The following is a 144,179-nucleotide window of genomic DNA, read 5'->3' as shown; positions in this document are numbered from 1 at the left end:
TCAGATCTGGGATGCCCCTTCTTCAGCTCTAAGTCCTGTGAAGCAGGTTTGCAGTGGTGCTAATTGAAATCCTGGGCCATCTTCATACCATTCTGCAGAGTCCCTGACCATCGTTGGCCTTCCATGAGTTCTGTTAGTCCTGCCACCGGAGGATAGTCTCCATCGAGGGTTCTGAGGTCAAGTCCAATGAAGCGCTCACCCTCATGGAAGACATGAGGACTGAACTGCAAGAAGTCTCTTTGACAGATATATCCATTCCTGTCAAAAGTCTTCCTTCTGTCTAGTCACAGAATGTTACAGCCGATCTGTGGGATCCAAAACTGTCCAATCTACAATAAAAGAAACTGAGGCAGAGCTCCGAGCCAACAGCACTTTATTAAATGGTCCATGGCCCCTTCAGATCTTCCTTATGGTCTGAGATGCTGCCCTTCCCCAGGGCCTTGCTTTTATGGTGCTTGATATCCAGACACTCAGAAGAGGCAAAGTGAAACACAGTCTTATCGGTTGATAGACCTTGTTCATGACCTTCCAGGAGGGCCAGAAATGATGCATCAGCATGGGTGGTCATAGGATGGGCAAGAGGGTGGCCCCAGACACAAATAAGTTGGAGGACTTTCTATAACTTTAGGACAACTCACCCACGCCGTTCTTGGTCTTGCGCTTATCACCCAAAAGGGTGGAAGTCCTCTGGTCAGCATTCTTGTGGTTAGGCGAGTGAATCTGATAAGTTTAGTGAACGGTCATTTAAAGTTTGTGGCTATTATAAGAAAGAATACATCTCATCTAATTATCCCTAAAGTATATGTAAAATATGTATTAATGTATTCCTGTACTAATATTAATTAACTAGACTGACTAGATGAGTGTATCACTAATAATTGCTAAGAATCATTGCCCCATGGCATCACACTGAACTGATTAATAGCGATTGAATGACATAGGGGTCCGATAAATCATTCCTCTCACTCCAAGATCACCAGCTCACTCTATAGCTGTGTGACTTGTCCCAAACCATAGAGTTAGTGGCAGTGTTGGGGAAAGGACCCAGGATTCCCAATTCCCAGGTCCAGACTTACTACTACACCCTAAAGAATAACTGATCAGTTCTTTTAATAAGCCTGTATTTTCAAATGATAAGGTCTCTCCACAGCTGCAGAATTTAGTCTTCTCTTTTTCAAGGTAACCAGCCCCCCACCTCCTTTGACCTTTTCATACGTACTCTGATAGATCTTAACCTGTGTACTGTTTATTCTTACACAACTTCTCCCTAACAACTACCCTGTAAGGCAAGTGCAGACATAACTAACCTCATTTTTTCAGTTAAGAAAACCAAGACAGAAAGGTCAAGAGACTTTTCTAAGGTCACCCAAAAAAGTGAATGACAGAATTTGAAACCAGTGCTCCTTCCATGAAACCAGCCTGACTACTCTTTTTTTCTAAGGCAGACTTAAGGGGAGGCTTATGTGTCCAGGGGCCAAAGTGGCCCCCAACCTTACCTGAGAAGAAGCTCCTGGGCTCAGCCCTTATCAGCCTCCAGATCTTCGAGGTAGGGGCCCAGGAGAAAAGATGGGAGAGGACAGCAGAGTCAGGCTGCTCTGAGGGTTAGAAAGGCATGAAGGTTCTCAGCTCAAGTGTTTAAGTACAAAAGGCAGCCTTAAATGCACACATGGTGTTGCATAAAATTTGCATCCTAAGCCATTGATATAAACTAAAATAACCTAGATGGATAGGGCAGGTGGCCTGGGAGACAGACAGCGAGCAGCTTTAAATGATCAACGTGAGTTCAAACAACAGGAGCAAGGGAGGGACAGAAATATATTCCCTCCACCCCATCCCCCTGGATAGTCAAGCACTGGCATGCATGGACACATACAATTAACATATGCACATATAAACTATTTGCATATACTCAAAATATCATGGACTCTCATAATGTCAGAGCTGGAATAGAAGCACCTAAGGAGGAAGAGACTTGGGTAGGGCCGCACAACAAATTAGTAAATAAAGTTCAATTTAAAATCTCCAAGCAGTCTACGAGGGGAAGTCCTAATGGACAGGGCTCAGATCCCTAAAAATTGTCCCCTAAACCATAACTCACTGCTAGCCCTTGTTCCCCTCCAAGGAAAGAAAACTTGGCACACTTGATACCCTTCTGATTTTAATGAATATGTGGTCAAGACTGGACTTATTTCTATCATGGGGACAGATTTAGTGATGACTCACCAACAGACATGTGGTCACCAATCACTGTCCTTCCCATTCGTTCAGTCTGGGCATTTCTCCACGTGGTCTGTGTTCCCATCCGAACACAATAGCTATCCTGACAGTCAGACTATGGATTCATCCCTTTTCTGGTTGCTAGGGATCCGGTTAGTTGAACAATTCACCTATTGCCCATGATGACCAAACCTAATAGCGTCTGGTTGTGAGATAGGCTGATTCTAGTATCCCTGCTTTCCACTTTGTGGGGACTTCTTGTCTTGACCTTTCTAGGGACCCTCAGTTTAAATAGGAAGATAGAGTTGGTTTTAAGCCGTGAGGCTTATTCTCACATCACTCCCATGCTCTGGAACCAACAATTGTTCCCTATTGCCTGAGACATCAAAAATTGGTATTGAAAGCCCCCTACAGTCTGGCTCCTTGACAGCTTACTCCTCTAACATACCCAAGGGCCTCCATTTGACTGGTGCTTAAAGCGATTCAGTGGCAGAATCTGTGTTTTCCCATAAAGGAAGAAACGTGGCACCTTTATATCCCTTTTGATATAAATCATTAAGGTCATTAAGTCTGGAGGTCTAGATATACCCACATCAGATTAGAGACTTGGGACTTAATCCACAGTAGTACCTGCCCATGGTTATTTTTGAGTCCCTTAAAGAATCAGCCTGTGGCAAAGTGTATATTTCATAGGCTCTGGGCACATCCCTGCTTTACAATAGCTAATGAAAATAAAATAATGAAGGGGTTAGACAAGGCAGTTGGGTACGGCACATCTCTTGGGAAGCCAAAAGAGCTAGACCTAGGCTCAGGTCCTGGCACTATCTCAGAATAGCTGTGTGTCCTTGGGAAAGACAATTAACCTCTGGTACTTATTTATAAAATGTGTAAGTACTTTTCCTGCCTCCATAGGGATGTTGAGAGATAAATTAAATGAGATGATTATATTCTCCACCCAAAAGACATAAGACAAGAGGAAAAACAAATCAATGTGAAGCCAAATTAAAAACTGAAAGGACGCAATCTATAACAAAATTAATTTCATCCTTCATCATTTCAAGGCACTTTGCAATAGGGGCCTTTTAAAACCTAACCATGTTGTGCTAATGCAGTAACTTCCAACCTCTGGCTCCCTCCAGAACTAAGTGGACAAAAAGCCCAGAAGGGAGGTTGCATCATACTGCTGATTAGGCCTACTAAGGAGAACAGAGTAGATAAATGAACACAACCATTTGGCACCATTGACTATGGAGATGATCTACAAGGCAAAGCCTGCCCCACTGGGAGCTTGATAATGAAATAAGCCTCTTAAAGCCCACAGTGACAACACACCATGACTGGACAAATCTTTCAAGATGTCTCTGTGGGACTATACATTGGAAGTTATTTTTAAAAGCTTAAGATAGCTGTCATCAGCCTCACACATATGGATCTTGGTCCATGGTGGACCTTGCCTCTCCAGTAGAATGGACTCGGGCACACAACCAGAGCTGCCCCCACACCAAGTCTGTATTCAGTAACTGTTTATTGGCAATGTACTCTGCAGTGGTCAGATTGTACCTGGAATTTGCTACCAGGAAGTTTAGTTAAAAGAACCAGGGATCTTTTGTTATGGCTGTTGCTAAAGCTACAGTAGTACCATAGCCATGGCCATCCACTAGTCTATGACCAGGGGACTCAAACTCACCATGAATGTTTCAAAGCCTCACAACTGCCACTGGGAGTGCCTGACCAAGCACAAAGTTTCTGAGAAACATGATTTGGGTTATGTGTGAGTTTGCCCCTATTGAGAAGCCATGTTATTGTTAAGGGTCTCCATGGATAAGAGAATTCAAGTTCATTTAAAAAAAACCCTCAGTCCTGCCTCTCTTTCCCATCTACCTAATAAAGACTTGACAAATTAAAAAAAGAAAATTAAATAATTAAAAAAAGAATTGGAGATATTTTGTCCAGTGGGAAAAGGCATTAATCTAGGTAAGGAGGGTATTGCCACCAGAGCACACTTCAGAGTGTAGTCTACAGTCCAAGGAACCAATTCCGTGCTATGGTGAAGAACCCTGGCTTTGAAGTCAGAGGACTTGGGTTCAAATCTCAGCTCTGCTACTTACTACCTGTGTTACTTGGGACAAGTCATTTGCCCTCTGGACCTATTTTCCTACCTGCCAAATGAAGGACATGGATCCAATCACGACTAAAATCTCTTTTAGCTCTAAACCTTCTGATCTTCAACTATCACAGGCTTATAAAATCCTACTTTGGGGAGATACCAGAAAGGTTGTATTGTTCATTCAAACAACTTGTTTGACCGATGAATCACCTCTATAAAGTCCTTGCCCTTCTGAGGTCCCTTCCATTCTGAGCTGCTATGATTCATTTTACCCTTGGCCCGTTAAGTATACACCAAAATTAATAACGGTAATTGTTACGATTCACGTTACCTTCAGTCCACTGAGCACTTTTTATACCTGCTTAATACAGTATTATTTCCAATTTTCCAAAGCATTAGAAAGTGGTACAAACAGAAGGACCTTGACTTAGTAAGCACTAGCCCCAGGAAATACTTAAAGGTGAATTTGGTCGTGTGTAAGGTTTGGCAGAAAGGGGATTGGGAGTCTTGGGAACCTCTTCCTTTCTCCCTTGGTGCCCTATTTTTGACTGTTCCATCCAGCACCCAACATAGAAGCAAGCACACAGAAGGAGTGGACAAGCCTGCCAAGTGGATTTACAAAGCTAAAGAACTAGAAGAGTTCAAAGGAAAGAACGTATTCAGAAACAAGATGAGTAAGTCCAAAGACAGGATCTCTCAAAGGGTTGCAAACAGATAGAGCCTGAAGCAAAAGCTTCTGAGAATCTCTAGGTGCTCAGGAGAGGGTTTTCATCCTATCCTTCCAGCCCAGAGCCACCATCCACCAAGGCAGGCAATCCTAACGTCCCTTTGAAGCCTACACCACCTGACCTGACTTGTTCTCAGTGTATCTACTGCCATCTACTCGGCATTTCCTCCCCATCATGCAGCAGGGGCTAAAGTCTGTTTGACCAAAATCTGGTGGACTAGAGAGTACACAACAGACTGCTGAGCTACAGGAACATTAAATAATATTTACAACAGGAGGATGTGGGGAAAGTCATTGCTCACAGGTAGGGGAGATCAGTTGCAGGGGAGCCATTCTGCAGGCTGAGTGCTATGAAATTCACTTGAATAAGGCTTGGGTACAGTCATCATTTGTCACAAGGCAGCTGAGTGGGTCAGAAAAGTGGTCCTGTTGATTGTGCTAAAAACATAAACAAACCAGCTTTACAAATACATCCTCAGGATGTTAGGTTTGTGAATTTGTCTTTTCAAGGCATTCTCTCCTCACCAGCTTCACTCCTTTAATAATCTGGTTTCTCAATACTAAGGGAAAATTAAATGCCTGTAAGTTAAAATATCATGTAGAAATGCAGGCAGGGAATATAGTTCTATTGGATGTATTTCTAACTTAGCTCCTGATTCATGTGCTCTTTGCCATCCATAAAATGAAATTAGAATAGATGATCTCTAAGGTTACAGGCAGTTTTAAAAACTTCAAGTCATTTATCTGTTCTCTGTCTCAGTTTTCCCATCTCAGTTTTCCCACTGGTAAAGTGAAGGAAAGGAAATTTTGGCTGCCACCCTGCTCCTTAGGGCTGAGTGGGGCCAGGAATTAGCTAGGGGTAAGGGACTCCCTTTAAGTGCTGAAAAATGGAAATGACAAACCCAACAATGTGCTAGTCTGGAGCGATGACATTACCTATGTAGAGATTCACATACAACAATTTTATTCTTAAGGAAAAGATTTAATACATCCAACCTTATAAAGCAATCTCCAAGGAAACAAGTGGAACTAAAAATCCTACCCAGTCAGGATTCTCATTCAAAAGCTGAAGCACCTGAATACGCGTTAAAGAAAGTGGCAGCGGGGGCTTGTTCTGTTGTACAACATGACAAGGTGAGCAGTTCGGGGCAGTGTCCCTTTAAGTACAACATACTGCCTACAGGTTATTGGCACAACCTTTGAGCTCCACTCTATATGGATGCTTCAATTAAATAAGAAAGACCTGACAGTTACAGGGAAGAAACGGGGAGGAAGAGGCCAGGAGAAATGGCACTAAGGCCTAGGGAAGTCAGGTAAAATTATAAACTATTCGGAGGTCCCAACATGGGCCACAAAGCTTCCATAACGTATGGAAACAACTGTTGGAGGGGGGAGGAGGAGCTTTTCTTTCTTCTTGCTGTTGAATTACAGCAACACCAAAAGCCATCATGGGAAGTCTTCCTTCACCAGGAAGTTCCAGAGAAGCTCGTCAGTTCACACGGCTGGGGTTCCTATTCCAGAAGGATCAGAAAAGGGTATGTCTAGGGACTGTATCAGGCAATGCAAGTGGCTGTTCCAGGCCCACCCTCTAGGTATGGATCCAGTGGAATGCAATTTAAGTAGACGGTGAAAACTACTCTAGTCCTCAGACTCTGCTGAATTGTCTTCCATACCTCACATACATCTGGGTTTCCTTCAGAGACATCTTGTTTCTGAACATCAAACAACAATATTAAAATTTAGCAGGCACAGTAATCTCCTCACCTGTCACTACTACTCCCCAGCTTTGAAGGACATCTAGGGAAAATAATAATATCAAATACTAACAAAGGGAGAGTTTGTAGTTTCTGAGAAAAAAAAAAACCAACCTATCCCAAGGCAAACTTTTCCCAAGGAAAACTCGGTGGCTCTCCCTCCCAGTTCAATTTCTCTGTTCCTTTAGAAGGAATTAAGTTGTCACTCAGGTAGCTTCTTTGAAGATCTTACAGAAGAGTTAGTTTTGGTGAAATTCAATCAGGCCAGTAAAATACCAAGCTTTGGAAGGAAGTGGGAAGGACCCAAACTAAAGGCCCAGGGAGACCCAGGTTATTAGACATGGACACCCTATTCCAAACACCTGAAATGGGACCAGAGACAACGGAACTCTGGCTGCCCTCACAGTTCAAAAGGACACGTGGCAGAAAGGAGCTTCAAATTCAAGATGATTGGCCTCTTGGGAAGAAGAGAATCATTTGCTCATGGTCTCAGAGTTAGTTAGCCTGTCACTTCCAAGTTAACACCTTCTGGAAGCTCCACCACCACTGGGGCACAGTCATCTGGCTCTGCCTCAAAGTCCCATTTGAATTTCTTAGTCAGATGGGCCTTGAACTTCTCTGCCTTCCGCCTCAGTGTCTCATCAACAGTGGCGCTGCAAATGTAGGAAAAGAAAACCTGAAGGGAAAAAAAGAAAAAAAAGTCATTCCTTAGAAATGAGATCAAGCAGAAATGGGGATGTGGAAATTTCCTTGCTGGGCTGATCTCTTCCTATAACTGGTGGATCACATGCTACTGGCTGTTGTCCAGGGCACCTGCTGTGTTCTATCCAACAAGACAGAAGAGAAAGAGGAGGAGAAGGAGAAAGAGGAACATAATTTGGAAAGCAAATAAATATCCAAGGTAGAGCCACCCCACACTAAGGTGAGAAGGTCTCACCTACGTGCTTTGTAGTGGCACATCCAACTTATAGATCAGAACCTTGCCAGTATAAGGGCAATGTCTTTGGAGGAGAAGCAGGTGGCAAAAGCCTGAAGGCCACACACACACATCAAGCACAATCAGTGGTGCAGGTATAGGGAGGCAAGATTTTGGATCAATATAAGGAAGAATTCCCTAACAGTGGAACAACTGCCCCATGAGGGTGATTGAGGATTCAAGCAGAGGTGGAAATATGCCACTTGGGGATGTTACAGAGGGGATTCATGCTTTAGGGGTAAAGCTTGAAATAGATAAACTCGAAGGTCCCTTCCAACTGGAAAATTATAAACTTCCTTTCCCAATTATCAATGCAGGTAGAGTCTTTCCACTTTATTTCAACTTGTATAGTTTTTTGGTTTGTTTTAGGGGATGAGGAAAAAATATATTATGATCTTTCCTAGCCCCCTTCCCCCTCTTTCCATCAACTGCCTTAGGTACCAGGTAAAGTCGTGTAGGCCTGAACAAACATCTCCCTTCCTCCAACCCTAGTCAACAAATCCTCTTTATATCCCATTCCTGAGTCCCTTTCTCCTGCACCACCAGGCATAGCAACAGAACCAAAGTGAAGGGTTATTGGTCTTTGCAGTGAATGATTTCATTCTGAAGAAGCTAGGTCAAAGGTTACAGACAGAGGGGGAGAATCATGGAAAACTAAAGGCGAGAGCATAAAGAGCAGCCAAAACAAATGCCAGATCGATAATGAATTAGAGGTGGGAGTGTGGTTCCTAGAGCTGGAAGGCAGTAGGGAGAGTGAGCTGCTAATCTGAAGGCATCTAATGGAATTGAGTGCAACACTCAAGAGTCTCCTTTTACAAGCAGCTCAGTTTACAGGGGCCTCATCCACTTCCAGCTCACCTCAGGTCCCTTCTGAGCCCCCAGTGTGACACTAGCTCTCTCCAGTTTCCTGGTCATGTGCAGCAAATGAACATTCATTGGCAATGCTAGAGAGGCTGAGACACTAATAGCTCTGAGGACAGCAGGGGTAGGCAAAATGCAGCCTGGGAAGGGGTGGGGTGAGGGGCCTTGAACTACCGTACAAGTATAATCATCAGCCTGAATCTGGTAGCAACTAGAAACAAGGGGATGGAACAAACTGGCTCCCCAGGCAACATTAACTAGAGGCTGGGAGAAAACACAAGCCAACACATCCTTCTGTTCTAATGCCAATAATCCCAGATATTTAAAAATCATTTCGTCTTCCCCCTTCTCATTTGATCCTCATGACAAATCCTTCAGGCCCAGCAAGAAAGAAATTAGCATATTCACTTAACAGATGAGGAAACTGAAGCTCAGAGTAGTTGATTAGGCAACTTATCCAAGGCCACACAACCAGTTAAGAGACAGAACTGAAACTAGTGAGTTTCACTTAAGCTACTAAAGAAAAAATATAAAACTTCTATAAGTTTTTTGTAAATTCTGAAGATAACATGTTGAAAATTTTTTTTCTGGCAATAGAAATTGGGAAATATAAATATGCGCAACATTTTCAAATATCTTTTGCAGATATAAAATCACTTTCTTAGCTTAGAAACATAAATATATACTCTGTATAATTTGATTTGTTATAAAGGTTTGGCATATTTAGGATGTGAACAAAGAAGAAGGAGGGGCCTAGAAGGAGAACACAGTGGCTGCTCCTTATCAGAACTTGATTTCTTCTATAAAGGAACTTCCTCCACTATCAGACCAAAGCATAATTTCTAGCCTTAAGACAGTTGCCTGAATCTAACAGGTTAAATGATTTGCACACCTGTTTACAAAGCTTGAGTCAGAGATAGGACTGGAACTCAGACATTCCTAGTCCGAGCCCAGTACTCTCTACTGTACCAAAATATTCTCTTTGGCCACTGTTCCAAACAAATCTCCACACTCATAGTCCCCCAATTTTGCAAATAAGGGGCGAGGAAAGTGGCTTTTCCCATTTCTTCTTTGGGGCCAAGCTTTGTTGTTGCTGCTCTTTCAATTTACATCGTTGTAGTCACTGGACATACTGTTTTCCCCGGTTCTGCTTACTTCCCTTCATATCAATTCGTAGAAATCTTTCCATGCCTCTCTGCATTAATCGTATTCACTGCTTCTTAAAGCACAGTAACATTCTATTACATTCATGTGCCACAGTCTGTTATTTCCCAAGTGATAGACATCTACGTTATTTCCAGTTCTTTGCTACTATACAGAGTTTGGTGTATATGGTGGTTGTTACTGACCTCCTTGGAGCATATGCCTGTCAGTGGGATCTTTGATTCCAAGGGTGTGGACATTTTAGTCACTTTCTTTCTGTAATTTCAAGTTGCTTTCCAAAAATGGCTGGACTCTCGCATTAGGGCAGTCATCTTTCTACAACCCCTCTGATAATGACTATTCCAATCTTTTGTCATTATCGTACCCAATACAAATCTTAAGTCCAATTGTCTGGTTATTTAGACACAAGCATAACAGGGGCGTAGAGTGTTAAAAACGATTTTGCCAGGTTATCATTCCTGCTGTTTGAAGAGAAAGATTCGTTTACTACAACTTTCATGACAAGTTGGGCTTAAACTACTACACTTTCATTTGGAATCTTTAGATTCCTTCAAAGCTCAATCCAAATGCTGCCTCCTCCAAGAGGCCTTTCCTGATCCCCATACCCCCACACCCAACCACTGGTGCCCCCACCAATGACTTTTCACACACACACACACACACACACACACACACACACACACACACACACACACAGAGTCTTGTCTGACAGAATGTAAGCTCCTTCAGGGTAGGAATTTTTTCATATTTGTCTTATATCCCTAGCACCTATCACAGTACTTGCACACAGTAGGCCCTTAATAAATGCTTGCTGCTTGACTGAGCAATAGGAAAGCCAAGTGACTAAGGCAATAAAAAGTAATTATTTAGCAGACTGGAACTTTTGACTAAGCTTTATTCTCCCAACTGCTAGATAACCAGGCTTGGATTATCAAGAGCTCCTACCTAAATTGTACAATGAAGTTGCATGCAGATGCTGGATCCAGGGCATTAAATGTGAGTCAAGCATGCCAGGAGGTGACAACTGCCAGACAAGATTAAATTTGATAAGAATGTATTTGAATTCAATTTAAATTCTGATTTTAATCCTGAATCATGAAGACTCATTTTAATAATAATGTTTTAGTATATTCTTATGATATAATATAACCCTGGGAGGCTCTTAGCATTTTTTCTACTATTCAGATAAAGATGCGCATATTTAAAACAACAATTTATTCTGAATTTTCCTCAGATTAATTTTGTAACTATGTCTGAAAACTGAATGAATTACTGAATTTGGAGTTGGGTCTACAGAGGTCACCTAGTCTAACCCTCACCTAAGCAGGAACTTCTTCTACAACATCCTCCAGTGGTTATCCATAAGAATATAACTGTCTAGAGGGCTGGGGCTCATCCCTTTTTTGTCTTGTATCCCTAATACCTAGCACAATGCCTTGAACGTAATAGGCAATTAATAAATACTTGCTGAATAGGTCACTCTCCGCTGGAAAACCTCCAGTGACATGGCACTCATACTCTCAGGAGGCAGTTCATTCCACTGTTGGCCAGTGTCAAATGTTAAGAAATTCCTCCCTTGCAGTTGAATAAAACCTGACTTTCTACAACTACTACCAATTGTTACTAGTTCTGCCCTATGAGTCTAAGCAGGACAAATTTAAGTCCTCTTCCCTGTGATATCACTTCATATTCTTGAAGATACAGATCACATTTTTCTCCTCTCCTAGCTGCTTGTCTTCTCATCCTCCTCCCCCCTCCAAGTCTTCTTTTATCCAGGTTAAACATTATCAGCTACTTAAGCTGTTCCTTGGATGGCACTTTTCAAGTCCCTTTATCATCCCTGGTCTCATCCTTTGGATAGGTTCCACCTTGTCAATGTTCTTCCTAAAACAAGGTGCCCGGAAGAGAATACTCCAAATATAATATGACCAGGGAAGAGTACAAGAAGTTTGAAATTCTTCTGGATACTACCATAGGTGCCACCTAAGGTGGCATTAGCTTTTTCGGCTGTCATGTCACACTTAACTCATACTAAGTTTACTAAAGCCCTAAGATCTTTTGTTTTGGGGTTTTTTTTCTTTTTTGTGGGAAAACCCATTTATTCAACAAGAACTACTGGGAAAAGAGGAAAGCAATTTGGTAGAATGTAGGTTTGGACCAGCATATGACAATGAATTCCAAAGGGATAAACAATCTAAATACAAAAAAGTCATACTACAAAAAAATTTTAAGGAAGAATGGTAAGCTATAGTTTTGACAAATATAGATGGGGTTGATGTCCCTAAGGTCTTTTAAACATGGAGACTTGACTAGGTAGTCTCTTCTCATCCTGTGTGAGGCAGCGTGACATGGTGGAAAGGTAGGTGAAAACTGAGTTTAACCTTGCTTTCTGACACGGGCTAGCTTTGTGACCACAGGAATGTCACTGAACCTCTGTGAGGCCCAGTTTCCTGACCTTTAAGTAAAGTACCGTGAGGTGTAATATAACCTCTCAAGGCTGTTGTTGGCATCTGATGAGAATTGTGTGATAACACATAGATTGTTATTAATGCTATGTAGCTGATTTTTAAACTCTAATGGAGACCTTTTCATTGTCTCTACTAAGTTTCTTCTCTTTAGATTAAGTGCATTGTTCCGGATTCAGTTCAGCAAGCAATTTGTTAAGTGTAGACCTTTCTGGATTTCAATTTTACCATCCATGTTATCAGTTATTCCCCTACTTCAGGTCATTCATAAATTTGATAAACATACTTTCTGTGCTTTCATCAAAGTCATTGATACAAATGTTGAACAGAACAGAGTTGTGGTCAGGCGTGTATAAGATGTGGATGGCCTCTATAAAAAGGTATAGAACTGCTGGGAAGGGAACAGCAAGTAAATCATTCTGGATAGAATGCTGAGTGCATAAAGGAGAATCATGTGAACTAAGTCTGGAAAAGTAGGTGAAAGCTAGGATGTCTGAGAAGTCTTATTTATCTTAAAGGCAATAGAGAGCAAAATAAAGATGCTTGAGGAGGCAAATCAGAGGATGAGACCCGTGCTTTAGGGAAACTATTTTGGCAGTTAAGTGGAGTATGGAAGAAGAGCCTGAAAGCAAAGAGGCCAGCGAGAAGGCCATTGTGACAATGTGGGCGTGAGGTGATGAGGGCTTGGGAGTGGTCATGTGAATGTAGAAGAGATGGACATAAGAGAAGTTGGGGAAGTAGGAGGGACAAGATTTGGCACGTGACAATACGGGGTGAGGGAAAGGTTAAAAATCAAGAACGACTCCCAGGTTATGCAGCTGATCAACCAGAAAGATAGTGAGTGCCCTCAACAGAAACAAGGAAGTTTGGAAGCGGGATTGCATTTCAGGATGTTGAGTTGGAAATGCCTACAAGACTTCTAAGCAGAGATGTCTAGAAAACAGGTAGAGATGGAGAATTAAGAGCTCAGAAGAGACATTAGGTTTGGATATATAGATTTTTGGAAGACATCTGAAGAAAAAAAATAATCAGACTCATGGAAACTGATCAGTTCACCAATGGAGAAAACATACGCGCGTGCATATACACACACAGAAAAAGAGAGAGAAAGAGAGAGAGAAGCCCTGAACAGATCCTTAGGAAACACCCACAGTCAGGGATCCAGACGTGAATGGTAATCCTACAAGGAAGCAATCATCTAGATAGGATGAGAACTAAGGAAGAGTAGTGTTGTAGAGGGAGGAGAAACTATGCAGAGGAAAGGAAGAGTCAGCACTATCATGACCACCAGAATATGAGAGAAAAGTGGTTAGTGAGGAAGTTAGCAGTCAGTTTAATAGCAGGGGAAGGGAAATAGATGGGATGGGAGTTAAATGAGCCAGAAGAGTAAAGGACCCAGAGTAAGGTTAAGTATCAACAGTACAGAGTGGATAAAATGTGTAGATTCTCCTCTACTTTCTCTAAAAATGCTCAACTGGAGATGGTACAATTTCAAGAGACAGTGATGTCTAAAATCTGACCACACTGGGATATGGCTGAAGTGGGACAGAAGAGGTTAAAGACCTCTGCATTCAGAGAGATCAACAACAGCAACATTATTTAGGTTCCTGATGATGGGATAGAGTAGAGAGAATGAAGGACATTAAAGCTATTGACAAAGTTGGCAGAATGACCGAAGTTGATAGATCTAGCCCAAACCTGTCAATTTATGAGGATGAGGTAACAGGCTTGTGTTAAATGACGGTTCTAAGGTCACACTGGCAAGTTAGTGATAAAACCTGGTCCTGAACTTAGGCTCCAGATGACCAAGGTAGAATTCCATCTATAACATCATACAAAGATCACTGTTTTGTTGTTGTTTTCACATCAATACAACAGAAGTTTCTCTTTAAATTATTTCCTTCCCATCCAAACAGCCACCAAGTGTAAACAAACATTTGTTCATTTCGACAAATTTTTAAAGAGTACCCACTGTATTCAAAGGGCAGGTAAGGAGGTTCAGTGGATAGAGTTCTAGGCCCGGAGTCAGGAAGACCTGAATTCAAATGGAGCCTCAGACACGTATTAGCTGTGTGACCCTGGGCAAGTCACTTAACTCTGTTTACCTCAGTTTCTTCATCTGTAAAATGAGCTGGAGAAGTAAACAGTATCTTTGCCAAGAAAACCATGGGGTCATGAAGAGCCAGGCACAACTGATATGACTGAATAACGACAAACCATATGCAAGACCCCATGTTAGAACCACTGAATCATAAGGCCAGGAAATATTATGCTTTTTTCTAAGACTATATTAATATATGTCATTTTTCATTTAAAAAAATAATTTTTCTACAAACACTAAAAAATGAAAAAAGGGAGAAGGAGGGAGTCATTTATTGTTTTCCAAATAAATATACCAAGTTTCCTCAGTTAAAAGTCAAAGGAAGAAATTTTTCCAACCATCAGCTTTCTAAACCCCACCTGGGAATCTAGAAATCCAGCTGGGCTCTTTCTGCTTCATAAATCATTGCTGGCAAAAAAGATCCTGCAATTAGAACTCAGCTGTCTGTTGTGCTGACAATGCCCTAGAGAGCCAATGACAGGCTGGCTTTAGTATGGTTAAACTAACTCTATAATGTTTTCTTCTTATTGTATTCAGGGGATGGAGAGGTCTCAAGGAGACTGAAGTAAAAACCATATGTATGTATGTATATATGTATGTATGTATGTGTGTGTGTACACATATGTATGTATATGCGCTCTGGCATCTATAAGGATGCTTGTTCCAAGTTCAAAGAGGCCTCCTCACGGGGGCCAGCAACTTTAAAAGGAATCTTTTTCCCCATATAGCTGCATTTTCTTTTTCTTCTTGAGGACTTTTCCTCCCTTGTTTAAGTGATATTTACTCGAGAAGCAATTATAAGGATCTCCATGGTTCTTTCTGGCTTAGCCTCTTAACTACTTAGCCCTCCTCCAGTCCCTCCCTCTCCAGTCACCCTTGCACACGCTGCCACAGTAACCTTCCTAATGCTCATCTTTGGTCATTTTATTTCCCTGCTCAAGGTCTTTCAACAACTCCCCATTGCCTAGCAAATAAAGTCCAAATTCTTGGCCAAGAACTCAAGGTCCTGTACAAACTGGCTCTGATCTACCTTTTCAGGCTCATTTTAACACTTGTTTTCTAGCCAAACAGACCTACTCAAATGTTCCCCAAACATATCCTGAACTCTTCTGCCTCTGTACCTTCACACAGACCATTCCCTACACCCAGAATATCCCTTTTCCATTTCCTATTTTAATTTCTGATAGCCGAAATCCTAGCCATCCTTCCAGGCTCAGCTTAAATGTAAGCTCTACCACATAGCTTCCTTTATCTATCCCGTACCCAAACACTCAGCACTTTCTACCTCTCATGCACCTCTATATTCTTCTTATTATCCTAGTCATTTATGTCTTATTTTTTCCCTACCAGATTATGAGCAACTTGAAGGCAGGGAGTACATGTTACCTATATTTCTATCTAGTAAGCAGTCAAGTCTTTATTAAGCACCTACTACATGCCAAGCACTATTCAAGACACTGGGGATACAATATAAAAGTGAGGCAGTTCTTTCCCTCAAGGAGTTCACATTTAACTTGTGAGATACAACACGTTCATAGAGAAATAAAGGATAGGTATGAAATAAATATAAAGGGATGGGGGAAGGGAGTAACAACTGTGGGAATCAGGAAAGGCTTCATAAAGAAGTTGGCACTAAAGTCAAGCCTCCAAGAGATGGAAATGAGTATGGAAAGCATTCTAAATATATGAGGAAGGGGGAGGGAAGGATGGAGGCAGGAGATGGAATATCACGCATGGGGAACAACAGTTACTAAGCTATTTGGCTGAAATACAGACTGTGTGAGGAAGATCTTTGCACATAGTAGGATTCAATACATATCTGTTGAAGGGCAATGTTATGATCATTCTAAAAGCTCCTCAAACTGGTTACACCAGGTTCAGTTCATGAATGAACATGACTCATTTCCACTTTCTAGTTATGGTATAAAATACTGAGATGTCCTGCAGAAGTCAGGTAATGCCATCATCCTACACCTTCCCTGGGGATAAAACAGGCTCTATTCACAATAGTGAGAGGGTTAAGTACAGCTAGAGAAGGCTGTCACAATCACCAATTAATACACATTTATTGATCTTACCAGGTGCTCAAAAACATGCCAGGTGTTATAGAGGATAAAGCAGAAGCACTATGAGTGGAATAGCATTTTTCAACAAACATTAACTAAGCACCAACCAAACACAGATTGTGTTAGGCACTGGGGGATTTCTAAAGCACCTTTATACACAGGAAGAAGTAGCTCACTGGGGAAAAGATAATGGAAACCAAGAGTTTGCAGGTCTGTGCCGCTTCTAGGCCTGAGGAAATAACTGAACCACATAATGGTCACAAGTACACTAAGGAGACTGATCTGTTTGAAAAGGGAAAGAGCTGCACAAGATGAAAACTATACATCGTTTGAAGCATCTCTCCTAATTACAGTTCATAATGAAAATTTAATTGCTAAGTTAAAAGGAAGTTTCCTTTTTTTTTCTAGATGAGAACCACAGCAGAAGCTGGCATTTTGTTTGAAAAGGAAATCAAAGTTACTTTAATGTTCAAATGAAATTTAGGGAGCTACAGACATTTCCCTGGGAATAATCTTCAAAACTCAAGCCTGAAGAATAAGGCTAAAGCAAAATTACTGTTTCAGGCCAAATACCTCAAACATGGTGGGTGGTGGGGGTGTTTCTGAGGTTTGGGAAACTATCCCAGTCCTTGAGAAATAGAAATAAAAAAACTTTTTTGTCCCTAGAAGAATGCCTGGAAATAGAAAGTACCTATTCAAATCACAAATTCAAATCACTGTTCTAATAGCTAGTTTTGAAGACTTTATTTTAAAAAGTCCCTTTCTTTTCTCACCTAACCAGAGAAAGCTGTCTTTTAAGCATTCATTCTATAATACCTGCTGGCCCACCTGGAAGGATAGCTTACCTGCAAGGTGCTGGTTAAGAAGTTGTCTTGAGAGATGATGTCCACAAAGAAGTCAGCAGGGATCTCAGCCAGCTGATGGTACAAGATGGAAATGAGGCGGCTGTAGAGGGCGCTGTACTTCCCAATGGCTTCTTCTGCCCTGCACAGGAGGTTCAGCAGCTGCTTCCAATGTTCAAATGCATCATACACATGCCCAATCAGGAAGCAGATGAAGGCAAACTGCAGCTCAGCTGATGAATCCCAGAGAAAGGAAACAGAAATCTCAGGAGAAAGTTTGATAGCTAATACCTAATGTAAGATAATAATAGTGAAATTATTCAAGATATAAAATCACACAGTGCCAGAGGTGGAAAGAAGCTTAGTCCACTCGTCTTGTTTCATGGAGTAGGAAGCCAAGGACTGGAGAGGCAAAGTAACTTGTGCAACCTCGGTCTTCTGACCTCCACTTGCACAACTCTACTTTGTTTTCCCTCACTAAGACCAATAGTAGCCTTCGATACTGAGAAAGAGATAAGATTAGTCATAGCAGAGGACACCCCACTTACTCTCAAAAGTAGTTCCTGATAGCCCCTTCAATCAGAGCCAGGAAAGCAATGCCCACAGTCCTTACAGCCTCATCCCAGTTTTTCACTAGTCCCCTAAAGTATCATTTACACTGAAGAGATGACCCTGACTGACTACAACTATCAATTTTTAGGTCCCCTAGGTGGGAGAACTTGGGAGAGATGGAAGAAGTGAATACTAGGCAAATAAGTACTACGGAAGACAGCACTGCATAGTCAAAAAATCACTAGACTGAAGGTTAGAAGATCTCAGTTCAAGTCTTGGTTGTGCCATTTATTTGCCACAAGAGTCATTCTTCTTATCTGTAAAAGGAAGGGACTGAGCTAGGTAGTGTGTAAGGGCCTTTCCAGCTAGTATTCTGTGTTCACAAGGGGAAGTTTAAAGGTCTCACCCTGTGTGACGTGTGCTTTGAGCCTTTCACAGAACATACAGAGTGACTTAGCACTAAATGTTTACATGCCAAAAAGAGTTGAATCTTCTGACATTAAAAATGTGTGTTTACGCAAAGTACAACAAGCAGAACTGAGAAAACAACATATACACGATGCCTACAATAATGGAAGTGGAAATAATAGAAACCAAAAAACCACCTCTGTACTATGTAATTATAATCACCAAACTCGGCCCCTGAGAAGAAAAAAATATACCTTCCTTCTTTCTTGGGAGAGATTGGAGACTCTGGGTGTGCAACGCTGCATATACTGTCAGATTCAGTTAATGTGCTGGTTTTGCTGAACTGATTTTTTGCCTTTCCTATTTATTCTTTGTTACAAGGAATGGCTCACCAAGCAGGAGAGGAAGGAGGTATACATTTGGAAATGAAGGTGACATAAAAACAAATGATATCAGTACATAGTTTAACTCTATGTGCATTTAGAAAAAGTAAGTTGTCCCTGTCTGCAACTTCAGCAGCTGTCTACTGTACTTATTTTCTTACTCCCTAGTTTCAGCTCTGACTTCAAAAGAAAAATTTATATAAGTATTTATATTTATATAAGTATTACAAGTATACCAATACCAACAGCATTGGTCTCTACACAAAATGCTTCAAACAGCTACTAACCATGTTTCTCTCCCTATAAGGGTCAGGAAGCCTTCCAGAGGCAACATCCCTTTTGTCACGCTCACCCCCTTCTCTCAGTGGTGAGCTCCTTCTAGAGTCTCCATTTTGGGCTGATCAAGTTGTGCTTCAGACTCTCCGGACTGCCACCATCCCTCTTGTCCCCCTCTGCTCCATTTTCAGCTCTCTTTTATGTGTTGTCCTCCCTCATTAGAACGTAAGCTCCTTGAAGGTAAGTGCTTGAATTTGTATCCCCAACTCTTAGCACAGTGTCTGACACCTTATTAGCACTTAACAAATACTTGTTGCCTACCTGCTGCAACTGAGCAGGTTTGTCCTGGTACTCCATAAAAAATCCTGACTTGACTATTTCTGTTCCCTTCTTATATCTCCTAGAGACCTGCTGGTCCATTTGCATGTGCTTAGGGACATTATACTTTTTAATTACCACTGACCCTTGCTATAGATTTGGAAGGACCTTCATAAATTCTCTTCCTTCAAAAGAAGCAACTGGGGGAGAAAAAATACTGTGGGGCAAGGGGAGAAATGAAACATGAGCAACTTGACTGTGGCAAGCAGGAGCTGAGCAGAAGGCAATGCTCCTGAACACCGCAGCTCAGCCCCAACTTAACAATTCTAAGAAGTGGAGCCTGAAGTGCAGGGCTCTAAAGGGAAATTATCCCAACTTAATTTCTAACTTCTCACAATTCTTAGGGGCAATGCATGTATACACAGAATTTTTGGAGTTGAATGGTATATTAGAAATCATCTAATTTCACACCCTTACTCACAGATGGGGGCACTAATACCCAGAGTAGATTTGCCTGAGATCACATAGTGAGCAGGTGGCAGAACTGACACCAGTGCTCAAGCATCCTGACCCACAATCCAGTGCTTTATATAATGCTATAATTACACTGGGACTGGACAGATGTTGAAGACACAGGAAAGCATTTCAGGAACTGCAGGAAAGTCACAGGGGAATGAAAGAAAGTTATAGGATGTGCTAGGGGATACAGAGCAATGGAATAAACTATTCCTCAAAGACAGCAACAGGAGGCCAATGAGGGAAATGATGATGAACCATCAGGATGCGCAGATGTGTTAAATGCCACAACCCCACTAGCCACCTTTGTAATAAACAAACAGTAGCGGAGACCCACTGTTAAACTGTGGTGTTTAGCAACTGAACTTGAGTGTCCCTTGGTTGTTCTGTTGGTGACTGGCAATGCTATATCAGCTTCACAGGAGGGCTGTAAAAATTTATTACAGCTTGAGAAGTACTTTGTAAAGCTTTACGTAGCCGAAAAATCCTGCTGTACACTCATCAACTTTACATGTGCAAGATTCCCCATGAATAAACTCCATAAACCTGAGAACTAGTCCTTGGTTCACTGGCCATGCAACTAGACTAGCACTCATGAGAGCCCCACACATCCTGTGGCAAGACTCTGAGTCTTTCTGCCTCTTCCAAGCAAGTTAAGGGAACAAAACTGTAAAAGGAGTCAATAGCTCAAGAGGAAGGTCCGTTCATTTTATCTCCCATCTCTGGACATCCTATGGTCATTCTAGGCCCAGCTCAAATTCTAATTCCTCTGTGAACTCTTCCCTAAGCTCTTTGGCCAGTGGCATGGCACGTAGAGTTCTAAGGGACCTTCTAGGTCACATACTCCAACCCCTTCATTTAGAAACCTGGTCTTAGAGTTCTTTGTACTCCTTTGTATTCCATTTGTATTATATTTATCTGTATACTTTTAACTGTAGTACTATATTGAGCTCTTTATGAGAAGAGGTTGTGTTTTACTTATCTTTTCATTTCCTACTTTCTTCTGTACTTTTGTATGCTTAATATTTGTTAAGTGTTGAAGAGGAAAGTTGAAAAGTTAGACAAGCTCTAGACTAGGAGACAGGAGACTGAGCTCAAATATCACTTTAGGCAAGTACCTTCTCTCTGGGTCTTAATATCTAGCCATCTGCAACATAGAGGAGAAGATGGACTAGATCTGTTTTAGCTCTGTCTGTCCTAGGTCTGACCACATACAATTCCTTAAGGAGTTACAAAAATGTTAGGATTTCACAAAACCACTTCGAATAAACTAGTAGGGCTCAAGGAGGACCTTAAAAATTATGCTTCATTTTATAAGAGGCCAGGATGGTGAAACGACTGGTCCAAGACCAGTGAATGGTAAAGCCTGGGCTCTTAAGTCTAAAGACTCCAAATTCCGTGCTCTTCTCACGACACCACCTTGACTTTGGGCCGTCCCTCTTACCTTCGGGGCAAAGGGGAATCAGTCATACCTACCCAGGACATCCTGGGGGTTGGTGGAGTACTGACTGTTAATCACAGTCTCTAGGGCGTAGCTCAGGTCCATGCTATGCTTGGTAATCTCTGCCGGGCTGGCGCCGTCGGGGTAGGTCTGCTTGGGCAACTCGGTGAAACGGATCTCGGTGCCGGCTTTCTGCTTCATCTGGGGCAGGCGGGCCAGGCCCTCCTGGTAGCTCTTGCACTCGGCGGCGCAGGCCGGCGGGCCGCGCTCGGCGCGGTCCTTGGTGTAGGTCAGGGGCAGCACGGGCAGCACCTCGGAGAAGGCGCAGATCTGCCCGCTCTCGGGCTGCAGCCGCTGCACGGCCTCCTCGCTCAGGCAGCTGCTCAGGGAGACCCACTTCCTCAGCAGGTCGTAGGGGTAGGGCCCCAGGAAGCGATCCAGCTCCTGCAGGTTGGCCCGCACGGCCTCCAGCTGCTCCTCGGGCGGCGGGCTCAGGTCCAGTTCCTCGCGGGCCGCGTCCCAGCGGAGCAGGCGCAGCCCCCGCGGCCGCAGGGTCACGAAGAAGCCCGTGCGCGGGCCTGTCTCGCGGGTGCTGGCGGGGCTGCGGCCCGCCGCGCTGTAGTGCACCAAGTGGACGCCCGGAGGGATCATCTTGACGCCGCGGAAGCGCGGGCCCACCCGCCACGAGCTGCAGTCGATGCCGAACTCGGTGCCCTCGGGCACGTCCAGGGCCACCACCGTGGCGCCCTCGAAGAAGAGGCTCCGGGCCAGGTCCGGATCCATCGGGGACTCCCCTTGACCCGAGCTCGGGCCGCGGCGGCCCCGGCGGACTGAGGACCGGTGGCCGAGACGCCCCGAGGGATCGTTTCCCAGCCGCGACTGAAGGCTTCTCCTAGGTGGCCGCTACCGCCGCGCGCCGGAAGTGCGGCCGCTTCCTCCCGGGATGGGGACGCGGGTGCAAGGGGAAAATACTCCCTTCCCACCCGGGGGCGGTGAGAGAGGGGTTCCTACATCCTCAGGTTCCGCCTTCCACCCCCCCGATTCCTCTGCCTGCTAGTGTGTCTGACGCTCTAGAACTCGGAGTTCTGAGATGAAAGCGCCTAGCACAGTGCCTGGAACATAGTAGGCGCTTAATAAATGTTTGTTGACTGATAAATGTTTATTGAAAAAAAGGGAGGAAAGTAACTTAACTATTCTGATCAATACAACGATCCAGGACAATTCCGAAGGACTCGTGATGAAAAATGCTGTCTACCTCCAGAGAGAAAGAACGGATGGAGTTTGAATGCAGATTGAAACATAGTTTTTTCACTTTATTTTTCTTGACTTTTTTTTCTTTCGTTCTTTCTTTGCAACATGGCTAATATGGAAATGTTTTGCATGATTTCACATATATAATTGGTTATCATATTTATTGTTTTCTCATGGGTGGGGGCTGAAGAGTGAGAGAATTCAAAACTAAAAAAAATTTTTTTAAGTGAATGTTAAAAATAAATAGATAATTAAAAAAAAAAAAAGAAGGAAGGAAAGGAAGAGATTCACTTAGGGATTTGCTCCAGCTCCTGCCCCACCCAGGCAGCCAGTCACCAAACCTCAGAATCACAGAGGCTCAGAGCTGGAAAGATTCTTGAAAATTATCAAGTAGAATCTGAGGATCTGAACAACAATCCCTTCTACAATGTTGACAACCAGTGGCTCTCTTTCTTCCACTTGAAGACCTCTAGTGACAGGGAATCCACTCCCTCACAAGGCATTTCAATCCACTTTTAGAAAACTTGGATTTTTAGGAAGATTTTTCTTTAGGTGGATCCACAGTCTACCTTTCTAACTTCCTCCAAGTGCCCCTACTTTTGTTTTTTTTTTAGGGTCAAGAAGAACAAGGTTAATCTCTCTTCCAGGAGAACCCTCCTTGCTACCATAGGCCTGGATCTTCCCCTTCCCCAATTCGGGCACCTGAGGGGTCTCCACTTGGGAGACCCCATCTAGAAGAGGTGCCTTGTGCTAACACTCTTAACTGGAACCTTGGGCTGGTTTAACCTAATTGGTATTCACCCTGTCCCATGGAGAGAATATTTCTACCATCTTCCACACTTGGATGATCTCATTCATGTGGGAACTTCTGAGGATGCAGATCACCACCCATATAAACCCTATCATTCTTTCTGATTCTTGTCCACACCCTTCCATAAATCCTCTACAGGGTCTCCATTGGACCACTCAATGTGCTGGGATGGTAGAATGGAATGAAATAAGCATTTTTAAAGTGCCTGCTATGGACCAGGCACTGGGCTAAGCATTTAACAAATATCTCATTTAATCCTGACAACATCGTCTGTGAGGTAGGTGGGGGAAGGGTCTTTCTCCAGTTCTCTTAGCCTTACATGTGTGCCAACAAGAGGACTATTGGTTATACCTCACTATTTCAATATGACCTGCCCACCTCCTTTTTCACTAGACCATAATATATCTATCTGACGGCATCCTTTTTTCTGCTTTTCTTGCTTGGTTAGTTGTAAATTACACACACACACACACACACACACACACACACGCACACGCATGCACGCACACACGCATGCACGCACACAGCATTTTGCAAACCATCAAGCATTCTATAAATGTCAGCAATTACTAATGTGTCATAGCTTATTCATGCTGATCATATGCCTCTTCATTTGCCTGTCCTCTAATCCCCAAAAGGAGTACAGCAGCTGATTAAGATAATTAGCATCAGTGACTCTATTTCGCTTTTATCCACTGTTTTGTGAAGTTGTTTCAACTCCATGTGAGTCACCTGATTTAGGTTTCACACCTGACTTAAAGAATGTCACAAGAATACCCCTCTTCCTCCCATCTCAATGTCTCTGGATCATCTCCTCCACCCCAATTTCCACCAAGGAGAAACCAGATGTCTCAATCCCTATAATCCTGTGTTTTTCCTTTTTTTTTTACTCCCTCTAAATTATATATTAACTGTGAGAAACCAAGCTTCTGGGTCCTTGGCTACTGAGAGTCTTGGACCCAGTTTGTTTTGCAACCACATGCATTGCCAATACATCATTGCCTGGATGCAGTTACTCAGTTCCTTTATTCCACCGTAACAGAGGGGAGAGGGGAATGGGGTGAGAAAAGGGGGAAAGGTCACCATCTCCATCCAACAGCCTTTCTCTAGTCTTGCTATTGAGTTATTGCATGGACACAGAGAAACTTGAGTCTTAAAAGTAATCTCACCATAGCTCCACTGAGGTCCTTTTGCAGTTTCGCTAAATAGAGCTCTTGGGGTGATGTGCAGGAACTCATGGGCAAGATAAGAATTGAAAATTACTTTTCTGACCATGACCAAATTAGAATTTACACTGAATGTTTGAATGAGGAGTTAAGTTCAAAAGACCAATTTAAATGCTCAAGTGCATCTGAAATCACAAAAGACGTTCTCTGGCCACCGGGAAAGAAGTTGCACAGGAGCAAAAGACCAGCAGAGAGCAGCATTGCAGAGAAAACAAATCAGGACAAGATCCCAGCTCAGGGGAGAATCAGGAACACTATGACAGGGAACAAGCAGCAACATCAGAAGCAGCAAGGCTCAAAATCTTTCTCTCTTCCTCAACTCCTGTCCTCATATTAGGAGATTTCAATATATGTGTTGATGCCTTCACAGATGCTCTAACTTCCCGGTTCTCAATCTACTCAATCCACGTGACCTACTCCTCCATTTTACCTTGGCTACCCAAAGAGAGGACCACACTCTTGACATTGCCCATAACCCATAAGTCTTCACTTCCACGTTCATGGGCTCTGAAATTCCTTTATTTCACAATCTATTTTCATTTCATCTTTCCTCATTTCCTATAACCCCTAACCTTATCTTCATCTTCATTATAGCCTTCATGCCCTGCACTCCTCAGTTCTTTCCCAGCCCATCACACTTACACTGTCTATGCTTTCTTCCCTTTCCTCTCTTGAACTCTTGGTGAACCAACTTAACTCTATACCATCCTCCAGTCTCTCTTACATACAACTTGCTTTTTAATAAGTTCAGGGAGGACTAGCAGTCTGGTGAGAGGGCTGCTGAGCCCTTTTCAGGGCCGCTTGTCCACCTTTGGTGTATACCTCTCACCAAGCTCTCACCTGTGGCTCCAAGAAACTGTAGCACATGCAGGGGCCAAACCCTGTGTGGCAGATGGGCTAAACCAGGTTGAGGGTAACTCAGTGAGTTGGGAGGTGGGGTTTCTACTCCAAGCATGGCAGAATAGGTAGATGAGAACAATTTTTTCCAAAAACCCTGAAGGGAACCAAAACAGGGGCTGCGAAGGGCTTAGAGCTTGGTCAGACATCGAAGACACCAAGGTCATCCACTACATCCCAGGCCATTGCAATTTTCTTGACTCCTGCCCTGCTACTGGACCTTGATGACTTTTGAAGAGAGAGTGAAGCTGACAACTTTGTGTAACTTTTCCTCACTTAAATCCAGTTCATACAGGAGTCAAGACATCACACCATGATGTCATTTGTCCTCTTTGAAAATGAAGGACAAACAACAATTCTGTTCTCTACCCTCAATTCCTTTGACTCCTTGTCCTACTGACAATCATGACTTGCCAAGCCCAAACCCTGGACTGCTGCCACCATCTGCCTCCTTTGCTCCTGTTCACACACTATCACACAGAGCCAGAGGAAATCACAAAACTGCGCTGACTATACTGCAGATTTAGGTTACATAATCTTAACTGGGCCCTCACTGCATTGAGACATTCTATTCCTTCCTAATTGATTTGCTGCCTCACTCTCCACAAACATTCTCATTTTTCCTTAAGTCTCCCATGACACCCTAACCCCCACCCTGTCAGCTAAGGAGTTCCCTTCATATTTCACTGAATAAAATGAGGTGAATCCAGTGCTCCCCCATTTCCCCTCCTCTTCATTTCATATCAGTCAGATAGCTTCCCTATTTATCTCTTGCTTCATTCTGGTCTCCTCCAAAGGCAACCTTCCATATGCACCCTTGGTACTGTTCCCTCCCATCTTTTCTAGCAGATTGCTTCCACTTTCACCCCTACTATTTCTCTTATGCTGAATTTCTTCATATCTATTGGCTCCTTCATTGCTACTTACAAACATATCTAAGACTCCCTCCTTAAAAAAACTTTTACCTTAATCTATCATCCCCACTAGTTATAGTCCTATATCTCTTCTCTTGTCTTCTCAAGCTAAACTCCTTGAGAAAGCTGCCTACACTCTGCTTTCTCTCTCCTTACTCTCTTTTAAACCTTCTGTAATCTGACTTCTACCTTCTAGTCATTCAATGCCATTCTAATCTCTAATACCAATCTAGACTCTAATCATTCAGCCATTCTAATTATTCAATGGAAACAACTTTCTCTAAAGTTACTGATTATTTTGATGGCCTTTAATTGCAAAATCTAATGTCCTTTTCTCAGTCTTGATCTTCCTAAACCCCTCTGCAGGATTTAACACTGTTGATCACCTTCTCCTGGAAACTCTAAGCTCTATGGGTTTTATGACACTGTGTCTCTTCTAGCTCTCTTGCTTGACTACTCCTTCTAATTTTCCTTAACTAGCTCTTCATCCATGCTATGCCCACTAATCATGGGTGTCCTCTAGCGCTCTGTCCTGGATTGTCTTCTTTTTTCACTCTATACTATTTTGCTTGTGATCCCATCCTTTCCTATAGGTTCAATTATTTCTATATTCCCAAATCTATATACCCAGCCATAATCTTTCTTGGTCAGTCACTGAACAAATATTTATTAAGTGCTTAGTATGTGTCAGAAAGGAAAAAAAAACCCAACTCCAGAGTCCCTTCCTTCAAGGAGCTCACACCAGATATTTTTCACTGGATATTACATAGGCATTTCAAACTTAACATGTCCAAATTCATTATCTCCCCCCAACCCTTCCCTCAGCTATACTTCTATTACCATTGAGGGATCCCCTGTCTTCCTAGTCAGCCAGGCTCACAACCTTGGCATCATTCTCAATGTTTGCTCACCCCACATATCCAATCAGTTGCCAAAGCTTGCCATCTCTAACTTGATGGTATCACTCATATACTTCCCGTTCTCTCACTCACACAGCCACCACTCTAGTTCAGTTGCTTCTCATCTGGACTATCGCGATAACCTTCAGGTCGGTCTCTCCCTACATTCAGCTACTAGAGTGATTTTTCTAAAGTGTGAGTCTAACCCTGTACCTCCTCTTCTCAATAAATTCCAGTGGTACTCTATTACCTCCAGGATCAATTATAAAGACCTCTGGCATTTAGGTCTCCTTATAACCTGGTCCCTTCCTACCTTTCTTTTCTCAGACTGTACTTCTCTCCTTGTACTCTATATATCTAGTAATACTGATCAACTTGCTGTTCTTCAGATATGACCTTCCATCTCTACTCTCTGCACCTTTGTACTGGTTGTCCCCAGTACCTGGAATTCTTTCCTTCCTCACCTGCATCTCTTATTTTCCATGGCTTCCTTCAAGACTCAAATCTCACCTGTGGAAGAGGGTTTTCCTGGTCTTTCCCAGTGGCTGGTGCTTTCTTTCCTGAGATTACTTTCCATCTATTCTCTACGTATCTGTATATACCTACTTATTTACATGTTGTCCGTCCCATTAGAATGAATCCTTAAGAGCAGGGACCGTGTTTTTGCTTTTCTTTGTATGCCCGATGCTTAGTGCAGTGCACAGCACATAGGTAAATACTTAATAAATGCTTAATGACTTGCTTAGTACCTTAGGAGTATGGGTTGTTCTGGCCACATGTGTTTTCTATGTGTATTCTCCCTTAATAAGTGCTTTCTGGCCTCGTGTGTTCTCTTTCTGTGACCCTTTTCTCACTAGTACTATGGTAACCTGTGGAAGAATATATCTCTTTGTGTGTATCTGGTAATTTTTCTCACCATTCACTTTGTCATGTGGTTAGGTAACTAAAAGTCTTTTACTTTGAACTAATATGTACCCTACTTGGCTTGTAAAAGAAACATCCATGGGGGCTCATGAACTATGGTCTTGAGTGGACACTGATCCATAACGTGTCTTGAACTTCAGGTTTCGAGATTTCAGCTTTCAGAGTACTTGCACAAGGAGAACCCTGGGTCCTATACTCATGATTTAGAACTGCTGACTAGGCAAAAAATTCTCTCTCTTGTTATGACATTACCAAGTAACTCAGAGAAGCAGCATGATTTAATGAGAAAAGCAATGCATTTAGAGTCAGAAGACCCAGGTTTAAATACCATCTGCCCACTTACTACTTTTGGAGTTTGGGTCTCACTACTCTGGGCCTCAGTTTTTTCATCTATAAAATAAGGGAGTCAGATTAGATGGCCTCTATTAACAAAATCTTTTTCATTCTATACCTTTCTCTGTTACACTCCTTCCATTTTCTGGTGTTCACTGAAACCTGGCTTTTTCTAAAAGACATCAGCCCTTGCCAGCCCTCTGTAGGGCTGGCCAACACCCTTCATGACCTCAGGAACTCTGGAGTGGGAGGAGTCAGCTTATTCCTTGTTCCTTACTGCTTTCAGACTCTCCCACTGCTGCCATCACTCAACAATCTTGTCTCCTTTGAGGTTACTAGAAGCTCTGATATGACCCTGTCAAAAATAGACTGTTTAGAGTCTTCCTTTCCACCCCAGCCACTGCCTTCATATTCAGGTTCATACTTGAAGATATAACACTATGGCCTCTCAGTTCATCAGTCACTTTGATGCCTATGACCTCTGTCTCCTCTCTACTTTAGCCAGTCACAGGAGTGGTTACACCTACACCTCTAAGATTTTGAATTCTGAAATTTTCTTCTCTAATCACAGTCTCTTTCCCCTATGCCCACCTCTTCCTAAATTTGGTCTCTATCCTTGCCATGATTCCCTCTCCCCAAGTCCTTCCACCCTTTGCTGGTCTCCTAGAACATTACTCTTGCTCTGGCCTCCCTTTCTACTCTTCACAGACTTGCGAATTCTCAAGTTTAATAAGGCACTGTCCTCTATTCTTGAGGCTTTTGTTCCTTTGTCCTGTTGGGTCACCAACACCACTTGCCTTGTCCATATCTACCCCCGAGGTTATGAAGGGCTTTAAAGGTCAAAATAGAGTTTTATATTTAGTTCTGGAAGTAATAAGGTACTGGAGTCAGAATCAAGAAAACCTGGGTTTAAATTCTGCCTCAGACACTTATTAGTTGTGTGACCCTGGGCAAGTCATTAATCTTTCTATGCCTCAGTTTCTTTATCTGTAAAAGGAGGGTTTGAACTTGATGACCCCTAAGGTCCCCTGTGGTTTCAAATCTATGATCCTATGACATTTGTACAAGTCTTCTCTCTTGCTCGAGTCTCAGGGTGAGAATGTCCCCTCCTCTTCATCTCAGGACGTCCCTTCTCCTTGCCAAGGTCTACGTATGCCATTGATCCTATCTCCTCCCTCTCTAATGCAATTATCTCATGACCTGTATATTTGTAACAATAAGGCAGTAACAACAATGTAGATGATCATTGTCAAGATGCCTAGGTAGTTCTGTATCGCAGATCATACGAGACTCTCCACATAGAAGGCAGGAATAAACCATTCATCCAGACACCAGAGAACCACATGCCACAAGCCATTTATCCAATCTATCACGGCAGGAAAGCACTCCACACACAACATGACAACACGGAGCCTCTCCATCCCAAAACCTCTCTGACCCCCTGCTGGGGGGTCTTCCCTAAAACAAGCTCACAGTACAGCTACGTCAGCCTGTTCAGTTCTAACCATCACGAGGGCGGCCATTAGCAGCCATAACTACTCTCTCTCTCTCTCTCTCTCAGCACTTCCTGTGACATAACTTCCTTTTCCTGTCAGGAAGCTCCTCCCACCACATGTGACTCAGGCTTTCGGTGATATAATCAGGTCACACGGCCTATTAATGGGTGGGAAAGATCTTCAAATCTAAGTTGCTGCTACATTCGGCCCTAAGATCCTTCGTATCTATTACACAGGGCAATGGCAATCCTGGGATAACTGGTGTCAACAGAACTTTACACGATAATATAAAAGGGATAATATAAGATAAGTATATAAAACAATGGCCTCAATGTTCTAGGTATCTTTTTGTCTCCCCACCCCCCACCATTAGACTGTGAAATCCATGAGCAAGGATGATGTTTTGTTTCAATTTTGCATCACCTTGTAGTTCTTTTTTTTTTTTTTGGAGTGGGGAGGGCAGGGCAATTGGGGTTAAGTGACTTGCCCAAAGTCACACAGCTAGTAAGTGTGTCAAGTATCTGAGGTCGGATTGGAACTCAGGTCCTCCTGACTCTAGGGCCGGTGCTCTACTCACTGAGCCACCTAGCTGCCCCCACCTTGTAGTTCTTAACACAATGTGCTATGAACAGTAGACCCTTAATAAATGTTTGAGGAACGAATCGGTGGATCCTTTCCAAACTTAGGTCTTCTCTTAGATGACGGACACTGGTGATCCCATCACTAGGCCCAAACTTAACATCTTCCCAAGTTTGGTAGAATCTGCTACAGATTGTGCTCCACTCATTTATTCTACAAGCATTTATGAAGCATTTACTGAGTGGCAGGCATTGTGCATTAGCCTTCAAGAGCCCAAGACCACCATGATAAGACATCAAAGTAGGTTGCTAGTGGAGGATCCTTTTTTTAAAAGGGATTGTTGTATTGTAGTGGGTTTTCTTTCAATGGGATCTATCCATATATTACTGTCCCTTTAGGCCAGAAATGCTGTTCTCTGTCCTGTGTGCACAACCCACACGTGTGATTTTTTAGCTTACAGGACTTTCCTTCACTCATTTCAAGTGAAGAAACATTCAGACAAAGATGACCATAAACTCTTCCAACCCCAGGTCCACCACATACAAATAAAAACTGACAGCACATAGTTATGTTACCTAATTATCTGTCCACATGGGTTCATTCAGATATTATGATAATGATAAGAATAATAATTATGACTGACATTTAATCACACTTTGCAGTTTACGAAGGACTTTATATAGACTCATAGATTTAGAGATGGAAGGCCCTTTAGGGCCAATGAGTCCAATTCTTTCATTTTACAAATGAGAAAATTAAGTGATTTACTCAGGGTTACTCAGCTAAAGTGGGGTTCGAACTCAAGTCTTCCTGATTCCAAGTTGGGTGCCTTAACCACTGTACAATACTGCCATTCAGATATGCATTATTTAATTTTATTCTCACAACTTTAGGGTGGGAATTGCACATTGTAGGGTTCTCATTTTATAAATGAAGAAATTGAGGCTGAGAAAGGTTAAGTGGAATGGGCTGCCTCAAGAGATCTTCACTGGAGGTCTTCATGCATTGGCTAGATGACCATTTGGTGATATTGTAAAGGAGATTACTGTTTGGGTACAGGTTGGACAAAATGACCCAAGGAGGACTCTTCCAATTCTGTAATTCTGTAAGGTTAAGTGATTTGCCACAGGGTAGATGGCAAAGTTAGAAATAGAGTCTCAGCTGGACATCTTGAGAGTCTTAAGTCCCATGTGTTTTTCTATGTTGCTGTCAGTCACAAAATTCACCGGGAGTTCAAACAGTGTCAAGCTAGGAAAGAGCAGACTAAGAACAGGCCAGGGATGGGGAGGCAAGAGAAAAGGGAAGAAGACTGGACTAAAAGACCACTAGGATCTTTTCCAACTGTAGAGCTCCAAGGACTAGGGGACAGAGGAGGAAGAAATAGGTACGGAATAAGGCCTAAAAGTGATTTTCAGGGCCTGGAATCAGGAAGACTCATCTTCCCTGAGTTCAAATCCAGCTTCGGACATTTACTAGCTGTGTGACCCTGGACAAATCAATTAACTGTTTGCCTCAGTTTCCTCATCCGTAAAATGAGCTGGAGAAGGGTATGGCAAACCACTCCAGTATCTTTGCCAAGAAAACCCTGCAAGGGGTCATGAAGAGTCAGACGGGACTGAAATGATTGAACAACAACAAAAGGGCAACTCATAAGGACTGATTGCAGAGATAAGCAAAAGGAACTGAAGAGGAGTAAGAATCTGAAGCCCCATAGTCCAGAGGAGCAGTGCCTCAAACCAATTTTACAAAAACCCCAATAAGTCAGAGGTGTTGCTTCATTCTTTCAGGTAAAATCAAGAGCAAATTCAGCACCATCCATCTTTTTCTCCTAAAAATGAATCCTTCTGAAGGTCGCTTTACTCCTCCATACTTGCATCTTCTGAGATCAAAGGAGGACATAGAATTGGAAGTGGCAGAACTGAAAGACCCCTTAGAGGTCATTGAATCCAAAGCCATCATTTTTATGGATGGGGAAACTGAGGACCAGAAAAAGGGAGCTGCCAGTAAAGACAAATCTCCATATTCCTAAGTCCATAAAAGCCATCCAGCTCCTCTTTATATTCCCCCAAATGCCTCATAAATGTCTTGTCCTGCCTGGAAGGTCATTATAAAAAGAAATGATGAGGAGGGATGAAATGTTAAAGCTGACTAATCTGTTGAAGAAGCAGAGAATAGTTATCCAGCCAGTAGTGAAGCACTGGGGACCTTATGTAATTCACTAACAGGAATATTACTTCCCTGGCTCATGCATTTCATCACTCACATTCCCTTTGGTATGGAAATGTGATTTCTCTCTTTCATAAATTTGGTATTAACTCCAATAAGGCTGTAAAGAAAGGGATCTCATATTGAGAAGAAAATCTAAATTGGTCTTCTCTGAGATTCCTGCTAATGAACTTAGCTTGTGAAAGGTTCCATCCTGGGGTAACAGCCTTGGCCCAAAGCCACAGGACAGAAGGTTGCTGTCGCTTTTCTGGCCTTTAACTCAATTCAACAAACTTTGGTTAACCAGTCATCTACTGTGTTGATCACTGGGATAATAAAAATGAAAAATGCAATAACCCTTGCACTTAAGGAGTTTATGGATTAGTGGTGGGTAGGGATGGATAGAACATTGACACAAATAACTATAGGACAGTGTAGCAGAGAGGTCATCTTTTATGGGGACACAGAACACCTGGTCCAACAAGGAGCCATTTGTTGCACATGTCCTTTAGCAAGGGACCAGAGCACAGGTGATTCACCAGAAGGGGCTAGGGCACAAGCTCATCTTCACGCATGCTCCATAGAATGGGACTCCCCAGACAGAGAGATTCCAAGAGGGAGAGATATAATGATCAACAGAGCTCAAATTTCTGTGGAGTTTTAAACACCTCCTCCATGATAATGCTATGAGAGAAGAAGAAATGTATATGTAACCCTTGTCCCAAAGCCCTTTGGTATGGGACTCTCTCTCCATTGGTGGAGATGGGGCAGGGTGGAGTTGGAGGGAGGGAGGGAATGAGAGAGAGAGAGAGAGAGAGAGAATGATAGGTGGCTCAGCAAACAGAGCACTGGAGTTAGAGTGAGGAAGAGCTGAGTTTAAATACTGTCTCAAGTGCTCACTAGTTGTGTAACCCAGGATAGGTCAGCTGGAAAATGGGGATAATAAGAAGATCAAATGAAAGAATATACTGTGTTGTTGTTTGGCCTTTGTTTTCAAAGAGGACCAATGACATCATGATGTTGGGGTCAGGGTACAGCGTGTTTGGCTGTGGCTGATAAGTCCAATACGAGTTTGAAAGGCTCTACCTACCATGGGTTGGGCATGAGTGATCTGTTAGAACATTTGGGGTGGGGCAAGATAAATTTCTACACCCCATTGTCTGTGTATCTTATTTTCTAGTTGCATGCAAAAACATTTTTGTTTGTTCAAGAAAGGAAGGGAAAAGGGGATGGGAGGGGAGTGGGGTGACAGAGGGGAGCGCTGACTGGGGAACAGGGCAACCAGAATATACGCCATCTTGGAGTGGGTGGGAGGGTAGAAATGGGGAGAAAATTTGTAATTCAAACTCTTGTGAAAATCAATGCTGAAAACTAAATATGTTAAATAAATTTAAAAAAATAATAAAAAAAAGAAAAAAAAGAACATTTGGGGTGGAAATGTCTCTGGATCTGTGCAGCTCACATTTCCATTGTGCTACTTCAAGTCTGCTTTGCTCATAGAGCACAGCACCTTCTTTGATGTGGGCATGCCATGCTAGGTGGTCCTGTGACAGCATCTTCCATGTCTTACCCTAAAGTTCTTCAGAGAGACCTTGAGAGTGTCTTTTCATTGCTTCTTCTGACCACCATGTGAGTGCTTGCCTCGTTCAAGTCCTCTATAAAAGTCTTTTAGGCAAATGTACGTTTGGTATTTTGGGTAGGTGGCCAGCCCATCAGAGTTGCACTCTCTGCAGTAGAGTTTGAATACTTGGCAGTTCAGCTCAAGAAAAGATTTCAGTGTCTGGTACTTTATTTTGCCAGGTGATTTTCAAAATCTTCCCAAGACAATTCAAATGGAAGTGACTCAGTTTCCTGGCATATTTCTGGTGTACCGTCCAGGTTTCACAGGCATGTAACAATGAGGTCAGCACAAGGCTCTGCAGACCTTCAGTTTGGTAGGCATTCACACTTCCTCTCTCCTATACCCTTTGGAGCCTTCCAAACACTGAGCTAGCTCTGGCAATGAGTGTGTCAACCTTATTATCTACATGGACATCCCCGGAAAGTATACCGCCAAGGTAAGTGACTCATCCACAGCATTCAAAATTTCTCCATTTGCTGTAACCGATGGTTCCATGTGTGGATGGTGCTGTCTTGGTCGGTGAGGGACCTCTTGGTAAAGCGCTTTGTGAACCTCAAAGTGCTAGATAAATGTGAACTCTCTTTTGTTTTCCCATCACCTACATTCCTCTGTGTATCTTTCCCCATTTATCTCTAAGAAAGCCATCCCTTTATGGCAAAGAATAAGAAATGGGTATGGATGAGTAAAAGTCCAGACAAACTAACCGGTCACATCCAGCCATTCTAAGAAGTCGGGGAGGTGCCTTCTCATGCCCCATCTTTGAAGCCCTGCTTGGTCCCTATAACTTCACAGTATTCAATTTTGATTGTTTTGTGCATGTTGTTCTTTGCCTTTACTTTGTTGTCACTATATACCATACATTGTTTTCCCCAGTCCTGTTTACCTCACTCTGCATCAATTCACGTCTTCCCACATTTGTCTATATTGATGTTTATTGTGTCTTACAAAGTAGTAGTAATATCCCATTGCATTCATGAACCACAACTTGCTTAGCTGTTCCCTAGCCTCTGAGCATTTATTCCTAGTTCTTTGCTTTTATGAAAAGTGCTTCCATGAGTATTTTGATGTATGTTGGACTTTTCTTTTTATAATTTACTTCTTGGGGTACTTGCCTAACAGTGGATTGTCTGGGTCAAAGGAAATGGATGTCTTAATCACTTTATAAGCATGATCCTAAATCTTTTTTCTGGAGTGGGTAGAACAGTTCACAACTCCACCAATCATGTATCAGTGTGCCTAGCTTTCCAAAACCCTTCCATTTAGCCACATTTTATATATGAGGAAACTGAGGCTCAGAAGGGGTGAAGTGATTTGCTAAGGGTGGTACAGCTGGCAAATGCTAAAGATGGAGCTTGGACCCAGGTCCTCTGACTTCAAATCCTATATTCTTTTCACTAGAACATTTGCTATCCCCTTCTGCACCACCCTCCTCCAATTTCTTTTTTAAAAATTTATAGTTCATAGATTCTCCCAGTCACCCAGATTCAGAACTTCCAACACATTTGGCTCCTCTCTCTCCTTTATCCTCTAATATCCAGTTGGGATCAAGTCTCATGGATTCTTCATCTGTAGGTGCCATACATATTGGAGTCCTTTACTCTCTACTCCTACTCCCCCCACCATTTCCACCCCTCTCTCTCTGTCTCTCTCTCTCTCCTACTTTGTTAAGAAAAAATTCTGAACTTAATACACATCAAAGTTAACATTTTCATATGCAAAGTAGAACAGAAAAACAGAATTGCACCTGAGACCACAAATCTGTATTGTACACAGCTTGCTTTTCTTTTGTGGAAGCATATTAAAAGTGTTATTTTTAGTTTCTCTACAAATATGTCTCTAATCTAAAAACCCTTTCCAGACTCATCTCTATTGGAAAATGTGTAGAAGAACAAAAGCCTTTCTTAGGGATATGGATTAACTGTGGCAAATAAGTTTTGAATGAAGAGTACTTCTAGTCTGGTTAAAATCATTGCCTTCCAGTCTCCCCCGACACCCCACCCCAAAGCGAAGTCCTCTCTCACTCAGAATGATTATTATTATATTGATTACAGGGGAGGAGATCCTTTCCATACCTGACGGGAATGGTCAAGGAAGGAACTTAGTGGTTATTGAGTTAGTCTTTTTGGAGACAAAGTAGAATGTTAACACAAATTATATTTTAACATATTATGATGTTTTCTTTGCTCAAGAGTCCCGCAAGAGTTACCTCAAATTGTCTTGAGGTATAGAGATATCTGAAGGCATAATGGGACTATGCCATCTTGAACATTTGTCTCTCTGAGCTAGAACGTGCTTAGATTTAGGATAATGTAAAATTCTTAAAAATTGTTTCTGGCAGACTTGTGCCTAGAACGATCTTTTTTTTCTTTGACATTTTAAAGAATATAATTAACTCAATACGAAACTCTCAAATCTGTCCTGCTTGTCTGTGTTTCTTTCTGGTTTTCCCTTACATTCACTTCTGTGTTAAAAATGTTTCACTGATTCTTATTTCTTTGATTTTTTCTTTGGCAACCCTATTGATAACTCTTTTTCCTTCACCTCCCCTCATTGAAAAAAGAAAAAAAGAAATACCCTTGTAACAGATCTCTATAGTCAAGCAAAACGAATTCTCACTTCAGCTGTGTATAAAAATGTATGTATCTAAATGTGTGTATCTCTGAGTCCATCACCTCTCTACCAGGGGCTGGGTACTATGTTTTGTCATTTGTTGTTCAGTCATTTTCAGTTTAGTCTGACTCTCTGTGATCCCATTTGGGGTTTTCTTGGCAAGGATACTAAAGTGGTTTGCCATTTCCTTCCCCAGCTCGTTTGATAGATGAGGAAACTGAGGCAAACAGGGTTAAGTGACTTGCCCAGGGTCACACAGCTAGTAAGTGTCTGAGACTGCATCTGAAGTCAGGTCTTCCTGATTTCCAGCCCTGGTGTTCTATCCAGTGCACCATCTAGCTGCTCATATAGGCTTTAAGGTTTTCAAAAGTGCCTTGTAATTATTATCTCATTTTAATCTTCAAAACAACCATGGGAGGTAGGTGCTAGTATTAATTCCCTTTGTAGGAAACCAAAACTGAAGGACATTAAATGATTTGCTCAAGGTCACACAGCAAGTATCTGAGGCTAGATTTGAACTCCGGCACTTGATTCAATCACTGTCTCAATGGAGCTGCCTCCAAATAGATTATTTAATATTTTTTTATTTTTAACCTTCTTCTGTTCACTCAGCATTTTTTAAAATAACTTTTTAAACCAAGAAACAAATGTCAATCAATCTTGTTTGCAGAGCCAAGTGCATAGTACCCAATAAATACTTATTCAATGAATGAATGAACCACACCCGAATTTTTAAAAAGCTTACATTGAATGAATTTTTTAAAATTAAAGCTTTAAAGTATATTTAATGCAGCATTTTCCTATGTTCCACCTGGGTGATTTCTCAAGGCCCTGAAGCCTCACCCTTTTAAAGTTATTTTCAGTTATTATTCAATCATTATTCTATTCAGTTTTTATTATTATATCACAGAACCCTTAACGCCTCAGTAGCAGGTCTTAAGTTGCCTGTCATGTGGTCCTGCCTCTGTGCGTGAGGCACTGCTAGGTCACTGAGGCTGGATCCTACCTAGTGCTGCCAGCATAAGATTTCAGGAATCCAGGATCCCTTCTCTGTCATGAGGAAGCATTATGACATCTTAGGTCTAGAGTTGGAAGGAACCTTCAAGGTCATCTGGTCCAATCCCTTCATTTAACACATGATGAGAAGTTAAGTGACTTGCTTAGAATCCCATGGGTAGTGGTACAGCCATATATAAATATATATATATGTATATATATATGCATACACACACACACACACACACACATATATATATATGGGTTTTTTTTTTTGGCAGGGCAATTGAGGTTAAGTGGCTTGCCCAAAGTCACATAGCTATTAAGTGTAAGTGTCTCAAGTCAGATTTGAACTCGGGTGCTCTACACCACCAAAGAGAGCCACAATTTAAGCACTCTTCCTCTACCTATACAATGCTACAATCAAAAAAAAAAAACCTATTTGGACACCAAAATATTTTCTTGTTTTTGCTATTTTTGATGGAAATATTTTGAAAAATGCATCACATGCCTTTCTACACAGAGGACCATAAACAAAATTTAGCCTTTCCTTTTTGACTTGGGTTCATCACGATCATCAATATGACTGGGGCTGTTTGGACCTACACTTATGGTACCAGATGCTGGGCTCAGCGGGGTTTTGTGTTTGCCTTCCAGAGTTTTTGCCTACCCTTTGGCAGCAAGCTCATAGACGTCTCACTTCTATCAGTGCCTGATTGAAGCAGCCGTTGAAGGCTGGGAAACCAAGCTTTATTGAATTATGTGCAAAATAAGAATAAATAGGAATTGAGTGAGGTATCTGTTCACCTCTCCTTTCTCCCAATTCCAACCCCTCCACTGAGCGCAAGCTTTTAGTTCACGGATTTTAGAACATAGAGTTGGGAAGCTTTTTGCCTCCTGTTCTGGTGCTTTGAATAAGGAGGTCTCCAGTTAAGTGAGATCCTGCTGATAATCTAACATTGGCTGCCAGTGTGTTTGGGGAGTTAGTTACACCTCACCAAAGGGGCTTCCAATCTCTCGCCAGGCTGTTTGTTATTCCAGATACCCACCCTGCTCACACCCTTGGAGTCACAGACTGAGGCGGTGGGGCCGCATCTGGTTCAGAATCAAACACATTTATTTCACTTTTATTGAGTACAAGAACAGAGAGCACACACGCATACAGCACGGAGCACTGGCGGGGAGGGGGCTGGGGGGCACGAGGGAGCAGGGGTTAGCGAGGGAACAAGAAGGAGGCTGTCGCAGTTGATTGGTCAAAGGTGCTTCTGCAAAAATAATTTATTTATAGTGTCATTGTTCATGCAATCGCAGGCCAGTCTTGGAATGTGCTTGCAGGTATTTTTAACAGGCACTGACACTTCCCGCACCCTCAACCTGAAGGGATCCAGAGAAATAAAACAGAAGGCTTCACAGAATCTTAGAAATGGAGGAATCTCAGAGGGTCACCAGATCCAGCCCTCCCCGCCCCCCCAGATTTCATGGATGAGGACCTAAGGCTCAGAGAGGAAGAAGTTCTTTGCCGAATGTGACACAGTGAGCTGGGGGCTGAGCCAAGAGTGGGACCGGGTCTCCTGATGCCTAGACTCCTCCCCTGCCTCTAAGAGAGAAGAGCAAAGAAGTGGAGGGAGGGAGGGGGAGAGAGAGGCAAAGTCTATGCCCAATGTTTTCCATGGAGGGAATGGGTGGCCAAGAGCCAATGGCTTTATTTTGCAGCTTCACTGCCTCTGAAACACCTGCTCCTTTGGTTCCCACCTTTTTGAGGAAGAAAAAAGTGGGACTGTATGTAGCTCTCCAGTGAATGGACTTACCCTGTAACTCTCAGTGATCACATGCACCCTAGAGCCCCTCCAGAAAGAGTAATTACTGAACACACACAGGAGGCAGAGGGCCTGTGGGAGTCATTAGAACCTGAGACAGGTAGTTTGGGCCAGGGTCATTTCTTGGGAATGGAAGTCTGGATCACAGACAAAGGGGTCTTTCACACCTCCTCTCTGTGGGACCTAAGGACCTCATAGCACTCCAATCTCTTGTCTTACCTAGAGTGCTTGGGGATAGGGCAGGGGTAAAGACCTGGCATCTAAAGTAAGCTAAGAAAGGAAGCACACCCAGCACCTCTCGGCTAGAGTTGGGATTGGGGGGAAACTGCTCAGACCTGGGTAACTCCAAAGGGAAGTTGTCCTGGCACTCCCTATCTCTCACACTACCCCTATTTGTCAGGGAGGATGAAAAAGGGGTTCCTGTTCAGGTCAGGATTAAAACTTGATTGCCTCCGAGATCTTTTCCAGCTCTGAGATTCTGTGAAGGTGGATAAATAGAATTTAAATGTGTTTGGGGAGTGAAGTGAGGGGAGATGTTTAAAGTGCAGTGGGGGCATTTCTCCCCTAATGCCCTACCCTGTGGCAGCCCACTTGGAGGGGGTCACCCAGCCCTGGCCCTGACTTCACTGAACCTCAGCCAGTAGCCAATGGAAAGCCTAAACACCAGATGTGGTGATGGGTATGGCCCAGAAGGACTGAAGCTTTCCTTCAAAGGCTCTTTGTGGACCTTCTAGGGGGCTCCATTGTTCTCAGGCTTGCAGTTCAGATGCAGAAAGAAGAGGGTAAGGGGACCAGAATCTCTTACAGGAAGGCAATGACTTGGGTCTTTTTTTTTATTCCCAGTTTGGATCATAATGGGATTTAGAGCGTGGAGGGTAAAGATTTAGTCTAACCTCCTCATTTTACAGATCAGAAAACTGAGGCCCAGAGGAGTTAAATAAATTGTCCAAGGTCACTGGGTCATATTTGGGCTTTGGGAACAAGAGTCTGAGCTTGAGCTTTAAAGTCCTCTATGATCCATGACAATTCTTGTCCTGGGTCTGAGTCCCCCCAGACCTTGCTGCCACTCTGGCTCATCCTTTGGCACATGAAGAGGAGGGAGACTGTGAATTTTAGGAAGACTGGGAGGTAGGGCCAGGGCAAGTCCTACCAAGCTCTTAGAATCAGGGCCAATGGTCAGCCACTAATGTGGTCAGGGAGGAAAAAGGCATGTGGCCATTAAAAGGGGGTTCAGACTCTGGCCTATACCCTAGGGAAGGAGTCTGAGGTCCCAGGGTAGGTAAGCCCCAAGTTCTCTTCCTCCATTCCCAAAGCAAAAATCAGGCCTCCCTAGAATTCAGCTAGGCTATAGTGGGGGTGGGGTAGGGATAGGGACAGAGAATAGTGAGGCCTTTTGACTGGCACATTCTGGACAATGGCTCTGCTGCCTTCTTGCCAAACCCCTGCCCCTCCTCCCCAGGACCTGCCCCCTCACTACCCACCAACCCACCAAAGACGAACACCACACATTGTTTCACGACACCAATCCCTTCAGCCACTGAGACAGAACCTGCACACAGACTCTAGGCCTCTTGCGGGGAGGGGGAATTTCAGTGTGATCTAAGAACCTCAGAATACATCAACCAAAGAATTATAATTTAAAAACTTCGGCATCATACTTACCAGCACTGTTTATTTTAATATTTTTCCCTGTTATATATAATATACATAACTTAAAAGCACATCCGTATGAATCCCCCCCCCCCCCGATGGGCTGCACCATTGTAGTGAGAAGCCACAGACACGCAGCGTCCACTTTTCCTCTCTTTGGGTTTGTCTCTCCAGTATTCTTTGCTTCCAATGATGAGTCGCCTGCAATTCCCTGGGCAGCCCTGGGTGAAACACAGGAGGTGAGGGGGCAACGAGGAGAGGAGAGAGGAAGAGAGTGGAGCAATGGCGGTGAGAGAGTACGTCGAGACTAGCATGAGTTTGGGGGAGGGAGAAGATTGGGGTGTGGATACTAGCCACGGAGTCCAGGAAGAAAGAACTCCTTCCTTTTGTCAGTGGAGATCTTCTTTCCTTCTTTCAAACATTTTTCTTGTTGGAGCTTCTATGACGCTTGCTTTGTTGCAAAGCATGTCCCCTCATACATGGGTGACGGATGTTGGAAAAGAAGGAGTGGCTCACACACGAGTCCTCGCGAGATGGGATACGCAGAGCCTGCGGCTTGCTGTGCAGCTGCGATATCACGAGGGGTCTGGCTTTTATTTCTGTTTATCATGGTAGTATTTTTTCCTTCCTTTTCTTTTTTTCTTAAAAATCCCATCAATTTTTTTTTGTCTGCAAAGGCGAACGTAGGTGGTTGGTTGTTTTGCTTTAGCCGTTGGTTTGATTTCTTTCCCCCCAACTTCTGTAGCAGTGCAAGGCTATGTTCTGTTTGCTGTGTGTGTATATATATATATATGTATATACCTATATATATATATCTATACATATATATGCTCTTCCTTTGTAGTCTCTCAGCAGGGACGGAACATTGCAGCTGGGTTGTCTGTGTCTAGTCGCGGAATCCAGTGTGAAGGCCCTCTCCTTAACTGCTCTCCAAGTTGGTTTGAATAGAAATGCCAACTTCTCTGCACAGGGGTCAAGATTCCTGGAGGTCCAGTGTGAGGAGAAAGAAAAGAGAGAGATCAGAGGAGAAAAGAAGAAAGAAAGAAAGAAAGAAAGGAAGGAAGGAAGGGGGAGAGAGAGAGAAAGAGAGAGAGAAAGAAACAAAGAAAAAAAGAAAGAACAGAAGGAAGGAAGGAAGAAAGAAAGAAAAAGAAAAAAGAGAGAGAGGAAGAAACAAAGGAAAGAAAAGAAAGAGAAAAAGAAAAAGAAAAAAAGGACAAAACTAGTTAATGATTTCTGGCTATTTTTTTGCCACCTTCCCAACTCTGACCTTCTCCTTCCTGGCTGAGCAAAGAGGCCCAGGTGGCTCCTATGCTCCGTTTGTAACCATTCTCCCAGGATCACAGAGAAGTGTCATGATGCTTTCTCAGCCTTTTTTGTTTCATGGTCCCCTTTGGTAGTCTGGTGAAGCTGATGGACCTTTCCCAGAATCATGTTTCAGGGAAGAGGAAGAGAATAAGCATTTCTCTAGCATCTAGTATGTGCCAGGAACTTATACTGAGTGTTACAAGTATCATCTCATTTGATTCTCACAACCTCCCTGAGAGATAAATGCTGTTATTACCCCCATTTTTACAGTTGGAGGAAACTGAGGCAAACAGAGGTTAAGTGACTTGCCCAGGGTCACACAGCTAGTAAGTGTCTGAGGCTGGATTTGAACTCAGGTCTTCTGGACTCCAGGCCTGGTCCTCTATCCACTGTGCCATCAGTTGTTTTTAGATGCATAGAATAAAATATATAGGATTATGAAGCCAATTATATTGAAATACAATTATCACAATATTTTTTTAAAAGTTCATGGATGTCAGGTAAAGAACACATGTTGTAGGGTAAAAGAATTGAGCTAGAAGTCAAGAACCCTAGTTTTGAATCCCAGCGTGAGTGCATATGTGACCTGGTACAAATCCCTTCACCTCTCTTGGCCTCTGTGTGCTCATCTGTAAAATGAGGTTCCTCCCTTTCTGAATCCTTTGGTCAAGAACTTAAGCCACCGTGTGCCCTTGGGCAAGTCAATTTACTCGAGATTCTTCAGAAGAAGGGCTCTTGAGGAAGATGATTTGCTAACCTTCAGGCATTAAAGAAATGTGAATTATATTATCAATATAAACCACTGTTATCATTATCATCATCATCACCCCCAAAATATCAACTACATCAACTACAATTAATCAGTCACAGGATCTGGAGTTGAACATGACCCCAGAGATTATCTGGTCCAACAGTGGACAACTGAGACCCACACCACATTGGACTTGCCCAAGGTCACACATGCAGTGGCAGAGGTGAGACTAAAACGGGAGCTTCCCGACTTCCATTTCAAGTCTCTCACCACTGTCCCATCCTGCCAGCTGGTGTCTAGCTCCCCACTGTGATCAAAGGTTCGCTTCATGTAGAACATAGCAGGAGAACATGGTATTCATGCTGTAGGTGGTCACTGTGTCCCTGCCCTGCTGCTGGCCAGGGGTGTGGTCATGGTAACAGACACCTCCAATGAGGGCAGAGAGTTGTCCCGCAACCAATCCCTCTGCTTTAATGTGCCCAAAGGAGAAAGGGGTAGGAGCATTGGAAGCACTTTTGAAAGGCTTCAAATGCTGAGTCTGGAGGAAACAGATGACCAGCAGGAACCACAATCTCCTCGGTGCTCCCAGCGGGGTCTGGAGTAGGCTAGAGTCTGGGTAGGCTCCTGTAAGGGAGAATGGGGGAGGGAGCCAAGACCAGCTGTATCATCCAGAGATGGGAGGAGAAGGAGAAAGAAAGCCTCACTTTCTCCCAGCATTAACAGAACCAACTAGGACCATAGGCTTCAGAGCTAAGAAGGCTCTTAGAGATGACAGGAGCACAGAGTTAAAGTTGGAAGGGGAGATGAGAAGTCCTCCAGTTCAGCCATCTCATTTGATAGGGGAGGAACTAAGGCCAAGAGGGACCAATTGGCTTATCCAAAGTCATACAGCAAGTATCAGAGGCAGGATTTGAAGGCAGGTTTTCCTTATTCCAAATCGAGCGCTCTATCCGCTACACCAGAGTTGTCAAATCTATATTCCTGAACCATATTAAAATGTAACTGGGAAGTATTTAATGAAATAAATAAAAATATAATATATCATAATGTCAACTTGAGGTTAACTATTTGTTTGATACCACTAGGTCACCTGGTTCAAATCTCACCTCACCCCATTTTATGGAGGAGGAAACTGAGACCTGGAAAAAGTTAAGTGACTTGTCCAAAGTGACACAGGTAATAAGTAGCAAGCCCTGGCTTCTCTGATGACCACTGACCCAATGTTCTTTCCACTGTCCCTTTGATCCTTCTCTAAAAATGACTTATGATTCTGGCCTCCCCCCAACTTGTTCTGTCCAGTCATGGAGGGTTATGAACGAACAACTTTCATCCCATGAGCTCTTTAGGCTGGGAAGTGATTCTTGGGGTGGGGTGGGTGGTGGCAGGGGCTGGGATAAAGAATAAAGAGAAGAAAGCTTCTGCTCCTGAAGGGCATCACCGCTAGAAAGTGGGATCTAAAAGAGAAAGATGGCACAGCGTGGGGTGATAGCAAGAAAGAATTAAAGAAGGTAGATGGCAGAGCCCAAGGAGGAGGAGAAGAAAGATGAGTTTGGACGCCAAAGAAGGAGCAGAGGCAGCTAGAAGCAAAAGCAACTGTCACAGATCTACAGGTGGGAGCAGCAGGGGTGGGAGGATGCCAGAATGGGAAGCCCTGTTGGAAAGAACTTGTCCACGTGTTTGTTGGGGGGAGGGGGAGGGGAGCTGTGAATGGAACAGAAAAAAGAGAGCCTCGGTGGGGGGATGCTAGATGGAGACACAGCAGAAAAGATATTCTAGAGTTGGAAGAGGAATGACTGCAGACCTGAAAAGGACCTCAGAATCAGGACTCAGAGCTGGAAAAAATCTTAGAGGTCATCAAGTCCAGTTCTCTCATTTTACAGATGAGGAAACCGAGGCACAGGGTGTGCTTAGACAAGTTAGTAGCAGAGCTAGGACTAGAGCCTAGGACACCTCACGGTCTGTTTTCTTCTTCTTTCTATTTTCCTTTCTTCATCTTTACCTTCCCTTTCCTTTTTGTGTCTGAAAATGTATGTTTAATTCTATACCTGTAAAGACTCTTTTTCTACATTCCCCAATATGTTGCTTCCCAGTCCAAGAAGCCTATCCAAGGGAAGAAAAACTTGCGTGAGGTTGTAAAGGTTGGAAGGATTAACAGCAGGCAATTTCCCCAGAGCCGAGGTCATCCATGCATCCCAGGATACTGATTGCCCCTAAACTGAGGAATGCTAGCTGTGCACGGAGCAGCTTGGTGGGGCGGTGGATAGAATGCTGGGCCAGAAGTCAAGAGGACTCATTTTCCTGAGTTCAAATCCAGCCTCAGACACTTACTAGGTATATGACCTTGGGTCACTTAACTCTGTTTGCCTCAGTTCCCTCATCTGTAAAATGAACCGGAGAAGGAAATGGCAAACCACTACACTATCTCTGCCCAGAAAACCCCAAATGGGGTCACAGAGAGTCGGACACAACTCAACAACAACAAACAATGAGCAATCGGGGGTCTGAGGAAGGGCCTTGGAGAGCCTCTAGATGGCATTCATTACCTGTGGCTTCTTGTCCCTTTCTTCGGGAGATGGGTCTGTTTCTCTGTATACAACGGCTTTGGTTACCAGCATGTCTGGGTGTTGCAGTTTGGCCTCCTTGATGGCCAAAGCCAATGCCTAGGACACAAGGAAAGGATACTGTATGATATGAATGACCCCTAATTTGAACCCAGAGACCCACACCCCCTGATACACAGGGGGAGGGGGAGGAGAGGAGAAGAGTAGATCCCTAAATGAACCCCATCCGCTGAAGCCAGGTCAGCAACCAAACCCAAAGACTTCAGGGCCCACAGGGACTTTTCTATGCTAATGAGATTGGGAGCTACCTCAGGGTAGGGACCACCACATGCCCTCCCCTCAACCAGGCCAAAGTCCAGCACAGGGCTCTGCCCTGCAGGTACCAATTAAATGACAGTTCTGTATCTTATTGAATATATGTCTTATTTCCCCAGGGGATCAAAGAGCTTTGGAAGAAAAAAAGACTAGAAATGTGCTGGAGCCAGCTTGAACTGGTTTTGGAAAGTTGATTATTAAATTTTCAGTGTGAGTGTTTACACATCAGAAATTGACAAGTGCTACAAATCAGGGGTTGATTTATTATTTTGCTGATTGTCTACATTTAAAAAAGCGATGGAGAAAATGTTAATAATGCAGATTAAATTTTAAAAGTGTGCTGTGTACATTTCCCCCTCCCGTCCCCCAAGAGATGGTTGTTGAACATTTACCAGCACACCTCTGGAAAAGACCAAAGATTGGTAATACTTCTTAGCTTTGCCTACAGGACCTCAGCCTATTTCTGATTACCTAATGAGCTGAATTCATATACAAAGACTGAATGAAAGAAGTGGAAACTGCTTGGTGAGTTTTCCTCTTCATGATCTGGGATTTGCTTTGAAGGAAGCTTAGGGTACCTTGTAAGTTCTTTTAGTAGGAAAAATGGCTTGCTATTTTTGTTCAAATTTCAGGTAAGTTACTTCCTGACACTGGAAAAGGATCTTAGGAACATTCATTTAGAACTAGAAAGCACCTCAGACCCCTCTTTGTACAGAGAAGGAAATTAATCCAGAGAGGGAAAAGAATTTATTTTAGGTCACACATAAAGTCAGTAGAAAAGCTAAAATCTGAACAAATTCAGTTCACTGGCCTCTCAGGCCAGGGATCTCTCAACTAAGCCATTTCAGTTTCCTAGTTATGGCTTCTGGGGATTAAAGGCCAGGTCACTGGATAAAGTTTGGGCATGAGGGGTAAGCAGAGGAAAAGATGAGTGATCAATCCCACTAACGGTGTCAGTCACAGTGGTAACAGGTCCATGGCTGGCACTGACACTTCATCCTTCTGACTCTCTGCTCCCAAATCAGAGCTTAGAACATGGGCTAGTTCCCCAGCCCTCAGCTCTCCTCTTCTCCAGCCTAGCCAGATGTTCTGTGATCAAGGGGCAGAGTTCTAGGCAGAACAGATGGTATACCTGGTCTTGATCTACGTCTTCATCTCCTGTGATGATGATGCGTTTCTCTATCCTGGTCTCGGAAAATCCTCCTTTCACAGTCTAAGGGAGACATGGAAGAAGTTAGAAACCATCTTGTCTAGTCGATACCTTCATTCACAGGTCAGAAGGCTAAGCCCCGCACTGGGGAAGGTGCTTAGCCAAAGTGACAAAAGGAGCAGGTGGAAGAGATGAGATTTGAACCCAAGGATATTTCTAAATTTTAGCTTACTGGCATCACCATGGGAAGTCTGTCCATGATCACCTCAAATCTATCTATGGCCTTTTGACTGAGTCCAAGTTTTACAACAAATCCTTTTATTGAGGGGATTTGTTCTGTGAAGTTTGGATTCAGTTGAAAGGCCACACTTGAGGACCTAGAGGGCCACATGTGGAGTTTAGGATGCAGGTTCCCAACCCCTGGGCTACGAGAATACTACCTTTGCCTGGCACAGGGGCATGAAAGGGGAAGGTGTTTGAGGTGATCATGGACAGAGAGGGATGCCTGCCTCCTATGTGGCCCTCCAGTCCCACCCAACCCAATCTAGTCCAGTACCTCCTATTTTTAATTTTTCCCATAAAGGAGAAGGGACTTGCCCAAGGTCATAAGAAGAACTTGGGGCAGATCTTGCCTAACCTGAGATCTTTAGTGGCTTTCCCCAGGAGTCCCAGGATCACAGATCCAGAGCTGGAAGGTTCCTTAGAGAACATCTAAGCCAACATCCTCATTTTACAGATGAGGAAACCAAGGAGGTTACGCAACTTGCCCAAGGTCATACAGGTAGCACATAGCAGAGTCAAGCTTCAAACCCAGGTCTCCAATTTCAAACCAAGAGTTCTTTCTACCGTACCACACTGTTTCAAGGGCCATGGAGCTGGGCTCATAAAAAGCCTCTGTATGCCACGGATACTCTCCCCCATCTCCTAAATAGTACTCACTTTGGTAACATGGGTGGTAGTGGAAGTGGAAAGGGTTTCTGCAGTGGCCCCATAGGCACCGGCAAGGACATCTTTCCCGATGATCTGCAAGGGACATAAGCCCCACCCCATTCCCAGGCATTAGGTGGAGGAGGCATGACCTCCCACAAGGATGCTAGGAAAGAGTGTAGGGGTCAGAGTTGGGGGATACCCTCTGGGACAAGCGATCTTTGCAATTTGAGGTTGGTGCTATGGCACACGCTTTGAGAATCATTGGTTTAAATTAAAAAAGGAGGGAGCCCTGAGGCATCTCTCTCCCCTACCCCCAGCCCAACCAGGAGGAATGACAAAGAGAAGAATGAGGTGAACAATGCCCTCTCCCCATTGGGATTGGATGAAAACCCCAGCATCCTAGAATTTTAGAACAGGAAAGGCATCTTCAAGATCACCAACTACAACACTTTATTTCAGGGGTCAGAAAACAGGTGCAGAGAAGTCGCTTGACCTATTCAAGGGGTGAGACTAGAACCAAGGTCTCCTAGTTTAGAACTTTTCTGAAAGTAAATGTATGCATGCCATGTATGGAGAGATTCATGCTGCTGCCTTGGACATGCCCCTGGAGCTATGAAGGCAGTGGCAGCCATAACCTAGACAGCTGTGCTTAGATCTGGTGCCCAAATTCAGGAAGGATCATGTGCAAAAGAGGACAACTGGTATCATCAAAAGATCTGAGATCATGCCATAAGATGAACAATTAATGGCACTGGGAATGTTTAGTCTGGAAAAGGGAAGACCAGGGGTAAAAAGAACCACTGTTTTCAAGTTTTTGAAAGTCCAACTAGAGGAGAAATTAGATTTGTTTCCATTTGGCCCTAGAGGCAAGGGATGGAAATGATACAGAGGTATAAATTTTGCCTTAATATGAGGAAAAAATTATTAATGAACAGATGTGGAGGGAGCCTGAAATGATCCCGACTCCAGGAATGGCTCTGGTAATTGGGACTGGCAGTCCACTCCATTCCCCCAGCCTCTGGGCTTTTGGCGACCATGGAACTGGATGGGGGATGGATCACTTACCGGAGAAAGAGAACGGATTTCTGTTGCCACCGTCTGTGGGCCTGGAATCATGGCTGTTGCTCCCTTCCCAGACCTCAGACTGTTCTCCTTGAGAAATGACAACAGTTAGATGTCAAGGGCTTGCCAGGCTCAAGGGGAGAGTGGGCAGGCACCCAGGGCCCTCCCCCACAGGCACCAGTATGCTTTAGCACAGGAACACTTTCACAGCCACAGAGTTTCTTATTAATTACTAATTAACAAATAATTAATGAATAACAGTGGTAGCATTGAATCTCTGGGTACATGATATGGTCACTCATTCATTATTCAACAAGCATTTATTAATCGCCAATGACGTGCCAGGCACTGTGCTAAATTCTGGGAATAAAAGGAGGTTACATTCTACTGCAGGAACATTTAAGACCGACAAGTCAAAGCAAAATACATACAAACAAAATGGAAAGTAATCTGGAGTAGAGACCTGAGCTCTAAAGTTCTGACTCTGTTACTAACTCATGAAGTGAACCTATTTGGCAGGTTATTTCTCCCTTCTGAACCTCCAGCTTCCCAGTCTATGAAATGAGAGGACTTGACTCAGTGGGTTCTGTGCTTCCTTCTAGTTCTGAAATCCTCTGGGTCTAACCTGGAAAGGACAGCAGCTATCTCCAACAGCCCCTCTTTCCAGGTAGGTTTTCCCCTACGGCATCCCTAACAAGGGGCTGTCCAGTTTTAACTTGAACATTACCAGCGACAGCCTTCCAAGGTAGCCCATTCCATAGTCGAATAGTTCTGATTGTTCAGACGGTTCCCGTATATCGAACTATGGTCTATTTCTCTTTAACTTCAATACGCTGGACCTTCTGGGAGCTAGTGGAACAAAAGCCAAGTGTCTGGGGAGAAGTGTGGGGAAGAAAATTGTTTGGATCTCTTTATATTACAAAGGAATTAGGAATTCTGAATCAGGAATTAGGTTGAATTAAATTGACTTTTTTTTTCTCTGCAGTTTGTGTTTAGGAGAAAGTGGCAAATAACAAGAAAACAAGGAATTACTTTAAAAATTAAAAAGAAACACAAATATTTTCCAAGGGATAAAATCCAGCCTTGATATAAGTTTGCTCCCATCACCTATAGTTTCTCCATCCTCCTCTTCGTTCCTGGATCGTGGATGTTCAAAATTGCTTATACACAAAGGGAACTTTTTAAAGCAATTCTTCACCTCGATTCCTAAATTCTCTGTGAGGCAGCCAGAGCAGGGATTTGTACCCAATGGGACTGATGAGTGACCATGAGGCTCAGAGGCAAGTACCCTAACCCAAGTTCACACAACAAGCTAGAGGCTGAGCTTGTATCTCTGGATTTCTACTCTTTTTTGGCGGTTGGGAAGGAGGTACCCATGATTCTGGTTAATAAGAATAAGGATAGCTTCATAGCTACAGAGCTAGCTACTAGGTGACACAGTGGATAGAGAGCCAGGCCTGGAGTCAGGAAGACCTGAGTTCAAATCTGGCCTCGGACACTAGCTGTGTGATCATGGGCAAGTCGCTTCACCCTGTTTATCTCAGTTTCCTCATCTGTAAAACAGGCTGGAGAAGGAAATGGCAAACCACTCCAGGATCTTTGCCAGGAAAACCCCAAATGGGGTCACAGGGAGTCAGACATGACTGAAATGACTGAACAGCAGCTAGGAGAGACCTCAGAGGCCATATAATACAAACTCCTTATTTTACAGATGAGGAATCCGAGGCTCAGGGGGTTGTGACTCGTCCAAGGTTTTTTTGTTATATTGTTCTTGTTAAACATGACGGAACTGTGTTCTTTTCCTATCCCACTGTGCTTTCCGAGGCCCAAATCAAAGACCCACTCCTGCAGCCTGGATTTCACAGACTGAGTTGGGATCTTAGGATTTAGGAAGGGGGCCCAGAGCACAGAAAACAATGCCAGATCCAGCAGGAAACAGGAAGACAGCCTAGTCTAACCCATTTACTTTAAAGGAGAGGAAAGTCAGGTGGGAAGGAGGAAAGGGAAAGGACTTGGCCCAAGTCCCCACAGGTGGCATGTAGAACGTAAATGTAAACCCTGTCAGGAGGTAACTTTCCTGCCACAAATCTCACCCCTGTCCAGTCCATCCTCCACCCAGCTGTCAGTCATCTTCCTCAAGCTCAGGTCTAACCATGGCACCCCTTACTCGATCAACTCCAGTGGTTACCTATCCACTTCTAGGATTAAATACAAAATCCTCTGTTTGGCATTTAAAGTCCTTCATAACCTGGCCCTCCAGTCTTTTTATACCTTACGCCCTCCCACCCCAGCCCTGTTACATATTCTGCAACCTGGTGACACTGGCCTCTTTGCTGTTCCTTGAACAAGACATCCCAGCTCTAGGTATTTTCACTGATTGTTCCTATGCCTGGAATTCTCTCGTTCCTCATCTCTACTTCCTGGCTCCTTTAAGTCCCAGCTAAATCCCACTTTTTAGGTAACAACTTTTCTAATACCCCTTAATTCTAATGCCTTTGCTCTATTGATTACTTCAAGTTATCCCACAATATAGTTTGTTTGTACATAGTTGTTTGCATGTTGTCTCCTCCCATTAGTCTGGAGGCTCCTTCTTTGGATCCCTAGTGCTTAGCACAGAGCCTGACACATAGGCACTTAATAAATGTTTACCACTGCATGAATGACTACAATGATAAGGACTCAAACAGATGTTCCCCATTAAGTTTTAGTTGCATAGAAAAAAATGGTCTGTCCAAAGTGCCCAATCTCCAGGTATCTTGGCTCATCAGAGTATGCCCCCTCCTCCTACCAAGAAGGGGATCTTGGGATACCTGAAGCCTAGAGCCACCCATATGCCAGAGTTCAACCCATTTCAGAGACACAAGGTTTGACCACATGCCCTGTATTTAGTACTATGAGGGAGACATCGAGGAGAGGGACTTGAGAGGCACATCCAGCATTGCCTGTCACCTCCCCACTTTCGCCCCCACTGGAGACACGAGGATGGGGCCACGTCAGCTTACCATGGTAGTGCAGGTGGTTTCCGTGGTGATAGAGTGGGAAGTTATTATCTCTTTCCCCCCAGTTGTGCCCCCATCCACCTGCTGACAAGAGGAAAGTTTAGGGGATACTGTGAGCTGACTGGAAATACAGACATGCACGCAGAATCATAATGAAATCACAGGAGGTCAAGAGCTGGGAAGGGGATCCCCCACTCCCCCTGCTTTACTGGAATTACTTGAGATACCTCTTGAGAGACTTCTCAAGAGCAGGGGCCAGGATGGGGAGCAGGGGGAAGGGTGAATCACCTGGGCTGCTTCCATTGTACTGACTCTAGCCTGCAATACGGCTTCAGGCTCAATCTTCTTTCTGATCGCCATGCTGCTGACGGTCATTGTCTCGGTCTTCACAGGCTGTGAGAGTAAAAGGGATGGGAGGCAGCTTTCAGCAACTGACCCAGAATGGGGCTCCCCAGCCCACTGGAGGCTGTGGGACACGGTCAGAGCTTCACCGGCCTCCAGGATGTGGTAGCTCTCAATGCGGTCTGGAAAGCCAGCCCACCCTGGGAGGCGACCCACTTCTCCAGCAGAGGCGACTCCCTCATCCTCGGACAAAGCATGAGTTTAAGGAGGAGGGAAGCCATCCAACCTGTGGCCTGGAGGGCGCATGGAGTCATGCTTGTCATAACACACTCTGAATCAGAATGGGCCATACAAAAAGGGGATGAGAGGAGGTTGATACAGCAATAACAGCAAATAAAAACACATCACATTCACATCGTGTTTTTTCATGCACAGGAACACACATGAAAGGATGCAAAGTGAACTAGAAAATGACGCATACAATGACACAAACAGGAAGCACAACAACACAATCAAAACAGAATGCTATGAAATCATCGTGACCAAGCCTGGCCTTGAAGAGGAGATAGGAGAATGTTACCTCCCACCCTTCTTTGCAGAGGTAGGGGGCTATGGGTGCAGAATACTGCACATAGAATCAGGATTGCTTGATATGCTGATTAGCATTCAGGTGTTTTTCCTTACCTCCTTTAAAAAAAATAATAAGGGATGACTCTCCAGAAAGGGGAAGAGGGAGGGATATAGTAGGAAATGCAGGTGATATAAAAGCAAGAGGTAGCAATTAAGTCGTTTTTTTTTTAAGTTTGTTTACCAGGTTCCTCTTTCCCATGAGAGAAAAAGGGTAGGCGTTGTTTCAATTTAACAGATGTGGAAACTGAGGTTCAGAAAAGCTATGCCTCAGTCATATAATTAAGAAGTGTCTAAGTCAGGACTTGAAACCAGGTCTCCTAACACCACACTAATTCCCAAAGGGCTTGGTGGCAAATAGTACAAACAGGGCCCAGAGACAAAGCTGTCCTGGGTACTGCTGACTGCAGGTCAGAATGTCTCAGAATCTCACAGCTGAGAGTTCCGAGAAACCCTTTGGTCCAATGCTGTCATTCTAACTGAGGCCCAAGAAGTGGTGGCAGTTGTGAATCTTGTGAAAAACACAAGGGCATCAAAGGCCTTAGACCAGAGCCTCAACTCTGCTACCTACAACCTGGGTGATCTTCTCTGGGCCTCGATCTTCTCTATAAAATGAAGAGTTTGGACTGGATTTCTAAGTTTCTTTCCAGCTCTACAATCTACAATCCTGCCAGACAATGACACAAATGAGCCAATGGCAAGGCCAGGGCTAGAAGCCAGCTCCTCTTGACGTCTCTCACCCCCAATGCCCCCTTCAGGGCTCTGTCTGCACTTCACAATCTCCTATATTTCTCGTAAGATCCATTGTAAACTGTTGGAGATCAGAAGGAGCCTGGAGATCATTTACTCCAGCTCTCCCCTTTGGGCAAATCCTGGGATCACAGATTGAGAGTTGCAAGGGACTTTAAGTAATAATGAGTATAATATTATATCTAGCATTTATAGAACGCTCTAAGTTTTTCAAAGCGCATTACAAATGTGACCTCATCTTATTCTCACAATAATACCGGGAGGTATTTTATAGATGAAACTGAGACAGACAGAGGCTAAGTGACTTGCCCAAGTCCACACAGCTAGTAAGCATCTGAGGCAACATTGGAGCTTAGGTCTTCTTGATTCTAAGTCCAATGTTCTATCTACTAGAGGTCAAGTTGTCCAACCAAATCGTTCATTTTACAGTGGGGGAAAACTGAGGCCCCTAGGAAGGAAAAGGATCTGTCCAAGATCTCCCTGTCTAGTGCTTTTTGCCTAGCTCCACCCTGTCCTAAGTATCCTCTAGCCGGGATACTCCTAAGCCCTAAAACTGTACCCTACCCCTAAATTCCCCTGTCCTATGCTAAAGCTCTTTCCTTTCCAAAACATGCCTTCTACCAATGAGCTTAAATACCAAAGTTAGAGGGAGTGATGAACAACTCCAGGAACCCAAGAAAGCCAGAGGCTGGAGAGTCCCTACTGGGTTCCTCCGCCACCTCTTCCAGGAAGCCTACCCTGACTAACCTTGCCCTCCACACACCTTTATTTGGCCTACCTGTACTTCATCTATAAGGAGTCAAGTCGTTTTCAATCGCCTTCAAACCCTTCTCAGGCTGTTTCCTGGCCTTATCTCCCCAGCTACACGATGAGCTCTTCCCCTATTATCCTTCAGAACCCAGTTTAATAATGAGCTCACAGGAGCTAGACACTCATCTGCACTAGCCAACAGAGAAATAATTACAGATAATGTAATCCAGGAGAGGAAGCAAAGACCAGCCCGTTCAGATCCTTTCCAGCACCTCCCTCCCATCATCCCCATACCCAACTCCCCTACCCTCCTATTCTTGTCTAGAAGTAATAGTATTTCATCCATTGACACTGTGCTTTATGGTTAAAAAAAAACACCTTGTGTATGTTGTCCGCTGTAATCCTAAGAACCATTCTATGACAGGCAGAGCAGGGGGGAGGGGGCCAGGGAGGCCAACCTCTGATTTCACAGGCAGAGAGAATTCTTCCCAATAACACAGATAAGAGATTTTTTGTTAACATAGTCTTAGAGGGCAGCCTGGGACACAGAGAGGCTGTGATTCGCCTGCTGCCTCACAGCAAATGTGTGTTAGAAAAAGAACTCAAACCCCAGGTCTTCCTGACTCTAAAGCTGGCCTTCTCCCCACAATGCCCTGCTTCCTTTCCTCATTTTATAGGGGAAACAGAGACTCAGAAAAGTTAAATGATTTTTCCAAGGTCACATTGCTTCTAAGTGTCAGAGATGGAGCTAGTCTGAACTCAGAGCCTTCAATTCCAAGCCCAGGGCTCATTCTTGCTACACTACACCATCTACTTTCATTTCCCCAGACCCTCATCCATGAGCTGAAAACAAAGGCCATTCTCCAGGAAGCCTCTCCTTGAGTCATGTTTTCTCCAGCCCAGGGACCATGACTCTTGGACATGGTCTAAGAAGCAATCAGGCTCTGCAAAAGGCATGCTTGCTGATGACCATCGTGCCCAGAAGAGAGTAAAGCCTTGGCTGAGAAACCCCTAGAGACCCTCCACCCCCCCATCCAGCCATGGTCAGACCTGTGTTGTCAAGACCAATGCAACAAGATGAAACAATAATGAGTTAGTGTGGCATTCTCAACAAGCCTTTAACTCAGCAAACATGCTAACACAAATCCATGCAGTGGAGGGGGCTGGGGACAGTCATGCAATACAAGATAATGCTCCAAGAGAAGAAGGCAACTCTGGACTGTCCAGCCGTCTCCACAGTGGCCCCAGAAACATGCAGTGCCAGGACAGGGGTCACGGTGAGAGACAACGAGAGGACTCACGATGGACAAGGATGCTTATGGCTCCCCACCATACCTCAAAGTGGGGCATGTCAGGGGTGGGGCAGATCCCTCGTTCTAGGGCTTCACTCGCTGCCTTAGACTCTTCATCCTGGCTGGGGGCTGCCTTGTCAAGGTCCCGTGGGAATACTGGCCCCTCGGCCTCGGAGTCGCTCCGATCTCGGTCAAGTTCGGGCAGACTACGGGAGAAGTCCTCAAAGGCAGTGCCATGGTAGTCGCCGATCACTGTGAAGTCCACCTCTGCCTCCAGGCTGGATGTGGAGCTGACGGTGATGCTGGAACACTTGCGTTCGATGGCTAGGTGGTTGTCCTTCAGGAAGACCGAGTCCCGTTCCTGGTCCTGGTCCTCATCTCCTGGGTCGCTCTCTGGGGCCTTGGGACGTGGGGGTTTGACTTTGTCTTCTGAGCCCTCCCTCAGCCCTGCTCTCTAAACACCAGGTGAAAGCCAAGGAACACAGAGGAGAGAGACAAAAATCAAGAGGGTGAATGTCAGAGCACATGTGAATGTCCAAAAGATGGAGGTTGACAGTAGGGAATGAATTGTCCCAAGAAAGTGTCATTGAAATCACAATGCAAGCCAAGAAAACCATAACCTTCCCAAGAGCTCCATGGAGGGGCTGCAAAGTCCCGCTCAGGCATTTAAGGCAGAAGCAAGTAAAAAGCAAACAGCCCAGCCTGTATGTCCACCCTGGATGAGAGACCCCGTCCAAGATTTGGCTCTTGGAGCTCATTAGAAGCAGCTTTGTGCAAGGGACACGGATGGCAGCTCAGATGCCAGGCCCTGACATGAAGTAAGTCCAGTGTTGCAAAACGGCAAAAGAGTCCACAAGGAGGGAGAAGGCAAGGAGTCTGGAGCCGGCTCTGAATAACAGAGAGGAAGCAAATTTGACTTGTCAATTCCACTGGGCTCATTGTGGAGCATGGGATGCTATTACCCACCATGCCCTAGCATACAATTTCTTTAACTCCTCCTTCTCCTTGGAGCAGGAACCCTTATTTTCTACTCTAGGCATGAAGCAAAATGAAGCTGGGTACCTTTAGCTGAGAGCTACAAGGAGAATGAGGTGCACTGCCAAGCTCAACCCTCAGCCCCCTTGGAGGGTTGAGACCATGGGCCATCAGTGTAATTGACAAGCACAGTGGGGAAATAGGCCCCTCCTGCCTATCATACATACCTCTCAACTGGCCCAACCCATTAGAGGCTAGAGTCCACACAGACAGTTCTACCCGCTTCACTTCCTTCTATTCCAAGTCTGCTTTTAAAGAATACAAATAGCGACAAAACATTTCTGGTTGATTTGGTCTCGGACATTTGGAAGTTCCAAATTCAGCCCAAAGGAACAGTCTCTTCAGAGATTGAGGTTCTCAAGACCACCCTGCAAATGGGGCTGGATGGACCAACTGAGCCCCTGTCTATGAAGTTTCTGCGAGGTTGAGAGGTATGAGAGATCTGATTCCAAGCTGGAGACAGACAGACAGGAGTGGGGGAGCCTAGGCTAAAGCATGTACAGTTATGGCTCAGTAAGGGGGGTGGGCGGGCAGAGAGAGGATGAATGGCAGAGACCTGGGCAGCCTGGGGCCCAGCGGAATGGCTCTTCTCCTTTGGAGCAACTTTAGCTGCTGAGCCTGACAAATTCTTTTCTTCCCAAGCTGGTTCCCGAGTTTTGCTCTGAATTAGAGAAAAGGGTTAGTCTTAAGGAGGCAGAAAGAGAGCTTGACACTGAGCTGGAGCAGCAACTGAATGGGTAGAGGCTGCAGGACAATCATCTTGTCCCAGGTAGCAGAGGGGAGCAGGGGCAGGAGAAGGGACAATCATTAACGAAGCCAAGCGGGACAGGAGGAACATGATAAAGCGAGGGGTACTAGGATGATGATGGGTCATGGTTAGTGGCAAGACCACCCTGCCTCTGTTCCAGGCTAGGAAGATTGTGCCTATGCCAGTAGCTGGTGGTACTTCTGGCCCAACCAAAGGGAGGATATCACTGGGGCAACTATTTGTATTCAGGTATAAACCTGGGTCACACTTATGAAAAACAAAAAAACTGAGATGGCCAAGCACCCTCTGCTCTTGGTGATGGGTGTGAAGCTGTAGGAACATGCTCCAGGAAGAAGCACAAAAACATGCAGTCAGTTTCCATAAGGAGATGGGGAGGAGAGCAAGGTGTTGGAGGAGAGAGGGATTCATGTGGCTGGTTACCCTGGCTTCTGCCAATATGGCCTTGGAGCCAGAATCCACAGATGCATGTTTCAGCTCTTCTTCCCTTTCCTGGTGTGATTCAGTGGCAATGAGCACAGCTCTGTTAGGATCTGCAGATGTTCCAGGCTTAGCCATAAAGTGACTAGTATCTGATGCTGACCCAGGAAACTCTGTGGCTTTGGGGCTAGAGATATTATTGGGGGGATGAATTTGAACAAAACCTAGCTCCAAGAGTTTGTTACGCTGCTGTTCCACTTGCCCTGGGAAGGGTTCAGATGACTGCTCATTTGGAAGGGCCCTGGAATCGCCTACATTTGTCCAGAGGTTATCTGTACCATGAGCGTCACCTCGTTCAAATATCTTAATTTTATTGGCCACAGATGTCTTGCTAATGTCTTCCTGGGAGCCCTCATGACCACTAGCTTGGAAAGATATCCCCTGCTTGGGTTCCCTTCCCAAGGGAGTGAGCACCAGGTCTCCTGTTTTGGTCTGCTTGGCTCCATCTTTTGGTTTCCCATTGGTAGTGGGCAGTTCCTCTGTCTTAGCTACATCAGAAACTACTGAGTCCTTGGTCCCCAGACTTCCCTTTGGAAAACGGACAGTCTTTGGAAAGATGATAGGATGTTCCATGTTGGAGGGCCCATTGTTGGACCGCTGCTCTTGTTCTGGAGGTGGTGGGTCTGTAGAATCTTCCCAAGCTTCTGGGGCCTCAGAATTCCCTGGGGAAGCCAGGGTGGAGTCTTTCATCATGATCCCTTCCATCTGAAGAAATATCGTAGAAGCTTTATTTTCATTCAGCTCAGGGTCTCCCTCTAGAACATGAAAGGGCCTTCTCTCTTGGAATAGAAAAAGGTCCTCCTTTTGTCTGTCTGGTCCATTCATACCTCCTTGTAGGACCCTCCTTGGACCTGTGTTTGAGAACTCACTTACTCTTCCTTTGCTTGGCAAGTGGTTCTCTAATTCATCTGGGGGGTTCTTTTGAGCCTTTTCTATAGAATTTCCTGTCTTGGGCATTTCTTCCTCTATGTATGTGCCACCTGTTGGGTCAAGAAACTCTCCTTTCCTCTCACAAGAGCTCTTTTCATTGCTAGTTGGTTTGTGACTTAGGGATGTTTTCTTATTCAGTTGTTCTAAAAGGACTTTAAGTTCGTCTAATCCTACATCTATGGCTGGGGGCTCATCTCCTTCTGAGGACATACAAGTATTACTGCCAAGACTTGAGACTGCTTGGTCTAAAGAATTAAGCTCAGGAGCCTCTGCTGACTCATCTTCCAATTCCACTTGGCCTTTCTGATCCTCCTGGATGGCACCCAGATTTGCTACCTTCCCATCTTCAGGGACAAAAGAGGTCAGTTCCTCTTGTTCTTTGTCTGCAAAACTTAAGTAGAAGCTCCTTTCTGCTGGGGAGGTCTCTGTCTCATCACTGGAATCTGCTCTGGTTGAGTCCCCTGGAGATGCTTTCATACCTTCCTTCTCCAAGGCTGGCGATTCAGAGTGGGGGTCCCAAGGTTTCGTCCCAGACACTTCTCGTTGAGCCCCTGGCCCTGTTACCGAAGGTTGTCTGCCAGCATGGAATTCTTCAAGCTCCTTTCTGAGTTCCGTTTGTCCCTCAGGTTGGTTGGCTGAAGCTCTGCGCTCCCCAACGGCTGCCTCTCTGCTACTGAGCCTGGCCTGGGAGGTATCTGGGATTTTCTCCATTAATGCATGACTAGCCAAGAGTGAAGTCCTTTCTGGGCCTTCCTGAGCACACATGCCATCTTCCCACACAGACTCAAAGTCCTCGGGACTCGCAATCATCCTTCCTCTCTGGCAGGTCTCCCCTTGCCCCTTCATTCTGACCAATTCTTCAGTGGCCACTTCAACTCTGAACTTATCCACCCGGATGTCCACCTTGGAGACTCCCTTGCTGGAGAGGTCATCTGATAGGACTGTGGCTGGGGGCTCCTCTGGTTGGGGGGTACTCAGCTTCCTGAGCACAAGCTCTTCAGGCTGAGAGCACTCTCTTTCTATAAACACCCAGTGCTCCGAACCCTGCATTTCAATTGGAGCAAGAAAAGTTAGCAAAGGGCTGAAATCAGAGCCTGTAACTTCCAGTCAGTGGAAGAAAAAATTGATATGACCAAAGGGTAGATCATGGCACTGCCCTCATGATACCAAGGGAGAGGGCAGAGAAAGGAAAGAAAAATAGTATCAACCAGTGCCTTCTTATGTCTTCCACTGAGGGCTTCCTTTCATTACCACCTCCCCCAAATTCTGTGAAATGGCACAGGGCATTAGTATCCAGCCTTTATAGGCAGGGAAACTGATTAATAAACTCTTGATTTTAGAAGATGAAAAAAACCTGTGGCTCAGAAAGGTCAAGTGATTTTCCTAAGGTGGGGTAATTTGTTAGGACAGCACCCAGACTAGAACCCCTTATCTCCTGATTCCTGGACCTGGGGGTTCTATAATAATAATAATAGCTAACACTTATATAACACCTACTAGGTACCAGGCATGATGGTAAGTACTTTATAAATATCTCATTTGAACCTCAGCTCACCATAACCCTGGGACGTAGGTGCTATTATGATCTCTATTTTAGAGATGAGGAAACTGAGACAAATAAAGACAAAAAAAAAAGTGACATGACTTGCCCAAGGTCCCACAGCTAGTAAGTTCTGGATTTGAACTCAGGGCTTTCTGACTCCAGGACCAGCACTCTACTTGCTTCATCATCTAGCTGCCCCTATCTTTGTACTCTGTGAAGTACTAAGATGTCCAGGTAGCAAGAAAGCAGAAGAGCGATAGTGAGAGACAACTAGAACCATCACCAGAATAACAACGCAGTTTTGTGGACCGATGAGGCTAGGAAGCCACATCCAGAGACAACCAGATTTTGAAGGAAACTAAGCCAGGTTGTTTCCATACTCAGCCTAAAACCTTAAAATCTCACTTGGTTCTGGTCTTGGTTTACCTTCTCTTTTCACCTTTTTTCCTGGAGAATGTGGCTCGCTCTAGCCTATAATCTCCTACCTGTCCCGTGGCCTCTAAGCATACCTGCTTTATTAGGAGGGAAGAGCCTGTGGGCATGGGAAGTGGAGGAGAGGTGGTTTGGCAGAGCCTCCAACATGGTTTTTCTGACAGGAGGGAGAATGGTCATGCCCTTCTGCAGTTGACTATGCCTCTCTTCACACCAGGTGGCTCTTCACACCAGGTCTGACCCTTCAAGCTGTCAGTGATATGGTAGGGATGGATGTGAAGAGGGAATAGTATTTTTAAAACAACACAATCCTTATTGAAAAGCTTGATTTTCAAAAGAGCTTAAACATAGTCCTACTGAAAGGGCAAAAAGTTGAAATTAAGTTCTAGATGATGTGTATTTCTTACTTCCTGAGATGATGCTACCCAGCATGAGTGGGCCATGTGCTCTGAGCCTTCAGAATTCAAGGACGGCCACATCCTAGGACCTCGAGTGATCAAGAGCATTCGTCTGGAGTACAAAAAGGCCAAGGCTAGGAATATCAGTATTGTCTCTAGCCATAACAGAGGTCTTCTCTATGCAAAGTCAATGGGCCAGGCTTCAGCCTTATCAGCACCACTGATGAGGCCCACTGGGCCAAACAGCTAGCCCTATGCCTAAGGAAAGCTACACATGAATAGTATGGAAATATCAGGGCTAGTGAAAAGGTCATATCTCCAGCCAGGTAGGACCTACCTAGCCACAGACAAACAAGAAACCCCTTTGGTTTGGAGGGGTTTTCCCCTGAGCCACACAGTATGCAAGGGACAAAGACAGGAACAAGAAGGCTGTGAATTTAATGAGGACTTGGACTCTTTATCATGACACTCATATACTGGCAAGCTAAACCCTGGAAAATATGGTAGGCTAAGTTAGTGAAGTATTGGCTGGAAGATCAGCTTTAAGCACAAGTTCAAGGTCAAGTTGGGAGGAAGGAATCCTAGATCTAAGTCAAGTCATTTTTCAGTCATGTCTCTGTGACCCCATTTGGGATTTTCTTGGCAGGGATACTAGAGCAGTATGCCATTTTCTTCTCCAGCTCATTTTACAGATAAGGAATTGAAGCAAACAGGGTGAAGTGACTTGCCCAGGGTCTCACAGCTAGGAAGTGTCTGAGGACAGATTTGAACTCGTGAAGATGAGTCTTCCTGACTCCAGGCCCAGCGCTCTATCCACCGTGCTACCTAGCTGCTGGGCATCCTAGGCCTACAACCTGCCATTTTCATAAGGCCCCTTGAGCAAGGGATTAGAAAATTCAATCACAGACATCAGCTGTCCATTCCCCAAAGGGACATAGCTAAAGAATCAAGATGAACTGGACAGTTTTGTTCTGGACAAGGTGGTATTAGGCTCAAAAGGGGAGGAACAGTGCAGCCTCGCAAAGGGAAAACGTCAACCCAGGTGAAGAAGAAAGAAAGGATTCTCATCGAGTTCTGCTGTGGGATGGCAAGGTGTACCCAGGAGAATTTAGCCAGAAATGTTTACATCTCAGTCAGCCTCACCTGGGCATCATAGGAGCTTCAAGAGATGGCCCCATTCTCCACCCCCTTCTCACTCTGCTGTAAGCCTGGTCTTCATTCCTCTAGCATCAGAACTGTGACGGTGGCTAGGGACAAGGTTTTTAACAGCAGATCCCATGGGAAGAAAGAGTGCTGAAAGGAAGGGAGAATCCTAAAGAAAAATGGACTATGGAGACATGAGCCCAGGCCCATACTCAGGCAGCAGAAGCCAGCACAGGCGTGTGGAGAACAAGCTGCCTTTCACCATGGAAGAATCCTGAACTGGTTTATATGAATCACCCAATCCATTGTGCTGCCCCTAAGCTCATCTCATGCTCCGGTCTCATCACCAGCTAAGGAACCCTTTAAATAGAAGATTCTATCACTAAGGCCATTCCTGGGATTTCTCCATTAAAGACCTGATTAGAAACAGACTGCCTCACTCAGAGAAAGGGAAGATCAATGGAAGGAAACCTCATGAAGTCCTGAGGTAGCTAACTGGCAAAAGAGACAGAGCATTGGACTTGGGAGTCAGAAAGATCTGAGTTCAAGTCCTGACGCATCTACTTACTAGCTGTATAACCCTGAGTGAGTCACTTAACTTCTCTCTGTTTCAATTTCCTCAACTTTAAAATGAGGAGGGGTTGGACTTGATGGACTCCGAGGTTCCTTCTAGCTCAGAAGTGTCTAGTCCAACCCTTATCTCAGCAGGAATGCTCTCTACAAGATATCTCAAAAGTGGTCTTCCAACTTGTACATGAAGACCTCCAGTGACAGAGAATGCTAACACCATCAGTTCTTTTATTTTTTGGGGGGGGGGGGAGTGTGGGGGGAGGCTCAGGGTTAAGTGACTTGCCCAGGGTCATACACCTAGTGTCTGAGGTTGAATGTGAACTCAGGTCCTCCTGATTCCAGGGCCGGTACTCTATCCACTGTGCCTCCTTGCTGCCCTAAACTATTAGTTTCTACCATTAGAAAAACTTCCCTCAAACAGAGCTGAAAAGTACAACTCATCCGTTGCTCCTAATTCTTCCCCCTTGGGCCAAAAAAGTCTAATCCCTTCTCTGCATGACAGAGAGCCCTTCAGTGCTTGAAGGAAGATATCATGTCTCCCCTCAGTCTTCTCTTCTCCATGCTTAAATAGACCAGTCAAGGGGAAGAATGAGGCTAACTAGAAAATGGACTGGAATCAAGTAAAATCCTGAAGGAAACAAAGTGAAGGCTCCAAGAGGTCCCTGGGGCACAAGTAAGAAAGAATAGTCTGTTCCTGACTCCCCCTTCTCCAGGGCTTGCCTATTCTCTTGGGTGGACCAAGAGTTTCTCCTTTTGTCTGCTGGGGGTAGGGGAGGAAGGCACTGCTGCCTGCTCTTAATAATGGCCAGGGCTCTCGGAGTATAGAGCTACCCCCTCTACCTGCTCCCACATGGAGGGTTTGGGCACTGGGCCGCTGGCCAAGAAGAGCACATCTTGTAAGGAAGCATCTTGCTGCTCTCCACCCCACTGGGGGAAATGCTACCCACTAGGCAGCCCTGAACCAAACCCAGGCGTGAGTGTTAGACAGCAAAGAAAGGGAGGACAGGGACACCCAGGCTTTCTAGCCATCCTTGACCTCAGGCACAGAAGACCAACAGGCTCACTCTCTGACCAGGTTGGGGGTGGTGGGGAAGGAATTCAATCCAGACCAGAATTACAGGAAGAAGGGGGAACAGAAGGACCATCATCTCCTAGGTTAGGAGCTTCCCAGAACCTACAGAAATAAAGACTAGTCCTCAGGGACTGTGGCCATCATGGCATCCTGATGCTCTCAGTCAACACAGAATTCAGCTTTGAGCAAATCCTGCCTGCTTGACCAGACTCTGGGAAAGAAAGCCTGTCCACTCTTCTCAGCCCATCCCCAGGAGCCAATCTGTCGTCTAAGAGGAGGGGGGACATTCAGGTTGCCCTTTCCTCACAGGCCGGGTTGGAAGCCCTTCTCCTTCCCCTCTGGAGCATGGCTGAGAAGAGGAGAGTGGCACCCTCCCCAACTGGGTACATGGACAGGTCCCCCCACCCATCACTCCTGAGAAGGTAACAGATGAGTGAAGAGATCCCAGGGGAAATGGAAAGTCCCCCAGGTGACAGAGGATGGACAGTAACCTCAGGAGACGACGCAAGACTTTTCTGGGTGAATGACTCCAAGCCTAAGGCAATTCCTGGCTCCAGCTGGGAGGCGTCCTCTGTTCTCTGGCTCTGCAGGGAAGGAAGGTCCAGGGCCCAGGCAGAGGGAGAGCAGGGGCACAGGGAAAGGGAAGAGGGAAGGAGAGATGAGAGGGAGAGATACAGAGAGAAAGAGAGAAAGACGAACATACATTCCATGAACAGTTAGCCCTTCTTCCCACGGCCCTGGTTCAAATCCAACAGCACAAAGCATCTTGTTTGGAAGTCCCAGGGAAGAATATTCATGGCTGACAATTATACGATACTTTAAGGTTCACAAACAAAGCACTTTGACTCTTTACCTCACTTGATCCCTGTGAGGTAGAACTACATTAGGTAGTATTATCTCCAGTCTTCAAACGAGGAAGCTAAAGCTCAGAGAGGTAGAGTAATCATAATGCGTAACATTTATATAAGGCTTTAGGTTTACAAACATGCTTTACATATGTTAGCATATTCCTGGGAGGTAGGTACTATCATTATACCCACTTTACAGACAGGGAACTCGAGTTAAATGACTTGTTCACAGTCACGACAGCTAGTGTTGAGGGCAGACCTGCTGAACCCAAATCTTTCCTGACTTCAAGTCCAGCATTCCGTCCACTATATTGCATTGCCTCTTTGGATGGAGCAGGAAAAGACCCTGAGCTGGATGGAGCTGAGGAGGGAGGAAGTCAGTGCCTAGTTCAGACCCAGAAGTGACCCATAGGATTAGGTAAGTTGGGGTGGAAAGCCTTACGAAGGTCCCAATTTCTGTGCCTGATACATATTAGAATAGACCCAGAATCAAAGATTACATGGATATTCCAGCCAGCTTTGTTCCTGTTCAATTACCAGATAAGGGAAGGGTTCAGGTCTTTGTGGCTTTTTTTTTTCTTTTGTGGGAAAAAATTGGATTCAAGGCATAGTTCAGTGAAAATGTTATTATTTAGGCACAGTTAAGAGTTCAGGAAATTAATTCAGCTTCTTCTTCCATTTTGATTTCCTCTTCTTGCTCCTTCCTCATGGATCACAGGAGCTGGGGACCATGAGATCATGATTGTGGGTAGGATCTAGGCTCCTAAAATCCCAGGGCACACTCTTTCTAAACCCACCCTCTGAATCCCTCTGGAGACCCGTCCAGGGCTATTCAAATGCTAGCAGTACCCTTGGATCCACTCTGTAGGCTCTGCCCACTGCCATCTGAGATGCTTCCTCCCTGTGACTCAGCTATAGTATCCTTCCTTCCCTCAACCATCCACCTTTAACAACTTGAGCACCTCGCAGGTACTCCCCCCTGGGTTGAGGCTAAGAAAACAGACTGCCTCCCTTCTTGTCAAAGGATATTTGGCTCTCAGGAGATGGCCAAGGCTGAGGTCATCCTCCATTCCCTGCTCTACGGTTATCATACATATCCAAGCTGCTCCAGGAGTCTGGCTGGTACCATCACAGCCTCAGCCCCCACCCATAATCCCTAAGGGGACAGGGCTGCCGACAGGCTATCTCAAGAGTGGAACCAAAACCAAGTCCTGCCCAGCACCAAGAACACAGTGCCACAGCTAACTGAAGCAACTGTCACTGAGAGCAGGGTAGACATGGGTGTGACAACCAGTCCAGCTGCCATTTTACTGTTCACACCTCTAGGACCAGATTTCCATTCAAACCAATCATGAGTGCCTTCAAAGCAACAACTCCCATACCACCATCCAGTCAGCTCCTTTGCCCAAGAAGTCTGTCTGATAGAGATACTAAGCAGCACCTAGAAAGACTCAGTATTACCTACCTCTTGCAATGTTGGCTCTAAACATTAAGGTTTACCTCTGGGCCTGGGGATACCCCAGAACATTCCATGTTACAACAGTAACTTGGCACAGAACTTTGAGCATTCACTTCAAACTGTATTACTCCTTTTGGGGGAAATCTTACTCCCTGCTGTTCAAAGAAAGACAGCAAACTCTCTGTAATCTGGCATAATAATACCAATTCACATTTCTCTAGTCCTTTATAATTTACAAATCACTTTTCCCACAACTACCCTGTCCAAATTGCTGCCACTTTACAAATGGGGAAACCAAGTCCTCGAGAGAGGAAGGGCCTTTCCCAAGGTCAGACAAATAATAAGTGTTAGAAGTGGGACTCAATCCCAGGTATTCTGATTTCCAGTCCAGTATTCTGTTGAGGTTGAGGAATCCTGAGTTAATTTAAAATTCTGGTTAATAGAGAAATATTCTGGTTAATAGAGAAATACCACATATCCCATATGTAGATCCTTTAAGGAAATTAAAACAGATATATTTACTTCATGCTAAATCTAGATAGAGCAGAATTTAATCTTCTTGCCGTTATTTAGAAACCTTCATCTATAAGAGAAACCCATGAGCTTTGAAACATCACACAGCTCAGAAGACTGCAGACTTTGGACATGGAATTGGAAAGCTGAGATTCAAGGCTACAACACCTATTAGTTGACCTTGGGTGAGTCTCTTCATCTGAGCCTCAATTTTAAAATGAATATAACAACATTTGTACTATCTACCTCCAAGAACTGTTATGATGTCCAATTGTGATGATGGCTAGAAAGAGCTATACAAATATGAACTGTTACTATTCATGGTTATTGAATGTCAACTATGGTTGTATAATGGTACTTAGTAATCCTGCTAGATTTTAGGGAGAAAATGCCTTATTCATAACAAATATAGGTAAATATTCTTTAGAATTTGTTATAGAAAATGCTTAGAACGCTGCCTTGGAGTTATAAGTATGGGGTATAAAATCCAATCTTTTTCTCCTTTTCAATAGAGAGATTTCCACTTGTGCTCTGAAAAGTTAGAACACATGGGTAACTCCCCACCTTGACTTATAGCACATGCTTACTGGCTATTTTTATCATGAATTTTTTTAAAAATAATAGGCATTAAAGAGTCTATTCAATCTGTTAGTTAATAAAGTTTTCTTGCTAGTAGAATGCTGAATAATAAAGAACATATTGTACTTCTTCTTGGACCTAAAATTCCTTCTTTCAAGCTTCAACAACTCCCCCACCCCAACTCTAATATCCTATGTTCCAACATCAAGTAAATGAATCTATGGTCCCTGGCTCCATCCTTTTCTGCCAACATAAACAGCTGCCATGGGGCAGAGAATAAATGCAATAAAATCTATGTAAGTCAATCCCAATTCCCATGCCCCACCCTTCTTTATGGAGCCCAAGGCCACAGGACCCACCTCATTAGCTTTCTCAGGGGTCCCTTTGGGGGTTCCTTCTTCATGCTTGGGGGAAGATGAGGCTGGTGAGGAAGGCAGCCTCCGCTCACGTTCCCAGTCACGATCCCTATGGATCAATTTGCTATTGGGCTCCTTCAGTGTCCTCTTGAGTTCATTGATGCTGGCCTGGTGTTTCAGCAGTACATCCTCTGGTTTATCTAAGAACTTGGGATGGAGGAAGCAAGTGAGTTAAAAAAGGAAAGTATCTCTGAACGACACTAGTTTTCCATTCCAAAAGCAAGAAGCAAGGGACAGGGAAGATTGGAAAAGTCAGAAGCTATAAGTCTCTGTGCCTATACCCTTAGGTGCTCATGCTCCCTGGGTGTGAGTAGGGAGGATTCATGTGAACTGTCCCTCATGCTTGGAATATTATCTATTTTCATCCCTACCTAATGAAATAACCTTCCTTTCCTTCAAGTCATAGCTCAGGTACCATTTCCTCTATGAAGCATTCTCTGATCGCCTCAGTTGAAAGGGATATCTCCTTTCTCAAACAGGATTTACTTCTGTAGTTATCCTTTGCCCTGATCACATTTTACCTTATAACAGATACTTGCATAGCCATCTTATTCCCTCAATTAGATTGTAAGCTCCTTGAGGCAAGGGTCTAGGCCATTTTTCAATATGCATCCTCTGTGCCTTGCCCATAACAAGTGCTTTCTAAGAGCCTTTCAAACCAAGCTATTAGGAGTAGGGGACACCAGCTCCAGCACTGTGGTCCGAGACCAGTAGTTAGGGAAAGAAAAGACCAAGCAAGGCATCTGACCACAGGCTGGCTTCATTGAGATTGGAAGTAGTCACCTGCCTGCTGTGGGGTGGAACGTGGGGAAGAGTAGCAATTTACATTTATTTTCCATATTCTCAGGAGGTCTCATCTACAGGGTTATTTAAGAATGCTTGATTCATCACAATCTCCCTTTCCTGGTTCCAAAAAAAAAGTCAGCAGATTCCTTTGAGAAACAATCACAAGATCACAGACCTAGGGAGCTGGCCTGAAAATACAGCCAGAAGCCTCTAGAGTTAGTCTTTGGAGGCATGGAAATACACTACCAAGAATGATAATAGTAATTAGGCTACATTTAGGTGGCACTTTATATTATAAAAAAGTTACTGAATTTGATCCATATAACAGCTGTGTGAGGAAGAGTAGTTATTACTATTAGCATATTATTAATCCCATCTTACAGATGAGTAAACAGACTCAGAAGAGTGAAGTGACTTGACCAAAGTCACTTATGATGGAAATGAAAATCAAACATAGATCTTCTGACTCCAACTCCAGACCACAATCTATAAACATTGACTCTTCAGCTACCATAAGTAGAAGGGAAAAGCGGGCTCCCCAAGGGCAAATGTGTCCTGCCTCAATGCTTCTGCCTTTTTACAGTAAGCCTACTCCCTCACTCCCAGAGCTAGCATTCCACGGTGATGGTGAATCCTCAGGGAAACTTGGAAAATCAAATGCCTTGGTCATGCTCATCTGAATATATTCTAGCTCCTCCCTATACAGGGTAATGTTCATGGGGTTATGGCAGCCAGCTGAACCCATGGGGCTTTAGAGTATCTGAGGCCTCTGTAGGAGAATGAAGATCATATTCTTTCCCTTTCTAGCATCTTCAAACTTAACCTTTCCCAAGGCAGCCAAAAGACAAACATATTTTGGTAATGAACATACTATGAAGGGGCTGGGTTTGGATGACAAGCAGGAGAAGAGCTGGTTCTGGTTGGGGAACTAGGAGTCAAAAGAAAGAGGAAGAAGAAAAGGAGAAAATGAAGGAAGGAAGGAAGGAAGAGAGAAAGGGAGAGAAAAGATGAAGGAAAGAGGAAAAGAGAAGAGGAAAATAAGAGACATAAAGAGGAAGATGAAAAGACCAGAGGAAAGCAAGAGAAATGAAGAAGAGGAAGGAGGAAGAAGGGAGAGGAAGAAATGGATAAGATGAAGGAAAAAGAAGCAAGAGGAGAACTTTATTGAGTAATAAACTTATGTGGGCAGAAAGCAGGCAGACAGCACAATGGGCCCATTCCCCAGGAATATGGATGACTTTTCCAACATAAGGGCAAAGATGAGGACCAGCGATGGCATGTGGGATGTCCTGAAATGAGAGGGCATGGGCCTGAGATGAAGGCAGAATGGCACATGGCAGATGGGGGGTGGCAGACAATGGACCAGAAGGAGCAGGGGAGAATGATGCAGTCAGTACCTCCTGCTTGTGCCTCGGCGTGGTTTCCTGCTCCGGCTAGCAGTACATGGTGAGGGAGGAACCAGCAGGGTCAGTAGAGGGATTACATTACAATCTAATGATTAGACACATCTAGATTCAGGTCAAGTGGGGTGGTGAGTCAGGGAGGGAAGGGGAACTATATCATTGAGAGAACTTTAAGCTGGGGCTACCAACAATATTATTGGGAGGACAGAATGGGAAGCATGTTCATTTACTTATAAACATTATGTCTGTATGTACATGCAGCTGTGGTTTGTGTGTACATTCATGAAGCATGTGTATATAAAGATGTGTGTGCTTGAACAGGTAGGTTGTTTCATATATATGCACATACTGTGGACAAACTGTGTTCTATGTTTGAATCCAAGTATGTGTGTGTGTGCTTGTGAGGTCTCACTACAATGTAACAGAAATAGGTTGTTAGGCACCCACAAGCATAGGCACCCTCTCTGAATCAGCCAGAGAGAGGCCACATCCTTAGGCCACTGGGGATGGGCTTGGTTATAAGTCACAGGAGAACACAGATCTCCTGCCTTGATAGTCTTGCCCTATGGCTGCCCCTAAAAGGTGTCACCTCCTTGGCCACCAGCTTCAGTTTATGAGGACTTTCAATAATACACCTGCTTGGAAGGGTGGCAGTAGGCAGAAATGGCCTCTGAGGGACCTTCCCTGAAAGGCTGTGCCCATGTAGGGCACAGAAGGCCTCTCTGAGTCCCAGGCAAGGCCTACTCAGGTCTGAGAAACCCATGTCTATGGCCCCAGTATTCCAGTTATGGGCATCAGACAATAGTGATGCCATCAGAGAATCTATGTGGGCAAATAAGAGTTGTGTGACAAGCTGTCATTATTAGTTTAACCTTTATAGTCTTTTTTTAAAAATGCAAATAATACTGATTACAGGGTTTATTTATTTTAGTCTTCATTTGTGTATATTTATTAAACCTGACGTTAAAGTTCAAAACAAAAAATAGCAGCTCACATGTGTGAGTTCTTGTAAGCAGATATGTGTATTGGTTTAGGCAACTGTGTTTTCTTGGCAGAGATGCCAATGTGTTAGGTATGTAGAGAGACCTCTTCATGCATGGGGTCATAGATGTAAATATCTGGAGGTATGGACATGCATAGAATATGCCCAGGAAAATGGGGGCCTATGTACTTTGTGAATGTTTGTGTGTGTATAGCCCTTCTCCTTTCTCAGGACCTGTATAGATATAATCACATACATAGCCCACCCACAGGCAGAGATGTGCCTTGGTGGAGGAGAAGGAACCAATTCATGCTGCCTTTCATGAGGAAACAGAAAGGGCAGGGCCTGGGGTGCACACACGTCCCACCCTAGTTACATGGCTAAGGCCGTTGGCCTCCACCAACCAAAGCTGAGGACACCCAGACAGTATGTATTTCAGGTACTCTTGTCTGTGTGGATGGGGAAGCCCAAGGTTCTCTTGCACTCAGGTGAGGAGAGAAAGGCTTGAAAGTCTCATACCTTCAGTTCTTTGATCTTGGTGGGTGTCCGGAGCTCTCCTTCCTCCGTCTCTGACTTTCTCCTCCCACCACCATAGTCTCTGTCTTCCTCAGACTTCTCAGCTTCTGATCCCACATCATGATTCTCACTGACAGAGGCTGGGCGAGAAAATTCTGCTGGGGGATGATGGCAGGGAGGTAAAAAAGGGAGAATGCACCAGGACAAAAGGTCAGGACTCCTGGGCAAGGGAGCCAGGCACACCCTAAAGAGACCCTACCAGCTGCCCATTCCATTAATCCACTCAATTCGGGAACTCAAACAGGCTCTGGTCTTGTCTCACCCAGGCCAAGGCAGATATCTTGTCAATAACCCTGCCCCTCCCTTTCTACCCATTTCCCAGGGAATAATAAATCAATTCAACCTTAGCACTGCTTTTGAGAAGGGTAGGACTGCTTATTGCCCCATGACTCCACTCAGAATGCCTGTGATTCTGACTTCCTAGACCAGGTGGGGGTCCATGAACTTTCTGAAAAATTTTTAAAATTATAACCATATTTCAATATGGTTTCCTTTGAAATCCCATGTTTTTTTTTTATTTCATACATTTTAAACATTATTCTAAGAAGGGGTCTGGGCATGGTGGTGCACACCTGTAATCCCTGCCACTGGGTGGGGCTGAGGCTGGAGGCTGAGCTCAGGGGGACTAACTTTAAGAGAGCTAAAGTTACTGGGTGCCCTCATCTGGGCACCAATATAGTAAGCCCCTAAACTGGAGGGGTGTGGGACAGGGACCAAGCTATCTAAGGAGGGGCAAACCAGCCTAGGTTAGAAAAGGAGCACGTGAAAGTTTCCAGGCCAGTCAACAGTGGGATCAGGCCTGCTACACCTCCAGGTAGACAAGATAAAGAGTCCTAGTCACCAAAAAATGGGGAGGGGGCTATAGGGGTCCATGACACAAGATAATTCAAAAATCTCTTTGTTATTGCTGTTATTGTTCGGTTGTGTCCAACCTTTCCTCTACCTCTTTATGACTCCATTTGGAATTTTCTCAACAAAGATTCTGGAGTGGTTTGTCATTTCCTTCTAAAGCGCATTTTACAGATGAGGAAACCTAGGCAAACAGGGTGAAGTGACTTGCCCAGGGTCAAAGAGCCAGGAAGTGTCTGAGGCCAGATTTGAACTCAGAAATCTTTCTGATTCCAGACCTAGCACTCTACCCACTTTGCCACCTAGCTGCCCCAAGAACCCCTAACCTAGACCAAAATTCCTTTCTTTGGTCACTACACTCATCTATCTCCCTCATATCCACCTACATTATTCTGTCCAACTCTACTCTCCCTATTGTGCCAGCCTATATGTTTCCAGGTTGATCATACATTGCTTCCTATGATACACTTTATGTTTCAGCCAAATGAGCCTATTTACTGTAAGAAAGATTTCCATCTTCCTCTGCACAGGCCATCCCCCATGCCAGGAATGCTCTCTTTTCTCACTTTGGCCTCTTAGAGCCACCAGATCCCTTCAAGATTCAGTATCAGACCCCTCACGGATCTTGACTTTAGGTGTCAATCACCTAATAACCTGTCCCAGGGGTATTTACTTTTGAACAGAGGCCCCCAGGTGGCCAAAGAGCTTCCCAAACCCAAAAGGCTATAATATGCTCTAATGCATAGGCAAGGAGCAATAGGATCATTCTTGGGTTAGGCTGGGACCACTGACTGACTACCCATCCCTCATTTAGATGCCCAAGTGCCTCCCAAATTTGGGGCATACCTCCATCGAGGCTTCGGGACATGGTGTACCGTTTGCTGGAGGAACGCTCAAAGAAGGGTGCAGGCCTGTCAATGAGGGCACTGGCCTGCCGGGTCTGTGCCTGTGTCCTCCCACTGTAGCGGAACTTGGAGCCCATCACCAGGAAGCCCTTGGGTGGGGGCTCAGGAGACACTAGCCTGTATTGGGAGCATGGGTTAGGGTTGGGAAGGTACAAGGGTCACAAGAAGAGCCCAAAGAGACAAAGAGACAAAGTATTTGCTATCTTGTTATATTCTAGTTACCTGTGCCTGTCTCTGTGCCTATATCTATAAGATCCTAAAGAGTTCCAAAAAAAGGAAGGATCATCCCTTATCTAAATTTTGTCTTTCATGCAGTAAAGAGCTCAGTGCTCTGTAGCCAGCAGACACTTAATCCTAAAACCTCTTGGCTGAAGCAAACTTTAGCAGAATTCTTTAGCTTAGCTTTTCCTAAACCCATTTGGGAAAATGGTGCTCCCAGAATACAATTTTAATGCTAACAATTTCCTCTGTCAAATATTAAACATGAAATTATGTGAATACCCAAAAATATAACTTGACAGAAACTAGGTCAAATTTCTTCTATTTCACCCCAGAATTTTCCTGATTCTTCCAAGGTCACATAGGGGAGAACTACACTCCTAAGCCCTTGTGAACCAGCTTGAAAAGATGCATGAATATATTTTAAGCTCTGCCATTACCCAGTGTTCTGCAGCCAAATGAGTCTATTAAGCATTGATTTTATCTAGCCTCTTCATTTAGAAGGAAGGAAATTGAGGTCCAAAGAGGGAAAAGGAATATGCCCAAGGTCAACAGCAGAGCCAGGAAATGAACCTGGACCTCCCAACCCCCAGGTACAGCTGAATCAATATAAGGGACACTTGCATTTGGCCTGTAGATCCTTCCATCCCTTAAGGCAAAGGGAGGGACTTCCATGTATGCTAGGTGAGCAGGCATGTCTGGGGGCAAGAGGCCCTTTCCTGGATCCACCAAAATCCCAATTTCATCTGCCCCATCTTGCCCCTGCCCAGTTATGTCCTCTCACCTGAAGAATGTGTGATGCTCAATGCAGACCTTCCAAAGCCTCTTAGCTGACCGGTGGTTGGGGAGCTTAAAGCCAATGGTGCTCTCAAACTGCTCATACTAGGACACCAGGAGAGGCGGGATGAGTGGCATGGCCCTGACCCACTCCCTCCACCCTTTTCTCCCCTTATCAGACCCTCCTTCTCCCAAGTCTTCTCTGTCCATTTAGCCAAACTCTGACCCCATGCTTCTAGGGCCTACTTTCTCTAGGGAATCTTCTCTACTATTCCTTTCAGGGAAAGGAACTGGGGAAGTTTAGTCTGGAGAAGAAAAGGAGGGAAAGGATGGGGAACGTGATCATTTTCTTCAAGTATCTGAAGGGCCATCATGGGCAAGGTGGGGTTACACTTCTGCTTGGTCCCGGAGGGAAGAATTAAGCACACAATGTGTACTTTGCAGAAAGGCAGATTTCAGATGGACTTAAGCAAAAACTCTAACAACTAGAGCTGGTCAAAAGTGAGAAGGACTCAGGAATAGTGAGTTCTCCAGCAATGGAGATCCTCAAGAAGAGGCCAGATGGCCACCTATTAGGGAGGCTGTGGAGAAGATTCTGGCTCAGGTAAGGGTTAGAATATCTGTCCTCTGAGGTCCCTCCTAAGTCAGATTTCATGAAGTATAGTCAATGGTAGAGAAGACTCACCTCCCCTGGACGTATCTTGATGTAGAAATTACTCCTCTTATAGGAAATCTTAAGGATCTTGGGCCAGGCAAATCGGTTGATCCGCAGACGGTCTCTGTAGATCAGCAGGCCATTAGCACAGACTCCAAGCATGATGTCAATACCTTCTGAGTCCTAGGAGAGGAGAGGAAAAGAGAGGAGAAATGGGAAAGGGAGATAAGGTAAGAGAGGTAAGGGAGTAGCAGGAAGGTGGGAAGGAGGTAAGGGAGACCAGCCATAAGACCCTAGGCATACAGATATAGGGTGTTTTGGGTATAAGCTATGCCTGGAGACTCCAGCCTGAGCCTAGGGTGATCTATCTCTATGCCTCAGAGATACCTAGAGAAGTAGTTAGCTTGTTGGAGATCCTCTTATCCTAAATCCTATTGAGTGAGGCCCAAGGTACCAGGTAGAAGGTGCCTCTGGCTCTAAAGGAGCAAGGCCAAAGTTCACAGGGCACATCATGTGGCAGGCATCTGATCCATAAGCAGTGCCTGGGAAGGTGCTTGTATGCAGAGGAACCACTGTACCTCAGAATATGAAGACCAGGGTATACAGGTCAAGCAGAAGAAACCCTAAGCATACCCTGAAGCCATTTCCAACAAAAGAGGGCTGAGTCCAGCTTAGTAAGAGGTCCAGTCCAACCCTACCTAGGTCAGGTAGCTAAGGCTAGTCCCAGTCCCCTTTCCTTCCTTCTCATCCAGATGATTATGCCAACCTCCTAAACATTCTACCTGCTAAGCCATCCTGCTCATACTGCCTTATTCAGTTTTCTAAAGTCCAGCTCTTTTCACATCATTCCCTAGCTCAAAATTTTTCAATTGTTTCCAACTGCCTACAGAATCAAGTCCAAATTCCTTGGCTTGGCATTCTAGCTGCAATCTAGATTTCCAGGCACATCTCCCACTAAATTCCCTTCAAGAATTCCAGGTGAGTTCCCTCTGAAGCAAATCCTCCATGTTTCAGCCTCAATGCCCTTGCTCATGATATTCTCTTCACTTTCTCCCTCTTTGCTTATCTAACTCCTACTCAAATGCCATCCCCTCCAGAAAACCTCCTCTGGTCCCATTAAGCTCAACAGGTCTCCCTGAAATCCTGCAATCTTGACTGTCTGTACCATTCACATGTACCATAGAGGGTAGAAACTAAATCTTAGTTTTCTCCATCTGTGAATAGCGCCCATACAGGGGAAGATTAACTCCTCCCTAATGACTGGATTGATTAGGCAAGTTCTGGGGTGCCGATTCCTAAGCTCAAAATAGCGAGTACCTCATTACCCAGCCTTCAGTGGATACCTTGGCATGATGTAGGTCCACTCCATACATGGACAGCTTCTTGGCATTCTCAAGGAAGTGAATTTCAGCTTCTCCAGGAGTCATACCCCTGTAGGGGAAGAGGGCATACAGTGAACAGGGAAAGGCCAGAGCCTGAAAGAAGGGACAATCTAGTCCACACTTGCGGTGCCATGCTCAGCTCTGGGGCCATAGTTCTCACAGTACATTGACAGTCTGAAAGAAGCATGTGCAGAAGAGGATAACCAAGATGGGCAGGGGCCTGGAGGCCATGTCATATGAGGAATGGTTGAAGGAGCTAAAGGAAGTTTATTTGGGAAAAGAAAAAACCTCAGGGACCCAGGATAGCTGTCTTCAGACATCTGAAGGGCTATCACATGTAAGAAACATGACATTTGTCCTGCTTGGCTGCAGGGGACAGGTCTAAGAGCAATGTGCGTGCCTTAAAAAAACTTCCCCAAAGGAAGGAGGTAAGCCCTTAACAATCAGGACTGCTTACACAACACTTGCAACACTGTAAATGGGGAGAATAATAACAAAGCAATTCCAAACTGAAAGCCGTGTAATTATGACAACCAGGCATAGCCCTAAGGAGGAGATGAGAACACTCCACCCACCCTCCTTCCTCTCTTCTTTTTCCCCTCCCTCCCTTCTTTGCAGAGGTGGAGGGGCTCTAGGTGTGCATAGAAAGTTGACTCGTTGGTTAGTTTTAAGATTTGTTTCCTTCTTTCTTCTTTGCTATAAGGGATGGCTTTGTGGGAGGAGGGGTAAGTGACAGGAATACACTGGGAGATGAGGATGATATAAAAACAAAGTATAGAATATTTTTTTCAAAGAAAAAAAATGGATGTGCTGAATGTTTTCCTTTCACCTTTTTTGTTATCCCAAATAATATTACTATGAACAGGTTGGTACATATAGGCCTTTGCTTGTTGTGGATAACTTTCTAAGTCCCAGAAATGGATTCTCTGGGTCACAGGCTAAGAATCATTTAGTAATGCTCTTGAGTAATTGCAAACTGTTTTCTAGAAGGGCTGAACTAAGTTACAGATTCTCCAGCAAGGTACTTGCATACCTGTCTTCCCATAACCTCTCCAACAATGAACTTTTACATTTTTTAAGCATATTTATCAGCTTGGTAGCTGTGAGGGGACATTTTAGGATTTCATTTCCAAGATTATTTGGATTTTTTTTTGAAATGGTAACTGGTAGTTTGTGTTTCTTCTTCTGAAAACTGTTCCTATCCTTGGAATATTTATTTGTCTACTGAGGAATACTGTTTTTATTAATTTGAGTATCAGATTTTTATCATTTATTAAACAAAAGATTTCTCTTAATCAATCTGTATCTACCTCTCTGGTTGTGGCTACAACAATTTGTATAAAAGTGCTTTAAATTTTTATGACTGTCTACTTTGATTCTGAGGATCTCTTCTATCCCATATGTGGTTACTAATTTTTTCCCTCTCCACAACTATGAAAAATCTCTTACCTTCTCCCCTAATTTTTGAATGGTGTGACTTTTTATATCTCCTTTATCCATTGGAATTCCTTGGGGCTTAAATATAAGATGCTGATCAAAATGCTCCTTTTACCATACTGCTTTTCCTTTTTTCCAGAGGTTCTCTTTGAATTGAGTCACTTCACCCATGGTTCATGTTTTTGGGTATATCAGACACTAGACTGCAGTTGGCATTTGCTTCTTGGTCTTGCTATTTTAGTCTGCTCCATCTATTAACTTTTCTGCTTTTGAAATCCAGCATGAGAGAGCTATTATAATTACTGCTTTCTCATAAGATCTAATAGCACTAAGCTACCCTTACTCATTCCTTTTTGTAATTCTAGGGATAGGGATTAGACCTAAGACTTCATTGGTATAGGAACTCTCAGATTAGGGAACTCCCTCCATCAGTGTAGATTGGTACCTTCTCTGCAATTTACAGTCTTAGAGTTAGCTGCCTAGAGCACTTTGAATGACTGAGTCATTTTGACTATTATAAATACACGTATTAAAAATAAAGAACATATGAAGAAAAGATGCTATCTGCATCCAGAGAAAGAACTGCTAAATAGAAGTATGTATAGAATAATTTTCTGTATATATACCTATTTATGTCTAATGGTAGTTATCTCTAGGGCAGGGTGGGGGGAGGGAAGAAAAAAAGGGAAAAAAAGAAATTTAAATGATAACTTTATTATATATTTAAAAGGGAAAAAGAAATTGTACATAAAAGATTTGCAATTTCATGTGCAATTATCTTTTTTACTATACTGTGTTATGGAAATGCTTATTTTATTTCATAAATTAAAAATGAAGTATTATTAAATAGAAAAAAAAGAAGCTAAATGACCTGCCCAAGGTCACATAGCCAGTACATGTCAAAGATGAGTCTTGAACCCAAGTCTTCCTGTCTTTAAAGTTAGCTCTCTGTCCACTAACACCACATGGCCTCTCTCTTCTTGTTATTATATCCCTTGAAATTCTTGACCTTTTATTCCTCCAAATGAATTTTAGTATTTTGTCTGTTTCCATCAAGTATCTTTTTTGTAATTTGTTTGGTATAGCACTAAACCTATAATTTGGGACATATCAACACTTTTACTGTATTAGCAGGACCTAGCCATGGATCTGGAATCATTCTTTAATTATTTTGGTCTTTTATTTATGTAAAAATGATCCTGTAGTTGTATTCATATTTGTCTTTATAAATGCCCAATGATTGCAGAATTGCTGAATAAATTATGGTGTATGTTATAGAATATTCTCACACCATAAGAAATGATAAGCATAAAGAATTCAATGAGAGAAGCAAAAGGAGACATTTAAAGCATGGTAGACAACGTAGATTAGTCTTCTAAACTGTGCTTAAACACAGTTTTTTGGGTTTTTTGGGGGCAATCAGGGTTAAGTGACTTGCCCAGGGCCACCCAGCCAGTGTTTGAGGCCACATTTGAACTCGGGTCCTCCTGACTCCAGGCCTGGTGCTCTAATCCACGTGCTACCTAGCTTTTCCTTAAACAGGATTTTGGCAGATGTGGAAGAGACTATGACAACTATAGAAACTGATGAAGGAAACTGTGAAGAGGTATATAAATCAATCAAGTGGAAAAGTCCAATACCATCTTGTCCATGATGATGGTATTTTTTAGTAGCATCCCCACTGGGACTTGGCCGAAACCAAGAATTTCCTCTCCAAAAAAAGATATATGTTGAAGGGAGGAGTCTATGATACTTTTTTATATTTTATACTTATATCAAGGATTCCTCCACCCTTCACTACACTGCCAAAGGGGTCTACAGCACAAAAAAAAAGGTTCAGAACCCATGATCTATTCTAGAGAGAATTCCTGCATAAGGTAAGGAATTAGATTGGCACAGGCTCAGAGCATGATGTCAATATCTTCCAATCCTAGGACAAGAGAAGAGAAATGGGAAAGGGCATGAGGGAGATAAAGGAGGTAAGAGAGAGAAGTAATTAGAGAGAAGTGCATAGTACAGTGCAGAGAGCACTGAACTTGGGAGTCAGAAGGCCTGGGTTTGAATACCAGCTCTGATGCTGGTATTCATTGTACATTCCTTGCCCTCTCCAAGGCTCATTGCTGAGGCCACTTCTAACTCCGATGCTTTATTATTCCACAGGCTTCCCCAGGTCACAGAGAAGGTAAATGATAGGGCAAAAGCAGAGAGCATGGCTCCCCAGGCTCTCAGGTGGGTGTGGGTTATAGCAGGCTTACCTATAAGTCTTGTGCAGCTCCATGATTCTCTCCTCCAGCTCTTTGGTCTGGTTGGGGGCAAAGCGGAGCTCGCTGACATAGTTGCCCACATGTTCCTCAGCATCAAAGTCTCCCAGCTCAGCCTGAACAGCATAGGAGCCCAGCAACGCATGTGTGACAAAGGAGCAGGGCAGCCGGCCAGTGATAATGTCTGCCCTCAGCTGCAGGCACAGGTAGTATCTGTGGGCAGCAGGAAGAGTGTCCTTGCACAGAGATTCAGAACAGGGGGAGCTCTAAGTAACAAGCCCATGGCATGGGGTATTCTAGGGTAAAGGCAGCCTTCTAGGTGCCTCTCAGGATAATCCCGGACACAGCCAGATGGACCATGAGGGCCAAGGAAGGTCAAGTCCATTGAAGTCCAGTCAGAAGGCCATGCCTTCACTCACTACCCAGGGCCTCCTAGCTATCTCAGGGACAAAGAATGTTATAGCTGGAAGAGATCAGAGGGAATGTCTTCTCTGAACTTTTCATTTCTAGGTAAGGCCCAGAGAGGGAAAGAGATTTACTCAGGGTCTGATAGCAAATTAGTGGCAGACTAGAACGCCATTCTCCTGATGCCATGTTCAGGACACTTTCTACCACACCACATTTCTAGTCTCTCTTAATCACCTCCAACCAGTCCATCTCCTATTCTTCTCATTTGTACCAGGACTTCCCCTTCCTTACTGTTTTCCCCTGGCCCTCCGGTCCCTTATGGTTCCTTACCCAGAAGGGCTTAGTTCCCGGAAGATGGCAATCAATCAAAATTCTTCAGTGGATTAAAGGGGAAAATGGCCACCAAGTGATTTGCAGACCTTCAAGTACTATATTAATGTCAACATGAGACAGTGGCTCGAATGTTGGACTTGGAGTCAGGATGGTCTGGATTCAGATTCTGTCCCAGACACTTACTAGCTTTGTATCTGAGCAAATGACTTAACCCCAATTTTTTCATCTGCAAACGAGGATAATAGCACCTGCCTCACAGAGCTGTTTTGAGGATCAAATGAGATAATGCATCTAAATTGCTCGGCAAAACTTAAAGTGCAGTATCAATGTCCTCTATCTAAGCTCTATATGTGAGGGGCTAACAATAGTAAACTAGTGCTTTAAGATCTGCAAAGTGCTTTCCACATCTTATCTCATTGGATTATCACAACAACCCTGGGAAGTAGGTGCTATTACAGAGGGAGAAACTGAGGCTGAGAAGGCTTAAATGGAGAATCACTCAACTAGCAAGCATATGAGTCTTCCTGACTCCGAATCTAGTACTAGCATGCTTTACGTCAACTAGCTGTCCCCAAGATGCAAGCACCATGGTCTTTGGGGGCCCAGGGTCCAAACTCCACTGCCGGTACCCTCAGCTTGGGGCAAGTGGCTCTGAAGGTAGTATGACAAAAGTCAAGGTCATGGTGGTTACTTTCATAGGGGATGATGAGCTGAGGCAGAATGACTCCAATCTCATTTGTGATGCTATCTTGCCAACAGGTGGTTGTAGGTGCCAAGGACCCAGATGGGAATGTGGATGGCTCAATGTAGCCCCTCTGCTCAAATGACTCAGAGCCCACATCTCTGACCCTGTTATAGGGTCTGTAAATGAACCTGCGGGGCAGCCATCAGCATGACTCGAACATTGGCCGAGCACTGGAAGCTGGAGCTGTGTCTCTGAAGCCTAACGTTCAAGGTTAGACACTTACTTAGCTGTGTGACTCTGGATAAGTCAATAGGCCTCTGAGTCTTAGTTTCCTTGTCTGTGAAGAGGGTTTGGGCTCCAGGACTGCTAAGGTCTCTTCCAGTTCTAAATGGATGATCCCAGGCACGTGGTTCCCTGAGGCTGGGAGGGACTGAGGAAGAGCTTAGGCAAGTCTGGCTATAGGTTTGAAGATCATAGGACTTGGGGTTGGTATGGTACCTTAGAGATAATTCAGTACAACTCTCACTTACAAATGGGGAAACTGAGGCCTACAGTGATCAAGGAGCAGATGGGGCTGTAGCCAGATGATTTATTCCCCAGGAACCCTCTCACTCCAATTCCCTTGGTGTCCCTCTGGTCTTCATTTCCTCCCCATCTCCTCCCAAGGTAAACGAATCGTTATCTAAAGACATACAATGGCACCAGGATTGATGTTTGAAGACCTGGGTTTGAGTTCTGACTTGTATACTTACTAGCTGTGTGACCTTGGACAAGTTGGACAAGTCCATTCCTCTCCCTGGCTGCTATGTTACCTCCACTACAAAATCAGGTGGTTAAACCAGATGTTCTCTAAGGTCCTTTCTAGCTCTGACATTCTGAGACTGTGAGTTGCCCTGTGATAAACACCCCCAACATAAAGAGTCTGCCCGCTGCCCACCTTGCTCTCATCTGGACAGTCACTTTCCTCTGAGCATTTCTACCTCCTCAAACTGATACATCCACATTGGTCCCTACATGAGCAAACACACGCATGGTCACAAGACCACGGGGCCACATGTATCCCCTCCCATACATCCCCATCGTCCAGGTCGTGGGCACATGTATTTACACAGAGGTTTGCTCACACCAGTTGTCTCTGGGACTGCCCAAGAAAGACCACCTGACCTCTCACCTTGTGATGTCTTCTGTGAGCTGGGCTGGATCCGGAGGATAGAATTTGACTGTGAAGGCAAAATTCCAGGGGCCACCTGCAGAGAGGAGACAAGCAGGGATCAGAAATGTCCCCATTACTGTGGATGGCTCAGTCACACTTATGTCACCTCATGCACAACACCTGCTTTTAATGTTTCAATGTGCCTTCATGTATATCATGTCACAACAATCCGATTAGGAAGGTAGGGCAGGATTCTGTCATTCCCATTTTACAGATGTGAGAACTGAGACCAAGCGGGATTTGCTCAACATTGCACAGGGATAAACTGGAGTGTATCAAGAGAAAGGAGACCAGGATGGGGAGGGGGCTCAAAATCAAGCCGAAAGAGGACCAGCTGAAGGAAGCAAGGATGCCTCTTCCTAGAAAAGAGAAGCTTTAGGTGAGATAGAACTGCTGCCTTACAGCATGTGACGAGCTGTCGTAGGGAAGAGACATAAGTAGCCCCTGGTAGCAGTGTGAGGAAGGTACGTGGAAGCGTATTTCAGGCCAATATGAGGAAGATCATTCCAATGATCAGAGCTGTCCAATAATGAAACAGACTGCTTCAGGGGGTAGACATGAGCAATCAGAGCCAACCTGAGTACTTGTTAATATGGTGCAGTGTTAGAGAAACAGTCCTAGACTTGGAGTCAGGAGATCTGGGTTTGAATCCCAGCTTCGACACCTACTTACTATGTGACATTGGGCAAATCGGCTCCCCTCATCTGTAAAAAAAATAATCACTTGGATTATGTACCTTCCTGGGTTATTTGTGGTGAAAATGCTTTGCAAACCTTAAAGTGCTGTAGAAATGTGAATTATTAGGAATACTGTAGAAGGAATGCTCGAGGGTGGAGTAGATAACTTTTAAGGTTTCTTCCAATGCTAAGACTCTGAATCCTGCCTCCTCCAAGAAATCATCTCTGACTGCTGCATCTCCCTTCAGGGACTCCCTCTTACAGCTCAGGTTTAGAAACTCATTTTCTGCTGTTGTGTCTTATACTCCAGCCCAGGCAGTTTTTGAACTGTTATGTTTTCTTAGATAGGATGACAATGTCTCCAGAGTAGCTAGGAGCCCCAGGTGGGGCCTACAGACAGGCCCTAATCAATCTCTTTGGACCATAGGAACCAAAAAAGAACAATCCTTCTAAACTCCCCCAACCCCCATCCATGAGTGATAGCTAAAATCTCCTGCCTGTCTCCTAGTTGTCATGGAAACAGGCTCAGCTACAGCTTCCCAGCCAAAGGAGTGGGGAGCTAGGGGGCTTATCTCTCCATAGACTAAGAAGCTAGAGGTGGGGAGAACAGCGGGCACAGGCATTTTGCCACCAAGCCCACCCATCCCCTCTCACCCAGAAGGGCCTCCCTTGCCCCATCTGTCCAAAGCCAGCCTGGCCTAGCCCCCACAATATGGCAATTCCCTCTGGGCTAAGGGGGTTCTGGCTCCCAGTGCTTTCTGAAGTTACAGATTCATAGAATATTCAAGTCAGAAGGGGCCTTAGAGATCATCTAGTCCAATAATTACAGAGAAACTAAGGCCCAGAGAGGGGAAATGATTCATCCAGGGTCACACAGATAAATTGTTGAGATAGAAATTAAATACATATTTTTTTTGGAGGGGAGAAGGCAGGGCAATTGGGGTTAAGTGACTTGCCCAGGTCACACAGCTAGTAAATGTGTCAAGTGTCTGAGGTCAAATTTGAACTCAGGTCCTCCTGACTCCAGGGCCAGTACTCTACTCACTGTGCACTCACTGCGCCGCCTAGCTGCCCCTAAACACATATTTTCTAACCATAAATTTGGGGCTCTTTTCACTATCAATCTTTCTTCAGTCCCATGTAGGGGAACAGCTCTAGCCAGGGATGGGGAACCAGCAGCCTTGAGGCCACATGGGGCCCTCTAGGTCCTCCTTTGACTGAGATGGCCTCAAGGCCCCATGTGGCCCTCTAGGTCCTCAAGTATGGCCTTTTGACTGAATCCAAACTTCACAATTCCGTGAAAGGGCTGCACTTGAGGGCCTAGAGGGCCACATGTGGCTCAAGGCTGCCAGTTCCCCCCACCCCTTTGAGACCGAGAACAAGAAGACCTGAGTTTTAATCCCAATTTACCATGTGACCTTGGGCAAATGTCATACCATCTTTGGGCCTTCCTCTTCTACAAAATAAGAAACTAGGCCAGATGATAATGTCTAAGCCTCTGGCAATCTATGCTTTAAGGATGACTTTGATTTCTCCCTGGTGGAACCAGAGTCTCTCCTGCCTTCACGCATAATAAAGATAATAATGAGAGTTCTTACTTCTATAGTGTTTTAAAATCTGCAATGCACTTTCCTCACCATAATCCAGTGAGGCAGGAAGCAAGTATGGTTATCTGAATTTTAGAGATGAGGGAGTCTCAGAGAAGGGAGCCGATTTGTTCAGGATCATTCCTGTTTGGTAGAAGTGACGGAACTAGGATTTGAACTCAGGACTGACCCCCCAGACTAGTCCTCTTTTCACATGTGGCCTCTGAATCTGTGTTACACACAAAGCTCGACCAACCAGGCACCTTCAATTAACCAGGGATGTTTCCCTGCATTCCTCTAAGTGGAACTGGAGGGAGGTGACAAGAAAAGAGGCCTAGATGAAAGAGTGACCCTTGAAGTAAACTAGGATTCATAGAGTGACAGAATACCAGAGCTAGGATTACAGTTCTAGAGCTGGAAGTGACCTTAGAGGCCATCCAGTTTAACTCTCTCATTTCACAGCTGAAGAGACTGAGATCAAAGGAGGTTAAGTCACCTGCCCAAAGGGCCACAGGCAGTAAGGGGCAAAGCCATAATTTGAACCCAAGTTCTGATGCCAAAACCAGTGCTCCTTCTAGCTAGAAAGACTCTTAGAGGCTGGTTAAGTCCAACTGTCCCATTTTACAGAGGAGAAAGCTAAAGCAGAAAGAAAAGACTTGCCTAGGGTCTCACAGCCGGTTATCAGGACAGTCAGGAATTGAGTATTCATCTCCTAGCTTTGGGTTAAAGGCTCTATCAGGACTTCCAGGGGAGTAGGGGGAGATGAGTAAAGGGGAAGGGTTCCTAGGCTGTGATAACCATTAGCCCCTTCTTCTACCTAGGGTCAGATAAGGAGAGTTCCCATTCAGAATGATCCCAAAGCCCTGCTAGATTCTCTAGTTCAAAAAAGACTGGCTGGTCTGGGCCCCTGTAGCAGCCCTATTGACCCTAAGGATCTGAGCAGCGGGAGGAACATTGGTAACCACCTCTTCCTTCCTGGATACTCTGCTCCCTTGGATTCCACAACTCAGCCCTCTCTGATCCTCTAACTACCTATGTGGTTGCCCTCTGTTAGATCATCATCCATCTCCTACTCTTATTCCCGAACCATTGGTTCTCCCAAGTCAGTCCTGAGCTCTCTTCCCTTCTCTTTCCACACTCTCTCTCTCCCTTAGTGATCTCACTGATTCCCATATGTTCAACTAATAGCTCTACATGGATGACATCCAAAACTATAGATTCTCAGAGTGAGAAGGGTCCTGGAAGCTACAAATCTAGCCTTCATGTCTTTTCTCAACTACAGATTTCATCCCTACAAGTTTGCTGGACAGATCCTCCAAGACATCCCATTGGTGTCGTAAGCTCAACATGTTCAAAACAGAATTCCTCATTTCCCTCCACCAACCTCCCCCCAAAAACCTGCTCCTCTCCCAAATTTTCCTATTTTTGTGAAGGCTTCCAAGATCCTCTTAGTCACATAGATGGACAACCTTGGAATCACCCTTCACACTTCCCTCTTCCTAACCTTACCTAACCTACCACTCATATCCAATTGATCACCAAGTCTTATCAATTCCACCTTCATATCCATTCACTTCTTTCCACTCATACTACTACTCTCTTAAGCCCTCATTGCCTCTCCTTGGTTTTACAGTACCATTAATACAAACGATGAACACACTATTTGAAGTAAAAGTTATGCGAAATATGGTAAATAAGTCCAGTCCAATGGAAGTATCCAGGGCAAATTATTATTATTTTAATGATTTGCTCATTAGCATCTGTTTCCAGTTGCTCTCCTCTGTAATCCACTCTTTACATATCATTCCTCTGCTCAAAAACCTTCAGTGGCTCCCTATTGCCTCTAGGATAAAATGCAAACTGCTTAGCCAGGCTTTTAAGGTTCTCTATAATCTGACTCCACCCACCATTCCACTTCATATTACTCTCCTTCAGGCACTTAGGTTCCAGTCAAACTGAATGACTAGCTGTGACCCAGACTTAACAGCATTCCATCATATCTCACCTATGGACCTTTGCAGAAGATGTTCTGCATGCACTCCTTCCTCACCTCTGCCTTTCAAAATTGTTATTACTCTCCAAAGTTTAGTTCCAGTGCTACCTCTCTATAAAGCCTTCCCTGATTCCCTCCAGTTGTTAATTCTTGCCCTTCCCCCCACCTGCCCCACCCCACTGCCAATTTTCTTTCACTTACTTATCTGGGTATATATCATATCCCTCAAATGGAAGGTAGGCTCCTCTTTATGACAGAGCCTATTGTGTTTGCATCTTTACATCCCCAGCACCCAAGACAATCCTTTGTGCAAAACAGGTACTTGGTAAATGTTTGTTGAATTCAGCAAGATCCTGAGATGACATTTCTATTCTGGGCAGCTCTCATTTTCACAAAGTTTTTCTTTACATTGGGCCTAATCTCATCTCTTGGCAACTTCTCCTGAAGGTCTAGCTGTCATTAAATGAGCTACGTGATGATGAGTAAGTCCTTCTCCCTCTCTGGGGCTCAGATCTCCAGTCCCATCTTAGGACCTTTTCCTTTGGGGAGACGGTCCAATGACCAAGTAAGATAATGGATGTGAAGTTTCTTTAAATACCTAGGTATCTGGCTGCCTGGGAGTAGCCAGGAGCCTATAGTTCATCCACTCAAGGGGCCAAGGATAAACCCTGCCCCGTCTTTGAGCCCTCTCACACATCTACCACTGGGATTTGGTGGGTAGAGTCAGGAAAACCTGAGTTCAGATCCTAGAGTTTCAGATCTGAAATTACCAAGTCACTTACAAGCTCTCTGAGCTTCACTTTCCTCATCTCTAAAATGGGGATATTGATACCTCTTGCATCTATCTTAGAAGATGGTTGTGAGGATCAAATGAGAAAGTTTATAGAAAGCTTTGCAAGTTTTAAATGGCTGTATCACTGTCATTTATCATCATCATCATCACCACCACCATTATCATATCACCATCATCATCACCACCACCACCACCACCACTACCAACACTCCACCTGCCCCACCACAAATCTTTGGTCTTTCTTTTACTCACTACGTATCTGCTTCTTGATTTCCTTGGAAGGGTCCAGCCAGTTCTAAAAAAGAAAAGAGAGATGCTCAGAAAGAACAATAAAGGAGTCAGAGCTGGGGTAGAAAGGAAGAAGTGGGGCTAAGAAGGGGCCAGGGCAAAGAGAAAGAGGCAGCAATTACTAGTAAATCATAAAACAAGGGCTACTGGTCCTACTATGAAACCTTTTCCTTAAGGGCGCTATAAAATTCCTTTATCTGATCATAACCTCCTACCATTCATTCCTTCCCTCTGCCTTACTCTTCCTGAACTAGTTCACCCTCACTATGACCTCAGTGCTTTCACCCCTCAGTACCTTCCCAGGGCAACAACCTTGTTCTGACTTTCACTTACCTCCCTTCCCAATCTCAACTTTATAATTAACCAGTTCAGCTTTACATTGTCCTCTACTCTTGAACCCCTTGCCCCATTACCCTGTCACCATCTATGTCTTGCCAAAACCCAACCCTGGATTACTCCTACTTTCTACTTCCTTCCTTCCTACTCATATGCTCCTGAAATCCTAAGGCTTGCAGATTGAGTTTACTAACAATTTATGTTAATATCAGTTGGGCCCTTGCTAGTGCAAGGCAATCCATTTACCACCCCCCCACTCACCCCCCACCAACTGCTTCTTTCCCATCCCACAGCAGCTATTCCAATCTGGTCTTTCTTTAAGCATCTAACAGTGCCCCTCCCTTTTCAGCTGAGGATCTCACTTCATCTTTTTCCCCCCTCCCACTTTTTTTTTTGGAGGGGAGAAGGCAAGGCAATTGGGGTTAAGTGACTTGCCCAAGGTCACACAGCTAATGTGTCAAATGTCTGAGGTCACATTTGAACTCAGATCTCAACTCATCGTTTAATGAGAAAATAGAGACCACTTGCCATGAGTTTCCCTTTTGTCTGTTCTACATCCTTCATCCTATCCACCTTTACTCTAGGCTCTGATGAAAAGGCAGTCCTTCTTACAAAAGCCAAACCCTCTACCTGTACTATAAATCCTAACACTGCCCCCACAATCATGCCACCTCTCTAATCTTCAATTTTTGCTATCTGTTGATTCCTCCCTCTATTCTTAAAAAAGAAATTAAACCCTACCATCCCCTCAAGCTACCATCCTTTATCTTTCCTCCTTTTCTCAGCCAAATTCCTAGAAAAAACTCCCTTGACTCCTTACATCTGCTTCCTTTTTAACTCCCATCTCAACCCCTTGATATCTGGCTTCCCACTTCATCACAACTGAAACTGCTCTCCCTAGGGTTACCAATGACCTTAGAATCCCGCCCTCCCCATCTGGTGACCATTCCTTTTCAGTTTCCTTGCTGGACCGTTATCTATCTTATACCCTAATGATGTGTCTACCCCAAGGCCTTGTCCTTGGCTCTCTTTTGTTACCTTTCTATACTCACTCACATGGTGAATCACTGTTACACCTCCTCACTCCCATGGGTTTAATTATCATCACTATACATATGACTTCCAAATCCATATATCGGGCCTCTCTATCCCCGCTAAACTCGAGTTCTGCATCACCAACTGCCTCATTTTGAACTGGGTATCCCATATCAAGGAGAACTCACTAACTCTCCTCCCAAACCCTCACTTCCAAACTTCCTTATTTGTGTATAGTAGTTAGTACAGTGCTCGGCACAAAGCTGGCACTTAACAAACACTAACTGACTTGACCTTATTCCAGGACACTATCATCCTTTCAGTCCCCCAGGTTCTCAATTGTGGTGCCATCTTTGACTCCTCACTGTCTCTTCAAGATATCCAATGGATAGTCAAGTCGTGATCTCACATACCATCTTTCCCATCCATCTATCCCATTCTCTCCACTCATATAGCTACCACTCTAGTTCAGACCTTTACGACTTCATCTGGACTACTGCAGTAGCTTCCTAATTGGTCTCCAGGCTCTAAAGTCTTTCCCCTTCCAACTCTTCTTCCTCATAGTGGAGTGACTTTCCCTCAGCAAGGCTCTGACCATGTCATTCCCCAATGCCAACTCCAGTGGCTCTAGGATCAAATTTCACACCCTGGTCCTAACCTACCTTTCCAGCCTTATTGCACAGTACTCCCATTCACACATGCTATGATCCAGCCAAACTGACCTTCTTGCTATTTGTTATATGGAAATCTCCATTTTCCATCTATTTGTCTTTGGACTGGATGTTGTCCATACTCATAATGCACTCCCTACTCACCTCTGCCTCTTAAGATTCTTACCTTCCTTAAAAACTCAGCTTAAGTGCCACCTTCTCCACGAAGCCTTTCCTATTCCCCTCTCAGTTGCTAGTATGTTTCTCTCCCCACAAAATTACTTGTATTTATTTTATTTATACTCACATAAGCGCATGTTGTCTCCACATATAAAATATATGCTTCTTGAGCTTTTTTTTTTTTATCTCCAGCACTAAGTGCAGTACATGGCACATAGAAGGTATTTAAAAATGCTTGTTGATTGACTAGCATGGTGCCTGGCATATAGTAGGCATTTAATAAATTCTTGTTGATTGATTTGCTTTTAATAATGACTCACTGGTCACATATATCAGTCATGCCTAATGGCTTTGTCTGTAATTGTGAGGAAAAAAAAAACATGTCAGCTCTCTATATGTCCAATGTTTGGGGAATGGCTAAACAAATTGTGGCTGATTAATGTACTACAAAATTATTGTTCCATAAAAAAGTAACAGATATAAAGAATATAAAGAGATACGGAAAGACAACTAACGCAAATTGAAGGAAAAAGGACTAGAATATGCAGGATGACCATACACACACACATATACATATATTTGTGTGTGTGTGTGTGTGTGTGTAGTGTGTATATATATATAATAACACACACACACACACACACACACACACACACACACACACACCCTCTCTGGCCTTTGCTCAGGTTGTTTCCTACATACCCTTTTTCACTGGCTGAATTCTAGCCACCCAACTCAAGTACCACCTTTTCCAAGAATCAATCAATAAACATTTATTAAGTACTTACTATGTGACAGGCACTATGCCAAGTGCTTAGGAGACTAAAATGAAATGATCCTTGCCCCTCAGGAGTGTACATTTTATACTGGGGGACCACGTGAGTACATAAGTTTATATAAGATATATACAAAATGAATACAACGGGGGAGGGTGGGGAGATGCCAGAAGTTGGAGGAACTGAGGAAGGCCTCCAGGGGGAGGTAGTACTTGGTCAAGTGGAGGAGAAAGTGAATTCCAGGCAGAGCTGGGAGATGGAATGTTATGTATGAGGAACAGCATGAAGTGCTGTTTGGCCAGAACATAGAGTCTTCGACTGAGAATATGTGTGATAAGGCTAGAAAAGTTTTATTATTAACCGAGCTGGGCAGGAAGCTGAAGGAGGAGAGGAAGGCCTGGGATCATGAGGAATGTTGTCCGTATGCAGCCTGAAACTTACTTATCTCCCTCTGCTCCTCCTCCCGTGCCCCACCCTTCAGCATCGAACAACATTCTAACCCCTGAAAGCATTGGCACTTTCCCATCTGAGAAAGCTGGGCTCCAGCTGCTTAGAGCTCTGCCCCTCCTTACTATCCAATGACTACCCCTTCTTTGGCCTTTCCAATGGCCCCCCAGCTGAAAGTGATCTTCCCTCCTTTTTAGTTCCAGAGCTCCTTAGGCCTCCCTTATCATGCCCTATTGTGTATAATAGATCTCTTTGTCTGCCTTATCTCCCTCTAGTTGCCACTGCCTCCCCACCCCTTCCCCGCCTTTCTCAGTGAGGTCAGAGAATAGGCCTGTTTCATCTATCCTGTCTTCCCAGTCCCGACAAGAGCAAAACACAGGGTCCTACACAAAGTAGGCACTCCAGATATGTTTGCTAAGTGAGTGAATAAATGAATGAGGTATTGGGGGAATAGAAAAGAAGGAAAAAGGGAGATGGTTAGGGAGGGGCTTATAGCCAGAGGAGGGAGAGGATAGGGAGACCTCAAGCAATCAGGAAGCTCCCTAGGCCTGCTCCTTAATTCCAGTACCTTCTGGCTGTCTGGGTCAGAGAAGGTCAGCCCAAAGTAGTCCTTCTCCAGGAGGTTGAGGTGTTCACAGACCATGTCGAAAAGGACCTGCCCTCGGCCATGTTTCTGTGGATAGAGATACAAACAGCATCAAAAAGGCGGCAAAGTAGGGCACCCAGGTGGGGGCAGCTATTTCCAGAGTGCCCCCGGGCATGGGCTGCTGCCAACCAGCTCAAGCCAGTGCCATAGGGGTGAGCAGTATGACAACACTGAATGCCCGCCATAGTATGAGAAAGAGTAGTCAACCCCTCCACTTCAGTCCCAAATCCTGAGTGGCCCTCAGAACACACAGTAGCACCCGAGGGCCTCCTTCTCATGATCTTCACTCAGCCCTTGGTCCAATATCCAGGCTCCCAGGAATATTCCTAGCTCCCTCACAAAGCCCTTTCGGGGGGCTCATGCAGTTGGCAGCCTACATACAAAGCTCTAGAAAGGGCAAAGCTCCAACTTCCTTTGGGGCAGATAGGAAAAGAGGAAAATGGACTCCTTCTCACTCCTCCTCCTAGCACAACGGATGAAGTGTTAGGTCTGGAGTCAGGAAGACCTGAGTTCAAATCCAGATTCAGACACTTATAAGCAATGTGACCCTGGGCAAGTCACTTAACGTGTCTGCATCAGTTTCTACCAACCATAAAATGGGGATTAATGATAACACCTACCTGTAAGGATCAGCTATCAAGACGAAATTTGTAAAGTACTTAGCACAGTCCCTGGCACATAGGAGGGGCTTAGTAAAAGTTAATTCCCTTCCCTTCACCCTCCCCAACTGTACAATGAAGGGGTTGAACAACATGGTCTCTAAGATCCCTTCCAGCTCTGATGGGGACTGGGACTGATTTTTCCCTCCTATAGGTCCGGGCCCAGCCTAATATCTTCTGGCCCTACCTCCACCTCACACTCATATTCTGAGGCATCCAGCAGGGTCACACGGCAGATGGTACTCTTGAATTTCTTGGCAATCTTCTGGGGAGATTTCTGGGTCTTGCTGGGTGTTGTCCTGTCGGAGAGGCCATCGGTCTCGACATAATCCTTTTCCTCCATGTCGAGGCCCTGCAGATCAGGAACAACATAAAGGATTTGTTAACATAGCTTCCTGTGACCTTGGGGGAAAAAGGCTTTACTGTCACTTGGACAGAAAGTAAGCTACTGGAGGGCAGGAAACGTTACATTTTTGTCTTTCTATTACCAGGACCTTAGCACAATACCAAGAACACAGTACACAGTACGTGCTTAATAAATGTACTTTGATTAATTGACGGGGAGATGGACTGGGAGCCAGGAGTCCTAGGGTCTATTACTGACTCTACTGATGATCCACTTAGAGACCCTGAGCAAATCCATTACCCTCCCAGGCTTCTATTTCCATCTCTGTAAAATGGTGATAATAACTCCAGCTCAATCTCCCTCCCAGGGCTACTGAAATGGAAGTGCTTGGCAGCCAGCCCTCCCATTAAGCTGCAAGCTCTGGGAGGGCAGGGCTATTTTGCTCATCTCTGTCTCCACTCAAACACAGAGCACTGTAGGTAATGAGTCAACAGGATGGATTCAAGCAGTCACACATTTGAAAGGAAATGGCTAAAACTTTCACAGAATCAGAGACTCATAGGATCTTTGAGTAGGAAGAGGACATGGAGATTGGTCCTGGGCAATAACCTTCTTAAAGCCAGAGCAATACTTCAACAGCTCTCCTCCACCAGTGGTCTCCAATCACCTTTTGAAGCTCAGGTTCCCAACATCTCTGGAGGTTGCCTGCCCCACCGCTGGACATCTCTGAGAGTTGTCAAGTTCTTTCTTGTATGGGGCTAAAGATGTGGCCCAGAGCTCTCCCACTTTGCTTCTAACTCTGCCCTCTGGAGCTAACACACCTGATCCTTCTTCCACATTCCTGGCTGTTGGCACTAGAAGACAGCCACCAGCATACCCCCCATTAAGTCTCTTCTCTAGACTTGTCCTGCTTAGCCTCAGAAGGCAGAATGAAAAGCATTAGGGGAGAAGAGGGGCAGCTTCAAAGGACCTGGATTTCAGCTCAACATAGGAAGAACGTTCCAAACTTGAGCTGTCTGATGATAGGGTTAGGTGATCTCAAGAGAAAGTAAACTCCCCATCACAGAACATCTTCAAGCCCAGGCTGCATGACTACTTCTCAGGAATGCTGCACAGGGGATTCCTGCTCTTAGAGATTCTTTCTCACTCTGAAATTGAAGGATTCTTCTGAGTTATAGTTTTTATATATAAGAAAACATATAGAACTAAAACATGTGCTATTGCTACATTCTCTGTCAGTTGTTCACAACTGGGGTGGAAAGCCCATACTTTGGGATCCTTTTGGTCAAAGCCTGACAACATTTTGTACCAGGTGGTAGGTACACAGAGTGTGGGCTCAGGCCTCAAGTGGCTCACTATGTGACTTCAAATGCCTCTAATGCCAGTTTTGTCTCCCTAGCCCAAGGTTTCTCAACCTTCTTTGCTATCATGGATCTTTTGGCATTTTGCTGAGGCCTATGGACTCCTTGTCTTCATATAAAATAAAACACCTAGGATTACAAAGGAAACCAATTATACTGGGACACAGTTATCAAACACTTTTCTAAAAGCTTTTGGATTCCCCCCTCCTTAGATAAATGTGAGCACCTGAAGGGCAGAGACCCATGTGTTCTCCTTCTGTCTCACCCTTGGTGAAGTTAGGTTGGATAATACATGGACCTGAAGAACTGAACTGGGCAGAATATCTTCTGTGTCTGCAGGGAGGGAAAATGGCCTTGGAGAAAGGAAACCTGGACTCTCTGTCTCTATGACCTGTCCTTCTCTGAACCTCAGTTTCTTTTTCTGTAAAATGCGGACCTAATCCAAATTAGAGCTCTAAGGCTCCTTCAGGCTCTGACATGTTTCTTTTAAAGTGTTCTGAACTAGCAATAAGTATACCTGGTTCTACTCTGACACTACTCTGAATGACTGTGGGCAAGTCATTCAATCTCTCTGAGCCTCAGTTTCCTCATCTGTAGATAGGGAGAACAATGTTTGTGGTACCTACCTCCCAAGGCTGTGGTGAGGTATAAATGGAAATGCAAGTAAAGTGCTTTGGAAAACTTTAAATTTTTATATAAATTAGGTATTATTAGTCCCAGTCTCACCAATGACTCCCTATGTGACCTTGGATTAAGTCCCTTCCATTCTCTGGGTCTCAGTTTCCTTATTTGGAAAAATGATGATCTCTAAGGTCCCTCCCAGCTCTGATCTTCTAGGAATTTGGTTTATTTGAATTAGACTGATTTGAATTGTTTCCAGTGAATAGTTCATTAAGCCACAGTAGGCTGGCTTGAGGAGAACCAGTATTGCATTGGTACATAGAGCTGGAAAATTGTATTCTCAGCATCTCTGCTGACCACGGGGTTTGGAAGGACCTGTGGCCAGCCCCAGGCTCAGAGTGAGGCCCCTTTGGCAGCTCAGGACACTCACCTGCTCCGAGTGCCTGGGATCAGGCTGGGTGCCCTGCTTCTCGTTGGAGTTAGCCTCAGGATGGCCAGCAGGGCCCGTGAAGGCTGCAGTGGCAGGGGCCTGAGAGGCCGAGCCTTCAAGCTGCTGTGGGGGTTGGGGTGGAGGGTCTTCCTGTGCTTTCTTCACCTCAGCATCAGGGCCTGTCTCCATTGTCATGGTGACCAGCAAGCCTGGGTAGGCATAAATGAGGGTATGAGATGGGAGCAAGAAGCATGGGAATGATGGCAATGGAGAGGCAGGAGGGGCAGATGCCACAGATGGAGGGAGGGAAAGAGACAGATGGAGGCAGATGGAGAGTCACAGGGAGGGACAGAAAAGACCAAGGGAAGAGAAAGACACAGAAGCAGGTTAGCAGAGGACAGACCCTTAGCCCTACCAGCCAGACTCCTAGCCTAAAGCCTCTGGGACTGGATACTTTTCTAGTTTATGGCGACAAGCTCTCAGGTAGGGGGCAACCCCTTTTTGGTGAAGTACAAGGAGCCTGGTACTGAGAGTCAGAGGACCTGGGTTCTACCACTTCCTGCTCTATCACTGACTTACTAAGTGACCTTGACCAAGCTATTTTCCCCTCTGGGTCTTAATATTCTCTCCTTAACTGGAGAATGAAAATTTCTTTATGAAGCTGCTATGTAAAAAGTCACAATTATTATTCCTTGGTCCCAGGCAGCCAAAATTTAGAGGGCTTGATAGCACAGGTGTTCCTTCAGTCAGTCAGCCAACAAGCATTTCTTGATCATTTATAACTTAGCCATGTACCAGGATACAATGAAAGGCAAAAACACTCTACTGTCCCAGCCCTCAAGGAGCTTACATTCTAATGGGAGAGATAATATGTAAATAACCAGATACGTACAAGATACACAGAGACTTAAGGTAAGGTACTCTCAGGAGGAAGGCACTAGCACCAGGGACTAGGAAAGGCCTCTGGTAAAAGCGAGGATACGGCTTCATCTGGTTACTAACAACTGATGGGTCACATTGATGGCAGCCAGCTCTATCCCCTCACAGTCCTCTATGTGCCCCACACTAGGGCCTCAACATCCACAGCACAGCCATCACCCTTCTTCACCGGGGCCCCGGTTACCACCCCAGAGCCACAGCACCCCTGTCCTAGGGCCCAAGGCTCACCTTTCCCTATTTTTATTCTCCTTTCCCAGCTATGCAACAGATGGGGTTAACTTAACTCTCTGGGGAACGGATGGACCACCCCTCCCCGGGTATGACTGTACCCCATAAGTGCAAGAGGTGGTCTCATCACTGCTGGCCTTGATACATAGACCAATCCTCAATATTCTCAAAGTCCGCCGTCTGCCCCCAATCAACTGAATTTGACACATTTGCTAGTAACAGCTCTGTGCCTATGGCGGTCAGAGAGGGGAGACGGTGATACTAGAAAAGGACATGGTAATATTAGGTAAAGTGATAGATTTACCCAACAATCCTTCTATTTGGTCCTATCTGCTGACTCTCACAGACACTAAGTGGCACTCTAAGAATCCAGTTCCCTCTCCACTGCAGCAAAGAAGGTAAGGGTAACAGGGGTGGGAAACCTGTGGCCTTCTAGGTCCTTGGGTGCAGCCTTTTGACTGAGTCCAAGTTTTACAGAATAAATCCTTTTATTAAGGGGGTTTGTTATGTGAAGTTTGGATTCGGTCATAAAAGCCACACTTGAGGACCTGGAAGCCCATATGGCTTCAAGGCCGCAGGGTCCCCACCCCTGGATAGTAGCTCTATACTCCCAGTTTGGCCTCCTTTATTCATTTCTGGACTCCCCAAGTTCTAAGTTTGCACCTACCAGCCCAAATAAAAGGCCCATCTCTCAGCCTCGTCCAAAAATAGCCTTCACACTAAGGTCTAGTTTCAGGTTCATTCTCATTCTGTGGCTGGCCTGTTTTCCACAGGGACAGAACTGACTCTCACTTTTCTTTGACCCTCACTTCTCCTAGAGCCTGTGGCCAACAGCATTTTCCACCATCTTGCTATGGGGTACCCTCATGTTCAGCGAAAGAAGGACAAGTTCTCTGTTAGGACCACCCTTCCCTGCCCCATACACACACACACATGCCTTAAATGGCACATTAATTACAACTGCACACCCTTTAGAATGGCACATAAGTTACTATGAAATGCTGGCTCAACTGGATGGAAGTCAAACTTTCATTCGCTATCTCATGACCTGGAGCCCCCAATTAACCACAGCCTCACAACGTGGAACTCTTGGTCAACAACCCCATGAACTAGACTCTTCAGTGAAAGACAAGTTTGAGACCTAGAATCTATGGTTAACCTATGATCATTTCTTTGTACTTCATTGTGAGCAGAGAGAACCAGATTAGCAGAGGGCTGAGGAAATCCCCAAATTTATCTTGTAAAGATTCAATAATATATAAATAAATGAATAACTCCTAGACTCAGGCTACCCAATCTCCTGTACCTGTCCAATTCCCACTGTAGAGAGGATGGGGAAAATTCATATACATTTATTTGATAGGCATTTATTAAGCTACTACTATGTTTTAGGCACCAAAAATACAAAAGACATCAATTGATCCCTGCCCTCAAACGGCTATCATTCTACTGTTTACAAAAACAACCTTGATATCCTAAATATCCCACATTTCTCCACTCCACAGCTTAAGAAATAAAAGTGGCCTCAATCACTAAAGAAATATTTTCTAGACTGTAAGCTTCCTGAAGCCTGGGATCAGATGTTCTTCACCTTTGCCTCTTCCACTTAAACACAGCACTGAGCCCTGCAGAAAATTGTGGTTGTTCAATGTTTTTGCAGTGGTGTCTGACCCTTTGTGGCCCCATTTGGGACTTTTTTGGCAAAGATACTGGAGTAGTTTGCCATTTCCTTCTCCAGCTCACTTTATAGATGAGGAAACTGAGGCACGCATAGTTAAGTGACTTGCCCAGGGTCAGTTAGTAAGTGTCTGAGGCCACATTTGAACTCAGGAAGAGGATTCTTCCTGACTCCAGGGCCAGCACTCTATCCACTGCTTCACTTAGCTGCCCCTGCAGAGAGTAGGTGATCAGTACAGATGATAAGAATCCACACTGCAAATCAAAGCAAGCCTGAAGTTTCCCCTAAACCTCCCAAAATTGGCCAAGATGACAAAAAAGGAGAATAGCCAATGTCAGTCAGGCCATAGAAGACTTGCTAACGAGTACTTGGTAGAGTTGAGGAAACAATTTGGAAATATTCTCAGAAAATGATTAAAATGTCCATACCCTTTAATCCAGATATTCCACTGCTGGACATATGCCCCAAGGAGATAAAAGATAAAAAGAAAAGTCCCATGTTCACCAAAATACTTATAAAAGCACATTTTATAGAAGTAAGGAACTAGGGCAAAAAGTCGATATCCAATAACCAGAGGCTAGGTAAACCAATTGTGGTACACGAATGTAATGGAACGTTACTGTGCTATGAGAAACGGTAACTATGGAGGAACACAGGAAGACTTGTAAGAACTGATAAAAGCGGAGCGAAGTAAGCAGAGTCAGGACAACTGAAGCCCGATGCTGTGAAATTGTAATGACTGAGCTTGGCTCCTAAGAAGAGATAGAGAGGCCCCTCCCTCTCTCCCTGGTAGGGGGATTGGGCGGCAGAGAACTATGATGTGGGACACTACAAATAACATCAGTCTTTTTCAACGTATGGGCTAGTTGCGCTGAACTGTTTTGGTTTGTTCCCTCTCATTTGCATTCTTTGTTTTAAGGGATAGCTGTCTGGGAGAAAGAGGTGGTGTATATTGTGGTGAGGGTGATCTGAAAAAAAAAAGACAGAGATACTGATACCTGTTTATTTAAAAAATTTACATCGTGCTTTATATATGTAATCTTCTTTGCTCCTCTTGACAGCTCTGTGATGTTAGGTGGGATCATCATTATTCTTTTTTTAAGATGTGGAAACTGTAGCCCAGGTAGAAGAAAAGATTTGCTCAGAGTGGAACATCTAGTGAATAGCTAAACTGAGACAGAAAGCCAGATCTAGAAGCTCCAAGGTCACTGCTCTCATGACAAGATGCTGCATTGGCCATGTGGTGTAGCACAGAGAAGCAGCAGAGCCTGCCGGAGAGAGCTCTGGACTTAAAGCCAGCACACCAGCGTTCAAGCCTACCTCCTCCAAGAACTCACTGGGTGACCCTGGACAAATCACTTCTCCTTCTGATTCTAAAGTCTGAGCTCTTTTCTCTAGATTCACAATCAGGAGAAGCAGATATTGTAATACTTGTGACAAGGGCTGCCTCCTCTCAGGCCTCATCTGCTGAGACAAGAAGCAAAACAGAATTTAATATCTTTCCCTCAAATCTTCTGAATCCCCCTAATTCTGCTGAAGATATCACTCCCAAGTCTCCATCTACCAGTCTTACCTGTTCTATTACAAAGGCCCTCCACTGTTATTCCCTGCCTCAAGTCTCTCTCTACTCCAATCCATCCCCCACACAGTCAACAAAGCGGTTTACTTGAAGTGCATGTCAGACCATGTTACTCCCCTACTCAGTAAACTGCTCTGGCTCCCTACTGCCTCCAGGATAAAACAAAGCTCCTCTGTTTGTCTTTTTTTTTAAAATCCTTTACAATCTGCCTCCAGCCAAAGAAGGCCAAATAGGCTTTCTTGCTCTTCCTCACCCACAGCACCCCATCTCCTATTTCCATGTTTTTGCATTGATCATTCCCATTCCTAAAATGTACTCCCTTCACCCCCACCTCATAGAATCTCCTTCTTCCTTCAGGTCCCAACTCGAGCTTCATCTTCTAGAGGAAGCCAAGCCTGATTCCCCTCCCTCCCTATTTTGTTTTTTAAATTAAATTAAATTTTTATATGTGTTTATTGTGTAAATGCTTATATACACACAAGAGGACAAGTTGTTATCCCTGATAGAATGTGTCAGGAGAACAGGGATGATTTCATTTTTATCTTGGTAGCCTGAAATGTTAGCTAATTATAGCTAACATTTACATAGATAGCACTAGAAGGTTTGTAAAGAGCTTTCTACTTGAGTGTATAGATGTATATATAATCTCCTAACTTCTTGGAGCACATTTACAAATGCTTATTGATTGAGGAGGGATGCTCTCTTCCCACTCCCAGGCAAACGGTCCTCCTTATGAAGTAGGAAGGGACAGGGATGAGAGAAGGCACCTTATGCTACTCACCCTTTTAAGTCAGGCAGAAATGTTACCCCCACATGCTAGCCTCTCGGGTCAGCACAGAGAAGCAAACCAGACACCCAGCAGGCATTTGTTATGTGCACTAGGGTTTAGTTAAGCACCAAGTCCCAAAGATGGCTCTGGAGACCACGCAGCTCCATTTGGCCAGAGAATTTCGAGCTTAGAAGGACCTTAGAAATCATCATCTATCTTCCTCATTTCCCAAATTTCCTAAGACCGAGAGAGGAGTAAGCTGCCCAAGGTGACCTGGGGAATAGAAACCAGCAGAGCTGAGGGTCAAACACATACCTGCTGCTCATCATCTCACATGTGTCAAAACAGTGGCCATCGTGAGGACTGTAATTAACGCTATATAGTCACACAGCCAACCTCACACTTTTATATCTCTATCAAGCAATTAATAACAATAAGTCACATTTATATAGCTCTTTAAGGTTTAGAAATTACACATGCTACCTTATTGGGGCCTCACAATAATCCTGTGATAGAGGTGCTATTATTATCATGCTCACGTTACAAATGAGGAAACAAGGTTCAAAAGTAAAGTGCTCAGGGTCACACAGTTAGTGTCTAAGACAGAATTCAAACTCAGACCCAGCCCTCTATACGCAACGCTGCATAGATCACTCACCCTCAGAACCTCTGTTCCTTCATCTGAGGAAAGTGCTTTGTAAACCTTAGAACTCTACAGAAATATTGCTTAATATTATTACTTAGTCTTGATATATGGAAAGAAGACTAGGCTGGGAGTCTGGAGGCCTGGGTTCCATTCCCCAGGCTTGTTTGTTAGCTCACTGTTTAAGTGGAACATTTTTGGGGGCCTTGATTTCTTCTTCTGTAAAGTGGGGACAATCATTCTCACACTGCCTGCCTCCCAGGAGTGTCTGGAGACACTGAATGAGAAACTTGGAAAAAAATATAACAAGTTCTATGAATACCAGGGATGATACTTCAGCATCTGGTAGACTCAAGTCTGCCAGGCAAAGGGGTTCAGGGGTGGGCCTGGGCACCGTGCAGCACCCATCTATTCCCAGGGCCCACAGTCCCCATGGGGAGGAGGTTGGCACACACTGGCTCTAGTGCAGGCTCCATCTGGCCATGGGCACACAGCCTCCTCTGTTATCTCTGGCTCAGGGCTAAGGACACTGAGCTCTCCCACCGTCCTCCTCTGGGGGAATACCCTTGGCCTCTTAAGGCCCCTACCACTGACCCTTTGTGGGGGACACACTCCTGGCTGGAGTGAAGCTGGCTCAATCCAACATGAAATTCAGGAGGCTGTAGGGGAATTTGCCTATCTTGGAGACCTTCCTTTTTTTTGAGAGAGAGAGAGCGCTCAATAGAGCAAACCTGAGATTGAACCCAAAGATGCCATATGGTGGGGGAGTGCTGAGGGCAGAGTCTGAGGTCCTTGCAAGAAAAACAGACTGGTTAAGAGAAGCTTGACTGACTGGCAAAGCCTGAATGGCAAAATCAGCATGCCAGAGCTTAATGATTACTGCACCCAACCCCATCAGAACTAGAATTGAAATCCCAGGCTACCAATTCCAGCTCCAATATTCTTTCCACAACCATACTGATGGTCTAAATCTATACCACCTGAGGGACTCCATCAGTCCTCCTCATTCTGTGCCACCTGACGTCCCATGTGGGGTCCCTAACCACACCACCTCCCCCACCAACCACCAGGACCAATGCCCAGCCAGAGAGGAACCAAGGCAAGATCCAGGGTGGTCAGGACAGAAAATCATAGTCTAGAAACCAAAGTAAGAGAGAAGAAAGAAAGAAGGAGAATTGAAAAGGACCCAGACCCAAAGAAAGAAGGGGAGGATGAAAAGGGAAGGGATTCTGGGAGGGCTTAGGTCTGCAGACCCACACAGATAAAACTCTTAGGACTTAGAAGCCAGATTACTCTTGAGTTTCCGGACCTTCAGTATGAAGGAAAAGGCCAGAGAGGACAAGACCTAGGGAGCCCAGCACACAGCCAGGCTTCATTCCAGATCCCAGTCTCCATCAGTAGAGGACCCTGTCCAATCCTTCCCACCTCCAGCAACTCTAACCCAAAGCACCCAAGAGATAGACAAGGGGATTGGGAGACAGAAAGAGACAGCAAAGGGCAGAGAAAAAATGAGGCAAAATTCTCCCCCCCTCCCCCACAGTCTGTAAACTCCGACCTCCCCCAACATGCTCCCTCCAGAGGTCTGCAGGCTAACCAGGATCCCATTTGCTTGTTCACAGCAAGTTACCTCCCCAGCTGGGCCATCATTCCTACCTGGGGCTGGGCCATCCCCATCCTGGGAGGGGAGGGGAAAGACCTCTTGGCTCAGTTCTCCTCCAGGGTTGGGGGCTGCCCCACTCAAGGGCGGGGGAGGGGGGAGCTCCCTCTGCAGAGCAGGCTCAGCTCTAGACACCCCCGCTTGCTCCCCGTTCACTCGTTCCCCCACTGGCGGGGAGGGTGATTGATGCTGACTGCAGTCGCAGCAGCTCAGCCTGTTCAGGGAGCTGGGCGATGTGCCCACAGCCCACAGCCCTGGGGGCCTGGTGCTGGACACGCTGCCAACCTTCTCCCCTCCCTCCCACCCACCCCACCCCCCCCCCCAGCTCCGCAGGCACTTGATGGCCCGGCCCAGCCCAGCCCAAAGGGAAGCAGGCCACGTGCAGGCTGCATCAGCTCTGTGCTCTGACTTTCCACCCTCCTTCAGCCCTCTGCCTCGCTCTATCTCTTTCTCTACAGCTCTCCTTTATCTCATTCTGCCTCTCCTCATTTCGGAATCTCTAGACCTTTCAAAATCATTTGGAAAGGACTTCAGCAGCATGCAGTCTAGTTCAACCACTCCTTGTCTTTCTCTCTCAAGGTTTTGTAGCAGTGTCTCTTGCTGTTTCTCTCTCCTTCATCTCTCTGCCTCCCATCTCAGAGTAAGAAATCACTTTAAAAGTCACCCAGTCCAGCCTGTGCTTCCTTTCTCTGCTGTTCTCTCTTTTTTCTCTCTCCTTCATTTCTGAAGTTCTGCCCCACAGAGTTCTGCAACAGCCCTGCAGGAAGGGGTGGGAGAAGCCTTGACTCATTCTTAATGACTCACCCTCATCACTACTACAATCCCACCTGGGACTTGAGGCCCTGGGTGCCCCTAGCACCCATCCCACTCCTTCCCACCTAAGCAATCCAAACTTACAGCTTTTGAATGCCTGTGACACCTAGGAAGGGGGACACCAGCTGGAGTCAAGCTGGGCCCCAGGCTCCTACAAGCCAGGCTCAACCTTGCTTCTGGAGTCTTCTCTGAAAGGATCACTGCCCTCCTCCCCTCAGCCTACCCATCTTTCAAGGCCTTGTCCAAGTTCCTCATGCCCTGGGAAGGAAGCCTTTCCCAACTAGTCCTCAACCATCTCCTTCCTGAGCTGTTATGGCCCTAACTGTATCACCAAGGTGTTATTGGACAGGATCTCTGACACTTGGGTCTCATGACAGCCTTGTGAGACTGACTGGGTAGGCATCATTCTCTCTATTTTACAGAGGCGGAAACTGGGACCCAGAGAGGAGAAGGGACTTGACCAAGGTCATATAGCAAGCAAGGTACTATTGGTGGTCTCTTGACTCCCAATCTATTATACTATATACACTTTCTTATTTTTTTTTTGAGAGTACCACCATTCTTTCTGCAACTCATTAGAAATATTGTCATTATCCTAGACCCTTTACTCTTCCTCACCCCACATATCCAATCAGTTACCAATTCCTGCCATTTTTACCTCCACTACATTTCTACCTGTGGACTCCTACTCCTTATATCCTTATATCCATTACACTATGCTGAGAATAATAAGGGTGGTGTTCAGGCAGAGTTAGAAGGGGTCTTTTTGTCATTACCACCGTCCTCACCCCCAACAATGTCTTGGCTTCCATTATCCAGGTTCAACAATTGGGAGCTGGGCAAGCCCAACAGAAGGCATTGCATGAAGGGAGGGGAGAATGAGGATGTGTGGTATACAAGCCAGGTGTGTGTTCAAGGTGTGTTTACAATGAAGACAGAAATGTTTTTGTGAATAAACAGAGAAACAAGGCTGGGTTGGGCCTCTCCCCACCCCCTCCCAATATGCTTTCAAGCTTTTGTTCGTGCTGCTCCCTTTCTTTCATCTTCTGTGTCACTTCTGTGAACCCCTGAGCCCCACTTCCTTCTCCTTTTCTTCATTCTTCTACTCCAGGAAGGCTTCCCTGATCACCACCCCCTTCAAGGAGTAAGCCCACCTCCCTCAGAGTCACCACTGAGCACTCAATTGGCCTTTGTTATTTCTTGAAATAAGGCGCAGAAACATAGATTCAGAGGCAGAAGGTATCTAAGGTCACGTACCAGTATGATCATGATCGAGTATCCCTGGCCACCCAAGTTCACGTCCCCAGAGTCCTCCTTGACTCTTTCCTCTCTCTCTCACTCCACCATATCCAGTCAGTTATCTCCACCCTCGTTCAGGCCCTCATCAACTGGCCTTCTATCGCAGCCTCCTAGCTGACCTTCTAGCCTCCCATCTCTCCCCTCTCCAACCTTCCACAGAGATCAGAGAACCATTGAGTCAGAGCAGTAAGTAACCTTGGAGGTCATCTGGTCCATGCCCTTCTTTTTTAAGTGACAAAGAGGCTGAAGCTCAGAGGAATCAAGTGTGTAAGGTCACATTTGTTAAGCATTAGAGGTGGGAGCTGACCCCAGCTCATGGGAATTCAAATCTAGTCCTTTTGCTGGTACATACGCCCCTAAAAAGTCTACCTTCCCAAGGCACAATTCTGACAGGGTTCCTTACTTGCTAAACAAGCCTTTAGAAGCTTCCCATTTCTGCTAGGATAAAATATAAACTTCTTGGCCTACAGTTTAAGCCTCTTCACAGGTGGGTTCTCACTCATCATGCCTGCCTTATTTCAGTCCTCCCTCCTTCATAGACTCATGTTTCAGCCAAGATGAATTACTAGCAAGTCTTCAAATTCCACCTCCTGCCTGTCACCTTTGTGCATTGGCAGAAACCGAGAACACATACCCTCTTCCACAGAATTTTTCAAAGTTGGAAAAGGTCTGGGTAGCTATCTACTCTAACACACACTCAAGAGAAATACCCACTGTTGTTGTTCAGTCGTGTCTGACTCTTTGGCATAGATACTGGAGTGGTTTGCCATTTCTTTCTCCAGCTCATTTTATAGGTGAGAAAACTGAGGCAGAGTTAAGTGACTTGCACAGGGTCATGCAATGTCTGAGGACAGATGAGTCTCGGTAAGATGAGTCTTCCTGACTCTAGACCAGATGCTCTGTGCACTATGGTGCCACCTAGCTGCCCCCACTAACACACACCCAACAAGTGGTCATTATTCAGGTTGTTGTGTGTTTGTCCTTCCTTTTCAAAGAGGACCATGACATCAGGGGAATGATGACATGACTTGCAGTTGACTTTGATTTGAGTGAGGGAGGGCTGTGCAAGGTCACCAGCCTCACTTCCTCTTCCAGAGCCATCTGGGTCCAGTGGCCAGATATTCATCAGGATGACTGTTTTTGATATCAAACCTAAGTGGCTCTCAAAATCCTTATCTTTCTTCAAGGCTCAACTCAAGCTCCTGAAGCATTCCCTGGCCCTGCCCCCTCATTACCCTCAATTTTCCTTATATTATACTAATCTGTATATGCTCATAAACAGCTAGGTGGCACAGTGGATGGAGCACCTGGCCTGGAGTTCAAACCTTGTCTCAATTACCTATTAGCTGTGTGACCCTGGGCAAGTCACTTAACTCTGCCTCAGTTTCCTCATCTGTCAAATGAGCAGGAAAAAGAAATGGCAAACCACCCCAGTATCTTTGCCAAGAAAGCCCCAAATGGCGTAAAGAAGAGTCAGTCACAACTGAAATGACTGAACAACAACAAAAACACTTATTTGTGAACATGTTATAATGCCATAGTGTAATGGAAACTCCTGGTGGGCAGAGGATGAGTTGTTTTAGTCTCTGAATCCACAATATCTAGCATACAGGGGGAGGAAGAGGAAGAGGGGCTGGACCTGTCATTTCACTGGTATGAGATCTCCCCTTTGAGGAAATCTCCTCTACTAATAAATGTTGGCCCCTGCAACTTTATAGAGAGTGGCCTAAAGCAGGAGAAAGCAAGTGACTTGCCCAGTGACTAGCTGAAAAGTCGGCTCAATAAAAATGCTTGTTGACTGACAGTCAGTATGTGGCAGAGATGAGGCCAGAACCCAATCTCCCATCCAATATTCCATGCTACCCCAGTGCCTAGCATGGAGCAGGCATGGAAGAAAATATTTGTAGGACTGCGTCGTTGAGGAAGTGGTTTTAGGTAAGTGCCTTTGTTTCTCTGGGTGTCTGTAAAATAAATGGGTTTGACCTAGATGAGAGATAAAATACTTTCACAGATTTATGAGTAGGGAGGGTCCTTAAGCATTCATCCAATCCAACTCAATCCTTAAAGGAATCATTACTAAAAAAACACTACCAACAAACAGTTATCCAACCTCTGCTTGAAGACCTTCCATAAGGGGGAATTCATTGTTGTTCTTCAGTCATGTCCAACTCTCCATGACCCCATTTGGGGTTTTCTTGGCAAAGATAGTGGGGTGGCTTGCCATTTCCTTCTCCAGCTCATTTTACAGATGAAGAAATTGAGGTAAACAGGGTGAAGTGATTTGCCCAGGGTCACACAGCTAGTAAGTGTCTGAGGCCAGATTTGGACTCAGGAAGCCTAGTGTTCTATCTCCCCAAACAAGCTATTCCAATTTCAGATAGTTCTAATTGGTAGGAAGATTTTTGGTTGTTTGTTTCTTTCCTGACATCAAGCCTAAATTTGTCCTCTTTTCAATTTCACTGCTCACTCTGCCCTCTGAGATTATGCGTAGCAAGGCGAATCCCTCTCCAACAAGGCAGCCCTTCAGATATTGAAGATGACTATCATGTTACCCTGCTGCTACCTTCTTTTCTCCAGGGTAAGTATGATCCTCACATGATAAGGATTCAAGGCCCTTTTACAGTCTGGTTGTTCCTCAGCTTATCAGGGTCCTTCTGAGGCTGTGGCAGACCTGAACACAAAAGCCCAGAGGTGATTAGAGCTGAGTAGAGAATGACTATCACCTCCTGACAGCTGGAAGCTATATCTTTCTCAACCCAGCCCAAGAATGCACAGACTTTTTTGGCTGCCATATGCATTGCTGACTCATTGAGATTGCAGTCCATTAAGCCTCCCAGATCTCTTTCAGATAAACCACAAAAGTGCTGATTAACTAAACCTCCCTTGCTCGGTACTTGTGAAGTTGAGTTTTTTTAACTCAAATGTAAATTTTACATTTATCCCTACTGAATTTCATCTCATTCAATTCAATCCAATGCTCCAGGCTCTCAAGATCTTTTTGGACCTCTCCTATCCAGTATGTTAGCTAACCCTCCAAGCAAATTGAGCTCAGTATCCATGCCTTTATCCAGCCTTCTCCTCCAGCTCTGGAAAATTACCTAATGTTTACTTTGTAAGTGTTCTGCATTTGCTTATGAGCGTACATGTTGTTCCCCCTCTCTCCCACTCAATAGACGGAAGCTACTTGCTGACAGGAACAATTTTGACTTTGTCTTCACATGCCCTGCACCTAAGCACTTAATAAATGCTTGTTGAATGAATGAATGAGGACAATAATTTTTAACAGATGTCACCATACTGAATACTCAAATCTCCAAACTCAGTGGAATGAATAGATTTCAAAATACAGAGACCAAGTGGTAGACACAAAGCCATGTGGGAAGAGAATGAAGTCCATCATCTCCATCATCCCATCTGCTCCTGGAGCTGTCCCTCCTGACATGTTCTGAGCCTAGAGAACAGGAATTTACAGCACAACTGTTTCATTCAATTACAAAGAGCAGTTATTTTATCCACCAGCTCAACAGTCCACAGAACATTAAATATAAAAAAAGTAATAGGAGAGCAAGTTGTCCCATGACGGTTTCTCTCTGAACGCCATCAAATAAGACAAAAATGAGGTAATTTAATAGATCACTTCTACATACTTTACACTTTACACACTACATACCTTAGCTTACTCAGCCCAGTGACTGGCACACTGTAAGCATTTAGTAAATATGTATTGATTGGCTGATGTATTGATTGACCTTAGTAAACAGTTTCATGAATTGTTCTGGTAGAAAAATTCAAGAATGTTCTGAAAGAAAAAATTCTGGTGGTGGCCAACCTAAGGGCAGATAGGCAGTGTAGTGGATACAGTGTCAGGCCTGGAGTCAGGAAGACTCCTCTTTCTGAGTTCAAATCTAGCCTCAGACACTTACTAACACAAGTCATTTAACCCTGTTTGCCTCAGTTTCCTCATCTGTAAAATGAGCTGGAGATGGAAACAGCAAACCACTCCAGAATCCCTGCGAGGAAAATTCCAAATGGCATCACAAAGAGTCAGACACGAGTGGAAAAACAACTGACCACAAAGTGGCCAACCTTCTTTCTATTGGCATGCCTCTCTGGATTTAAGATTGACTCTCAGAGGAAAGGCACACTGGAAGCATCCCCTTCCCAGGTGACCACTGTGTTCCAAAGATTACATTCCACCTGTATTACTTTCAGGAACCCAGGGTCAGCTCACATTCCTACACTGCTTGATAGTTACAAAGTGTTTCTACATTGGATTCTCGGAAGGAAAGCAGAAACAGTGGCCCTTGTTTTTCAGGAGGTAATGTAGGCTAAGACATGGCAAGAGATTTGCCTAAGGTCACACTGCTAAGAGCTGGGATTAGAATCCAATACTCTCAAGTCCACTCTTTCTCCTAACCAAATTACTGATCCAGTAATAGCCAAAGTGTTCAACTTCAGGAACCTTAATATTTTGCTTTCTACCTTCTGTTCACCTGCCCCATGGTAGTTTCTACAGACTCCCTGAGCACTAGACAGTTTTGAAGCCAGCTTCACAATTGAGTGTGAGGTCCCGAACCAAGGACAGGACCCTGGGTACAAATGGAGGCTGGGGCTCCAGCAAGAGCTGATCTTCTCTCCTCCCTACTTGATGACTGCATCCCTCTGTGAGCTGCTACCACAGCCCTGCCTGATTAAGCAATGTGTCAATTTCTAGATGCTTTTCACTTGGACTGTACATGGCTTTCAGCATCATTTCTTCATCTAAATCTACACTGAAAAGCTCTGTTTTTCTCTATGCTTATGTGGGAAGAGAGGTGGTGAACCATAGGTGCTGAATGAGGTATTCCTTATGATGAGATAATGGGTAATTTCAAAGGTTCATGGCATCCTCTACCTAGGTACAGCAGGGGAATTACATCTTTATTTCAATATAATTGGTTTCCTTTCAATCCCACACATTTTATTTTATGCATTTAAAAACGTTAGATGGGGTTCATAGGCTTCACCGGATTATCAAAGGGGTCCCATTGTCCAGAGTCAGAAGGGACTAGGGAGTCTAGTCCAACACCAACTCATGTTACAGATGAGGAAACCCAAGCCCAAAGAAATTAAGTGACCTACTCAAGGTCATGCAGGTCATAGTAAGCATCAAAGGCTGTCATTGGAACCCAGGACCTCTGACTTTGGAGCCAGTACTCTTTCTCCTATACCATAGTGCCCCCCACCCCATGTGTTGGTTTGTTTTTGTTTCATTGTATCTTTTTTTAATTTTTTTGTTATAAGTGAAGGTTGTAGGGGGAGGGGGATGGTAAATAGGGAGAAGATTTATGGGAAATTGATCTTCCCTTCTCTAGGTCTAGTTTCCTCCTCTGTAAAATGGGAGTGCTGGGAGGGGGTGGTATGGAGTAGGCTTGAGGATCTCAAATCCTTTTTAGCTCTAGATGTCATGATTCTCAGTGGAAGAGCAAAGATGGAAATAAACTGAAATTGAAATAAAGGTTTCTTAACGCCAGGCCCAGGGTTTTCTCCACAGTACCATGCCAGCCCTTGAAGGATAGGTTTCATCTCTCTAATGCTGGTGGTGGTAGCAGGAGGGGGCAGGAGACAAGGGAGGGAAGAAGCGCAAAGTCAGTGGAGAGGGCCCCAGGCTTTTCCCTGCTCAGGAACTGGGTTTGAGTCCTGGCTCTGTCACTAACTCATTATGTGACCTTGGGGAAATATCTTCTCTTCTCTGGGCCTCAATGTCTATAAAATGGGGAGGTTGGACTGGACAGCTGGCTAGAGGTTTTTCCTAATTCCAATAAAAGGTTTCTAACCAGCCATGAGTCCCCAAAACATAGTCCAGACACCAGGCTGGAGCTAAACAGAAAAGCTTGGGGGCCCCTTGGCTAAACCTAACTCACACTCAAAGGAAGTTGTCTCCAAGGTCAAAGGCCACTGGGCATAGACAGGAACCATTTTAAACAGCTAACTGGTGGGACCAAGGGACTGAGGACCTCCTACTCTCCCCTCCTCCATCTTTGATGAGTCACAGCCCAAAGCTTGAGCCGATTTGGCATAACTCCAGGGCTGTTCAAATTAGATGACAGGGCCTGGGACCTGTCCCAGGAGCTGACTGTGGCCTGGACACAGACACCTAAGAATCTGTGGTTTGGATTGGAGGTGGCATTGCTTATTACCTGGCTAGATTAAAAATTTAGCCAGTCCTTAAAGAGATGGGCCCAACCTAGCCTAGAAACTAGCTAGACCCCAAGTCATATAGCCCATCCTAAAACAGACCAACCCAGAATTAGGCTATCTCCAAATAGGCTGGCCCAAATCACCTCGGTGCCTAGCTTATCTTTGCCACTTCCACAGAAACTAGTACAAGGCCTCAAACGTAGTAGGTACTCATTCAGTGAACATGGGCTGATTGTATGAGTCACACAAAATTAGGTCCTACATCTCCTCCTCCTCCCCTACCCTTCTTTTCTCTCTGTCCACTCCTCTGCCACACCCACTAGATTCTGGGGGTAAGAGGAAAAAAAAAAACATCTCAGTCATCCTGAGGCCAGAGGCAGAATTGCAGCTTCCAACCAGCCTTCCTGTCTCCTAGCAACAGGGCATCCCCTAGGGCCCTTTGGGTAGTGCTAGCTGGGTATGTGCCTTCCTCCTTTCTCCCAGCCTCCCTCAGAGCTTCCATCTGGGGAGGGAGAGTACTTGGGAGGGACCACCCTGCCCTGCTCCCTCTGGCTTGTCACCAGTGACCTCCTGACCCTCAACTAACTGGACAGAAAGAGACAAGGGATTGAATCATATGGGAAACTCAGTATAATTCCCATCTGGCTCTGCAATCAATTACCCTATCAGCAAACACCAAACACCCAACACCTGCTATGCACTGGGGCCTGCAAAGAATACAGAGACACCGTAAAACTACAGGACACCAGAGCTGGAAAAGCCCATAGAGATTCTTTAGTTCAGCCTTTCATTTCAAAAAGGGGGAAACTTGCCTGTATTAATGGAAATGTTGGGGTGCTTTTGGCTTAAATGATATCAGGGTTCTTAGCCTGAGGTCCAAGGGCAGATTTCAAGGGGGTCTATGAATTTGGTTTTTTTAATATTATGATAACTCTATTTCAACATAACTAGCCTCTTCTGTAATCCTGTGTATTTTATTTTATTACCTTAATTAAAGAGTAATTTAAAAATTAATTAAAAAATCACTCTGAGAAGGGATCAATAGAATTCACCAGAGTGCCAAAGGAGACCATGGCCCGAACAAGATTAAGAACACAAGTAATACAGGGCAAGGAACCCATTAGAAAGAAGACTATGGGACCATGGAGCAAGAACAGACAGCTAGCCAGAAGGTCAGAGAGATCATAAGATCCAACCCCATCAGTATGTACACAAGGAAACTGTTTAGGCCCACAACTGTTTAGTTATGATTTATCCAAGGCCATACAGGTAATAACTGTTAAGATTTAAAAAGGTGTTAATATATCTTACCTCATTGGATCCTCACAACAACCCATTTGTAAAATCTCCATTTTACAGATAAGGAAACTGAGGAGGCTCAGAGGTTAAATGACTTGTCCAGGGTCTCCTTATAAGCTTATAAGCCACCTTATAAGCCACCCCCTAGGCAGAGCCGTGACTTAAACCCAGCTCCAAATCAACAGTCATTCCACTGCAGCCGCCGTTTGTTCTGCTTAGCTCAGGTCAGAGCTCATATATCCTGGCATCTTTGGCTCTTGTTAGTTAACTCCATGTAGGCAAGGCCCAGGGAGCCCTCTGTAGAGAGGTTACCTGCCCATTCATCTGATCATCTTCCTTTCAACCCCCGTGTCCCCATCACTCCCCTTCATGTATTCCATTTTCAACAAACTGGACCACCCACATCCAACCTTGCCTCTCTAAAGAGCACCCCTTTGCCTGAACTCAGCAACCCTGCCCCATCTCTGCTTGCTGTCTTCTGTTTCCTCCATAAGACTCAGCTCAGGTACCACCTCCTCCATGAAGCCTTCCCTGACCTCCTCAGCCAGAAGCCACCTTTCCCCTCCTCCCTCCCCCAACCCTTCTACCTTGGATTTCTCAGGTCCTCTGTGTCCGACCCTCTTTCTTCATTTAATTATGTTCTAACTTGCCTTACAGTTATTTGGGCACATATGTCCCACCCCCTAAAGCTCACTAAACAGCGAGTGAGCTTTTCAAGACTAGCTCAATCTATGGCACATAGTAGGTATAATTAAATTGACCTACACTGAATGGGATGGAATGGGTGAGTTGAACTGCCAAGCATTTACTGACACCCTGTGGGCACAGTCTGACTAAGCTGTGGTTACCCTTGGGAAGCTCATGGTCTGTCTGGTAGGAGGCCAAGGTTCTGCATGAGGCTGGTCCCACAATGGGGTACCACTCACAGATAAATGAGATCATGTCTGAGCCCATGGAGACTCTGAGAAAGATGGACTACAAACTCAGAGCACTGTGATTAGGGGTAAATTATAGCCCTCCTCCCCCACAATGCCCAGCTCATAAAACTTCAGGCTGCTCTTGGACAGGCTGCTCAGGGTGACTGAAACCCCTTAGGAGAGGGGAAGACTGAGGGAGGGAGACAGAGACTGAGGGGAAAAGATGGGAGGAGGGGGAATAGAGACTGAGGGGAAGAGATGGGGGAGAGGGGATAGAAACTGAGGGGAAGAGATGGGAGGAGGAGGGACAGAGACTGAGGGGAAGAGATGGGAGGAGTGGGGATAGAGACTGAGGAGAAGAGATGGGAGGAGGGAGACAGAGACTGAGGGGAAGAGATGGAAGGAGGGAGATAGAGACTGAGGGGAAGAGATGGGAGGAGGGAGATAGAGACTGAGGGGAAGAGATGGGAGGAGGGATATAGAAACTGAGGGGAAGAGATGGGAGGAGGGAGATAGAGACTGAGGGGAAGAGATGGGAGGAGGGGGAAAAGAGACTGAGGGGAAGAGATGGGAGGAGGGAGATAGAGACTGAGGGGAAGAGATGGAGGAGGGGGGATAGAGACTGAGGGGAAGAGATGGGAGGAGTGGGGATAGAGACTGAGGAGAAGAGATGGGAGGAGGGGGAAAAGAGACTGAGGGGAAGAGATGGGAGGAGGAGGACAGAGACTGAGGGGAAGAGATGGGAGGAGGGGGAAAGAGACTGAGGGGAAGAGATGGGAGGAGGAGGGACAGAGACTGAGGGGAAGAGATGGGAGGAGGAGGACAGAGACTGAGGGGAAGAGATGGGAGGAGGGAGAAAAGAGACTGAGGGGAAGAGATGGGAGGAGGGGGAAAAGAGACTGAGGGGAAGAGATGGGAGGAGGAGGACAGACTGAGGAGAAGAGATGGAAGGAGGGGGGATAGAGACTGAGGGGAAGAGATGGGAGGAGGGGGAAAAGAGACTGAGGGAAAGAGATGGGAGGAGGGACAGAGACTGAGGGGCAGAGATGGGAGGAGGTACAGAGACTGAGGGCAAGAGATGGGATGAGGGGAGGGACACAGGGGCAAAGACAAGAGAGAATGGAGAAATAAAGACAGAGAAAAGGAGAGAAAAAGACAAGTAAGCATAAAAAAAGAGGTAAAAAAATAGACAAGGAGATAGGTAATTTGAGGAGAGAGATATGGAGAAGTGGCAGTGAAGAAGACCACCCCAATGAATTGAAGGGACAGAAGAACAGACCAATTTCAGAATAAATGTTGTTTTCCAGGGGAAGCTGCAGAACCAGAGTGACCAGTCAATCTCTGAAGAAGGAAAGGAATTGCTCTGGTTGTAAATCCAGGCCATCTCCCCTCACCCTCAGCTTGTGAACTGGAAGCCTCACCTCAGCCCTGGAAACCTCCAGACCACAGAGAGAGAACAGAGGGAACAGTCGCTAGACAGTGTCACCCTGTGTCTAGACTTCTCAGCAGGGAACCAGCCAGAAAACCTCAGTCACACATGGAACAACCCTAGAACCTGCCCACCCCCTCATCTTACAGAAAAACTCAGGCTCAAAGGAGGGCAATGATTTATTAAAGGTCACCCAGTGAGTCAGCAGAACCCATACCAGAACTAGATGCCCTGGTTCCTAGTCTAGGCCTCTCTCCACCACAGTACATGGCCATCCTTCCTGTGAAGGCCATGGCCTGGGCGCATTTATACAGAGGAAGTGGTGCGCTCAGAGGCAAAGTCAAGACCAGGGCCAGGCTTCAGCTTCCACGTCAGTACAGGACAGGTAGATAATGGCGGCTACTCTGGGAGAAGTTGGCTTGAGAGGGAAGGGATAGCATCGTCATCATAACAACTAACGTTAATCTAGTACTTTGTAAAATGACTTACCTATTCTCTCATTTGATAGTATCCCAGCCAAACTCCCCACACGTAACTCCTTTAGCCAAGGAGGGGCTGCCTGGAGTTCACAGGAGGCCCTGGCTCAGCCCCACCTGGCAGGGCACAAGTCATTTGCCATGCAAACCTGGTCAGGCTGTCAGGAGACAACAGGGAGCAGAAGCCCTGGTCCAGGAGTTAGGAAGGAGCCGGAAGCAAAGGACATTACAGGGCAGAACCTCCATCTGCCCTTCACACACTATACAAACACCATGCCTTCATATGCATATACCCAAGCATGACTCACACATACAACACACAGGCAGTACTTGTATGTAAATATAAAATTCAGACTATTACATACACATGCATGTGTACAACACGAATCAGCAGCAGCACTGTTTATCCTCATGGAGAACTTTAAGGACTTCCATATGGCTGTGAGGTAGGCAGTGTAGGGATAATTAAGCACATTTTACAATTGGGGAAACTAAGCAGACATCACAGAATTTCAGAGTTAGAAAGGACTTCATTGGCCATCTAATCCAACTCACACTAGAACAAGACCATAGCTAACAAGTATAACTCCAGTGCTGAGCAAAGTGCCTGGCACACAGTAGGTGCTTAATAAATGTTTGCTGAATGGCTAAAATAGAAATATGTCTTACATGATTTCACATGCATAATGGGGATCATATTGTTTGCCTTCTCAATGGGTGGGTGAAGGACTGGAGGGAGAGAGAGAATGAGGAACTCAAAATGTAAAAACCAAATGTCAAAATCAATCAATTAATTAATAAAAAAATGTTGATTTTTTTTTAAACACTCACATAGCTTCTGCTTTTGAGGGGGGACAATCATTCTACTTTAGACAGCTCTAATTGTTAGGAAGCTCTTCCAGATGCATGGAGCCTAAACAATTCCCCTCCCCCCCCCTTCCTGGTTCTGCCCTCGGCAGGCGCACAGAACAAGTCCCATGCCTCTTCCCCAGACACCAGTCTATCACTGCATCAGAGGCAAGCCCTGAACACTGTGCTCTTGCTGCTACATCCCACAAGGCCCCTGAATACATGTACATATGGGAGCACCCAGAGAGAAAAAGATGATTCCAGGCTGAAAGGGTCCACTGAGGGGAGCACGGCCCAACCCCTACCCCAGAGGACACATCCCTTCTATACCACCCCTGACTAGGGGGCGGGTCAGTCTCCTTTCGAAGAAGACTGCTAAGGTGACAGCGAGGTCACTATCTCCTGAGGCTGCCCATTCCACTGTGATTAGAACGTTGCTGATTATAGCTAAAGTTTGTTTTTCCTGACACAGAGCTGAAATCTGCTTCCCTGTACCCTATACCTTCTCCCTTTGCCTTGTCCTGCCCTCAGGAGCCAAACAGAAAAGGGCTATTCCCTCTGCCATGTGACAGCCCTGTTGTTGTTTGTCCTTCATTCTCAAAGAGGACCATGACATCAGGGAGATGATGCCATGACATGCAAGTGAATTGGATTTAAGTGAGGGAGGGCTGCGCAAAGTCACCAGCCTCACTTTCTCCTCCAAAGCCATCTGGGTCCAGTGGCAAGATGTGGATCAGGATAAATGGAGATGGCCCAGGATGCAGCAGGAGACCTTGGCCTTTTCAAGCTAAGGTCTTTAACAGGTCTCAGTTTGACTGAGGCAACGCCCATTCAATGATTAAAGCTAGGTCATCTCTGAGATAAGCCCTGCTCAACGTATTGCACATACCCAATCTCTGAACCATTTTCCAACTATATAGAAAAAGAAAAAATTAATTGTTGTTTCTGGTCCTGTGAGGATCCCAAAGCATTTTTCTCAGGTGAGCTCATAGACAATCTCCTCCCCCTCTCCCCCCAACAAAGTCACCAGCTACAAAATCTTTCCCTGTCAGTTGGGGGCAGGGGGAAGAAGATGAGAAAGAGGCTCCAAATGCAATAATTCTTAGAATATGGGGAGGGGCCAGCAAGAACCCCCACCAGCTTCCCCAAACAATAATAGTACGGATGCATATTAGTATGGGCTTTAAAATCATAGGGCGGGAATTAGTTATCCCAGTTTTGCAGAGGAGGAAACAGCCCCAGAAAAGGGAAGGGAATCAGCAATGGTCAGAAACTGCGTTTATATGGGAAGAGCCAGGATTCAGACTTGGGTCCCTCCACTCCTCTCAGCAATTCCACCCCATTCCAGTCCTGCTCCAAGGCACAGGAGTGAAGGAATGAAGCCAGCACCGGTGTTCTCAGGGCCTGGCCTAGCTCATCTGGAGGCCCAAATGAGGCAAGACAGGCAATGGAGACTGGATGCTATTCCAAGGACCAACTCAGGGGAAGGCTTTCCCCCCAAGAAGGCCTCTCCCAAGGAAAAGACCAGTCCAACACTGCCTCAGCCAGTATGGCACCCAAGGCCCCAGGCTGGGCAGGGAGGGAAAACAGAAAGCTCAGGTCCAGTTCTTGTTCTCCTGATGGGGAAATCATGTGGACAAGAGAGGGGTTGGGGCAGAGAGAGCCCCAGGCTTGGCAGAACTGGCGCTCAAGCTTTGGCTCTGTGGCTAGCTTTGCGATCTTGGACAATCCCCCAACCTTTCTCTGGTCCTCAGTTTCCTCTGAGGTTTGGAGTAGAGAACATTTCACACTAACACAGATCACTAAGAGGTCTGCAAAGTGTTTTCTTTACAACAATCCTGTAAGAAAGGCATAGTTAAGTATTACTATGATCATTAATGATAAAGGAATGCAGAATAGTAAGTGGAGACAGGAAGGCCTGGGTTCAAATCCATTCTCTGACTCTTACTAGCCATTTGACAAGTCATCTGGCAAGTCATTTAATTCTCTGAGCCTCAGTGTTCTCATCTAGAACATGGGGGTGGTACCTGTAGTACCCTCCCTTGCAGGATGGTTGTGAGGCGGCTCAAATGAGCTAATCTGTAGAAAGCACTTTGGGGGCAGCAAGGTGGTGCAGTGGATAGAGCACCGGCCCTGGAGTCAGGAGGATCAGAATTCAAATCCGGCTTTAGACACTTACTAGCTGTGTGACCCTGGGAAAGTCACTTAGCCCCAAATGCCTCAAAAAAAAAGAAAAAGAAAGAAAAAAGAAAGCACCCTACAAAGCGATCCTACCTGTGTGACCTTGGTCAAGTTACTTAGCCCCTGGGGCCTCATCTAAAATGAGGTAGTTGTGGGGGCAGCTAGGTGGTAAAGTAAGTAGAGCACCAGCCTGGGAGTCAAGAGGACCTGAGTTCAAATGCGGCCTCAGACACCTGACACCCTTACTAGCTGTGTGACCTTGGGCAAGTCATTTAACCCCAATTGCCTTCCCCCCTCCAAAAGTAAAATAAAATAAAATAAAATAAAATGAGGTAGTTGGACTAGATAGCTGCTGATGTTCCCCCCAGCTCTACAGCTATGATCTTTAATGGGTTAAATGTTAGTTATAATTATTATCATCCCCATTTTACAGATAGGGAAACGGAGGCTCATAGAGGTTAGGTGATTTACCCAAGGTTCCACAGCTTGAGACAGTACAAGAGATGGGATTTAAACCCAGGTCTTTCTGGATGAGCTTCGGGGCTCTTTCCATTCTACCATTCTGCCGCTCTCTAAGCTTCTTTCCTGCCCTCAGGTCTGTTATAGCATAATTCTGCTCCTAAAGGGAAAAGATATTTTAGTTTGGAGTCAGAGGACCTCGATTTGAATTCTGGCTCAACTTTTATATCCTGTGTGGTCTTGGATAAGTCCCATTCATTCAGGCCTCGGTTTTGTCATGTGTAAAATGAGAAGGTCGCCAAAAAAAAAGTCAAACAATAATAGCTAACATTTTTATAGTACTTTAAGCTTTGCAAAGCACTTTACAAATATTCTCGCACTTGATCCTCACAGCAACCCTGCGAAGTAGGTTCTATTATTGTCCCCATTTTCCAGATAAGAAAATCAAGGCAGATACTAGTAAATGTCTGAGGCTGGATTTGAACTCAGTCCTTCCTGGTATTCCAGGTCTAACATTCTATCCATTGTACCATCTGGCTAGCCTAAGACAAACAAAAAGGACCCATATATTTCCAAAATATTTATAGTACTAATTTTTGTTATAACAAAAAACTGGAAACATAGTGTATGCCTGTGAATTGGTGAAGGGCTGCACAAATTTTAGTATATGAATGCAAGGGAATATTATTACCTTAATAAATGACTGATATAAGGAATTTGGAGAAAGATAGGAAGATTTCTATGAACTGACACAGAGTTAAATAAATAGAACCAAAAAACTAATATGCAAAATGTCTTCAGAAACGGAAATGGAAAGAACATTTTCAAAGAAACCATGTGTGGCATAATTGTAATGACCCATCTTGGCCCCAGAACAGAACTGAGGGAATGAGCTCCCTCCTTTCCACAGAGAAGTGGGGAATTCTGAGTTTGGGGTACCGCATACATTATCATAGACACATGCTAAGTCCATTGGCTTTGTTTAACTTTCTCATAGTGACAAGGGAAGGCTCCCTGTGGCAGGGAGAATATCTGGAAATGACAGGTAAAAAGAAAAGGCATCAATAGAACTCTTGGTTAAATATGATTGTAGCATTATTCTGGCTAAGTAGGTTTTGTATTTTTACTTTTCTAATAATAAGTACCACTTGAAAGTTTGCCATTGTATAATTGTCTCTTAATTTAAGAAATGGTTGGTGGCTACATTTCTGTCATGGATCCAAATTAACTTCTCCACTCCCCCACTACCACCCCCATTTTATAGGTAAAACTCATCCTCTTCTTTATGCCTCCCCATCCCCCAACTTCCAAGTAAATAAAAGATGGTTTTGCAGGTCTAGAAGCAAATTGACCACTGAAAGATGGGCTTCATGGACAGAAATTGTGATGTAAAAAAACTGCCTAATACAGCTGTGCAGAGGACTAAACCCGAGTTGAGGAAGGCTTAAGAACCACCACCTTGATCTCTTGAGGGGGTTGGAATAGATAATCCACACCAATCGGAAGTCCTATTGGGACAGGCGAGGACAGAGGCAATTCTACTAGAGCAGTCTGGAAGGGCTTCCTTGGGGGGGGGGGGGCATGAGCATGGCTTTAAAAGATGGATGGATTTTAAATACCTTAATTTAAGCCCGTTGAGTATTTACTGAATGGGTGAATGAATGAGCTCTTTGAAAGAGAGGGAAAGCTGCGATGTGTATATTTGGGGAACCGAATTCAATCCTTCCCTCCCTCCCCCCATCAGCAGGGATCTTCTCGGCCTCAGGAAAATTCAGGCAATAGGAAGGGCCTTCCACTCATTAAAGTCAATTCCCCACCAGGAGCCAATCAGAGTCACAGGAACAGGCAGGAACCCCGGTTCCCGTGGCAACGCAGACAATGGCACCTTCTTAGTACAGGCTCCTGCTAAAAGCATTAGTGGAAAGCTTTAGAGCCTGGGCTGCCTTCTCTCTGCTCTGGGGGCCCTTCCCCTGATTCATCCCAAAACACACACGGCAGCTCCCAGCCCCAAATCTCACCCACTGAGGAGATAGGCTTTCTTGGGAGGGAGGGGAAGGTAGGAAGAGGGAACTCTCACTCCCATCAACCCTAATGTAGGCAACGGTGAGATGGCGATGAAGGCCTGTAATGAAGACCTCACAGACAACAACCATTCCTGACTCTCCAACTTCCCCAAGGGAAAACAGGGGCCAAGGGGAGAGGCAAGCATTCAGCCTAGAACAGGCTTATGGGCACAGCCACATCTCCACCTGAGGGATGGCACCTTAGACATCAGGGACCTGGTATGGTAATTAGGAGATAGAGATTCAAGTCTTACCTCTAGTAATTACTAGCTGAATAACCTTGGATAAATCCTTTCCTTCTCTGGGCCTCAGTTTCCCTATCATCTTGTAAAATGATGATGTCATTGTTGTTCAGTCACGTCCAACTCTTCATGACCCACGGACCATCCTGTCCATGGGGTTTTCTTGGCAAAGATACTGGAGTGGTCTGCCATTTCCCTCTCCAATTCATTTTACAGATGAAGAAACTGAGGCAAAGAGGGTTAAGTGACTTTCCCAGGGTCACATAGCTAGTAAGTGTTTGAGGCCAGATTTGAACTCAGTATTCCTGACTCCAGGTCCTACATGCTATGGACTTTGCCAAAATAAGAAGGCTTAAAATGATGGTTTCTAGGGTCTCTGATACAATGATTCAGCCCTACCAGGGCAGGTCATCCTGAACACTTCACCTGTAGGTTAAAGCTATCATTCACCCCCAGGCTCCTTCTGAAAGGCTCTTACTTCTATCCTATGCCCTGAGTCAGAGACAAAACTCAATGAGCCAGAACAGTTTCTCTTAGATCTCCAGCACAGTCTATATCAGTTCTAGCTCCAGGCTGGCCAGGGAGGGTTCCCACCATGAATAAGATACCCTATCAGTCAAAAAGCCTCTCCCAGTGAATCCCATAACTGGAGTTTTTACAGCTGGGATAAGAACCACAAACTGCCCCGACTTTGCAAAGGGTCCATGAAAGGCAGGAAAAGAGAAAAGAGAGGGATCATCTCAGCTGGCCACATCTGGTGACTTCCTAATTTAACTAAGGATTCTCACTAAATAAATACTAAGCTCTGAAGGATCTCAAGTGTTATCAATGTCCTAGAAATGTGGTGACTCAGTTACCCTGCCCTAAGTTAAGGATCTGCCCCTAGGAACTTTACCTGATACAGGAAGGTAGGAGGGTAACTTCAGACATAAGGCAAGGATTCTCCATATGAGTAGGAAACAAAAAGGTTTCATCCCAACTCTCAATTACTCAGAAAGTTTAATCTCCCAGAATCTTTCCCCCACAAGTATCTGAGTTGATCCGACTCCCCATCCTATTTTGCCCCCAAAATCAGTGTCCCCCAGATCAAAGCAGAACTGATTCTGAGACCCACTCCAATGATAGACAAGGCTCTAAAGCCTGAGATCCCACAGCTCCTACTTGTCCTGAAGAACAATTCAGACCTCAATTTCCCCAGAAGTCCCCTTGGAATACCATAGATATCCTTGTCCCTTTGAACTCTGACCTAGCTTTGCTAGTTAATTCCTGCTTAGTTCCCTAATTCGTCCCATGTCTGCAATTTATTGCTCTAGTCAAAGAGAAAACTGAGGGGCCTAGAACTGAGTGACCCATCACCTTTCCCTCTGGAATTTTCTGCTCTGTTCCCACCCCCTCTCAGCTCCACCCTTAGCAGAGGGCGGGCCTGTCACCACCAGCTACCATAGTCCTCCCAAGAGGAAGTTCCCAGAGACAGAGAGATTGGCATGTCTTAACCTGTTATGTAGGTGTACTGGGGTGAGTGTAAGGCCATGGCCCCTGTCTTTCCCCTACCACCACTACCATCACCACCCAGGTCCAAAACCAGTTTCCCCAAGAAAGAAAAGGGTTTCCCCTCCTAGTCACAGGGCATCAGGTTCTCCTAGACCAGAAACGATTTTCTTCCTCAGCCCTCTACCTGTCCTTATCTGAGACCTGGGCATACTGTCCAAGACCTAGAACACTGCCACTGTCACTCAGAAAGAATGCTGAAGTATTATACCGAAGACTTGGATTTGAATTATGGCTCTGCTATATACCACTTGTGTGATATCTTTGGTAAGCCCCTCTCTGGGCCCCTGGGGAGTCAGAGTAGATGGCCTACTTCCATATGGCTCTGCTATTTTGCAATCCTATGATTCCCACCTAAGTGACCTTTCGATTGCCTGGAAGAAATGACTCAAGGTGGTTGGAGTCTTCCCTGCATTTTCAGGGGCCCCTGGAAGAAGAGAACAAATGGATCCTGGGAAAAGTGATTTCTGAGCTGAAAAAGGAGCCTTTCCAGCCTGAGAGGAGCCAAACAGCTCAAATGAAAATGCACACATTTATCCTTGTCAAAGCCCTTTTCTATCCACTTCATCATTTAATCCTTGCAAACACCTCTGTGATAAGGTCTACTACCCCTGGGCCTCAGTTTCTCCATCTAAAAAATAAGATAATTGGAACAGATGAGCCCTTTGAGTCTGACATCCTGGATTCTAATGTGTTTACAGATGACACGCTATGATTCTATCCTCATTTTACAGACAAAGAAATTGAGGGCCTAGAGATGAGCAATGACATTCCCAAGGTCACAGTTAATCAGTTACAGGCCTTATAACTGCCAATCTTTTTACCTTAGGCTCTTTACCTTATACCACATAGCCTACTCTTTAGGAAGAGATCTACAATCATTGATCAGGAAAACAGATAAGAAATGAGATAGGGAAAGTAATTGAGGCTGCTGGGTCCTGCCCCATCTCCTCCAGTATTTCCTGAGAGAGCCATGGGACCCTGTGGGCATGTGTGGCTTCACTGAGTCCTGGAAAGGCCCCAAGGCAGGGCAGGGAAGAGAGCCCAGCTATGAGGTTGTCAAACCAGTCTTGGCAAAACAGGACAGCAGCCAACAGGCCAGGGGGGTTGCCTGCCCATTGAGGAGACAGAGAAGAGAAGAAGGGAGGGGAGAGGGCAGGGGACCTAATGAAAAAGTCTCTCTCCCTGGCCACCCACAGCCCAGCACAAACAAGTCAGGCACAGGAAGAAAGGATAGAGAGGCCTGGCCAAACACAGGCTCCAGCATTTCTTCAGACAGTCCCTTCAGACCAGAAATCATATTGCTGTCCAGGAAAAATCCCAGGACACAGGGGTCTGGAAGGCTCCAAATTATTTTACTCCACTTGTTCTCAAATCTAAGCTCCCTTAATTTACCCCTACCTTGGTCTCTGAATCCTAGAGCCATAGAGTGGTAGCTGGAATGAACTTGCGAGATCAAGATCATTTTACAGGAAGAAACTGAGGCCTGGAAAAGTCAAGAGAGCTTGTCCAACATCATGCAGTGAGAGAGTGGCAGAGCCAAGGCTCCAGTCTCCTGGTTCCTTTATCTGGTATTTACCCTGCTGCATAACCCAGCCTGTCTCCTATCCTACCCCATACAAGCTGCCAGATTAATCTTCCACAAGCATAGCTCTGATTCTATTTTCCTCATTCAAAAACCTTCGGCGACTGCCCAGGAACCAAAATCCTAACCCTAGGATTCCAAATAGCAAATAGCAATACCAAAGCCTTCCACATCCAGCAGGAAGAGCAGGACTCCCCCCCCCCACCCCAACTTTGGGACAGATGGGGAAGGAAAGAAGGGAAGTAATAAGCATTTACATAGTGCCCACAATGTGCTAACAGGGATGGGGAACCTGCGGCTTTGAGGCCACATGTGGCCCTCTAGGTCCTCATGTGCAGCCTTTTGACTGAGTCCAAACTTCACAGAACAAATTTGGATTCAGTCAAAGGTCGCAGGTTCCCCACCCCACTTTTTACAACCATTCTCCCATTTGATCCTCATAACGACCCTACAAGGTAGGTGATATTATTATCCCCATTTTTACAGTTAAGGAAACTGAGGCTGAGAGAAATTAAGTGATTTGCACGGGATCAAACAACTGTTGCTTGAGGCTGAATTTGAATTCGGGTCTTCCTGAGCTCCTGGACTCCAGCTAGGTGTGCCACCTGGCTGCCTCTGGAAGGATAAAAACCATCGAGAGAACAGGCCTTTATTTTAAACATCTGGAAGAACAGGAATAGGAGTCTTCCCAAGCCTCCTCGGACTGTGCTCATCTCTTCTGATAATTGGGGCCTTTCCCCTATGGAAACTTGGTATCCCTAGGAAGGACACAGTGTCCACTGTTCTGTTACAAGCTACACCTCCTGCCCAGGAACCAGACAACTTTCCCAGGGCAACTTTGTGTCTCGTTAGTCGGAAGAAACAACTACAGATTTACTATGGTCTGTCTGCGAAATCAATTCAGTTCTAGTTTCCGTACTCATAATAGCTCACTCTTCTCTTGCAACTTTAAAGCACTTTCCTCTCAAACCATCCTATGTAGTAGATAATACTAGCAACCGCAATAATGATGACCTTTATATAGTACTTTAAAGTTTGCAAAGCACTTTACGTATATTTTCATTTGATCCTTAAAATTCCCTGTAAAATAAATGTTATTATTAGCTCCACTTTATAGATGAGAAAACTGAGGTTTTCTAGAGAGGTTACTAAATTGCCTAAGGTCACACAGCTAGTAAGTGTATGAGATCACATTGGAACCCAGGACTTCCTGACTCCCAGTCCGGTGTTCTATCCACTACAAGCATTAGTATCTCCATTTCGGAGATGGGTATGTTTAGACCCTCTAAAAGAAAGAGAATTGCTCAGTCTCACACATCTTATGTCAGTTAAAGCTCCCATTTAAACCCAGGCCTCATCACTCCAGAAGTATCCCTTATCATTGCCTCACATCATCACTTAACCCTTCGTGCCTCAGTTTCTTTATCTGTAAAATGGGAACAATTTCATACTCTATCATTGGGCTGTTGGGACATTTAAAAAAAAAACTCTCATCAAACACCTCTGGTGACAGATTTAGAGGAGAGAGAGAAAACACTGAGCAGTGGGAAGCTTAGGAAAGGCTGCCTGGGACCTCTGTGAGCTGGAGAAGACCCTGGTGGTCAGGGAGCACCAGCTCTGGCCAGAAAAGCCCAGAAAGGAGAGGATGGTCTACTTTCAGCAACATGGACACCTCAAAGTGGGGCACTGGCTTAAACACACCTTTGTCTTCCTTTGGAACATTTCCACACCTTGTTTTTGAAAGACCTTATCTCAGAAGCTGCTTCCGTGAAACCTTGGCAGCTACCTACCATACCACACCAAGAGGGCAGGGAGAAGGAAGTCCTAAAGTCCTTGTCAGTGGCACCTAAGGCACCAGGAGAGGTCATCTGCCTAGCTGTAGTGAAAAGCATCCTATCCATTTGCAGGAGGAGAAACTAAGGCCCAGACCAGGAAAATTATTCCATTACCAAGAAAGAGGGGCAGCTAGGTGGCTCAGTAGATAGAGTGCCAAGCCTGGAGTCAGGAAGACCTAAGTTCAAATCTAGCCTCAGACACTTACTAGCTGTGAGACCCTGGGCAGTCACTTAACCTGTTTGCCTCAGTTTCCTCATCTGTAAAATGAGCTGGAGAAGGACATGACAAACCACTCCAGTATCTTTGCCAAGAATACCCCAAATGGGGTCACAGAGAGTCAAACATGACTGAAAAACAACACCAAGAAAGAATCAGTCTGGAATGCTAGGGAAATGCTTTAGGGGATTGGGGAGGCCAGGACTTGTGCCCGTGCACATGTGTTCATGGGCGCACACAAACACACACACACAGTTATGCATACAAAAAAGTAGAACCATAAGACCCAAGTGAAAGAGTTAGAAGGGAATCTAGAAGAGGTCATATCCATCCTCCTCAAGTTGTTGTTACTTGTCCTTCATTCTCAAAGAGGACCCTGACATCAGGAAGGTGATGCCATGACTTGCAAACGAATTGGATTTAAGTGAGGGAGGGCTGTGCAAAGTCACCAGCCTCACTCTCTCCTCCAGAGCCATCTGAGTTCAGCACCAAGATATAGAGCAGGATGACAGGAGATGCCTTCCCCGCTCCCCCCCTCCCACCCCCATTTTACAGATGAGCAGACAGAGACCCAGAGAGGAGAAATTATATGCTTAGAATCCTACAGGTCAGAGACATAGACAACATAAGAACCTGAGGTCTCCTGGCTCCCAGCCTGGTGATCTTTGTCCTCTACTCCACTTCCTCATTCAGATGGGGAGGAATGCAACCTCACAGGATCTCAGAGCTAAAGCTGGAGTTTATTGAGTAGGGGCATAACAGAGTCAGATCTTCCCTTAGGGAAAATCACTTTGGCACCACATAAGGATGGATTAGAGAGAGGAGATCAGTTAGGAGGCTATGACAAAAGTTCAGTGATGGCCTGAATTAGGGCGGTGCCTATCCACTAGAGATAAGAGGGTGTGTTCATGGGATGCTGTGGAGGTAGAAACAAGATGTGGTAACTGATTAAATACATAGGGTAAGACAGAGGAATTGAGAAGGACACTGAGGTTTTGAACCTGGCTAACCAGAAAGATGGTGGTACCCTTGATAAAAGGGAGAAATGAAATCTCACAGGGAGAGGGCAAGGTCAAAGCCCAGTTTTGCCAGCTTCTCAACCATGCAGGACTGAGAGGCCTCAAAGAGCCCTAGTTCTATGTCTACCACACATGCAGAGCTGTCAGGCATGGGACTTGCCCCTGAATAACAAGGCTTTTCTCAGCTTCAGAGTTCCCACTCACACAGGCCTGACAAGTTCCCTAAGCAGCATGAGATCTAGATTCTAGTGAGATGCTCCCCTGGCTGCAAGTCCTTAAAATCACAGAATCTCAGAGCTGGGAGGCTCCTGGAGACCACTGAATCCCACACTGACAGAGGAAGAGAATGACGCCCAAAGCAGGGAAAAGATTGGCCGAAGGTCACACAGGGGGTCAGTGTCATTATGAAGAGTGTTAGGGAACTGGAAACAGAAGTAGATGACCCCTGATTCAGGAACAGCTGAACAAACTGAGGTATTTGAATGCAGTGGAATATTATTGTGCTGTAAGAAATGAAGAACAGGGTGAGCACTGAGAAGCACAGAAGACTTATATGGACTGATGCAAAATGAAGTAAACAGAGCCAGGAAAACAACAGAATCAAAGGCCACAACCATGCAATTAGAACAACCACAAAAGAACTGAAACAAAAAAATAATAAATTAAATTATAAAGACCAATCCTTACTCCAAAGAAGACGTGAGAAGACAAGTATGCTCTGTAAAGGTAGGAAGGGAATTTACAGGCATGGAACCATGCAACCCTGTCCAATTTTTTAAGATGTGGTGATTGGGTCAGTAAGGTGGACCAGGAGTTCAAATTGTGGCCTCAGATACTTACTAGATGTGTGAGCCTGGGCAAGTCACTTAACCCCAATCACCATTAAAAAAAAAAAAAAGATGTGTTGATCAATTTTGCTTAACTTTTCCCCTTTTCTTTCACTTTATTAAAATAAAGGCTGGCTGGGTCAGGGAAGGAAGGCAGGTGATGTAAAAACAAAAGCTATCACTAAAATCATTTTTTTTTTCCTTTTAAGAACCAAATTCAGAGGAAGAAAACTTTGGTAGTTCCAGCTCTATGCACTTACTATGTGTGACCCTGGACAAGCTGCTAAACCTCTCTGTGTCCATTTTCTCATTTGGGTTTGAACATCGGCTCTCCCACTTCCCTGTTGAATGACTTGGGGCAAGTCCTTTCCCTTCTCTGAGACTCAGTTTCCCCATCTGTAAAGCAGGGCTAATTTAACACTACTTATCCCGCAAGCTCTCCGAGGAAAATGTATTAGTGGTGGTGACGTCAGGATTCAAACTGGGATCTCTTGACTCCCAGTCCAGGCTTCTTGCAACCATAGTGTTGCCCCTAGAAGTCTGCTCCTGGGGACCAGGGCCTCTTGTGTCCCTATTTGGAACCTCAGAGCAAGGTGACTCCCTAAAGCTGTCTCTTTGTCTGAGACTTGGGTTCACCTCACAGCCCTAGGAGGAGAAAAGCAGACAAGTGCTGGATAGCAGCAGAGAAAAAAACAGCTGGGGCCCAAGGAACACTTACCCCCACCCCCAGCTCCCTGAGGGATGGGGATGTTGCTCAAGTACTTGAAGAGGCAGAACATAGGGTCAGTTCCCCCGGCCCTGACATCATCATCATCACTATCAGCACCATCATAAATAGCATTTATATTGAGCTTCCAGGTCTGCCAAGCACTTTACAGATATCTCATTTGGTGCCTGCAACAACTTTGGGAGGTAGGTGTTATTATTATTCATTTCATGCCTGGACTTGGCTTGGCTCTACCATCCACCTGATGTTCTATTTTGTCTCCCTTGGCCTTAATTTCCCAATCTGTGAATTGGGGATAATCTGTGCCTTGTGTAAGATGGCTGAGACATAAGAGTCTGTGCTGTTGAGGAAGCCTGGAGTTCCTAGCCCACATAATTCCATTCACCCAAACAACCATTTATTAAGCTCCTACTCTGTGTAAAGCTGCAGGCCAGGATCTGAGATGATAATGTTTCATATCTAAAAGGTCTTCCTTCCAAGTTCTCTGTTTGATTCTCTACCAAATCCCTACCAAAAGGGAAGGACAGGTTTCATTCATTGTCCCCATAACCTCTTTCCTCAGGAACAATGCCTGGAGAGCCAGGATTTACCCAAGATTACCTAGGGAGCTCTTGGCTGCAGAACCAGGACTTAGATGGATGTCTGCTGATGGCAGGTACTCTTCAAGGTGCCCCAGAGATGTGTCCTAGAATATTTTACAGATGGGGAAACTGAGGACCAGTGAGTGACTTGCCCCAGAAGGCATAGCAGATTAGGAGCAGAGCCAGCACTAGGATCCAGATCTCCTGAAAAGAAGTCTGGGGCTCTCCCTACCTCCAGAGGCTTATTTTGTGAATCTGAAGACCAGGAGTGGAATGGAATATACCCAGGCTCCTAGATGAATCTAACAGACAGAGAAACTCATAATCTTATAGCAGGAAGAAACCTCAGACTCAGAACACATCTAACTCAACTCAACCTGGTAGAGGGATCTCCTCTACCACATTTCTGACATGGGGCCATTCATTCAGCTTCCATTTAAAGGGAAGCAGACCTTAGTTTGGGAGGCAGCCCCTTCATGTGGCTTCTAGGACAATACTCAAGCTACTGCTTCTATCCCAGGGCTGGTAGGAGGGAATAAGCATTTATGAAACACCTACTATGTGCAAAGCTAAGCACTTAAATTTCATTGGATCCTCACAACAACCCTATGTGGTAGGTGATATTATCCTAATTTTCTATTTGGGAAAACAGGCAGAGAACAGTTAAGTGAATCGCTTAGAATCAGTAAGTATCTGAGATTGGATTTGAACTCAAGTCTTCCCGACTCTAGGCCCAGTGTTCTAACTACTGCACCACCTCACTGCCTTTTCTGCAGACGGAAGAAAAGATGTGCTGAGTTTCCTTCTACTTTCCCTCTCTCCCCTTTCCTCTCCCTACCAGCCCAAATCCTCCCGCTTTCTCCAAGGTCCAACGTAATTTTCAGCCCTCCCAGCTCTCTCTTTCCACAGTACTTAGAAGGCGTCAAAACCATCTCTACAGGTCTGGCTCATCTTATTTTCCCAACCACCAGGCAAGGATAGTCTCCTTCCCATTCTCCAGGACCCAAAACCATGAGGAACTAAGTACTTGCTGAATAAATTAGAATTTTAGGTATGGGAGGACCTAGAGTCAATCAGTTTCCATCTCCAGCCTCTCCTAGAGCTCCAGAGGTGTTCACACAGATCCACCCTCTCCTCCAAACCTCCTGACCTTTCTTGATCCCCATCCCCACCAAGTAGCAAAACCCGTCCCACTCCTAAAAAATCGAATGAAAGCTTAGTATGTCAGCACCCTGATCTAGAAGGCAGGGAATCCGGGCACTACTACTAATTAGGTATCCTCAGGCAAGTTTCTTGCCCTCTCCGGACCTTAGGTTTCCTCTGGGTAAAACAAGGGGTATTGTCAAGACAGTCTCTGAGGGCCCTTCCATTTCTAACATGCCATGATCCTATGATTCAATCCCTCTAGGACCAACCATGAACCTCTGATGATGTTCGACGAAGGCACCACAGATCACCAAGAGACAGCTGCTCCACAACTCAACAACCCCCCACCTCCATCCCAATCTCTGGTTCCTGAAAACCAGAATGACTGGTAGTCACCTTCTTCTCTTCTACCATTACCCTGACCAGACCACTTTGGAAAGAGACTAATGTGTCAGAGTTGCCTTACCCACGTTCCCAAAAAACATGGAAAAAAAATCCCTGCGCTGCCTTCCTCACCACCACTGTGTCTGTGGAAATGTGAGCTGTAATAGTAATGACGCTAGTCTAACCTGAAGGACTAGGTCAACCTTCCCAAGTAATATGGGCCCAGTTTAAGAGTGGCCTTCTAGAGACAGTTCCTCAGTTCAAAGGAGTGATTCCTCTTTCAGGCACTGCATCTAACAGGCCGGGAAGCTGTTAGCTACCTAGAGAGATAGTCCTTGCAACATTACAGCTAAGATCCCACAGAAAGGGACCTAGGCAACCAAGAAACCACCTTTTGACTGGTAACTCAGTTTCTCCCTTCTCCACTCTCTTCACCAAAGGCCTCTTATCGCCCTATCAGACAGAGCCCCAGGGGCTGGCCTACTATCAGGTGGGACTGGCTCTAAGGTAGGGAGAGGAGTAGGAGTCAAGCAAAGAAGGCCCAGCCCTGGAGGGAGTAGCGGGTCAGGGCCAGACAAAACTGGAAGGCTCCAACTCTTCCCCACCCCCAGCCCAGAGCAGTCTTCAATGGCAGCCTCTTTCCTTCAGTGCAGTACAGCAGGGAGAGTGAGAGATTTTGAATCAAAGGAGTCAGAGGACCTCAGTTTGAATCCTGTCTCCTGGCCTTTTAGGCCTCGGTTTCTTCATCTATAAATTGAGGAAATTGGACTTGATGATGATAATGATAATACTAATAACAGCCAACATTTAAATGGCCCTTTAAGGTTGGTAAAGAAAAAAAAAACACACACAACGAATATCTCCTTTATCCCCACAAAAACCTTGATGGGCAAGTGCTATTATCATCCCCATTTTACAAATGAGGAAACTGAGGCACGGGGAGGTTAAGTGACTTATCCAGGATCACAGAGCTGCTAAGTATCTAAGGCTGGATTTGCTCTCAGGTCTTCCTTAGCCCAGGTCCTGAGCATTTTCCACTGTGTCACCTGGATGACCTTTAAAGTTCTTTCCAGCTCGATATCTATGGTCCTTTTCCCCACCTTCTTTTGCCCCCAGTTCCTCTGTCCTTCACTCTCTTAGTCAAGCTTTTGTTTGGGAGAAACTCTGCCCTAGCTTTGGATTAAAAATTAACTCCCTTAACTCACACTAGTTTCTGTTCCAGGTGTGGCCTGTTTCTGCTCCTGCAGAATATAAGTGTAGGGGAGAGGGGAGAAGAAGCCAAGCAGCCCCCATCCCCTTTCCTCCAGAGGTGGCAGACACAAAACAGGCCTTCCCTCCTGGTCTAATGGATCTGGGCCCCACCTAGGCTGTCCCATAGCTGCTCAAACTGTCCAACACACAACAGCCTAGACAACCTTCACAGCTTGGCACCTGAAACCTCCATCATCCAGTTCCACCCTATTTGCCCACACACACACACACACACACACACACACACACACACACACACACACACTTCTCCCTCTCCTCCAGCACCTTTGAATGTTCCCAGCCTACTTCCCTGTTCCTCACCGTGTCTTAGTCATTCCCCTCTCCACCTGCTTTAGGAAGACTCAGGAAGTCAATGCTGGACTTCTGAGAACAACTCCAGCCCTAGTCTGTACCAGGTCTCTGAAGTCCTAGCTTCCCAGGAACAGCACACAGAATGACACCATGGGGTAGAAATCAGGAGACCTAAAGAGCTGTGAGACTCCTGGGACAGTCCTATTTCTACCCATTTCTGGGCTTCCAACTCCCATCCTTTGGCAGATTAGTGAAACCTATGAACCCCTTTTCAGAATAATTTTTTTAGGTGCAAAAAATAAAATACGTAGGATTACAAAGGAAACCAACTATAATGAAATAGTTATCAAAATTTTTTTCAAAATATTCTTTTTTAAAAAACACAGGTCTGCTGATTAAGAACCCTTGCTTTAGATGGTCCCTAAGGTCCCTTCCATAATATTCTCATGTGCCAGGATACTTCTGCCTGGTCCCTCTCCTCTCCCTTGCAATTCTCTGGTCCTTTGGGCCAGACTGGACCACATGAATGTAGGAGCAAGTATATTTTTTGGAATGGCAAAGAGTTCAAAGTATAAAGAGATGGGTCAGCCTAGAAAAGCAGCTGCTGAGAGAAGGGATACCAAAAACCCTTCATTCCTCATGCCCTGCCTCTCCTGGGCTCCTACTTCCTTCTTCCACCCAGTCTCCCTGCCTCCCTTCCCTTCCCTGGGCCCTAACTTAGCCCAGATTCTTCTCAACTTCAGAGAGCACTGTTGACAGGACCCTCACTGAACTCAGGCTAGCAAAGCCAATACGACATAAGCACAGAAAAAAGTCATCCACAACCATATGTGTTAAGTATACTAGAGAGAAGCCAAACAAGGTTTGATGTGAGGGCAAAGGGGGAGGGGAGAGGACACAAGAAGCCTTCATCTTTTACCCCACTGTGCACAGCAGAGGACCTAGGACACAAAAGGTCCTTAAATGTTCAGTATTTTATAGATCATGGCTCATAGGATGTAGAGTTAGAATGTAACACAGAGACCATCCAATCCAAACTCCTCATTTTGTAGTTGGGGAAACTGAGGCCCAGAGAGGGAAAGTAACTTGTGGAATCCAACTGATGAGGTTGAGGTAGTGTCTGAGCTGGGATTTAAAGGATGGGAAGAATGTCAATGGGCAAATATTGAGGGGAGGGGATGACCTAGAAGGTTAGGATCATCCTATCCCAATTCCCTCTCCCCCTCCTTATTTCTTGGCTAATGCTCCCTTCCCAGATAATTATTTTGTCTGGATTTTGTATTTAATTATCTGTCTTCATCCAGATAGTCTCTTCTCCTCCCCATTAATCTAAGCTCCTTGAGGGCTCTTTTTCTGTCTTTGCATACCTAGCACCTAAAACAGTTTCTGGTGCAAGAGGCATGTATTGTTGAATTTAGGACTTGGGACTGTCAGAAGACTAGGGGAGATAAGGCTAGAAAGGAAGGGTGGGTCAATTTGTATAAGGCTTTGAATACCAGCCTAATGAATTTGAACTTTACTTCCAGCGCCACAGGGAGGTATGAATAATAGCTCAAATTCCCATTAGGCCTATAAATCAATACAAAGTCATTTGCCTACAACAACTTTTCTGAGACAAGTAGAATGAGTGTCATTCTCCCCATTTTAAAGATGCGGAGACTGTGTCTCAAGAGCCCAAACCCACCTCTCTTCACTCTAAGTCCATTGAGTTTTCTACTATGCCAGGCTTTCTCGTTTCAAAAACTGAGGTTTTTGAGCCAGGGGAGTGAAATGATCACAGGACTACATAGGAGCCTTCTTAGGGGTCCCTCCTACATGAGAGAGTCGCTACTACTGCTATGTGAGGGAAAAGATAGCCACATCAGGGAGGCCAGGGAGGCCAATTTCCTTTTGCCTCATACTCCAGAGTAAAGATAACCTACCCTAGTACACCTCCAACTCAGACCTGCTAGAGGATCTCAAAGCACTCCACAGACTCCACCTCTCTCCATCACTAGGAATTTGTTTTTTTTGGAGGTAGAGAGATTATTTGCCTAGGTGTGAAAGGAGAAAAAAAAAAGTCACTGGCATTAGAGCCAAAAACCCAAAGACTGAAGTACTGGGAAGAGTCCTAGGCCAGGAGCCAGGAGACCCAAGTTCCCATATGGAATCTGCCACTGCCTTCCTGAGTGACTTTGAACAACTCCCTTCCCCTGGCTGGGCCTCCATTTCTCCATCCATAAAGTGAGAGGGTCAGATTGAGAGGTAGGATGTTGCCCTGGAAAGAACAATGGGTCTTGAATCTAATCACAGGACCTGGGTTTGAATCCTGACCCTGCCTTTACTACCTGGGTGACCCCTGGGCAAGTTCCTAAACCTCTCTGGGCCTCAGTTTCCTCCTCTGTAAAATGAGAGGGTTTGACTAGATGATATACAAGGTCTTTTCCACCTCTAACACTATGACATGATGACTGGACGATATCATTCAGCTCTATTTTATCTCTTTGGTCCGTTACTTAAAAATTTAATTTAAAAAAAAACAACTAACCAAGATGTATTTAGGAAAGAAATGCTTGACTAAAACTTCTCATCCCCAAACCCTCTAAGAGCTTCTTACAGTAATACCAAAGGGCTTCCAATTCCTGCCCTGAGCAACCCAACCTTACTCGACCCCATAACCAGCTCAGGCCTCCAGCCCAGACTACTCTCCACCCTTCTGATTTCTAATCCCAAAGAAAGAAAAGGAGAAAGGGTCAGTCACAAGCAGGTTTCTGTCATGAGGAAGAAGGATTAGATTTATTCCAGATGACACCAGAGGAAAACTAAGACCAGTTTGTAAAAAGCAGTTGGGGGTGGGGGGTGACAAGGGAATATAATTGTGGGGAGGCAAATTTACTAACTCACATACATTTCTGTAGCTTTCCTCCCCATAGGTTGAGGTGTTGGAAAGAATACTGGATTTGGAGTAAAAAACCCAAACACCTGCCTTTTGAATTCAGCCTCTGCTGTTAGATGCTAAGGCTTTAGCAGAAGAGAGCTAAGATTCCTCTGAGCTAGAAATTCTCTAAAGCCTCCAAAATCTACTACAAAGGTAGGTAGCACAGGCATCACTTTTCCCACAGTATTTAGAAGGCAAAACGGAGATTTCAGAGAGCCTGGAGGCCTTAAGTCATGTGATAATTGGCCGGTAAGTCTGAGAAGGGTCTGGAACCCCAGTGGAGGAGATTTAAATTTAGAACTGCAAGAGATCTTTAATGATCTAGATCAACTCTTTCATTTGACTGAGGGAATGGAGGCCCTGAGGGAAAGGGACTACCTAGAACCACCCAGGTGGCAGAACTAAAATTCAAACCCAGTTCCTTTGAGCCCAAATCAAAGGTTCCCACCCCCTACCCCCCACCCACCCACCCATGCACAGTATGCTCCTCCTCTTATTTCAACAAGAAAAAGAATGAAAATAAGAGTTGTACCAAAAAAAAAAAAAAGCTCAGAATGGGCTACCCCAAGAGATAATGGGCTCCCCATCACTGCAGGTCTCCAAGGAAGAGATTCCATAACCACTTCGTCAGGAGTGTTACATAGGGGCTGCCTGCATCAGACAAAATATTAGATTCACTTTGTGGCACTGTGAAAACAAGGAAAACTGGACTGCCGGTCAAGGAACCTGGGTTTAATTCCCTGATCTGACACTCTCTGGGTGACCTTGGGCAAGTCTCTCTAGGCCTCAGTTTCTTCATGTGTAAAAAGAGAGGACTGGACTAGATGGCTCCTAAAATCCCTTCAAGCTCTGAGTCTGTGACTATATGATTACCTCTACAGTGCCTTCTAGCCCTGAGATTCTACAGTTTTAGACGAGAGGGAGGGAAGAAGAGAAGGAGCAAGGAAGGAGCACGGTTCTCATTTGAGTAACAGAACAAAATGGTTTGGCCCAAACACTGACAAGACAAAATGTCTCTTCTAATTCCTTCCTGGGGCCTTGAATATTCCTGAGGCCAGGGAAAGATGGGAGGCTGGAAAGAGCCTCAAAGAGATGCTCTCCTGTTTTAAATGAAGACATTCATGAGGAGAGTTACCTCAGCTCCAATCTCCTCCCCCTCACCCCTCCTCCATAGGCCTGGCAGAGGAGGCAACTTTGGAATTGATAACAGAACAACCTCCCCATTCACCAGCTAGGGTAGAAGAGGGAAGAGACAGAGGCTTCCTTTTCATCAGGGGCCCAGTCCCCTCTCCTGGCCAGGGGACCCACAGGACAAAGGCCAGGTACCCACACACCCAGCACCCCCACTGGGCTCCACAACTATTCACAGGCATCGGCTAATACCTCCTGAAAGTAACACCAGACAATGGCTGTAAACAGAGCAAGCCAAACAAACTAGCTGTGCCACCGGACCAGTACCTCCCTGTCTATGGAACCTTGGTTCCCTCTGCTGCTCCATGAAGGGGCTAGACTCTACATTCTCAGACGTTTCTTCTAGACCTGAAGTTCTATAATTCTTTGATGCTAAAGTGTGGGGGCACAATCGCTGAGCATAGTGAGAAGGTGAACAGAGAAATGAAAGCTCAGTGAGGGTGGGAGGGATTATTTGGGGATGCCTTCCAGGAGGGAACTTGGCTGGGGCCATCCATCCTTCACAGGAGATGGAGTTCATCTTTGACAGAAGGCACCAAGGACAGCTCAGGTTGATCCCACAAGGGCTGACATCCCTTCTACGAACTGGGCTCAGTTCTGAGGCAGGGCAGACAGAGGAAACCCCCAAAGAGCCAAGCCCAGGGGAGGCTCAATTTTGAAGAATCGATCAATCAATAAGTGCTTAATGAGGCATTTACTACATGCTAGGCTCCGTGTAAAGCCCCAGGGATGCAAAGAAAAATCAAAAACAGTCCCTGCCCTCAAGGAGCTAATATATTAACAGGCAAGACAAAAGATATGTAAATAGGTATAAACAAGATACATACACATCCAAGATACATACATCCAAGTATGTATTCAAAGTAACCTAAGAGAGGAAAACACTAGAAGCTGGGAGGGGAGGGGTGGGGGACTGGGAAAGACATCCACCCTAGAGCTGAGACTTAAAGGAAGCCTGAGATGTTAAGAGATGGGGAGGGAGAACATTCCAGATATGCAGACAGCCAGTGCAAAGGCAGAGATGGGAGAGGGAGGATCTGGCATGAGGAACACCAAGTAGTCTAGTATGGCTGGAAGGAGGGATAGTAAAATAAAAGAATACTGGAAAGACAGGAAGGGGCCGGGTTGTAAAGTGTTTTATATGCCAAAAAAAGAGGCGTTTATAGGGAGTCACAAGTTCATGGAATAGTAGAAGGATATGGTCAGACCTGTACTTTAGGAAAATCAGGCTGGCAGCTGTGTAGGAGATAAACTGAAGAAGGGAAAGGCTTGAAGTAGGGAGACCTGTTCAATTCGGAGGCTATTTCATATAGTCCAAGAGAGAGGTGAGAGTCTGAACTAGGCAGAGTGGAACGATTCCCTCAGAGGGAACAAGGAAAGCACACAGACCAGACAATCATAGAGAACCAAGGTCCCGGAATCCAGACTCTAGATTGCAGGATCTAAAAAGTGAAATATCAAAGAAGCTCAAAGAAGGATTAAATGCTAGGCAGCTCCCATTTCCATAGCACTTTGGGGCGTACAAAGAAGGAAGACAGTATATTCTCCTCATTTAAAGAGGAAAAATGACTTGTCCCAGTCAGACAGCTAATGTGTGCTGAAACCAGAATAGGAACCTTGGTCTTCTAACTCCAAGTCCAGTGGCTCTGGGGGAACAGTCTCCGAAGGCTTCCAGGAAAAAGGGAGGGCTTAAACAGGCTTTGAAGGAAGGGTAGGAATGAGGAAGAGGGAAAGGACAGAGAACGAATCTTCATCTCTGTTGGAATCTCCTCTTGCAGAAGAGATCTGGCCTGAGTCTCCCCACACTCTCATCCTTCCCTTCTTTTAGGCAGACCTAATTGGACCACTGATCTCCCAGACATTCAGAAACATAAAATCATAGATTTAGAGGTGGACCTTAGAAGCCATCTGGGGCAACCACCTCATTTTACAGATGAGGAAACTGAGGCTCAGCCTCTATTAAGTGACTCACCCAAGGTTACACAGCCAGAATGTCAAAAGTGGGATTTCAGCTCAGGTCTTCCTGACTCCAAGTTTATGGCTCTGCCCATTAGACCATGCTGCCTACTTGATGGGAACCTCTTATTTGGCACTGTCCCTCCCCTCACCTACTTCAAGGGCCAAAAGGGATCTGGGTAGGGGTGGATAGGCAATATACTACTGGGATTTCTGTCCTACCCTTTCCTGGGGATTAATGGGGATAAAGGTGGCAAGCAGGTATGCCCTGAGGTAGATGGGTGGAAGGAAGGACTGGAAACCTAGCCTTAGAATCTGGCCATCAGGGCTTTGGGATCCAGAACTAATTACGAGTGGGTAAGAAGGGAGGCCTAGGGTGTATGAAGGGGAGGAGAGGAACAGCATAACCAGGAAGCTGGCTGAAGCAACCACTGAGAAGAAAGAAAGAGGGGTGGCTTCACCCTTGGCAAACAAAAGCTGATATGGAAGGAATCCTAAAATCAAAATGTTACAGCTACCAAAGGCTCTTAGTAATTAGTTAGTCTAACCCTCATTTTAAAGGACCTGATGCAATGAAAAAATCTTTAATATGGAGTCAGAGGTCCTGGGTTTGAATCTCTGACTACCAAGTGACCTCAAACAAGTCAATTAACCACCTCACTTTCCTCATTTGTAAGATGAGAGGGTTAGATGAGATGGTCTCTGATGTTCCTTCAGACTCTAGTCTAGAGCTAGGATCCTATGATCCTATGATCTCCTTGGGCCTTAGTTTCTTCACTTGTAAAATTGGACTAGATGACCTCTAAGGTTCCTTCCTGCTTTAAATCTAGAATCAATCTCCCAACTCCCAGACCAATGCCCTTCCAACACTTCTCCCAACAAAACCAGCAGACATAGAAACAGAGACTCTACTCTTAGAGTCACACTAGTCTAACCAGTTCCTAAGCATGAATCCTCTCTACAATATCCCCAATAAATGGTCATCCAGCCTCTATTTGAAGACATCTAGTAATGAGGTACTCCCTGCCTTCTAAGCCCCACATTTCTTGGTTGGACAGCACTGTCTTCTTAAGAACAGTTGCCTTCTTGTGACTTCTACCCATTGAAAAATGCAAAACTAATCTAGTCCTTCCTCCCCATGACATCCCATTAGATACTTAAAAAAAGCTATCATGTCCCTTCTAAGTCTTCTCTTCTTCAGGCCTAAACAGCCTCAGTTTTTTTAAAGTTTTTCATAGTGGCATGGGTTTGAGTCCCTTTGCTGTACTCGCTGCCTTCCTCTGGGTAAGTTCCAATTGATCCAAGTGCCTTCTTTAAAATGGTCCCAGAACTGGATGTGACACTTCAGATGGAATCTAACCAGGGTAGAGGACAAAAAGACCACGACCTCCCTCATTCAGGAAATGCATCTATTAATGTAGTCCAAGCTCTTTGGGCTTCTAGAAAACTCCCCCTATCTTTTCCAACAGGGATTTTTATCTAGGGAGACTACCTTGATTCTATGTATACATGATTTTTTGAACCTAATTTAGGACTTTACATTTATCCCTACTCAATTCTATCTTATTAAATTATTCTAACCCAGAGATTCTCAAACTTTTTTTTTTTTTGCATGGACCCCTTCAGCAATCTAGGGAACTCCAAAGATGCCATTCTCAGAATCATGCTTTTAAATACATAAAGTAAAACACACAGTATTGTAAAGAAAGTCAATTATATTGCAATACACTTATGAAAGTATTTAAAAAAAAAGTTCACCGACCCCAGGTTAAGAACTCTTGGGCTATCTTTTTTTAGACTCTGACTCAGCTATCCAATGCCTTAGCTCTCTATCCTAACTTCCTATCATCTGCTAATCTGCAAATGTGTGTTATCTCTGCTCCTGTGAACTCAGCCCTGTGCTAGGTGCTAGTGAGAAGTCCAAGAGGTGAACAGCCTCCAGGAATCTCTCATCACACAAGGTGAGACCTAAGTGCTGGTTAGCAAAGGTAGTTCAGATAATATATGCTCAGAAGTGCTTCTGCGTGGGATAGCCAAGATTTCACGGAGCAGAAAGAATTTGAGTTATGGAAAGTTTGCTTGAAACTCAGAAGGAAAAACAATTCTGCTCAGGGTCACATAAAGAGGTGGTCAAGCCACCCCAGACTCTTAGCCCACAATAAATTTCAGGGGTCCCAGGAGAGTGAAAAGGGCCCAAAAATGACCTCAGGAACTCTATTAGGTTGAGGTGACTGAGCTATTCTGACATACACATACCCTGATCACAACCCACGCCCAGACATAGACCACAACTGGAACCCCACAACACAGACTCCTTTGGGAAACAAAGCATTCCAGTGTCAGAGATGGGCACATCTTTAGAGACCAGAGTCTAACTCTCTCATCTTACAGAAGGGGAAAGTAAGACTCAGAAGGGAAAAAGATTTGCTCAAGGTCAAAGACTTACTTAGTAGCAGAACTAGGACTAGTGCCCAAATCATTCTCCCCTTAACCTTTTTGTGCCTCAGTTTCTTTAACTATAAAAAAAAGGAGTTGGACTAGATGGATTAAGGTCTCTTTCTGCTCTAAATCTAGGAACCTGTTATCCTAGGAAAGAATAACATACGAAAAGGTCACCAGGCCCTGCTTAATGCTCATCCATGCTTAATGCTTAATGCCATCCATGAAGTTTTTTCTTTTCCTTCCAGAGTACCTCCTTGTCCAGATGAACATTTAAATGATTACAGAAAGCATACAAGTTACAACAAACACACACATACCCAGAACTCCCTCATCTAGAGAAGAGAATTCCATTCTAGCAGCCTCAAGGGCCCCAGTAATGTAGGGGAAAGGAAGCTTGGGTCCTGAATTCTTCCCAGGCACCTTCCCTAACCTGAGGCCAACTCAGCACAACTGTGGCCAACGAGGCAAAATGCCTCCCCTTACATAGACCTACACACGCAGATGTCATGCTATCCTTACTGATACTGGCATTATATACACACAAAGATCCACCATATACAGATATATATTCCTTATACACAAAGACACATATGCCTTCAAAGATATACCACTCTCATCCCTTTCAACGTGGAAAACGGCAGGGAGGGGATTCTGGGGATGGGAGGAATGGGAACACTGGCCCTTTAAGAGGGCGAGTCCCACTAGGTCCAGGAAAGGTGACCGCAGCCCCAGAGCTAGAACCCGGCCTGGGGCCAAGAGCTAAAGGAGTCCCCCAACCCAAAATCCCAGTTCTTGCCCCTTGCAGGGAGAGGGGGCGTCCAGTAGTCACCTGCTCTGGCTGAGAGGCGGGGCCCCTCCGTGGGCGGAGCCCCCGCAGGTGTAGGAGTAGGAAAGGCCCCCCTATTTCCCCACCCCACCCTGCCCCACCCACATAAATGATTTCCCCCAAGCTGGGCAGCACCCGGCCCGAAGCCTGCGCCGCTAATCCCCGCCCCCGAGAGTCTGCGGGGTCTCCCTGAGGGGGCTCTGCAGCCACCTCCACCAGCCCCTCCTACACAATCCCCAAATTCTAAAGCCGCTGAGCCCGCTAAGCCTTCCCATACATACAGCCCACCCCAAACCTCCAACGCCCACCCCCACCAAGCGCACTGAAACCGTCGGCTGGGTCTCCCAGAGGGGCCCTGCGGCTGCCTCCCCCAAAGCCTACCCAAACCTCCAGACACACGGTTCCCAACCTCCCTCCACAGCCACCGCCCTCCCAATGATTTCCCCCAAAGCCCCCCAATCTCTCAAATCTTCTACCAGACCCCAACCACCTCAGACAACCATTGCGCTCCTGAAACCTTCTAGCATCTCCTTCCTCTCCCCTCCCCTACAACGTCTTTCACACCCACAGCTCCATAACCTCCGAGCCCCCCAACCTCTCACCGATCCCCCCTCGCAACACATACACCGCCCATCGGTGCGGAGACAAAGCCACATACACACACACACATACGATCACACGGAAACACACAAGCTGTCACACACAATCACACACACACACACACACCCGCTGGTTCTGAAAGAACTGGGTCCGGGCTTCCGGGGGGGCAGCCCCCCAATCCTGGGTTTGGGTCCAGGCCTGTCACCTCCCCATCTCTGCGGCTCGCATCGCCCCCTCCCCCCCAATGGAGCCTGGGCCGCCCCTCGCTGTGTCTTAAGAAGGAGGGTGCGGGGAGACGCCCCGGGGGAGGCGAAGGGTGGGGGTGGGGAAGCTGACCTGTCCGCGGTCCAGCCTCAGGCTGTCCAGCGTCCGGGACAGCGACGCTCCCGCAGCGACTCGGGCCGGAGGGACCCAGGCTCCGGGGCTCCCAGTCTCGCCTGCGCTGCGCAGAAATGGCCCGCCCCGTCGGTGCGCAGCGGGCCCCCCCACCAACTCCCTCTGCCCCGCCCGCCGCGCACACCCCCGGTCCCCCTCCCCCCGCGGCCCCGCCCCGGACCCTCCCCCCCCGAGAGCCGGGTAGGCGAGCGCAGGCGCCGAGGAACTGCGGCGGCGGGGCCCGGTCCTGGCCAGGAGTCAGGGGGAGGGAACGGGACCCGAGAACCAACTGGGGAGCTGTCTGCGCCCCTGGAGAGCTAAGGCTCCTAATCCCAGATCCCTAGGCGCTCCCTCTAGCTTACCTGGGCTGGGAACGCACGGCAGTCCTAGGCTTCCGGCTGCGAGATAAAGAGAGCCAGAGATTCAGCCCCAGCGGGCCCCTCCCTCCTTTTCTGCCGCGCCCCCCTTTCTCGGGGAGGGGGGTATCCTGTTGGCCTTGCCCCGCCCCTTCTCGGGTAAAGCCCGGGGGATCCCCAGCTCTGGCTTGTGGCGCGTACGATGTAGCTCCTTGCCCCGACCAGTTCACAATCCGGGACCAGGCCTTCCACAGACCCATTGGAG

General features: G+C 45.2%; 2 protein-coding genes across 8 annotated transcripts; both read right to left on the bottom strand.

The window, feature by feature from the left end:
• Window positions 1–5,992: 5,992 nt before the first annotated feature.
• On the bottom strand, window positions 5,993–22,100 carry AAR2 (AAR2 splicing factor). Its single transcript, XM_036752666.1, has 3 exons — window positions 21,210–22,100; window positions 17,284–17,513; window positions 5,993–7,481 (listed from the first exon to the last, which is right to left on the bottom strand). Exons 1-3 carry the CDS (start codon window positions 21,955–21,957, stop codon window positions 7,305–7,307), a joined length of 1,155 nt encoding a protein of 384 aa, XP_036608561.1. The 5' UTR covers window positions 21,958–22,100; the 3' UTR covers window positions 5,993–7,304.
• Window positions 22,101–39,030: 16,930 nt separating this feature from the next.
• Window positions 39,031–143,701, bottom strand: EPB41L1 (erythrocyte membrane protein band 4.1 like 1). 7 transcript variants are annotated; one of them, XM_036748891.1, is made up of 22 exons: window positions 143,520–143,701; window positions 96,120–96,328; window positions 93,549–93,713; window positions 92,625–92,729; window positions 88,597–88,639; window positions 83,254–83,329; window positions 80,651–80,869; window positions 76,920–77,007; window positions 75,607–75,759; window positions 74,929–75,026; window positions 73,867–74,042; window positions 72,115–72,266; window positions 70,608–70,643; window positions 68,368–68,571; window positions 56,284–56,694; window positions 52,768–52,872; window positions 52,483–52,560; window positions 49,484–49,570; window positions 48,428–48,511; window positions 47,471–47,551; window positions 46,006–46,122; window positions 39,031–42,385 (listed from the first exon to the last, which is right to left on the bottom strand). In XM_036748891.1, exons 2-22 carry the CDS (start codon window positions 96,312–96,314, stop codon window positions 42,377–42,379), a joined length of 2,682 nt encoding a protein of 893 aa, XP_036604786.1. In that variant the 5' UTR covers window positions 96,315–96,328; window positions 143,520–143,701; the 3' UTR covers window positions 39,031–42,376. The 7 variants fall into 7 exon arrangements, with proteins under 7 accessions (XP_036604786.1, XP_036604787.1, XP_036604788.1 ...); XM_036748892.1 differs by lacking the exons at window positions 70,608–70,643; window positions 143,520–143,701 and adding an exon at window positions 103,609–103,789 and having other exon boundaries at window positions 52,483–52,563; window positions 72,115–72,269; XM_036748893.1 differs by lacking the exons at window positions 70,608–70,643; window positions 143,520–143,701 and adding an exon at window positions 103,609–103,788 and having other exon boundaries at window positions 72,115–72,269.
• Window positions 143,702–144,179: the final 478 nt, after the last annotated feature.

This window comes from Trichosurus vulpecula, chromosome 3 (genome assembly GCF_011100635.1).
Source record: "Trichosurus vulpecula isolate mTriVul1 chromosome 3, mTriVul1.pri, whole genome shotgun sequence".
Taxonomy (NCBI): domain Eukaryota; kingdom Metazoa; phylum Chordata; class Mammalia; order Diprotodontia; family Phalangeridae; genus Trichosurus; species Trichosurus vulpecula.
This window is presented reverse-complemented; position numbering and strand designations above follow the sequence as displayed.

Bases quoted from the DNA above. Each gene is read 5' to 3' on its own strand.
- EPB41L1 (XM_036748891.1), bottom strand. From the start codon at position 96,314: ATGACAATGGAGACAGGCCCTGATGCTGAGGTGAAGAAAGCACAGGAA. The intron at 68,572-70,607 runs GTACTGACTGCA...CTCCATCCCAAG, and splicing joins CGCCGAGGCACAAGCAGGAG to TTCTTAGATAAACCAGAGGA. The intron at 49,571-52,482 runs GTAAGCTGACGT...TCATTTCTCAAG, and splicing joins AAACCACCTGCACTACCATG to GAGAACAGTCTGAGGTCTGG.
- AAR2 (XM_036752666.1), bottom strand. From the start codon at position 21,957: ATGGATCCGGACCTGGCCCGGAGCCTCTTCTTCGAGGGCGCCACGGTG. The intron at 17,514-21,209 runs GTAGGTATGACT...GGGATTCATCAG, and splicing joins CAACCCCCAGGATGTCCTGG to CTGAGCTGCAGTTTGCCTTC. The intron at 7,482-17,283 runs GTAAGCTATCCT...TTTTCCCTTCAG, and splicing joins TCTTAACCAGCACCTTGCAG to GTTTTCTTTTCCTACATTTG.